We start from the raw sequence: 144,179 nt of genomic DNA on the forward strand, positions 1-144,179 counted from the left end.
ATGCAGCCTTCAATTGTTAGTGCTCTTTTTGAGAGCTGCCCAAATGAAGCAATAGGAGAGAGCTGAGTTATCCAAATTGGGTTACCTGTGAAGGCCAGTCCTCTCCCACCACTGCTACACAATCAAGGACATTCTCTGGGGTTTGTCAAATTCTTGCCTCACCAGGAGTTGGTGATTGTCCTTATAGGGGTATATAATAGTGGGGTGGGGTGTGGAAGGGTGGGAAGAGCTGATTCTCTCCTCTTCAGCCTGAAACGCGGAGGCAGAGGAGGAGCTGCCATCACTTTTCACTAGGTTGTTTTTCCCTCTAAATTCTTTTAAATCTCATGAGTAGAGGAGCCAGTAGTCTGGCTGCAGCTTTGGATGGTTCAGCTGAAGGGGAAGGCTCTGGAGGAGAGGCAAGCCCCCAGCCTGTCTTTTGTTTTGGTTAGTTCAGCATCACCTACCCACCAAGATGCCTTTCCATGGAAAGAATTCACTTTACTGCTATTGGGGTTTCTAGGAGGGAATTCCCGCCCGTTCACAGGAATTTTTTTTTCACTTTCCTGTTCCCGAATCCTGAGATATAAACTGTTTTCTGTTCTCCACGATGAATCGTTTCCACAAAGTGATGGCTGATACTACCAACCACCTGGGTTCAAGGAGCCGATTTTCCCGATTTCCCAACTTTTCTCACGATTCAGGAACAGGAAAGCGAAAAAAATTCCTGAGAACGGGCAGGAATTCCCTCATGGAAACCCTATAATCTATTAAATAGCTTTGCTTCACATGTTTTCTTGAAACAAACATTTGTAGCACCACAGCTCCTTGCTTCATTCTAATTAGGTATTAGTTCTCAGACGCCAACCATGGCAGAAGACACAGCTAGACATCTTTTGCTTTATTTACTATACATATATATGAATTGGGATTATTTAGCTGTAAAACCTCATCTTCATCTTGTGGATGAAAAATGGGCCACATACTAAACCTGACAAGCTCAGGGGAGGCCAGCATGGAGGACCCTACAAACTCAGAGACTGAAATCAAGCACACAGGATGGTTTCAACACAAAAATTCCTAACTGAAAGCAGGTCATATCAGGTACTCACGTCCTAGGCCTGTAGCTTCCTTGACAAAAGTTAATATTTACCTTAAGCAAGGCTGTCTATCGTCTTTTTGCCTCCATCTAAGATTACATACCCTTGGAATGTCAGAATAATCCCCTTTTTCAGGATCCCTCAGGGCACAACCCACCACACCAGCGCATGAGACCACAGAACCCCTTGTTGTTATCTTGTCCCCCGAATACCATCCCTATGTGCTGTAAATGTTATTAACTATCCTGTACCCATCAATTAAAAGAAATGTCTTTCCTTTTTACTTTTTATCCAATCCCAGAGATTCCCCCTTTGTTTTTTCCCACCCTCTTAATCTACCACTAGAGGATTTCATGTAACCCTCCTTATGTCTCCTTCTTGAATTCTCATGTATAAAATAAGCTGCAAAAGTGCCATTCTCTGGAGCATTTTCTCAATTTGTTGAGATTTTGCTTCCCAGCAATTGTCAGTTTGGCTCAAATAAACTCTTAAAATTCTCTACAGGTTTAGACGTTTCTTACGTCACCAACCTAAATGTAGGTTAACTATTTTATTATAAACAGTGCTTTTTAATTAATACTTATTTTTCAGGTGTTTAGTTTTGTAAATTGTTTAGATTTATTAGTATTTATGTAGTAATAAAAGTGACTCAATTTAAACAATTAAATAACAACACAAGTGATTTGCAGACACAACAAAACTAGAGAGACGGTAGGAGCCAAGCCACCAATTTGGAAAACACGTGCAACGGGCAGGAGTGGTGGGGTGGGTACAAGAAGGCGATGGAAGCCCGGAAGACCAAGAAATTAGCCAGGACCGGACGGAAAAGATGGCCCCGCCTTCCTACTAGTGCAGCTCAGAAATTCAGCCAGCTAGTGACCGTCGGGCTGGAGATTTGATCCGCGATTTCTGATTCTCCTAGTTCTGCTCCTCTGCCCACTGCAGCATGAATAGGGGCCTTGATGGCAAATTTGATGGGGGTGTGTGAGAGAAACATAGGGAGCTGTTGCCTGGGGAAGGGCGCCCTCTGTTTGCCCACAGCGGGAGTGCGAGGCAGAGTCAGACAGACTGAAAAATTGGGTGCACGTGTTGTATTCGTCTGGGAAACTCCGTTCTCCCTGCTTTGTCTCCCGATTCAAATTGCTAATGGTGGGGGGTGGGTATTTAAGACTAAGCAGGATTTCTATTTCTTTAGTTTTATTCTGTCGGTATTCGTTGAGTGCCTGTTTGGTGTAAAGCTCTATTTTAGGGCCTTACTACCCCTATTCAGAGGCACAGGGACTTCTCTCTCAATCCCCGCCCCCCTTCAGATCTTTCCTGATGCCATCTAGTCTTTAAGACGAAGTCCCAAGTCCGTAGCATTGCATAAAAGACCCTTGAAGAGCTGGCCTCTGCCCATCTTTCTTCTTTGTGAAAAATTGTGATAAAATATAGGTAAGAAAAGTTTACCATTTTAACCATTACTAGGTGTACAGTTCAGTGGCACTAAGTTCATTCACATTGTTGTGCAGCCTTCACCACCATCCATCTCCAGAAGTTTTCCATCTTCCTCAACTGATAGCCATTACACACTAACTCCCCATTCTCCCTCTTCCCAGCAACCACCATTCTACTTTTTGTTTATGTGAATTGACTATTCTAAGTACCTCAAATAAGTGGAATCATATAGTATTTGTCCTTAAATGTCTGGCTTATTTCACTCAGTATAATGTCTTTAGGGTTCATCTCTCTAGTAGCATGTGTTAAGATTTCTTTCTTTCCTTTTTTTTTTACACAAAAAACTTACTCTCGATAAATTTCTCTAGAAAAAGCTGGGAGTGCTTGCCACTTAGATTGGCTCAGAAGAGAAAGAAAGCCGGCAGAGCATTTTCTTCCTTTTTAAGGCTGAATGTTATTTCATTGTACAGATAGACCACGTTTTCTTTATCTGTTCAACTTTTGACGGACATTTGGGTTGTTTCCACCTTCTGACAACTGTGAATAATGCTGCGAGGCCATAGGTGTGCAAATATCCCTGCCAGTGTGTTTTCAGTTCATTTGGATAAATACCCAGAAATGGAATTGCTGGATCATATGCTAATTCTACATTTAATTGTTTTGAGAAACTGCCATACTATTTTCCACAGCTGCACCATTTTACATTCTCACCAGCAGTGCACAAGAGTTGCAGTCTCTCCACATTCTCCAACACTTACTGTAGGCTGTTTTGATGCTAGCCCTCCCAATAGGTGCAAAGTAGTATATCATTGTGGCTTTGATTTTCATTTTTCCTAATGATTGATGATGTTGAACATCATTTCGTGTGCTTATTGGCCATCTGTGTCTCTTCTTTAGAGAAACGTCTATTCAAGATCTTTGCCCCTTTTTAAATTGGGCATAAGGAGCTGTCTCCAGGGGAAGGGCGCCCTCTGTATGCCCACAGCAGGAGTGAGGGGCTGTTTGGTTTTTCTTGAGTTGGGAGTCCTTTTTATATTCTTGATACTAATTCTTTGTTGGCTATATGATTGCAGTTGTTTTCTCTCCCATTTTGTCGGTTTCCTGTCCATCTTTCTTGCGGTATCACCTCCATCCTTCCTGTGTACCCCATCCCATTTCACCTCATGTTGGAGTCACACACAGCTAACCTCAATTGCACTATTAATTTTATATTAATTTTATATTCCTCTATGACTTGTGCTAATTTCTCATTAGCAGAGGGGAAGTTGGAGTGTGTCTTTGGGATTTGCAGCAGCTATAAATGAGACCTGTGATCATCTCAGGCTCCTTCCCCAAGCCCACACCAAACCCATGCTCTGCAGCTAGTCCACTGTCACAAGAGGCTACTGCTGCAGTTTAGACGTACTAAGAGTGGGGCGCACCACCCCACTAGTGGGGCAGCTGGTCCCCTGGCCTGAGGCCCTTGAGGAAGACTCTGACGCATTTGGAGTCAGCCCAGCAAAGCCTCGCAAGGTCCTGGGAGGGGACCTCACCCCACTGGAGTGGGGGTGAGTGCCTGGATAAGGGCACCCCAGTCCCTGGTGTTGACTTGGAATTTTTCTGAGAGTTCTTTTTTCTTTTCAAGCTGGTCACAGGACACTCAAATAAGAGAGCCATGTTCATTTAGTAGGCAATCCGGGACTTTCTTTAGCCAGAGAAGGGGTGCAAAGACTCCCATCGGGGATAGCCCTCTCTGTTTGGGGTGCAGGGAGGAGTACTGCACAGGCGTCTGAGGCCTGGTGCTGCAGAGGGTCCGGAGAGCGTCCTGGTCAGCGGGGTGCGCTGTGCAGGCGCCCCAGGACTGACAGTGAGCAAAGTGGCTCCTAGCTTCCCCAGTATGTTTACTTTATTTGATCAGTCATTTATAACTAAGCTCCCGTCTCCTCCGCTGCACCCTTTCCAGGGTGGATGCCTTCCTGCCCGACTTGGGCTCGATATGTGTTTGGCAGGATGACTTCCTCTTATCTCGGTGGCGCTGCTCACCCTGCTCGGCTCCGACTCCGTGCCAGGCTGCCCTTTCGTTAGACCTCCACATCACTGTGCTTGGCTCTGACGCCCCACCTCCCACCACCAGGGTTTCCCTCTGCGGGGATGCCCTCCTCACTGTACTTGGGCTCTGAGTCCCCATGCGGAGCCACTGCCTCGGCACTGGCTCTCTGAATCCCTACCTGCTCTGTCCACCTAATTTAGGACTGAATTCTTCAGGGAGGGAAGAAAATGTGTGTTCCTTGTACCTGAATGGCAGCTCTGGGCATGGAAACAGTTTTCATTTTCTAATGACAATTCGGACTGTGAATTTAAATCATTATAACTAGGCTCAAAGACATCTTTATTAATCAAAATAGGAACCATTACAATCAACACATTTTTGCCAACGAGAAATAAGTTTGTTTATTCCTGTAGCGTAAAACTCCATGCTTCGGGATTCGACAAACTCTTGGAAAGCATTTTGTGCATCCTGCTGGTTGTGGAAGCGTTTTCCCTCCAAAAAGTTGTCTAGATGCTTGAAAAAGTGGTAGTCGGTTGGTGAGAGGTCAGGTGAATATGGCGGATGAGGCAAAACTTCGTAGCCCAATTCGTTCAACTTTTGAAGCGTTGGTAGTGTGATGTGCAGTCGGGCATTGTCGTGGAGAAGAAGTGGACCCTTTTTGTTGACCAATGCCGGCTGCAGGTGTTGCAGTTTTCGGTGCATCTCATCGATTTCCTGAGCATACTTCTCAGATGTAATGGTTTCGCCGGGATTCAGAAAGCTGTAGTGGATCAGACCGGCAGCAGACCACCAAACAGTGACCATGATTTTTATTTGGTGCAAGTTTGGCTTTGGGAAGTCCTTTGGAGCTTCTTCGCGGTCTAACCACTGAGCTGGTCGACGTCGGTTGTCATAGAAAATCCACTTTTCGTTGCATGTCACAATCCGATCCAGAAATGGTTCGTTGTTGTTGCGTAGAATAAGAGAAGATGACACTTCAAAACGACAATTTTTTTGATTTTCGGTCAGCTCATGAGGTACACACTTATCGAGCTTTTTCACCTTTCCAATTTGCTTCAAATGCCGAACAACCGTAGAATGGTCGACGTTGAGTTCTTCGGCAACTTCTCGTGTAGTTGTAAGAGGATCAGCTTCGATGATTGCTCTCAGTTGGTTGTTGTCAACTTCCGATCGTCGGCCACTATGCTCCTCATCTTCAAGGCTCTCGTCTCCTTTGCAAAACTTCTTGAACCACCACTGCACTGTACGTTCATTAGCAGTTCCTGGGCCAAATGCGCTGTTTATGTTGCGAGTTGTTTCTGCTGCTTTACGACCCATTTTGAACTCGAATAAGAAAATTGCACGAATTTGCTTTTTGTTTAACATCATTTCCATAGTCTAAAATAAACATAAAATAAAAAGCAAGTAATAAGTCATTAGCAAAAATACATAAAGTGAGAAATGCGCATTAAAATAATGTATAATACAACCACATTTATTTAAGAATGTATTCCAATATCAAACGGCAAATTTCAACAATGCAAAAACCGCAATTACTTTTGCACCAAACTAATATAATGAGTAGCCAAAAAGATCAATTTTGAGTCTATCATTTTCATTTTAGGTGTTTGGGGAATCTGAAAACACATGTATTAATTAGTATGATGACAAAATAGGTTCAAAATTTGAGGCATTTTAAAACAACATAAAACAATATTTTTGGATACCATCCATCAATGGGGAAGAAACTTAACATTTATTTCATGTAAAGAAGGTAGCAACACCTACATTAAATTAAGTTAGGTCACTAGTAAGTTGCATAAAAAACCCCTATCAGTAGTGACCAATACTTGAGTTACACGGCCACAGAGACATGCAGGTAGACCTCAGACTTCAATGCTAAGGGGGAAAAATCAGTGCGATACAGTCTGTACCAACGGTGGCACTCCATACATAAAGACAGCATGATGACTACTAATTTAATAACTTTAGAATAGCAAATTATGTAAACAAACATATTTAGGATAATGCTGCTACACACATTGCCACCAGGAAATGCCACAATCGCTTCTATACTTAAAGACTATCCTTTTGCAATCCAATTTTTTATTAATTTCATAACCACTACCACAGTAACTTAAATATGTAAAGCCTTAAAAGTGAAAATAGAATATGCAATAGCCTGGACTAAAATAATACTTTTAACTATTATTAGCTAGAAAGCTAGATGAAACAAAATAATTATTTTTTTTTTCTAAGGAGGGCACAGCTCTCAGCGGCCCATGTGGGGACTGAACTGGCAATCTTGGTGCTACCAGCACTGCGCTCTAACCAACTGAGCTAACTGGCCACCCCAGAAACAAAATAAATCAACGTATTTCCTAATGTATGTTTCAACCTTAAAAATATTTACTTCTAAGGAAATTGTACAAGTCAGAAGCACACACTGGAATACATGTTTTGAAAACAGCATGTCTATCCTGTAGTACAGTAACCTATACATGAAAAGCTATACATTCCGTTTAAGGTTTTAAGTGGATCAATTATGAAGACAAAGATGTATTACATAAACTAAAGGGGAAAAAAAGCCACCCTCGACCACTTTTCCTTTGGGAAAACTGAACTGACAGGCTTGCTCCTCAAGGAACACTAACATGAAGACTTACGTTGTTAACCTCTCAGAGAGGAAGAAAAATATTGATTACATTTAATGTCCCGAACGAGTTAAAATTTGAACTGTTTTCATTAACAAACTTTATGGCAGATCAAAATATAGACAAAAATCAATAAGGAAAGGAAGAACAATTTAACAGGGAAATAGGCATAGTATTTCAGCCAATTGGTTTATTTTAAAAAAGCAAAGAAAAAACGATGGATAACAATAGTACACTGTTCCAGCCAACATTTTGCAACAAGATCTGCTATTTTTTTTCAGCCTTGGAAAGTTTCTGGGATAGTCTAACTTTGCGTAGAGAATTACTGCATTATTTTCTGCTGTGAGAAATTCTAAGCTGATGTATTATGCTTATACCTTCCTCCAACCCCCTTTTAAAAAGATCACAAAACAGAACTACTATTGAAGATAAATTAAAATTTTACACTCAGCTCCGTACAGTGTGTAAATACAGAGATGAAACAAAACCCTCTGGTTATGCAGTGCTAAGCTTCCACCTATGCTTTTAGGAAAGGGGTGATGGTAGTTCAGAATTTTTTTGGAGATTTCAAATAGCATGCTCTCACTTAAGTTTTGAGTGAACAGAAATTAATCACACCATGAATTCCCCTCAAGAACATGGTGAGCTTTGCAAGGGGAGGTTTCAATGCTATATCCAAATTCACAGTAACAAATGATTTACACATATTCGACTCATCCAACTTAAGTTTCCGAAAGTACATATCCCCAAGAACTTTATTCCAAGAGCTGCAATGTGAACAACGCAATCACCAATCTATTCCAGAGCAACAAGCATCACGTTATTTATGATTAACTTACTGTTAGGAAAAAATGATTTAATGAACTCCTTAACACATAAATGCAAATAAAATACTTTTAGAATAGTTATGTTCTTGGAGAACACTACTTTTGATCTACTCACACACACGTGATCCCCTCTAACTTGGCCTGCAAACTTTACATGCAAAAACTTAACACATTCCTTTTCTTCTGGCCTCAGTCCTAGCTTTGCTGTTATTAAAATTACAAGCATGGGGGTGGCCAGATGGTTCAGTTCGTTATAGTGCGAGCTATGAACAGGGTTGCTGGTTCGATTCCCACATGGGCCAGCGAGATGCACCCTCCACAACTAGACTGAAGATAAGGAGCTGCCGCTGAGCTTCCGGAGGGGTGGCTGGATGGCTCAGTTGGTTAGAGTGCGAGCTCTCAACAACAAGGTTGCCGGTTCAATTCCCACATGGGATGGTGGGCTGCGCCCCCTGCAACTAAAGATTTAAAACGGCGACTGGACTTGGAGCTGAGCTGCGCCCCTGCAACTAAGATTGAAGGACAACGACTTGGAGCTGATGGGCACTGGAGAAACACAATATTCCCCAATAAAAATTTAAAAAAAAGTACAAGCATGCAACCAATGGACAACCACCGACCCCAAAACGTACACAACACAAAGAATGAGTTTCCTTTGTAAGCCGATATTTAGTATTTCTAGCCATCTTAAGTGTCCTAAATTCGCAGCAGCATTAATGTGACACATATTCCCATAAGCCAGGATAATTGTATCTGTTATATTTTACCCAGATCAGAGGAAAAAAGTCTACTTATTAAAATACAAAGTTTAAGTAGATAAATACGATAAAATTTCAACTTCAGGAGACTGACATCTATTAATTATTGTGACAGATTCAAAGTCAAGATCTTAGTCATTAACAGTTTCACAAGACCTTAGGGGTCAGCAATGGCTTTATTAAGGAAAGTCACATGTTGCGAAGCACTGCTGCATTTCGAAGACACCACAGACTCTTATTGTAAGTTTGAAACCCACCTTTCCTGATGCCTTTTTGGGCTTCGTTTCCAGTTTTGCAGGAGCAGGTTTCTGAAAGGCAAAGGTAGTGTAACCAGAGGCCAAACAAGTCCGGGGCTTGTGCTGCCTGTGCCGCTCAGCCAATAGATCAACACAAGAGTTGAGTCATAGAATAAGTGTTTATTATCAGAGCACCAGTGGTCTGAGAACGCAGCGGGTTAACAGCTCCAAAAACTGCTATAACATTCTCAGACCAGCTGGGGGTATTTAAGGGAAAATCAGGGCACTCTCCCAGAGGCTGCATGTCTGTTCTCCTTTCATGATGCACTCCACCCCCCACCCCACCCCATCTTAGCTCTTGTAGCGCCAGCCAGCGGTGTGGGGGAGTAACCTGGGAAAATGCTAAGCGGTAATTTGTAATTAAGTATTTACAAGGTGATCTTCTAAGATAAGAATCCTGAACCGGGACAGGGCATCCCAGAGGCATTGAGCTCAGCCACAAGGGTGTGAAGCCCACCTGGGTTGGGGCTGGGCATCCCAGAGGCGTTCTGAGCTCTAGCCACAAAATAAAGCCAGCCAGGACGGGGGCAGGGCATCCGGAGGCATTCTGAGTCAGGGGGCCCAGCTGGGCCCTGCTTCAATTCCCCCGCGCTTTATTCCTTTCATGTCTGTACAGTTAGTATGGTTGCAAGGGTAGGGGACGATGGCTGTTCTTGGCTGCTCCTGCTGAGCATGGGCATTGTCCCTGCCTGTGGGCACTGGAGTTTCTTGTGACTTCTTGCGGGGAGGAGGGCTGTTTAGGGCATGTCCAGCAGTCAGAGAGGCTATTGAACCCAGCTATTATGTCAGAACATTTTTACAAAGATACTAGTTTTCTTCTTCTCCCTAGAGAAGGCTGGGGACAAGGAGAGCCAAAAGGCATTCAATGGGCATCCCAAGTGGGCACAAGTAGAGGCACTAAATAGGCAGCTCCCGCAGTTACGTATGAAGAGGAGCTGCAGGTCTTCAACTGGCTCAGGAACAGGAGCCACAGCCTTCCTTCTGGGGGCGTCCTGTGCAGACTTAAATGATACGCATTTCATTTGAGGGAAGTGGACCCAGCCACCAACTCTCTGAAGCCCAACAGCAGGTGGGGTGCTTGGGAAATCTGCAAAGGGTCCCTTCCATTTAGGAGCTAATTGATCTGTTAGAGACCCCTCCCCCTCTAGGCTTCCAGTAGTACTTGGTCCCCTGACTTTCCGGGGTTAAAATATGTAGAGGCCTGGGGGAGGTTTCGGAGATGTACATACATACATATACATATGTATACATATGTGTATATATATATGTATATATATGTGCCTGCTGAAGCTTTCTCAAGTTAATAACATAGGAAATAACAGAATTTGAGGTCAGAATCTAAATGAGCAGCAGTTAGAGCCAGGGCTTAGAGGTCTCCTGACAAAACCTTTCCAGGGTCCTTCTTAAGTCTGATTTGCCCGTTTAACATTTCCCCTAAGGTATAGGTCCAAGGTAAGGAACAGGCTGACTAAAATGAGTCCAAATCTAGGGGCTTTTTCTCTTTACAACCGAGTAGGTTTTAAAGGAAACAAATAGGTCCAGAGCGAGTGGTCAGGAAAGAATAAATGGCTTCCATATGAATCAGGAAATCAACAGGCTTACCTGCCACATCAAGGGTCACCCGCAGTTCCTCCCCTGTGATGAGAACAGCTTGGGAGCCTCTGGGAACTTCAGGCCCAACAGTGATCACAGCCATTTTGGGGACGGAGTTGATCCCCACTCCCTTCAGAGCAGGAGACACTCCCTCCTCTAGTGCCCTTCTAGTTTGGAGGATCAGAACAGTCCTCATTCCAGTGATCTGGGCTTTTATAGCCAAAGCAGTCTCCTTTATCTGGTGTTTCCTCTTCTGGGGCTGGTGGGGTGACCCTGAGGTGGCCCTGGACTTGGCCTGTCTATTAACTGCAGCCAAAAATCTGGCCCGTCTCTGGCCTCGTCTCCAGTCTTACTGTTCCTTTCTTTCCTCGTTTTCCCTGTCTCGATTGTTAACAACATTTAAGCACATTTTCTGGCCTTTTCCAGGATCTGAGCCGCTTTTATCACGGACGTAACAGTGGGCCAGAACCATTACAATACCCATTAGGCTAAGCTTCCTTACACTGGCCTGTTCTCTGATGCCGAGGAGGGCACATGAACTCCGGCAGTCCTAAAAATACAGAAGTTTACATAACTATTAGCAAAACTTAGTTCTTAGATTTAGTTCTCTTGAGTAACTAAAGACCTAACAAAGACGATATAAAACAGAAAAATATTTAGATGACACATAATTTTTGCTTTTCAGGCAGAAAACTTCTTCATAATATCAGTAGCAGACCAATAGTCTTGTAACAGACTTTGTCTTACTTAGCAGAGAGAGAAAACTAATTTTGCACCAGCTTAGTTTTGATATTTAAATTTACTTAATCGCACTTAGCTTAACCATACATAAAATTCTTTCAAGATTTTTCCTTTACAAACCTTCTATAACTTTCCCAGTTCCTCTTAGTCTCTTTTCACTCATTTAGAAATAATCACCTTTAGGACAAACTACGTTCTTTCAGTTTCTTCAAAAATGTACTTCCACACCACATACCTTCCTCGAAAACACATCATATTTCTTTCATATTAATTGGAATCCATAACCTTCACAACCTTAATTTTACTGACAACTAAAAGCAAACAATTAATATTTCCACTGGCAAACCCAGAGGCATATGTGGCAAACCTCAAAAGCATAGGCTTTTGTAATAAAATATAAGATATATTTATTAACAGACTTTAATCTATCTTTCAACATTCTTGTGACAGGGAGCCAGAAATAGATGAACTTAGATTCATCCAATAATTAATATCTCAGCAGTTTGTTATTTTGAAATATCTAGATATTTAATATTTTTTATCATTTAACACAACTTAGTAAACCTGAAATCTTAGGCTACCAACAGATGCTGAGAAACCACATCCAGACATCCACACTATATAATTATTACTAAAAAGTTTCATCTAAAATCTTATTTCAGTTAACATTTTATTAGTTCTTAACTCTATGAGATTTCAAAGTTAATTATTACCGAAGCTATTTTCTTGACAAATTCTGTAACATGAATTTATTTTTGTAAACCTAGGTAAAAAGATACTATATTTAATATTAATGATCTTAAAAGACATATCTAATTCAGCCAAGAGTTAAACTAATCTTAGTATCAAATATTTTCTTATATCACATGATCCTAAAAAGTACTTGGGTTAGTTTTTTATTATCTGTTTCTAATTTATATAGCCGCTTAACCTGTTTCTTTAAGCCAATCAAATATCATAAATTGATACCATCCAGAGGCAAAAACACTGCATTATATATGTAAAACACAGACAAGCACAGAGATCAGAGATCATACACACAGAAACAGAACTATTGCCAATTGCAGAGAAGACCTAAGATCTTACAATTGCCCTGTACAATTTCAAATAGGCTGGAACAAAAGGGTGGAGGTCTGGACTGAGAGACTGACTAGCGACTTGTTTTTAAAAATGCCACCTTTTTTCCTTCAGTTACTTCAGCCTCAGGCAGTAGCAGTTAGCTGTGGTTTACCCTCAGGTTATTTGCCAGATCTTGAGTCACTGAGAGAAAAAAAAACTTGTAAGATCTCCACTTTTGCCAAGTTTCTGAATATAGAGTTGGTGTCTAATGCATACCAATTCCAAACTTTTTGTTTGTTTGTTTTGGGTTTTGCAGCCATCATGCTGCTGCTAAGCCCACCATCATGCTAAGCCATGATGCTGCTGCTAGACAGGACCCCCAGGGGTTATGCTTTCTTTTTCGAGCAATCATTTCTCTTTTCCTTTGCATGGACTATCCCAACATACCCTTAACCATTGGGCTTGTACATAAGCAATTTCATCCTGTTTCCCAGACCTGTAACAGAATGATTCCAGTTACAAAATAGTATACGAGTAGTAATTCAGGGAACTACTGAGTGACCAGTGCTCCCCAGAACCTAATATACACATTGGCAAAGCAGTATTGCAATAGAATACTAATTTCTTTTTGGTCAACGGCTTATAGCTGTAATCTTGCCAATGGCCTAATATTCTGCCCAGCGGGCTTCCGGTAGGAACTGAAACTTTAGATCCCTTACTGAGTTGGAACAAAGGCAATCACACTTGACACACAGACCTAAATATTCCCTGGATCAGACAAACAAAACCCAGACAAATACCAGGAAAAAATTGAATCAGATTCGGATCTGAATACGTTACAGAAAACAGACCTAGCTAGGTGACAGTTTTGGACGTGACATCGTCTTACTCCATATTCATATGGCCCGTAGACCATCACACAGTCGGCCAGTGGGCTAAACCAGAAACAGATGTGGCCTTAAGACCACCAGATGCCCAAAGGCCGAACCCAGACGTGGTGGCTTTTACAGTGCGGCAGATGGGCCCGCTTTCCCGGGAACAAAGTTGCCAACCACAGGTGCGCTTCCAGAACCAGAGCAAGCTTGCAAACAGAACCTTTTACTGGTGGGAGCATTATGCCTTGCTTGATATTGCAGCGTCACCTATTTGGCACCAATGGGTCAGTATGACCCCCAGATGGCCCTTAGAGAGGAGCCCCAGATGGTGAGTGCAAAATTCTCCAGCTGCGCATGCTTGGGCCACCCCACTTCCGGAACCAGTTACTGGATGCAGGAAAACAAAGCAAATGCTTATTCTATCCAAACTGAGCAGAAAGGCATTCGTGATGGGTGGGCCCTGGCGCTAGCACCCTCTGGTGAGCAAAATCGCTCTGCAGCTGCTTCCAGAGGTTGGTCTTGTACCAAGGAATGGGCCCAGGCCAGGTAGCCCCCGAGACCCTCGGCAAGCCAAAAGATTTACTGGAGGTGCCCCAAGGCTGTCCCATCTGGGTCGCCAGAAACGGAGGCCAAACGAGTCTGGGGCTCGTGCTGCCTGTGCCGCTCAGCCAATAGATCAACACAAGAGTTGAGTCACAGAATAAGCGTTTACTATCAGAGCACCAGTTGTCTGAGAACGCAGTGGGTTAACATCTCCAAAAACTGCCTTCCAGGGCCGGCCCGGTGGCTCAGGTGGTTGGAGCTCCGTGCTCCTAACTCCGAAGGCTGCCGGGTCGATTCCCACATGGGCCAGTGGGCTCTCAACCACAAGGTTGCTGGTTCAACTACTAGAATCCCGCAAGGGATGGTGGGCAGCGCCCCCTGCAACTAAGATTGAATATCGCACCTTGAGCTGATCTGCTGCTGATCTGCCGCTGAGCTCCCGGATGGCTCAGTTGGTTGGAGCACGGGCTCTCAACCACAAGGTTGACAGTTCGATTCCTCGACTCCCACAAGAGATGGTGGGCTGTGCCCCCTGCAACTAGCAACAGGAACTGGACCTGGAGCTGAGCTGCGCCCTCCATAACTAAGACTGGAAGGAAAACAACTTGACTTGGAAAAAAGTCCTGGAAGTACACATTGTTTCCCAATAAGATCCTGTTCCCCTTCCACAATAAAATCTTTAAAAAAAAAACCCCAAAAAAACACTGCCTTGCATTCTCAGACCAGCCTGGGGTATTTAAGGGAAAATCAGGACACTCTCCCAGAGGCTTCATGTCTTTTCTCCTTTCATGATGCCCCTGTGTCATCTTAGCTCTTGTGGAGCCAGTGGTCAAGGAACAGTGGGGGAGTAACCTGGGAAAATGCTAAGCGATAGTTTGTAATTAAGTATTTACAAGGTGATCTTCTAAGATAAGAATCCTGAACCGGGACAGGGCATCCCAGAGGCATTGAGCTCAGCCACAAGGGTGTGAAGCCCACCTGGGTTGGGGCTGGGCATCCCAGAGGCGTTCTGAGCTCTAGCCACAAAATAAAGCCAGCCAGGACGGGGGCAGGGCATCCAGAGGCATTCTGAGTCAGGGGGTCCAGCTGGGCCCTGTTTCAGCAGCACTGAGTTTTTCCACTGGACATGATCCACGTAAAAGAAACGGGTAAGGGGCTCGCTTTACTTACAGCTGACAACCTCGCCGACCTCCTCTTGGGCTTCAGAAGAGAAAAGGAAAGTGAGCAAAATGAATGATGCAGTTCAAATTGAACCCACCCCAAAGCCGAAGAGCAGGGCCCTTACCTCCTCCTTCGCTGCCCCCTCGGCGGAGCTGACCTGTGGAAGGAAGCAGACAGGCGAATGGGCGCAGCCCGCAAACAAAAGTACCCAGCGCCCCAAGCCGGCCGGCTCTCGAGAACAATGCTCGGCCGCATGACGTCAGCGGCTTCCCGCCGCGGCGTTAAAATCCTCCGGCCACCGAACGTTCCAGAGCACTGCGCCCGGGGTCGCTGTGCGCCGTCCTGCCCACCGCACGTCCCGGGGGCCCAGCGCCGCCGTGGATGCGGCAGGCCTGGACCTCGCGGGGTGCCGCGGTAGGCCTGGCCGGCGGAGGGGGCGTGTGCGGGCTGCGGTCCCCACTCACCTTCCTCTCGGGCTTCGTGGCAGCGGGGCGGGCGCGTGCCGGAAGCCTGCGGGCCGCAGCGCGCCGAGAGCCTTCGCGAAGCTGGGCTGCCTGGTAGCTGCCGCTTCTCCAGCTCCGGAGCTGCTGGGACTCGCGACAGGGGCAGTGGGAGAACCGGATGGAACCGGATCAGGAGCACATCCCCTCCTCCCCTCGCGTTCCCCCGCGTGGGCGCCCCCTCCCCGCTGGCCGGTCCCCCCGCCTCCCGCCGCTTTCCATTGGCTGCCGGGCCCACTACTCCGCCGCGGTCCGCGCCCGGTATAGGTGAGGCTTACTGTCACTCGGCCGCTGCACCCCGCCCCCGCTCTCGGCGCCCCCACCCCTGCCCACTGTCTCGCGGGGCCCCAGACCCAAGCGAGGGGGTTGGGCCCTAGAGGCAGCTCTCGTCTCACGGTAGTTTGAAGCGGAGCCGCTGGGTGACCGCCCCCAACACACACACACACACACACACACACACACACCCCTCCGGGATACGTGGGCGCATGCCAGTTTCCTGAACTCCTCAAGGATCAAGTCCCTCCGTTCTAGGGTGACTTGCGATGGAACGTGTATAGTTAGTCTGGTAGGCTGGGACGGGAGAGACAGTGGAGTCAGGTACGAGCCTATCGTTCCCACCTCAGTCGGCAGGAAAAGCTATCCGGTATCCCCAGCTTCGCAGGCCTGCGGGAAGCGGGTCTTGGTACGCAGGCGCTGGAAGGGAGGTCGTGGGAAGGAAAGCTGGCGAGGCGCGAAGCGCCACTGCGCAGGCGCGCGTCTTTGCGACGTCCCTGGACTGGCGGCTAGTGTGCCGCGATGCTCCCTTGCTGGGTTACCCTGGGGGTTCTCTCCTCCTAAGGAAACATCTTTTGATTACCCATTCCTTGAGGTGCCGGGGTGCAGGCGGGTCGACTCAGGAACGTCGTGGGTTCCTCAGTCCGGGCCCCCAACGTCCCCAGGACGTGTCCACTGGCAGACCCCTGGCTGGCCTGTTTCCTGGGCTGAAGGGAAGCGGGACGCGTACCCGCCCAGTGCCTGCCCCTTTTCACCAGTTGCTCACATATGCACCATTTGAGAGGAGAAAAAGGGCTTCAGACTGGGGGTCTGAGCTGGAACACCGGAACCAGTGAAATTGCACATTACCCTGTTTCTTCAATGACGAAGAAAATTACGTTGAAAAGACCGAATTGAATTAGGTCACTATAGAAAAAAATGTAATCGGAAAATTGTCAGCTGGAATTCTTGGAGAGGAAGAAACGCTGGAGTACTTTGAATCCAAAAGATTGGAAGTAGACCATATGTCGATCATTTGAGAGACCTGGATAAGCTAGCACCTTCTCATAGTGAAATAACAGAGCTGCTGCAAAAAGAAAAACATCTCTTCACGGAGGAAGTGACTTTTGAAAACCACTCGTCAGACTATGTAACTCCTGATCAGTAATTGTAGTGCCTTCCCTTCTCGTTCAAGAAAGCCTGAAGTTCTTCGAGTGGTTTATAAAGCCCTCTGCAATCTGTCTGCCTTAGGTGATTTTCACTGCTGCTCACCCTGTTTCACTTTCTGAGCCTCAAACAGACCTGGCACCCCCTGCTTCAAGGCCTTGTTACCTGTTGTTCCCTCTGCCTGGAACGAGCCACCTCAGACCAGAGCAACCTTCTTCCTCACCTCCTTCTGATCTTTGCATAAATGTCACCCTCTCAATGAGGCCCTTCCTGACCTTTCTTTTTAAAATTGCAACTCCCCACCTCTTCTCAGCCTTATTTTCTCCATAACATCTAATGAATATATAGTTATATTGAATGTAAAGTTATACAGTTATTGCATATCTCAGGAAGAATACACAAGCAAGTGATGCCAGAGGTTTCTTCTGGGGTTCCTCAGTTGTTCTGGGGTTCCTCAGTTCTTCTGGGGTTCCTTCTGGGGAGAACAGTTGGGGGCTCAGGGTAAAATTAAAATCGATCCTTTTCTCTCTTCTCTCCTATCTGCATTAAAAAAAAAAAAATTAACATCAAGGAGTGCCTGAGTTTGTGGCACAAGCAGGTACTGGGTGCCCGCCATCTGCCAGGCATTCTGATAGGCCCTGGGTTAGAGAGACTGCAGACAGGACACCTAGCCCAAGGACTTGGGGTGAGAGTTTAGTGGGGAGCAAAAGTACACAAATTGGCCAGTAAAGGAAGGGGAAGCCACAGGCGCGGGGACAGCATATCCCAAGGCACGCAGACTTTTAAGTAGAGTCTGACAGCCCTCCAGTGCCTTCAGAGTGATGGGGACGGAGTGATGGAGAGTGGATGGTGAAGATTAGAGGAAAGAGGCAGAAAACAGAAGAGTGGCAGCCTGCAGGAGGCATTTGATTCCAGGCTAAGGAGTTTGGCCATGATCCAAGGGGTGGGAGATACTGCAAGGTTTTAATCAAGGGGATGACAGTGCTGAGATCTCAACTTCCCTCATAAAGATCTATCTCTCCCTTGAGAACTGAAGATGTACTGGGCCACAGGTGACAGACTAGCGGCCTACAGACAGTTGCTTTGGCCCAGATTTTTTTTTTTTTTTTTAAGTTGCCAACACAAGCACGTGGAGCTACTGGAACTCAGTAGAAAGACTGTCTGGCAGTATCTTTGAAAGCTAAACAGACAGTTACTCTATGACTCAGTAATTCCACTCCTAGAAATCTACCCGAGAAAAGTGCTTCCATCTGTTCACCAGAAGACATGACATAGAATATTCGTAGCCGAAGTACTTTTACAGATCCAAACTGGGAGCAACCTAAATATCCATCACCAGGAGAATGGATGAATACATGGAAGACCAGCGCAATGAGAAAGAGCCATCTGCAACTACACACTACAACGTGGATGGACTTCACCAGCACAACACTGAGAGAAAGATGCCAGCCCCCAAAGAATATAAACTGTGATTGCATTCATATAATGTACAAAGGCAGGCAAAACCAATCCAGTCTTTTAGATGTCAAGATAGTGTTTCCTGGTTGGGGGTGGGTGAGGAGCTAGTGACTGGAAGAGAGCAGTAGAAGAGAGAGCAGCAGTAGTGGAAGAGAGAGAGCTGTTCAGGTTCTGTTTCTTGATCTGGATGTTGGCTACACTGCTGTGTTCACTTTCTGAATATTAACAAGTGTGCATAAATATATAAACATATAAGTATATGTGTTTATATATATATGTCTACACACAAACATGCACATGTTTTTGGATATATATCATCAATAAAGTTCTAAAGATTTTTTTTTTTTTTTTTTTTTTGCCAATTCAACCTTCAACTACTGCTGGCCTCCTTTTGGGGTGCTTTGACAGGTTTCCAGCCCTGCTGACTTTTCTCACCTGTATTTTCTGCCTAGCCTCTGAAGGCCTTTCCATTTGGGATGCCGATGTGTAAGTGTGGGGAATAACAGAAATATTTCTGGAAGAAATAACAGAATAACAGAAATATTTCTGGAAGAAATATTTACATGGTTCAAAATTTCAAAAGTACAAAGTGATTTCCTGATAAGTCTCTCTTCCCCTTGTGTGCTCCCAGATCTCTAGTTCCCCCCAAGAAAAAACCAGTACTGCCGCTGCTTGTATATCCTTCCAGAGGTATTACGTGCATATGTAAGCAAATGTGTATATGCATATATTCTTTATTTTTCCCTGTTTTTTCACACCATCTGGCACCTTGAGGTTTTCATTTAGTAAGGGGGATTGTTTCATATTAGTGCTTGTAAGATTCCTCCTTGTTATTGTTTCATTGTCCACTGTAAAGATGTACCAAACATTTTAAAACCAATTCCCTACTGATTGGACATTCAAATTGTGTCCAGTCTTTTGCTCTTGTGAAGGATGCTGCAATGAATAACCAGGAACATATATGTCAGCTGGCACATTTTTTAAAACAACAAAATGTTCTAGCAGACCCCAATGTTGACTTAAATTATTTTTATTATAAAGTTCACCTAAATCTTTGAAAACTGAAAATAAGTTTAAAACATTTAATGCTTAGAGCTTTTAAAGAACTAGAAAGTTAAATTAATTTTTCAATCCAAAAATCTCAACAAAACCAATAAACCTCAAATCAGCAACATTCACATGAAGAATGAGTTTTGGTGAAGCCAAGTCTTACGTGCATCCACACGATCTGTGTGGAGATTGTTCTGGCACTTGTCTCTATTTGTACAATTGACAAGCATTATTCATTCAGCCCTTTGTGGTGTGATTTGGTTTTCATGGGATACAGATAATATCTTATTTAAGAGTTAACATAACCTCTGTGCTTTCCCTGTAAAACTGTGGAAAGCTGGTCCCCCTTGGTGCTAAACCTAAACACACACCGGCACTAGCGGTAAAATTAGGCAGTGCTTGGTTAAATATGAGAATGTATGCTGAATGGTCCCGATTATTGGATGATCACATGACAACACCAACATTTTTAAATTCCCCAAAGAACCGTCGGGGCCTTCAGATATATGCACAGAAGTATCCTCATCATTACTCCCCTGGGGCTCTGTGTGCCCCACTTTGGAAAATCATGCATTGATTAAGGCTGGTTGACTGATGAGGAGGCAATTGCAGGAATTCTAGAGGGGAGAATTACGAGCTTCATTTAGAGCAGGACTGGCTGGTGGTGATGAAGTTCTGAGGGGAACTGAGGAAGTGGAACCAGTGGGCCTGCCCCGTGTCAGGCACTGTCCCTAATTGCTGGGGACATGGTGGCGAACATAAGTCAAGCTGCCTGGCTTCATGGGGCTTTCATTCTAGTGGGAGGAGGCAGACAGTAACCAAGTACACAAGGTACTTCCACATAGTAACAGTGCCCTGAAGGAAGAAAAAGTGTCGTAATTAGAGCATGCTGGAGGCAGGCTGAATGGGGCTGCTGTGGGTCGGGTAGTCGGGGAGGGCTCTGAGGCGAGAAGTGCAGGGTCAGTGGCCTTTGGGGATCTGAGGGAGGAGCCTTCTGGACAGAGGGAAAAGCTAATACGAAGGGCCGGAGGTAGGATCCCATTTGAAGAGGGGAAATGTGCTGTGGTTAGAAAAGAGAGAAAGTGAGAAAGCAATGACAAGTCGTACCAGGAAACCGTTGTAATTGGTCGGGACTCCAGGTCAGGCGAACAGGTGGGGAAGTAAAGTCAGGCCGTTGGGAGGAATCATAAGAGACCAGAAGGGACATTTTAAAGTTGTGTAGGCAACGATGGACTAGGATGTGGGCTGTGGGGATGGAGATTAGTGGAAGAAGGGATTTGGGATATGTTTTGGTGGGGGAACTATGGATTTGCAAACTGGCCCCCATTCACAGAGAGCGAACAGACACTGAACAAAGAGGCAGGCCACTCCAGATGGGTAGGTGGCAGGTTTAATAAGCCAGGAAACTTACTTACGAGGCTTGTCTTGGGTGGCCGCAAGACAAGTAGATCTTCACACCTGCCCGCCAGAGTCTTAAAAGTTTATAGAAAGGCCTTAACTGGGTTCAGTCATGTACACCATCCAGTCGGCCTCAACAACACCTTACTCTCAAGATTACTTCCCACTGTGAACAGCTCCCACTGTGGGACTGGTGGGCACAACGTACAGTCCAAGGACGAAGGAGGAGGTGAGGGCGCCCAGATGCAGCTCGCTGGTCAACTGGTGGTCACATCCTCTCGATGAGCTCCAACAGGAACTGACGGGACTCTTCAGTGGGGAGAGGAGAGAGACTGTTGGCTGTGAGCAACAGAAAGCCAAATTAACATAAGCAATAAGAAAATGGATGCTCTCTCACTATGGAATGTTCCAGACCGCCAGATTCAGCAGCTTAATGTATTTTCAAGGTCTCAGGTTGTTTTCTCCCTTTTGTTGTGCCTCTTTATGAGTTGGCTTCATCCTCAGTCTGGAAATGAAATTCCAGATGTCACATCCAGATTTATAACATCCAGAAAAAGAACGTCTCTTTTCTTAAAAGCCCTCAATTGTCTTTGCTCTTTGGTCAGAATTGGGTTACCCTTGGACGAAACCAAGCCGATTCCTGGGGTTGGGAGTGGGGTAGGGACAGGAGTGGAGAAAGAGGATGCTCTGTCGGGAAGCACAAAGAGGGAAAGGGCTGGTCATCATGTGTGTCCCGTCCAAGTGGATGGGGAGCCATCACCTGTTAGGCATACAGGGGGTTTGAAGGGAAGAAGCTGGGTTTGGTGTCGACACATCGAGTTCCAAGTGTTGGAGAACATTGAGTGGCCAGCAGGCAGTTGGACCTATGGGCTTGGAGCTTCAGAGAAGGGTGTAGCTGAAAGAAGAGATGTGTGAGTGAGGGCTGAAACCACAGGGATGTGGATAGGTCAAATAGTGATTGTAAAGTGCCTACTATGTTAACAACTAAGGATGTCACCCATTGTCCTGATGGAGCAATTTCAGAGAGTGGTAGTGCTGAAACCAGACTGAGTTAGAGCGAAGAAGGAAAAGGAAGGTGTAGAAACAGTTCCAGGTCTCTGAGCTGTGCTGTGCTATACTGTGTCTCACAACGCCAGTCTGTCGTGTGGAAGACAAACTAGCATAGGCGTGTGACAAACTTGTGAGCAAAAGGTATGAGGGGAAGTGATGGTCAGAAATGAATGCCTACTGTTCACCAAGTGATGCAGGTGAGAGAACAAACACAGCCCCGATGCAGGAGCTCCATGTGCACTGTAATGAATGAGTTGGTCAGAAACACCAGAACACAAAGAAAGCTCAAAAGTGACCGGTAGACATAGTACTCACCATGCAGTGTGTGTTTCTAGGCTGACTGCAAACTTATGGCTGCATGACTATAGAAGTAATTGTTGTTTGATAAAAATCATTGGAATTATTATTATTACAGGCTTTCCCTTCCAACAGTCCATAGTACTGGTTGTTATTTTAGAAAGAACATCAAGCTAGTTAGAAATTGGTCGCATTATTCTTTCCTGCTCTTGAGTAAAGCAGCCTGGCTCTCCAAATACAGAAAGGAAATGTCTTTGTCCATTTGGGCTACTGTCACAAAAATACCATAGATTGGTTTATAAACAACAGACATTCACTTCTCACAGTTCTGGAGGCCGAGAAGGCCCAGATCAAGGTGCTGGCAGATTCGGTGTCTGGTGACAGCACGCTTCTTAGTTCATAAACGCCTGCCTTTTAGCTGTGTCCTCATGTGGAGGGAGGTGGAAGCAGATTTCTGAGGTCTCTTTTATAAGGGTATTAATCCCATTTGTGAGGGCTCCACTCCTATGACCTAGTCACCCCAAAGGCCCACCTCCAAATACCATCGTATTGAGAGTTAGGTTTCAACTTTTGAATTTTGGGGGAACACAGATATTCAGTCTATGGCAGGAACACTCTGCATCTTTTCCAGATTACTCAGCTTCTGCAGCTTCAGAAGAGAATCACCCTTCAATGGGAACCCACTTCACAGTATTCGAGACTTGAGCAAAAACATTCTACTGGAAAGGGGCACTTTTCGACCTGACTCTGGAAATCACATGAAAGAGTTCAAGGTTTCATTGGCTTGTGTGAACTCTAAAAGCAGAGGTACTGGTATAGCTGTGTTCAGCTGACATGGTTGAGGGATACATCATTCATAAAGAGATAGGAGGAAGCTGTCTCAAGTGCGGTTAGATGTTGTTCCACAACTGAGCTTTGGAGTGTTGGCCAGGATGACAAGCAAAAGCAGAAAAAAATGTTCCCTTAATGCTAGTCTTGTATTTTTCAAATAAAAAAGAGATTTTCCCCTGAATCCTTTCTCAGAAGCATTGTAATTGATGTAGAATTCACTTTGGTGTTATTTTCTTTAAGGACAAAATGGGAAGAGAGGGAACATAATGTAACATTTCATTGTAGTTAAACGATATAAATGTTATTCCCATCTAAATGACTTCCATTTTCCTTTCTGTTCAGAGAAACCAGAGCCAGCTTAGTTAAGTCTCACATGTTTTTCCTGCTTGTTGAGCCTACTTGTACGTGTAATCTCATTTTTTTTGTGATTTATGGTCTTGATTGTCACATGATTTCGCATCATCTTCCTGTTTCTCCTATTGATCATATTTCACGTTGTAAAATGCTCTTTGCTCCTTTTAGTGGTTCCAGGTTATGTAATCAGCTCAGCCTACCATTCTGTGTGAAATACCTTAAGTTTAGGTTTGATCTAAAAAGAGATTTCTCATCATCAAATTGTACCTGTCCTGTTGGCTAGGCTGGTAAAGTTGTTTTTGCCGCCAATAAGCCCAAACGAGGTGAGCGATCTCAGACTTGTAGCTGAGTCTGTTTTACTTGTTTGCTTATCTTATACCCCCTCATCTCATACCTGGGTGAAACTTGATGTGAAACTTCCCACACAATGCTAGAAAGTTCACGGTGTGAGGGAGTCAGGGGGATAAGGTTGCATTTTTCCCTTTTTCTTTTGGAAATTTCTTACACAGATTCATTAATCTATCGAGTGTATTTTTCCATGGGTGTGAGATGAAAAGAATGAGCTATATGCAATCCTTTGTTAACCCTTGCATGCTCAACTGCCATCTTAGACGAAGCCCCTCTGTATTTAATCCCGTCTCGCACTACCTTTTTGAAACGTTTTAAGTCATGCATATACCACATTATTTCACGCCTCACACTCTTTTACTTTACATTATTTACTAGCAATCGAATGAGCTCCCATCAACCCATCATCCAACCTTGAAATTACATAGATCATTACCTAGATAAACCTATGTGTCCCTTTTAAATACTTTGTATGCTGGCAATTATTTATGGTACTTATAGTTATTTGTTTAGCTAAATTCAAAGGAGAATAAAGACTGAGGATGTTTTGTTCACCATCATTTTACACCCTGCACAATTATTTTATATAATTTTTAAAAATTGTAATGAAAAACCATTGCATAAAACTCACTTGCTTTAAGTGTTAAATTCAATGATTCTTAGTAAATCCACAGAGTTGTGCAATCATCACCACAATCCAGCTTTGGAGCATACAAAACACCCATGGAAAAGATCCCTTCTGTCCATTTTCAGCCAATCTTGGTTCCACCCTCAGCTGCCCAGGCAATCACTGATCAGCTTTCTGTTGCTATAATTTAAAATCTTCTGCAACTCAAAAGACACTTTTAAGAGAATGAAAAACGAGCCACAAACTGGGAGGAAATATTTGCAAAGCATATTTCAGTTAAAGGAACTATATCCAGAATAAACTCAAAACTCTATGCAGTTCTAAGAAAATAAACAACTCAGCAAAAAGAGGGGGCAAAAGAGTTGAACAAATTCTTCATCAAGGAAGATACAAGAATGTCAAAAAAGCACACAAAAGCCTGCTCAATATCAGTAGTCATTAGGGAACTGCAAATATAGCAAAAAACTCCAATGAGATACCGCTACACGTAAGGGGATGACTAAATTTTTAGAAGACTGACCATACCAAGTATTGGAAAGGATGTGAAGGAACTGACTCAAATCCTGCTGGTTGGAATGTAAAATGGTACAATCACTTTGGAAACTAGTTTAGTAGTTTCTTAAAAGCTTTTTCTTTTCTTTCTTTCTTTCTTTTTTTTAAGGGGAACGATACCTTCAAAAATGTCAATGTAATAAAGTCAAAGATAGACTATAGAAATATTCCAGATTAAAGGAGGTTAAAGAGGCATGTCAATTACATGCAATACCTGACCCTGGACTGGACCTTATACTGGAGCGGAAAATGCTACAAACGGCATTATTTGATCAACTGACAAAACAAGAACACAAATGGCAGATAGATAGAAGTATTGTATCAATTTTAACTTTAATGAAGTTGATAAATGTACTGTGATTATATAGGAGACTATTCTTAGTGATATACCGAAAGAGTGAGAGAAAACATGATAAAACAAATGGGGTAAAATGTTAAAGTAAGTGAATCTAAGTAAAGGGTAGTGGGTGTTCTTGACACCATTTTCACTTTTTGCAACTTTTCTATATGTCTGAAATTATTTTTTTATAGCTAATGGAAGGTTTATTTAGAGATACATTTTTGGGCAAATAATACAAAGCTTGTGAAAATTTAATGTTTAAATGAAGTCTACTACACTAATACCAATAAGATTAATTTTTAACATACTGAATTTGCATATTCAGAAGGCTTAGCATAACAAAAAGACTGAAATAACATTTTAAAGGGAATTAGGTTCTAGCAATATATTTTTCCCCCTTCTTCCGCCTAACCCCCACTCCGGTTCAAGTCGTTGTTTCTCAGTCTAGTTGTATAGGACACAGCTCCCTGGCCCGTGCTGGTATTATGAGCCTTGCGCTCCCCCCCCAGTTGAGGCAGTCGGTCAGACGCTCACAGCAGCTCACAGCAGCTCACAGCAGCTCTTGCCATCTGCCGGCCGCTCTCACTGGCCACCGGCCACTCATGGCAGCAGATGGTAGCCCACGGCAGCACACAGCAGTCCATGGTAGCCCACGATGACTGCCAGCCACCGGCTGCGCACAGCAGCCCAGCTCCAGGAAGAGCTGTTGTTCACAATCTTAGCTGTAGAGGGCGCAGCTCACTGGCCCATGTGGGAATAGAACAGGACAGGTTGGCGTTAGGAGCACGGCACTCCAACCACTTGAGCCACCGGGTCGGCCCACAATATATTTTTTAATTGAGGAGAAATTCACATAAAATGCAATGAATCGTTTTAAAGTGTACAATTCAGGGGCATTTAGTATATTCACAATGTTGTTCAGCCACTACCTACCAATCTTAACAGTGCTGTCTTTGGGGATAATTTAACATTTGCACTAAAAAATTTTGAATAAATCCTTTTTTAACAAGTTAAAGAAACACAGGAAAGTAAGTCAAATTCCAATCAGTTATATTTTCTTTCTGATTAGCATCTCACACACAGAGACACAGGTACACACACACAGAATGCTTGACTAGAGGGTATTCAGCTAAATGAAATAACTCAGGCTGAGAAAGACAAATGATATATGATTTCATTTATATGTGGAATCTAAAAACAGAATAAACGAACAATCAAAACAGAAGCAGGTCTCGCCCAGCGCCGCCCCAGAGCAGCAGCAGCCACAGGGCCACGTAAACTCATTCTGAATTGTTCAACCATTGCTGAACTTCTTGAGTACATATAATTAAGAGAACTCTTTAAATCATGGACAAACAAAAATCCAGTCTACTTCAGTGTTCTGATTATAAAGAAAATACACACAAATATTCACTACCACTAATTTTTCCTTTAAAAATAAAAAAACCTTAGATAAACCTAAGAAATTTTAGGCTTACTGGAAAATATGTTGTATAATTTATACTATATTGCATCCAGATCAGTTTTCCCTTTTCTATGTGTATTTCAGATACATAAAGAGTACTCAAATTGTATTAACAGGTGATAAATTTAATGTCAGTTCATTGTAATAAAAATCCTCGGATACAAAAAAAAAAAAAAACAGAAGCAAACTCAGAGAACAAACTGATGATTGCCAAATGGGAGGGGAGCGGGGGCGGGGGGTGGAAAAAGTGAAAGGATTAAGAAATACAAATCAATAGTTATGAAACAGACACAGGGATGTAAAGTACAGCATAGGAAATATAGTCAATAATATTGTAATAATTATGTATGGTGCCAGGTGGGCACTAGAATAATGGGGGAGCACTTTGTAAATTACGTAAATGTCTAACCACTATGATGTACACCTGAAACTAATGCAACATTGAATGTCAACTGTAATTGAAAAAAAAAAGAATGCTTGTATATTCAGCTCTACTAAAATGAAAGTCTCCAAGAGATCCTCACACTTCATTCATCGTTAGCCATCCTGGATCCTAATACAGGTTGCCAACATACAGGACAAGTCCAGGACTGACAGCTAATGAGCAATACGATGGCTAGTCATATATAAATATGAATTGGGATTATTTTGCTGTAAAACCTCATCTTCATCTTGTGGACGAAAAATGGGCCACATACTAAACCTGACAAGCTCAAGGGAGGCCAGCATGGAGGGCCCTACAAACTCAGAGACTGAAATCAAGCACACAGGATGGTTTCAACACAAAAATTCCTAACTGAAAGCAGGTCATATCAGTTACTCACGTCCTAGGCCTGTAGCTTCCTTGACAAAGGTTAATCTTTACCTTTGTCAAATCTCAACCTTTCACCAAGGTTGATCTACCTTTAAGCAAGGCTGTCTATCGTCTTTTTGCATCCATCTAAGATAACATACCCTTGGAATATCAGAGTAATCCCCTTTTTCAGGATCCCTCAGGGCACAACCCACCACACCAGCGCATGAGACCACAGAACCCCTCGTTGTTATCTTGTCCCCCGAATACCATCTCTATGTGTTGTAAATGTCAATTATTAACTATCCTATACCCACCAACATTAAAGAGTCTGTGTCTTTCCTTTTTACTTTTTATCCAATCCCAGAGATTCCCCCTCTTTGTTTTCTCCCACCCCCTTAATCTACCACCCATGGATTTCATGTTACCTTCCTTATGTCTCCTCCTTGGATTCTAATGTATAAAATAAGATTCAAAACTGCCATTCTCCGGAGCATTTTCTCAATTTGTTGAGATTTTGCTTCCCAGCTGTAATGCAGGGCCTCTGGTCCTACTCCCAGCTTAAGAACGCAGGATATGGTGAGGCCCAAAAGAAACACCAATGGAGCAATAGATAGGAGAATCATACCACTATATTTTGGCTGGCTGCTGGGTTGGAAAACCAGGAAGCTGGAGCCACACTATCTGCAATTTGCCCTCCACTTCTCTGCCAACCAACAACCAACGTAGCCACAGCAGTTCTATCAGTGACCAATGGCTAACTGGCTACAGCTAATTAACGGCCAACTAGTCACAGCTGATGGCCATCTACTACCGCAGGCGGCACCTTTCCAGTGAGGTGGAGAGCCTGGAAACCGCTTTCTGGGACTCTGTCCCTACACCAACAATTGTCAGATTGGCTCAAATAAACTCATTAAAATTCTCTACAGGTTTGGACGTTTCTTACGTCAACAACCTAAATGTAGGTTAACTATTTTATTATAAACAGTGCTTTTTAGTTACTGCTTATTTTTCAGGTGTTCGGTTTTGTAAATTGTTTAGATTTATTAGTGTTTATTTTTCAAATGTAAACTTAATATATTTTACATAATTACTGAGAAAACATTTTTTACAGTTACCTGCCACTATAATTAATTACAGTAGTTTTCTATTTCTAGAAAGGTTTATTTTAAAATAAATTTATTTAGGAATAAAAGGGAGTCAACTTGAAGGCTACGCAAGTCCGGGAGCCCGGAAGCCCAAGGAATTAGCCAGGACCGGGTGGAAAAGAAGGCCCCGCCTTCCTACCAGTGCGGCGCAGTGCGCAGGCGCGGCGGACGCGCCTCGGCGGCCCGCTAGGCCTGACTGCGCAGGCGCGAGTGCGAACGCCGGCGCGGTCCCTATGGAGCTGCCGTAGCGGAGCCCACGCTACCGGGAGCGTCAGGGATGAGCGCTGCGGAGGCCGACCACTGGGCGTGGCTGCTCGTGCTCAGCTTTGTGTTTGGGTGCAATGTCCTCAGGATCCTGCTCCCGTCCTTCTCCTCCTTTGTAAGTGGCTGCTTGGTGTTCCAGGGGCCGGTGGGTCGCCGCCTGCGTCCTCGGCGAGCCTGGCGTAGACGCAGGGTTCTCACACTGGCCGCGTGAGGGCCGCCAGAAGCCTGTTGATGGAGCTATTCTGCCTTTTAAGAAAGAAACACATGGTAAAACTTGGTCACGTTTGCACGTGGCAGCAAGCTTGAGGCCGGGAGATCTCAGTGCGCCCCGGCCTGCGCCCTGATTTCCGTTATTTCCTGGTCTTCGGAGGCATCGAGCAGCCCTTGGCTGGCGCAGCATGGCGTCCAGCGTTTGCCGCAAGCCTCGGTCTTGTAGTGGCAGCCACAAGCCTCGCAAGTAGTGGCAGCTTTGCCAGGTCCCGGAGAGAAGGATCTCAGGGCGCAGGAGCCCCCCTTCTGGGGGATGGGATGGGGTAGTTGACAGTGTAGACCGACAATTTCAGGACAGTGGTACTGTGTGATGCTTCCTGTGTGCAGAGGAGCGACGGGTCCTGCGCGGGTAGCTCTGCCTCTCTGCGGGGCGTTTTGCCAAGGTATGAGGGCGTCACCGCGCGTCCAGCTGTCACGGATGCTGTGAGAAGTCAATGTCATCCCTTCTTCCTTTACCTCCCAGAGGAGTCTGACTCAGAAATTCAGCCAGCTAGTGACCGTCGGGCTGGAGATTTGATCCGCGATTTCTGATTCTCCTAGTTCTGCTCCTCTGCCCACTGCAGCATGAATAGGGGCCTTGATGGCAAATTTGATGGGGGGGTGTGGGAGAAACATAGGGAGCTGTTGCCTGGGGAAGGGCGCCCTCTGTTTGCCCACAGCGGGAGTGCGAGGCAGAGTCAGACGGACTGAAAAATTGGGTGCACGTGTTGTAGTATTCTCTGGGAAACTCCGTTCTCCCTGCTTTGTCTCCCGATTCAAATTGCTAATGGTGGGGGGTGGGTATTTAAGACTAAGCAGGATTTCTATTTCTTTAGTTTTATTCTGTCGGTATTCGTTGAGTGCCTGTTTGGTGTAAAGCTCTATTTTAGGGCCTTACTACCCCTATTCAGAGGCACAGGGACTTCTCTCTCAATCCCCGCCCCCCTTCAGATCTTTCCTGATGCCATCTAGTCTTTAAGACGATGTCCCAAGTCCGTAGCATTGCATAAAAGACCCTTGAAGAGCTGGCCTCTGCCCATCTTTCTTCTTTGTGAAAAATTGTGATAAAATATAGGTAAGAAAAGTTTACCATTTTAACCATTACTAGGTGTACAGTTCAGTGGCACTAAGTTCATTCACATTGTTGTGCAGCCTTCACCACCATCCATCTGCAGAAGTTTTCCATCTTCCTCAACTGATAGCCATTACACACTAACTCCCCATTCTCCCTCTTCCCAGCAACCACCATTCTACTTTTTGTTTATGTGAATTGACTATTCTAAGTACCTCAAATAAGTGGAATCATATAGTATTTGTCCTTAAATGTCTGGCTTATTTCACTCAGTATAATGTCTTTAGGGTTCATCTCTCTAGTAGCATGTGTTAAGATTTCTTTCTTTCCTTTTTTTTTTTTACACAAAAAACTTACTCTCGATAAATTTCTCTAGAAAAAGCTGGGAGTGCTTGCCACTTAGATTGGCTCAGAAGAGAAAGAAAGCCGTCAGAGCATTTTCTTCCTTTTTAAGGCTGAATGTTATTTCATTGTACAGATAGACCACGTTTTCTTTATCTGTTCAACTTTTGACGGACATTTGGGTTGTTTCCACCTTCTGACAACTGTGAATAATGCTGCAAGGCCATAGGTGTGCAAATATCCCTGCCAGTGTGTTTTCAGTTCATTTGGATAAATACCCAGAAATGGAATTGCTGGATCATATGCTAATTCTACATTTAATTGTTTTGAGAAACTGCCGTACTATTTTCCACAGCTGCACCATTTTACATTCTCACCAGCAGTGCACAAGAGTTGCAGTCTCTCCACATTCTCCAACACTTACTGTAGGCTGTTTTGATGCTAGCCCTCCCAATAGGTGCAAAGTAGTATATCATTGTGGCTTTGATTTTCATTTTTCCTAATGATTGATGATGTTGAACATCATTTCGTGTGCTTATTGGCCATCTGTGTCTCTTCTTTAGAGAAACGTCTATTCAAGACCTTTGCCCCTTTTTAAATTGGGCATAAGGAGCTGTCTCCAGGGGAAGGGCGCCCTCTGTATGCCCACAGCAGGAGTGAGGGGCTGTTTGGTTTTTCTTGAGTTGGGAGTCCTTTTTATATTCTGGATACTAATTCTTTGTTGGCTATATGATTGCAGTTGTTTTCTCTCCCATTTTGTCGGTTTCCTGTCCATCTTTCTTGCGGTATCACCTCCATCCTTCCTGTGTACCCCATCCCATTTCACCTCATGTTGGAGTCACACACAGCTAACCTCAATTGCACTATTAATTTTATATTAATTTTATATTCCTCTATGACTTGTGCTAATTTCTCATTAGCAGAGGGGAAGTTGGAGTGTGTCTTTGGGATTTGCAGCAGCTATAAATGAGACCTGTGATCATCTCAGGCTCCTTCCCCAAGCCCACACCAAACCCATGCTCTGCAGCTAGTCCACTGTCACAAGAGGCTACTGCTGCAGTTTAGACGTACTAAGAGTGGGGCGCACCACCCCACTAGTGGGGCAGCTGGTCCCCTGGCCTGAGGCCCTTGAGGAAGACTCTGACGTATCTGGAGTCAGCCCAGCAAAGCCTGGCAAGGTCCTGGGAGGGGTCCTCACCCCACTGGAGTGGGGGTGAGTGCCTGGATAAGGGCACCCCAGTCCCTGGTGTTGACTTGGAATTTTCCTGAGAGTTCCTTTTTCTTTTCAAGCTGGTCACAGGACACTCAAATAAGAGAGCCATGTTCATTTAGTAGGCAATCCGGGACTTTCTTTAGCCAGAGGAGGGGTGCAAAGACTCCCATCGGGGATAGCCCTCTCTGTTTGGGGTGCAGGGAGGAGTACTGCACAGGCGTCTGAGGCCTGGTGCTGCAGAGGGTCCGGAGAGCGTCCTGGTCAGCGGGGTGCGCTGTGCAGGCGCCCCAGGACTGACAGTGAGCAAAGTGGCTCCTAGCTTCCCCAGTATGTTTACTTTATTTGATCAGTCATTTATAACTAAGCTCCCGGCTCCTCCGCCGCACCCTCTCCAGGGTGGATGCCCTCCTGCCCGACTTGGGCTCGATACGTGTTTGGCAGGATGACTTCCTCTTATCTCGGTGGCGCTGCTCACCCTGCTCGGCTCCGACTCCGTGCCAGGCTGCCCTTTCGTTAGACCTCCACATCACTGTGCTTGGCTCTGACGCCCCACCTCCCACCACCAGGGTTTCCCTCTGCGGGGATGCCCTCCTCACTGTACTTGGGCTCTGAGTCCCCATGCGGAGCCACTGCCTCGGCACTGGCTTTCTGCACCCCTACCCTGCTCTGCCCACCTCATTTAGGACTGAATTCTTCAGGGAGGGAAGAAAATGTGTGTTCCTTGTACCTGAATGGCAGCTCTGGGCATGGAAACGGTTTCATTTCCTAATGACAATTTTACAGTTATAGTGAAAGGTACATGAATATGAACCATCGCAATCCCATAGTGATGTCTGCAAACGGAATAATGTAATGTGAATACAATTCAGATCGGAGGGAGTTTTTGTTTTTGTGGTTGTTGTAGGGAGCATGCCCAGGATAAGGCAGCCGGGGCTGGCTATCTAGGTAAAGGGCAGCTTGCCCACTTGAAAGAGACAGCACATAGGATGGTGGAGGAGGTGGGGGAGAATGAGTGCCCCGCGTGGCAAGGCACTGATGCCAGCTGTCCACCCCACCAGATGTCCAGGATGCTGCAGAAGGATGCAGAGCAGGAGTCTCACATGAGAGCTGAGATTCAGGATATGAAGCAAGAGCTCTCCACTGTCAACATGATGGACGAGTTCGCCAGATACGCCAGGCTGGAAAGAAAGATCAACAAGATGACAGATAAGCTGAAAACTCACGGTACTGTTTTCAGTTGTAGCACGTAGAGCTTCGTAAGAGCTGATCCGTACAGAAATCTTTATATAAAGAGTTGTAGAATACATGCATTGATTCTTGGATGTTCTAAATGTTGATGTAAACTTTTAAGTTGTCTAAAGAAACCCAATAATAATTATTACTTTCTCTTTATTTGCTGGTGAAACTTTACTTTCTGAACACAGAAACATCCAGGATCCTCAGAGTTTCTTCTGAGCCAGCTTGTTCGGTTGTCATTTTCAAATTCAGCACTTTTCTGAGAGAAGCCTAGAAAGAATGTCATAGTGGCTCCTCAGGGCCTTTTGTTCCACTGTCTAGAAAATGCCCAGCAGTGTCTTTATCCGAGTGTAGACTTCAGGGTAGGGCCCAGGTCTTACTCATCGTTATGTTCGCCACCGTCCCTAACAGTCTGCTGTGATGAAGACGATTTTCACAGGGCAGCCAGGGTGCTGGGAGCATGCCCGGTGAGACAGCTGTCTCCATGGCTGGTACAACAGGCAGCGTGGGGCGTGCCCAGGCCGGAGACAAACTAGACTCCCCTTATGGATTAGTATACAGTGTAGACTGGGAAATCAGGGAAGAACGTTTAGTCCTGTTGGTAAGTGCATTGTAAAAAGAATCTCTGATTTAGATGAATAGCCTTAAGGGTTTTCAAAATCAAAGCTCCACATCTCACCATCTGTGTGTGATTTTATTTTAAATAATGGCATAGTGGGTGATGTTTAAGAAATTTGATTTTGTATTTACATACATAATTAGAAAATATTTTGTGAGAGGAAATGTCACTTTGTGTATTTCAATATTTCCTTCATTTTTCAGGACTGATATAATCATTTCATCCTGCTTTTCCTTTCAGTGAAAGCACGGACAGCTCAGTTGGCCAAGATAAAGTGGGTTATAAGTGTTGCCTTCTACATATTGCAAGTAAGTGTCCTATTGTGTCACCTGGGGTCATTAAAGTTGATAACGGACTGTGCTCTGGAACTGTGCAGCCCCCAGAATCCAGGTCTGGGGATTCAGGCTCTTCCACATTCAGCTGCTGTGTTGTCATCCTACCAGCACGTGACTGAACACTGTTAGGCTAAGTTACTTAGGCTAAAAGAAAGCCTTTGCCTTGGTTAGAGTTGGGAAATACCGCCATTAAGCAGATGAGCACTGATGTAACTTCTCTGGAGTGCCTTATATGGCCTCTGTTCCCAGGCAGGTTTGGGAGGCCGGGGATGAAGTGACAGGATCTTAGACGGTTTTCTGCGATGGCCAGTGATTTGGGCCATTGCTGCTCGCCTGATGCGACCATCTACTCTCCAGGTAGGGAACCCATTGTTCTCATTGATTCACAACTTTCCTGTGCTCATCCTACTTCCTGCGGAACTTCCTGCTTCTGCTGCTGCTTTGCCCTGAGGCTGTGGACACACTGTAATGCTGCTTTGAGAGCTCTCTGAGTGACCTTTTCTGGGGTCAAAGATGCAAGCCCAACACCCCAAAGCCCAGGTTGTTGGGTACAGTAAGTCCACTGATTCTGTGGCACGGCCACTGATCCGAGATGGCTTTCCCAGGGGCCCTGTTTTAGGTCTCCTCATCTGAGTGGCATATTCAGGGTCACCAAGTGGACAAAGGTCAACGGAAGGAAGGCTACTAGGGAAAGGAGGGAAAGGAAAGCATCATTTCTCTACCCACCATTTAAACTTACAGAGGGCACAGCTCTGCAAGCGGATGCCAACCCTCCAGTGTGGATGGGAGAATTAAATAGGTTTTCAAGGATCTTAGAGACATAAGATTGCTTTTGTCATTCATAAGGTATATTAGGTATAGTCTGGCTGCTTAAAGAAGACATTCAATGAGAAAAGAACACCTGTGTTTTGGGGGACCTTGGGTAATTTACAGGCTAATTTAATAGTGTATATAGTTGACCTTCGAACAACATGGGTTTGAACTGTGCGGGTCCACTTATATGTGGATTTTTTTCAGTGAATAGTTGGAAAATTTTTTGGAGATTTGAGATAATTTGAAAAAACTTGCAGATGAACCACATAGCCCACCAATATTATGACAGTTAGCTGTGTGATGAGTACATAAAACGTGTACATATTTTCTCTTCCTTATCATTTTCTTGATAACATTTTCTTTTCTCTCGCTCACTTTAAGAATGCATAATACATATAACATGAAAATATGTGTTAATCAACTGTTTATGTGATTGGTAAGGCTTCCGGTCAACAGTAGGCTATTAGTTGTTAAGTTTTTGGGGAGTTACAAGTTATACTGGAATTTTGACTGTGGGGGGGAATCAGCGTCCCTAACCTCCTTGTCGCCTGAGGGTCAACTGTATATGAGGTCATCAATGAGGAGGGCTTCCTTAGTTTGTTCCCAGATTTCCCCATCTTTCTTTGTGATTGTTTGTGGGTCTAGGGGGTCGTTTGCACTCACCAGCAGTCTCTTTGCAGGCTGCCCTGATGGTCTCGCTCATTTGGAAGTATTATTCTGTCCCTGTGGCTGTGGTGCCAAGTAAATGGATCACTCCGCTAGACCGCCTGGTAGCATTTCCTACTAGAGTAGCAGGTAAGAGTCTTCTGGAAAACATGGTGGAAGAATGTGGATAGGCTTCTGTAGACCCCTGTGTTAGAAGATTAGGTCAACTTGACGTCATCCTCAGCATCCATTTCAGCAGGGAGCAGTGCTTTGTGTCTCAGCCTCAAGCAAGGCTGGCAGGGAAGAAACTGAGAACTAGAGAAGCTCCTTCACTTGCGTGGTGTCGCTAAAATGTTAGTAGCAGAGCTGGACTTGAACCCAGGTCTGCTTCTGGAATCTAAGCCCAATACCTGGAGGCTGACACCGCTTCCAGTCCCCACATTTTGGGACCGCTTGCCACTACAGCATTTACGGCCATTGGCCATTCTTTTATTTTTGAGAGTTAGAAGTAGTACATGTTATTGTAGAATGACTAGAAATAAGAACAATGAAAAAAATCTCATTAGCTATGATTGCCTCTCCTAACATTGTGGTATGTTTTTTCCAGCTTTTTTCTATTTATCATCTTTATATAGTTAAGGTAACCTGGCACATACAATTTTTTTGCCCTGTTTTACTTAATATTGTAAACCTTTTCCCACATAAACAAACTTTCGTAAGGAATTTTGAATAGCTGTTCATCATTTGGATGTGTCATAATTTACTAATTTCCCTGTTAAAGAATATTTATTTGGGTTCTAATTTTTTATCAAGAATAATGCAGCAGTCAGGTTTCGGTTGTGATTTGTGATAATGCTGGAGGTGAATTACTAAATTAAAAGGGATGACTATTTCCAAGATTTCCAGTTTAGCCACGCCCCCTTCCCTCCCCTGTCATTGGACACAGGCAGAGGGCAGTTCGGCTGGGCTCTCGGTGGTGCGGAGCAGAGGCGTCACAGGCCGCCCCTCCAGGCACCCAGCAGGCCGTTGGTCACCGCGCAGCCTCATCCCTGTCTCTCCTTTCTCAGTGGGGCAAAAAGGTGTGGGTGAACACTGGTTCCTTATAAAACGTTGTTGAGAAGGGAAAACAGTCTCCCAGGGTGGTTTTACGGTCTATTAACATAAAGAATAACGCAGGAAAGAAACGCAGACCAATGCGCGCTGGTCTGTGTAAGTCCTGCTTAGTAGAGAACGCAGCCATGTGAGTCTATGGAAAGGCTGATGAATTTGAACTCACTAAATACAAACTCTTAGCCCAGCACTGCTCAAAAAGCATTGCAACGCTCTTATTTCCTGAGTTAAAGATGGCACGCGGAGGCAGGGCACTTGGGCAGGACGCTCCGTATGCTCTCTGGCTGAATTTCTTTATTTTCAGGTGGTGTTGGAATTACCTGTTGGATTTTAGTCTGTAACAAAGTTGTGGCTATTGTGCTCCACCCTTTCAGCTGAAAAAGAAGATGAATACAGCTATGGCCCTTTTTAAAAGGAATTTTCACTTCAGTTACAAATCTGATTTACACTCTTTTTTTTTTTTTTTTTTTTTTTTTAAGGAACAAAAGTGCACAGGTTAGTTCTTTGTTGAACCTGTTCTTGGACTCTGTGAGATTCTTGTAAGAATTAAGAATTACGATTTGTACCCTTGTCATTGAGCCAGAAAGGTCAGCCTGTCATGCCTGTGAACGGCCAACATAGTAGCAGATGTGTGATGAGAAATGTGTGATATTATGGGCATCTCCATGTTGTTACTTGTGATTTGCACTTGGGGCATCTTTTAAAGGTCACAATGCCAGGTGGAGAGTCACAATTTTTAATAACTTAAGTACCTTAAAGACTTCATGCTCTTTTTAATACAGATTAGACAGCCACTTAATCTCACTACAAGGATTTGAAAATATATTTTTTAATCTCATGCAGTATTACTAGAAGAATGACACTAGCTGACATTGCCTGTGCTTTTTCCTTCTGCTTAAATGTCGTTTGTTGGGTGAGCTTTTGCATAGTGTTATCTTCTTATATGAAGCTGTTGATCTTTCATTACTGTGTTTTATAAGTGTATTCATGAGATCACAATGCATTGTTTTGTGCTTGAATTGTGTGTTTTGTATTTAAAGCATTTCAAATGAAGTGTATTTTATAAGCATTTAATGTTTATGCTCCATAAAATGGGACAAAGTTAAAAAACAAACTAGGATTAATTTAAATGGATACATGTTTGGCCCATAAAGTATAATTCTGCTAAATATTTTTTCAAACACCTTTTCTAGTTAAAATCTTTGCATGTGCTTGTGTGCCTTCCTTCCTTACAGCCATTTATTTGCTGTGACCAATGTGTAACTGTGACAAGTGGCAGAGGGCTTTAACCGCTAACTGAGTGGGCCACACTTAGCTGGAAAGCTAAATTCCACGACTAGTGTTTAAAAGACCCTACTTGTATTCCTGTGTTCCCCAATGATCTAATAAGTAGCTCATTATTTCTCTAATTGTACTACGAAACACAAAGTGCTGTGTTCCTTTAGTGTGTCGTCTGCAGAGTGGGGTTCAGGTGCTCCCTGTCATTCAGACTCACCGGGCACCAAGTTGACCTGGCCTGAAGAAAGGATGCAGAACAGGAAACAGCCGCATATAGCAGACGACACCACAGAGGACTCAGCCACCAGCTTCCGCCGTCTCAGTCACCACACAGTGTACATTCTGACCAAGAGGAATGAGAAGCCAGCCTGTGGGGGAGTTGACAGCAGCCCAAGGCAGCTGCGGGGTCTGGGGTCTGTGACACGTCCCAGGCCTGACACCCATTTTCAGGAGCTGCAGGCACAAATGGCAGGTGGTGCAGTCTGCAGTTGGGCGGCCACGTGCAGCACGCCCAGGGACGTCCGTGGACACGGATCGGCACAGCCCCTCCGACAAGACTCTTATTTATCTCCTAAGGATCTACTCTTTCAGTTAACGCTGCTAGAATTTTGAGAAATCTCACTGAGGCCAGAGGAAAAGATGTACAGTTCACAGCTGTTAGCCCCTTCCATGTACATGAATAGTTTGTGAAGATTCAATAGGGTTGAATGTCTGTCCTGTTTCACATCATTGTGGTTCCTTAAAAACTGTATTTGTTTTTAAATAGATAATAGACATGGTACTGAAGTCAAAAGATACAGAAAGGGGTACAATGAAAAGTATATCTTCTGACCCTTTATTGTTATGTCACCCAATTTTCCAAAGTTTCCCACTGTTACCAGTTTCTTATGATTCTTCCAATGATATTCCATACATTGATGAATATTGATGTGTGCTTTTAAAATAAAATCTTTTAAAATTATAAAAGTAGTACCTAAAAAAATAACTTTCCTTTTTTTTCTTTTTTTAATCCTACTTGGAAAGTACAGAAAAGGAGTAACGAAGCACATTCTCCCTCGAGAGCTAAGATTGCTGGTAGCATTTGTGCTTTTCCTTTTTTCTGTATGTTTATGGATAGCAGTAGGTTTGTGTTCTGGTTAAAAATACGGGGTATAGCTTTATATGAAGATAAGACATCTGTTTGATTTAAAATATCTAAGGCTCTCTTCATGCCAATTGTGTTTGCTTTATACTTACAGTAAATCAAGCAAGAAAATCTTTTTATATACAAATCCACAATCATTTTTGTATGGGGTTAATAGGACACTCTAGTTGCTGGCACAAGTTTGCTGAAATGCTAGTCAAACTAGCCTTGTATGGTTTTTCTTACACATTCGCAACTGTGTGTGTGTGTCTGCTTGTGTGTGTGCGTGCTGACCTTCCCTTCCAATTTATTTGTATTTTTGTGGACTGTTGAGATTATATATGAAGCCTTCTCTGAGCACCTTACATGATAGAAATTCTTTTTCCTTCTTGTCTGAACATTGTAAGTATTACCTCTGTGACTGATTTGTCAACTGCTTTGTGGTGTCTGCTGTTGTGTTGATTTTTCCCAGTGTTTTAGATATTTTTTTGTGATAAAGGGTTTCCTTTCCAGTGACGCTGCCAGTGCCATCAGGGCCAGAGACGGTTCCTTAGGCTTTTTATACTCCTCCCTGTGTTTCTTAAGTCAGAATCCAGGAATATTTAACTAAAAAAAAAATCACACAGTGGTTTTCCATTAGGGCCGTGTATGTAAAACCTCAGACCATGATGCTGACTGGCAGTTCTGTCAATTTTTGCCTTATGTTTTCAAATTACTGTTAAATGTATTATGTTTAGAACACATATCCTGGGGGATTAATTCTTTAGTGCCTTACAGCAGCCTGTGTTATCTCTAGTCATAATTTTTGCCTTCAGGTTTGGGTTTTCTCTCTCTCTCTCTGTAGCGATCGAGCATCTAGCGCGCCAAAAACAAAAACCTTACTCTCAAAAGCGAAAAGAGCACTTCTCCCTTTCATAGAGCGCTCTATCTCTCTCTATTCCGCCTCTCTATCTCCCTCCCTCACCCCATCCCCTCTCCCTCTCCTCCCTCTCTCTCTCTCCCTCTCCCTCTCCCTCTCCCTCTCTCTCTCTCTCTCTCTCTCTCTCTCTCTCTCTCTCTCTCTCTCTCTCTCTCTCTCTCTCAATACAGATACTTATAGAGCAACACCAGCTTTCATTTGGCTAGTATTTGCGTGGGATACCTTTTCTCACCCTTTAGCTTTCTGTATCTCAGTGGCTTAGATATGTGTATAAATAGTACATAGCTGTATTTTAAAAATCCAATCTATGTTGTCTTTTAATTGGAACATATAGTCCATTTAAAGTTATTGAAATTACTGATATGTTTGGGTTTATTTACGTCGTCTTACCTTGTGCTTTTATTTGTTCCACTTTTTCTGTTTTTCCTCCTTTCTTGCTGTTTTAGGAAAACCTACAGTTCTTTCCTCCTCCGTGTTTTTCCTCCATGTGTCCTTTATTACTCACACTACCACACTCACACAGAACATTTCACTTCTGACACTTCTTGTCACCAGATGTGGGGCTTTTACCCCATAATAAGCAAGTCTCTGCTACACCCGCTGGGTATCCAACGATTTAACTCAATTCTGATACTGCCTACCTCGAGATAGTGTCATATCCCACAGGGAAAGGGCTCAGTCCCACAGGACTGCTCCTACCCCACTTCAGAAGTCAGTCGCAATTCAGGTTGTCACCTGTGCTTCTGACTGACCGGCTGTAAATCAGGTTCCCACGACTCCTTCCTCAGGTTCAATTAATTTACTAGAGCAAATAAGATCTCAAGAAAACCATTTACTTACTGTTTATAGGCTTATTAGAAAAGGATAAGACAAAGGACCCAGATGAACACGCAGATGGAGAGATGCAGAGGGTGGGGCCCATGGAAGTGCCACCTCCCAGGTCCCCGCGTGCTCACCCGCCCGGAAGCTCCCCGACCCTCACGCCATTGGGGTTCATGGAGGTTCCTCACGTAGGCAGGTTCGCTCATCAACTCCATGGTGAGCCCTCTTTCCTGGGTGGGACTAAAAATTCCCAGCCTCTGACCATGGCTTGTCCTTTCTGGTGACCAGCCCTCATCCAGGAGCCATCCTGGTGCCCTCCCAGAGTCACCTCAGCAGAACAAAGACACTCCTCACCCAGGGAAGGACCAGGGTTTCGGGAGCCCTGTGCCAGGAACGAGGGTCAAAGACCAAACATTAGAACCAAAGATGCTCCTAGTGATCTAATCACTTAGGCAATGGATAAGGCTTTCAGGAGCCCTGTGTCAGGAGCTGGGGACAGAGACCAATATATACTTTCTCTTACCTCACAACTGCCTTTCGTTTTCTCACATCCGTCTCCCCCTTGCATTTTGAAGTTATTTGCTTTTTGTTTTAGTGCTTACACTAGAAAATTTATCAATGCTCAAAGTTAATATTTTACTCTCTTCAGCGGTGTAAGACTCACAACACTTGAACTTCAGTGCCTCCCTCCTAATGTATAATATATGCTACTCTTGTCATATTTATGTGACATATATGATACTTTGGCTGTATCTTACTGTTTTGTAACCCCACAGACGATTGTATAAAACAATGATGTTTGTTTAGAGTTATATTTACCGCTCTTGCATATGAGACCTTTTATGTCAAATCACTTTCCTTCTGCCTGAAGTTTACCTGTTGGAACAGGGGTTAGACTGGGATTATAGGCTGTTGCTTGTTTACTGGAACACAGCCATGCTCATTCGTTTACATATTACGTATGGCTGTTTTCATGTTACAGTGGTGGAGTAGTTGTGACAGAGGGTATATGGCTTGTAAAACCTAAAATATTTATTATCTGGTTCTTTACGGAAAAGGTTTGCTGACCTCTGCCTTCGAATTTCCTTTAGTGAAGTTCTGGTGGTGGCAAACTGTTTTGTTCTCTGAAAATGTGTATGTTTCTTCCTTACTGATAGTTTTAGAGGGTATGCAATTCTAGGATATCAGCATATTGAAAGCACTAACTGTTCCACTGTTTTCCGCCTTCCATTGGTACTGAGAAGTGTGGTTATTCCTTTGCTGCTAAGCTGCCTGTCATTATGTGGCTGTTTTTAAGATTTTCTCTTTGCCTTTGGTGGCGCTGCAGTTTCATCATGATCTAGTGAGGTGAGAATTTCTTTTTCTTTCAATTTCTGTTTATTTTGCTGGGAATTTCTTGGGCTCTGTAAAATCAGTGGGTTGGTATCTTTTGTCAGTTCTGGAAAGTTTTCAGCCTTATCTTAGATATTTAGCCCTGCTCCAGTCTCTCTCCCATCTTTTTCACAAACTGAATAAATGTTAGACCTTTTCACTCTGTTCGTGTCTGTTAACCTCCTTCCTCTCCTATTTCCTCTTTGTGTCTCTGTGTTGTGATGTTGATCAGTAAAATGGATTTTACTCTCTCCATTCTGGTCTCATCTGCTGTTAAGCCTGTTTATTGAGTTAATTTAAATTATTGTACGTCTTCTGAGTTCTTTGTCACATATGCTAAAGTTCTTTTGTATTCAAATTTTCAAAAACTCTTTTTTTAAACATTGATTTTATTTTCTGTGTATAATAATTCCAATATGTGGAGGGAGGCTTTGCAGATCTGGTCGTGATATCTGTTGTTCCTCTTGGTTGTATTCACACCTTTTCTTGTGTTTTGTGATTTTTTTTGGATTCTAAGGTATTTTTTCTTCTTCTTCTTCTTCTTCTTCTTCATCTGTGGGAATTTCCTGAGGCCTGGGTTAAAGATCGATTCTTCCAGAGAGGATTTGCATTGCTCCTGCTCTGGGGATACTTTAAACTTTAGTTTTAGGTTATAGACACCACCTAGGTCATCCAGTTTCAGGCTGTGAGGGCTGACCAGCTACAGAGTCTCAGAGTTGAAGACAACTTTCTTAGCTTATTGTGGCTGGAGGCCCTGGGTGTCCCATATTCTGTAGGAGGGGACTTCTACTAGGCCCCTACTTGGGCTGACTGATTTTGTCCTCTGGGTTTTGTCCTGGACTCTTGTTGGATATTCAGTTCTCCAGTTTTGACAAACACCCTTTAAAGGAAAGCTGACTTCAGAGCTCTGCTTACCCGCCTTCCTGGGTGCCTCCTTTCACTCAGTGTTTACCACTGAACAATTGATTAAAAACATGTTTGTCAGAGTTAATACAGTATTTATAGCTTTTTTATAGCAGGAGTGCCAGAGTATCTTGTCTACCAGACTACAGGAAGTGGATCTCTTTTTACTTTAAAAACTTTTTTCCTCTTGATTATGAATTTATGTTCATTATAGAAAATCACAGTAGAAAATACACTAAAACTAAATGAATCAAAGACTTAAGCATAAGACCTGACACAATAAACTGCATAGAAGAAAACATAGGTACTAAACTAATGGAACTTGGGTTCAAAGAGCATTTTATGAATTTGACTCCAAAGGCAAGGGAAGTAAAAGCTAAAATAAACGAATGGCACTATATGAAACTTAAAAGCTTCTGCACAGCAAAAGAAACCATCGACAAAATCAAGAGGCAACCAACTGAATGGGAGAAGATTTTCGCAAACAGTGCCTCCGATAAGGGGCTAATATCCAAAATATACAAGGAACTCATGCAACTCAACAACAAAAAAACAACCCAATTGAAAAATGGGCAGAGGACCTGAAGAGACATTTCTCCAAAAAGGACATACAAATGGCAAATAGACGTGAAAAAATGCTCAACATTACTAATCATCAGAGAAATGCAAATAAAAACCACAATGAGATATCACCTCACCCCAGTCGAATGGCTATCATATCAACAAGACAAATAGTAACAAGTGTTGGAGAGGCTGTGGAGAAAAAGGAACCCTCATACACGGTTGGTGGGAATGCAGATTGGTGCAGCCGCTATGGAAGGCAGTGTGGACGGTCCTCAAAAAATTACGAATAGAATTACCATATGACCTAGCAAACCCTATGCTGGGTATCTACCCAAAAAATCTGAAAACATTTATACATAAAGACACGTGTGCTCCAATGTTCATTGCAGCTTTATTTAAGGTGGCCAAGACATGGAAGCAACCAAAATGTCCTTCGATAGATGAATGGATAAAGAAGTTGTGGTATATATACACAATGGAATACTATTCGGCGGTAAGAAAAGATGATATAGAAACATTTGTGACAACATGGATGGATCTTGAGAGTATAATGCTAAGTGAAATAAGTCAGACAGAAAAAGCAGAGAACCACATGATTTCACTGATATGGGGTATATAAACCAAAAACAACAAAAAAACAAGACAAACAAATGAGAAACAAAAACTCATAGACACAGACAATAGTTTAGTGGTTACCAGAGGGTAAGGGGGGTGGGGGGTGGGAGATGAGGGTAAGGGGGATCAAATATATGGTGATGGAAGGAGAACTGACTCTGGGTGGTGAACACACAATGGGATTTATATATGATGTAATACAGAATTGTACACCTGAAATCTATGTAATTTTACTAACAATTGTCACCCCAATAAATTAAAAAAAAAAAACTAAATGAAAAATTGGCCACAATCTCTTTCCTCAGAGAAAAAGTCAGCATTTACATTTATTACCCTGTAACTTTTCCTAAGCTACAATTTAAAAAATAATCTTAATTAGATGACTAGAAAGTAACAGGCTTAGATTATATTTTTATTAAGTAGTTTTCTACAGAAGCACTTTTCAATAGCTCTGATTTAATGTTATGATTTGTGTTTTTGTTGTGGGGCAGGCATAAGAAAAGATCCCTTGAAAAATCCTCCATCTGCTGTAAAGCAGCAATAGATGTTGTAATATTATACCATTTCGAAGAATCCTTTCAGTAAATTTCTCCAGAATGTAGGGCTAGGCACTTGTCATTTCATATTCATCTGTGTATTTCCCTGTATAAGCCTATGAGAATTCTAACTCTCCATGCTCCCTCTTGCCCCCTACTCTCCTTCCTTCTCTCTTTTTTTCCACTGTAGTTTTTATAAAGATTAAAGTTTATGGCAATTATAGTATTTATCTCCTCTTTGGTTTTAATACAGTTCTTTTCCCACCATGACCTGTGATCCCTTTTTAAAGTTTATTTTCTATTCTCAGTTTTTAAAAGTGTGTTAATATTATACACCAACCCATAAACATCTTTGGATAGTATTATCTAAATTATAAATAAGTTGCTTTTATAAATAAATGAAAGTAAGTTAACTAATTAACATTGGGAATATGTTAATATCCCTGTTTTATTTAGGACTATACAAAGCCCCTTTGTATAGTCCTAAATAAAATATTCTAAATATAATTAATATATTATTTGGGACTAAGCAGCTAACTTGAGGGGACACTAATTATACCTACTGTGTTTCCCCGAAAGTAAGACCTAGCTGGACAAACAGCTCTAATGTGTCTTTTGGAGCAAAAATTAATATAAGACCTGGTCTTATATAAGACCTGGTACTAATATTATGTTACATTATATGATATATGATATGATATGATATTATGTTATATATATTATGTTGTATTAGGCCAGGTCTTATATTAAAATAAGACCGGGCCTTATATTAATTTGTGCTCTAAAGGATGCATTACAGCTGATTGTACGGGTAGGTCTTATTTTTGGGGAAACATGGTATATGCTTTTTGTTAAAAAGATTAAGAGAAAAAGGTCAAGGTACAGGTATGCAACAAATATAAATTAAAAAATATTGAATCTTAGGTGTATATGAGGTAAGTGTCACCCACAAAGGCAGGATATTAGATGCCCAGTTTAGCTGAATAAGAGAACACAAAAATAATTTTCATAAAACCAAGCTTCATAATCAGTTTTTTGTAATTTATTTTTTAAAATAGTCTTCTGATCACCCTTTCCAAGCTGCCTCCATGTTTTTAAGTTAGAACACAATTTGATTGCTGATAAAATTCTTATATGTATGAGATGTGTGTATCTTGCGTTGACTAGCATAGATTTACGAGCTACGGAGTACCATAGAAGATTAAAGGCATATAATAAATTGCTCTTCCAAAAATAATGGACGTGTTTCAGTTGTAGGAAAAATACGTGATTTCGTATTTGAAACGTCATTGTCTAATATACAATGGATTTTAAGAATTAGATTAGCAATAAAACAAAGCCTTAATCATCCAGTGAATTTAAGTACTGAACACACACACACACACACACACACACACACACAAATTATGAGATTAAAGGAGCAAAAGAACCAGAATATCAGAATGTATTAGAATATTGATTTTATTCAAATAATTATTTCGGTTTTTTCTTCTGTAGGTGAAGATGACTTAATAGAATTTACCACAGTTACTTTCGAATCTCCAAAAGCATGGCTGGAGGAGGCCTGATTAGGAGATAAATGATGCATCCTCTTACTTTTCAAAGTCTCCTCAGATCCTTTAATGATCGCAGTGCTTGTTTGGTCATCTTTAAAGACACAACCTGATCCAAAGAGCTCTTCCATTAGACTGCTCTTCTTGTCTCTGAAAGTGGTGTCCTTTGCTCTTGTTCTGGAAGGCTTACCAAAAGAGGGCTGGTACCCGCTGTGCTCTGGCTTCAGGTCTTCCCCTTCCCTGCAATGTTTGCCCGGACCGTGATTGCTTTTGGAGGTACCGTGATTGGCTGGTCCCCCGGAAGCAGGAAGACCATTATGCAAATTTTCAATAGCTTCTGTGAATGAATAATGCTTTCTTTGTTTGGGGGGTATTTTGGTATTTGGAGCAGCATTTTTACTAGGTATCTCATCCATGTCATTTATTTGTAGGCTTCTTTGAAACTTTTCTTTTACTGTATCATGTTCCTGGTGGCCTTCCCTTTCAGGATGAATGACTTGGATTCTTTTTGGTGGTACTTCCTGTTCTTCTTTTGCTAAAGTGGTTTTCTTTTCTTGATCTTCTTTTTTGTCTCCTTGTCTTCCAGTATTCTCCAGAGGTGGCTGTACTTCCAAATGTTCCTCTTCCTTTGATAAGTCTATATTAGAAAAACACTCAGTTTAGCGATCTTTAAAATGGACTTTTATTTCAGGATGGCATGCATGTTTACCATACTTATTTACACCTCCTGACAAGCACATTAAAAAGACAAACAGGGTAAGAAAATAAATGCATGCAACACTACAATATAGAAAAGGTGCTATTAACAAGCATAAAATGTTATATTCTACTAGAACATACCAAATAAATGAGACTTAAGAAACCAAAAGAAAAATGACATTCATAAAAAAACTACAATTTGTTAATAAGTTATTAGTAGATGTTCAAACACCCCTAACTGGATGTAGAGCCAGTCAAAACAATTAGAATATTTTTCATCCATCCAATTGGCAAGTGATTTCCAAAGCTGGAGAGAATACGGGGAAGTTGGACCTTTTGTTCCCCATTGGTGGGTGTGTAAATCGGTATAGCTTTATTTGGATGGCAGTTTGGCAGTATCTGTCAAAATTTTAAGCAAACACGCTCTTAGACTCAACTCCACACTTCTAGGACTAAACCTCACAGAGATCGTAGTACGAGGATGTTTACTGCAGCATGGTTTAGTAACAGTGAAACATACCAAATGTCTGTCAGACGGCTCATAGGTAAATAAATGATGGTGTGTGTCGCCTGTGGAATTCTGGACGGTTGTAGTAAAGAATGAGGTAGATGAAATGCCCTGACAGGGAAAATGTTCTTAAGTGACTGTTCTTTCCTACCAGCTGTGTGGGGTTTCATCCGCACAATTATTTAGCAATAATTGAACATGAAGACAATGAGGCAGTGTCTTAAAAATTATGAAGGAAAATGGTCTCCAACCTAGAATTTTCTTTCTAGCCAATTATTACATAGAAGGGTAGAATAATGATATTTTCCAGATGAAAGGTACACAAATTTACCTTACACGCACCCATTCTTAAGAAGCTGGTAGACATGACGGCATTTTCCAAGAAAGAAGAGGACATGGTTTAGGAAACAGAAGGCCCAGTAGACTGAGGGGTTGGGGTGTGACAGGAACCTCCAGAGAAGTGGTGAAGGAGATACCAGAATGACAGCTGTGCACCGGAAGCAGAGAGCAACCAGACCAGAGGCAAAGAGCCTTAAGGATTAAGGGCTGGCAGTACCGGGACCCTGGCACCGAATGCCAGGTGAGTGGGCCCTGGGCCCATGCTGGTGAAGGTTTGCCCTCCCTGTCACCACTGCAGCGTGGGTTGGCTGCGTTGTCTACTTCGCCCCACAGAAGCATTCTGAGAGCTGGAGGTGAGCTCAGGTGATCTCAGAACAGGATTGCTGAGCAGCTCACTCCCCCAGAAACCCTTTCCTGGACCTGGACTCACAGAGCTCCCCAGTCAGGTGCTGGGTGGATGGCTTCTCTACGCCGAGGATGGTGCAGGATCCTGGCCTGACTGGGCCCCTTTCCATTCTGGGGAGCTGAAGCTGGGGCCTCTCAGCTTTTCTCTGCCTGGTTGTCTGCAGTTAGTTTTCACTGGTGGCAATGCTGCCCTTTACTCAGTGGGTTTGGGTTTGCTCCTCAGGTTTTCAGAACTGCACACGTTTAAAGATACATACAAGGATAGGGAGTTGTGGGGAAAGCCAGGGAATGACTGGCGGAAAATTGAAGATTGTGGATGTTTCTGGTGGGCAGGGAGGGAATGTGTTTACAAAGGGCCCATAACGTGTTCTAGGGGACACTGATGTCCTGTTTCCTAAGCAGGGGAGGGGCTACCCGTGTTGGTTTTATAATCACTCTTTAAACTGTATATGTGTTTTATGTCTACTTTTATACATGTGTATAGTAATTTGCAACTTACAAAAATCAAGTAAGAATAAAGAATTATAAAAGTTGTTAAAGTTACTTTCATATTTTCTCTTGGAATCCTCTTGGTTTGGTGGGTTACTGACATAGTGAGGAATCGCATGGACGATGTCAGTTGATTTTTCTTTATGAGGAATTGCATGGACGATGTCAGTTGATTTTTCTTTATGAGGAGTCGCATGGACGATGTCAGTTGATTTTTCTTTATGAGGAATTGCATGGACGATGTCAGTTGATTTTTCTTTATGACCAGTGTTTCCTTTTGTCTTTTTACCCTATAATTTAGAAAAGAGGCAAAACACATTTTTTTGAGGGGTACAGATTATTTTAAATTGTCTTCTATTCAATGAATACACTTTTTGTATAGAACAAGTGACTATTTATAGCCTAGTTTATTTTTGTAAAGATATGTTTAATTAGATATGGTAAGATTTCAAGTTTTCTGTACCTTAGTTGTCAAACAGGGACCGTCTTCTGATTTTTGGGTTTCCTGGTGTCTCATAGTTGTAAATAAAACACTTTTCCTGTCTGCTTGTATTGATTTTGTTGAAGAAACTACAGAACAGACACATTTTATATAAGAAACATACATTTGGAAGCAATATTGATTTGGTCTACAATGTAGTAAAACGAAGTACAGTAGGTATTTTCTAAAAATTTTCAATCTATGTATAACATTTGTCACTTTCAGCCCCCCTCCCCATTTCACTTGTTTTGTCTTATTTTGGGGCCACCAAGGTTATGCCTGTCACAGTAGTAGAGTCCAAAGCAAGCAGGCTTTAGGATGGGTCGGTGTTGGAGGACACAGCTGGCCCTGCTTGCAGATGGGATCCAAAACTAGACATGCCAGTGTGACAGCAAGCGCTGCCATCGCCTGTGAGAGCCCGTGTGACAGCAAGCGCCACTGTCATCACCTGTGGGAGCCCCTGTGTGACAGCAAGCGCCGCCGTCATCGCCTGTGGTAGCCCCTGGGTGACAGCAAGCGCCGCCGCCATCGCCTGTGTGGGAGCCCCTGTGTGACAGCAAGCGCCGCCATTGCCTGTGGGAGCCCCTGCTCACTGACGGTTAGGTGGCCCGGGCTGGGGGCATAGCTGTGAAATCCAGAGGACCCCTTCCCTGAAGGACTGTCCCATTTAAATGACCCCATGGTTGATTTCATCATATCATCATCTCTGCTGGCTGTTATTCTGGATAACAAACCAGAGGCAAACGAAGGCAAGGACGTGAGGAGGTTGTGTTTAAAAGTAAACACATCGTTACTTCTACTAAATAAGGGTGAGTGTTCCTATTGTCCCTGTTCTCAGCAGAATGTTTTGCTGGGAGATCTTGTGGGGCGGAAAATCCGTACATCCTGTTTTGGAGGAAGAAACACTACTCGGCAATCAAAAGGTACAAATGATTGACCGTAGCACAGCGATGTGGGTGAATCTCAGAAACATTATGCTGGACACAAGAAGCCCAGTGCAAAAGAAGAGCCACTTACGATTCCACTGAAATGAAATTCCAGCACAGGCAGACTGAGCTGCTGGGACAGAGGGACTTGGTGATTGCCTCAGGTCAGGGATGGAGACTACTGACTGCCAAGGGGGCACGAGGGAGCTTCCGAGGAGATGGAACAGGTCATTGTCTGGGTGGGTGGTTACATGGCTGTAAGCCTTCATAAAAAACCCATTGGCGTGCACACTTGAAATGGGCGCATTGCAGTGAGGTGAACTCTACCTAAATGAAGTGGATTTAAAATCCATGCACTGACTAGTAGAAATTCTTAGGAAGTTCAGTATTTGGCAGACATTTGCTTCAACCTGAACCATTCTCTCATTCCTCCAGAAGAAAGAACGTACAGGACTGAGCAGAAGATGGAAAGATGGGAAAGAATTTCTATTTTTTTCTGGCTGCTCAACCATAGCACAGTTTCATTATTCTCCTTAGAATCACAAAATGTGTTCCAACGCCTGATAAAATGATTTTTTAGAATATCCATTATTTTGGTGATACAAGTTAGGAAAATCTGACTAGATACTTAATAGATTTTGAGCAAAAATAACGAAAACATACCTTTGGGATAATCTTCTTTGTCATGTAAATTTCTAAGTATCCGATTAGCATAGATGTTTTTAATTTCAAGCTCTCGATCCTTCTCCTAAAGAGAACCACAATACCGATTTTTCTATAAATATTTGCTTTTAACAACCTTGATTTCTTCTAAAAAGCGATTTAAGTGAGTTCTGCACTCTTTGAATAAAATTTATAATTCTAGTAGAAACAGAAATAGAGCATATCATTACATATGATTCCTGACATCAAAAAGTACATTTTAACAGAATGTCATTATGATGGGGACGATATTTTTGAAAAGGTTCCGAGCCAGCTTCTTTTACTTTTTTCTCTCCCTGGGGCCTGTGCCATGAACTTCATCATACTTTTGCATGGTACAATATACTGGCCACTAGCCACGTTGTGATTTAAACTAATTAAAGTAAAATGAAAAATTCAGCCCTCAGTCACACTACCCATTTTACATGTGACTGGTGACCACAGTACTAGACAGTAAAGACGGATGTTTCCATCCACACAGAACATTCTACCAGGCAGGGTGGCATTTAGACAGCCGTGCAGGGTGGGGAGAGTCTACGACAAAGACATCATTGTTCAGCTTTCAGTCTCATGAGCGACTTTCTAAAGTCTTGGCAACACAAAAGATTTGAAATCCTGGTGGCTTGATGAGGGGGAAAAAAAAGAAAAGATTTAATTAAATACCAAACACCCCTTCTTACATGTACATCAAGAGGCAAGCCTGTGAGACTCAAGACCACCGAGATTTAGTCAAAACCATAGTCAAATAGAGATGGGCATATGAATTAAGGGCGTCTCCCACTGTCTGATTAGGGAGGAAGGCCCAGAAGGAAGGGGGCTCGGGTGGGGGTGGGGGAGAGACAAGAAAGATTCTGATGTTTTAGAGGGCCAAGTTCTGATTATCTGGAAAATTCAGTTACATCTTCTGATTTGGTCTGGATCCTCAATCAGTGTGGACTTCAGCAGCCTAGAGCAGGAAGGAGGCAGACCCACGAGTGCTGACTGAGGTGGCTTGTGCAGGGATGGCCGGGCTCAAGAGGAAGGGCCAGGAAGGACAGTTCTGCATGCTGGGAACGCCGATGTAAGTCTGGGAACCCACCACCGAGCTGGGCCCACAGTGGAAGACCACAGGTTCAGGGCACAACCTAGGATTCTGGTGTGGTTGAGTTCAATCAGAAATCAGGTGGAACAATCAGAAAGAAAACCCACATGTGGGAACGCTCTTGGAATGTTTGTGGAATGTAGGAAAGACGACTTACAAGCTCAGAGGCTACCAGGCCAGAGTTAAAGGGGAGTCGAGTTTGGTGTGGACCCATATTGAGGTCAGTGTGGATGGCGTCCAAAAGGGTAGGTCGGGAACAACATCTGATAGACACCGCTGCTTTGGCAGGCTGGCCGCCTGGATGTCAGCTGGGAGCTGCGGAAGGCTGACATCCATCTACACTCTAGAAATGGAGCAGGGCCGAGACGTGGTGTTGGATGACTTTGAAATGAGTTTCGTGGTACAGAAATAGATATTGGGATCTTTGGGACCATACCCTCCCAAGCTCATTATGATCAAGTGTTAATCACTTGTTAATCACATGTGTTTATGTGACACATGGTGTTTTCCTCAAATTGCGACAGCAGTATTTCTGGTTCCCTACGCTCTTCCAGAACCTTGTGACTCCCGTCCGGAGGTGACGTCTATGACGTCTATGCTCTGCCCCTCATGCTGTCTTGATACTTGGAGGCGGGAGTGATGCTGTGTGATGGAGTCTCTCCTCTCTCTCTCTCTCCTCCTTGGAACCCGGCCCCATGGCATGGTGTGAGGAAGCCCACACCACATGGCTGTGCTGCGTGTAGGGCCAACACCCCAGCTAAGATCTCCGCTGTCAGTTGGCACCAACTACAGACGTATGAGTGACACTAGAGATTATCCCAGCCCCCAGCCTTCGAACCACCTCACTTGATGCCGGGAGCAGCAGAGACGAACCATCCCTGATGAACAAGCCCCGCCCAAACTGTAGGTTCATGAACAACATCAGTGATGTCATTCTGAGGTCACTAAACTGCGGAGTTACATGTTTTGCAGCCACAGTAACTAGAACAGTCAGGATTCTAAAACATCCTTAATGTTTCCATTCCTCTTCCGCTTGGATCGGTACGAGGGATGACCACGAAGCATAAAAGGCAATCTCATCTTTCCAGATGGAACAGGACTGGTGGAAGGCAGGAGTATTTCCTGAACGCAGGAAGCAACTACAGCTTTACTGACAGAATGGTGGGAAATGACAATGGGTTGTTTTAAATTACTCTGTATAACACACTTCCCCTGTGTCGTATTTATCTTCCACGTTTTTTTCTTTTCTTTTTTTTTCAGGTCAGTCCTTGAAATTCATTTGATAAGAATTCAACTTTCTAATTATAATACTCATTAAAATAGCTATCCCTCCCAAATGTGATTTAGACAGCCTGCTTTAACAAAAGTCCGCACATTTAATCTAAGCATGGCGGGAAAAATGAAATACGAGCATTTCTTCTGTATACTTTTCATCTGTCTTTTGGCTCTTTGTTTTTGGGAGATTTCCTCAATATCCCTAGATTTTCTTTATGTTCTAACTCTTGAATTTTGTATGCTGGCAATCATGATTTAATTTTCACTTGTTTTCTGATTTTTTTCCATTTTCATAACATTCTTATTTTATGGATAAATGTCTTCTGTCCTGGGATAGTAAACGAAACCCTTGGGGTCAGCGGTTCCTCTTATTTTTCTTGTGCTTGCTTCGTAGATCAGGTTGCCTGGACATAATTAAGAAGGAAGAGCTGGATTAATGATTTATCTGCTGTGTTGTGTGGGAGCTCATTTCCTTGGGGGGCTTCATTCTTGAATGGGAAGGCAGGCTGGCTCTGGGGACATCAGAGGGACTTGCTGATTGTCAGGCTTCACTTTGAGGGGAGTCATTTGACGGAGTGACTCCCAAATTCCAGAGTTTATTTAAAGGGCTTTACCCTGGGATCCTGGCATTTACACCAGTTGCCCTGTTTCTTCGCAAGCACTTCTTTCACTTTCCAGGGGAGGAACCACAGACTTTTGGCCTGGTGGCCAAAGCTGGGTTGTCAGATGCTGTGCGAGCCCATTGAGGAGGGCAGGCAGGTGAAGCTGAGGGGTGGATCCCCAGGGCTCAAGCGCCTCCGGTCCTCCAAACCTGCCTACTGCAGGACAAACGCCTCTGCAAGCCCCTCCTGCTGTGGCCTCTGCTCTGGCTCATCCATATAATGCCTGTACCCCCTTTCCGTCTTCAGTAAATGTACCCAGAGTTCTATGTCTGCTGATGACTTGCCCTAGTTCTCTCTGCTATTGTATGTTGATTTTCTCTAGGAGTCTTTTCCTGATGACTTCCATGGGGGCTTTTGAAGGGAAGAAAGTTCGATGCAGTCTGTCATGCTAACAGTTGAGGCCAGAGTGAACAATGTCTTTCTTAGCCCAAGGCAGGAACCCTATTTACCTGTGGGTGAATGTAGTTTCAGGCAACTACCTCTCGTGACTACAGTAGATCTGCCGATGCCTGGGCCACCCCTGGAGATGCTATTTCATAGGTTTGGGTGTGGCAGGGCAGTGGAGTTTTCACAGTTCCCTAAATGACTAATGCACTGCTGGGTCTGAGGACATTGCTTCCATCAAAGCCAAGGATGGCTGCCCCAAGCTCTGCTGGTCACCTGCCTTGATTCTGAGCATGGTTTGTCCCTGTTCCTATTACCTTTCCAGCATTTTTTTCTGTGTTGTGATTATCTCTGTCTCGTTTCTCTATCAATCCAAACAAAAACAAAGACAAAAAATGAAAAAAACCCTGCTTTTCATCTTCCAGAAATTCTTTGGCAGTACTGGCACAATCGTGGTATCCTTCCTGGGTATATGGGTTGTTACTTTAAAAGTATGTTTTCTGTCATTTCCATGACTTTTGGCAGGAAGGGATGAAAAGCGTGTATTTAGCCCATCTTCTTGATCTCATTTCAACTCCTTCTTAAAGCACAAAACATAATTTTTCTCTTTGAAAAATTTTATAAAAAATACCAAAAATATACAAAAGTAGAGAGAACGGCACAGAACCAATGAACCAGCTTCGCTAATGAACAGTTAGTTCATGCCCGTCAGTTTCCCTCCACACGCCCACCCTCTCTGAGTTCACTCCCTAGCTGTGGATTGTTTTGAGGCAAATCCTAGACATCATATCGTTTAATCTGTAAATACTCAGTATGCATCTGTAACAGACAAGGGCACCCCTTTTAAAACCTAACCACAATAGCAACATTATGCTTACCAAAAAAATCAATAATAATTCCTTAATATCAAACATCCAGTTTGTTCCACATTTTTCCAAATGTCCTGTAAGGGTTTTTAAAAAGTTTGAATCAAGATTCAAACAAGGTCCAGAACACTGAGATTAATGTCTCTTCATCTTTAAAACTTTGTTTACAGCTTTATTGATATAATTCATGTACCAAACAATTCACCCTTACAAAGTGTACAATCCATTGGTGTGGTTTTTTTTTTATTGTGGTAAAATGCATGTAACATAAAATTCACCATTTTAATCATTTTTAAGTGTACAATTCAGTGGTATTAAATACATTATTGTACCACCATCACCACCATCCATCCCCATAACTCTTTTCATCTTGGAAAACTGAAATTCTGTACATTAAACAACTCCCCTTCTCTCTCCCACTGTCCCCTAGTAACCTCCATTCCACTTTGTATTTTGATGAATTTGACCACTCTAGTTACTTCAGTTAAGTGGAGTCATACAGTATTTGTTCTTCTGTGACTGGCTTATTTCATAATGTCCTCCAGGTTCATCCATGTTGTAGCATGTGTCAGAATCTCCTTCCTTTTTAAGACTAAAATTCCACTGTGTGTGTGTTTGTGTGTGTGTGTGTCTGTGTACCACATTTCACTTATCCATTTGTAGTGGATACTTGGGTTTCTTCCACTTTTTGGCTATTGTGAATAATGCTGCTATGAACATGGGTGCACAAATATCTTTGAGACCCTGTTTTCAGTTCTTTTGGGTATGTACCTAGAAGTGGGATTGCTGGATCATATGTATTTTAAATTTTTCGAGGAACTGCCATACTGTTTTCCATAGTGGCTATACCACTTTACATTCTCACCAACAGTTTGTAAGGGCTACAATTTCTCCACATCCTTGCCAACACTTTTTTTTTAATAGTAGCCATCCTAATGGGTATGAACTGGTATCTCACTTCAGTTTTGATTTGTATTTCTCGAATGATCCGTTGAGCATCTTTTCATGTGCTTATTGGCTGTTCATATATTTTGTTTGGAAAAATGTATATTTAAGTCCTTTGGCAATTTTTGAATTGGGTTGTTTTTTAGTTGAATTTTTCTCATAGCTTCTTTTAATCTATAAGTTTCCATCCTCAACTCTTATTTGTTTCTCTTTGCTATTTATTTGTTGTAGAAACTGGGTTGTTTGTGTTGTAGAGTTTCCCACAATCTGATGTTGCTGATTAGATCCCCTGAGATGTTGTTTATCAGGTTCCCCTGCCACCTGTGTTTCTTTTAAGTTGGTAGTTAGGTCTACATATTTAAGCAGATCTAGGTACAGTTTTGGGGGCAAGAATACTCCACAGGTGGTGGTGTGTACATCAGTCAGGAAGTCCGTATCTGGTGGTTTCTCTTTTGTGATGCTCGCAGCCGTGGATGATCATTGCTTAGATCCAATCATTCATTAGGAGCTCCAAAATAGTGATATTCTAATGCTATCATTCCTTCTTCATTACTAATTGAAATGCTTTTATTTTGATAAATTAAAGTTTATTGGGGTGACAATTGTGAGTCAGTTTACATAGATTTCAGGTGTACAGTTCTGTAATACATCATCTACATACCATATTGTGTGTTCACCACCCAGATGAAATGCTTTTATAAGGAGGCTGTTCCCGCCTCACAACTATTTGATTACTCTGAGTATAGGAAAGGTAAAAATAATTGTTTCTTTTCCTCTATTACCAGTTTCTGAAATAGTGTGCGGGTTCCCTGGTATCTTCTAAAGGTGACTAATCACTGAGATGTTTTTTTTGTTTTTTTTAAGTATCATTATGAACTTTTGGATTTATATGTATTTGAAAAGTTTCAATCCATGCAGTCAGGTTACTGATGCTCAGATTGCCCCATCTTGGGCCAGTAATAATCTATTCTACATGGCTCCTGAGTCTCCTTCATATAGTTTCCTTGCTTTTGGATGATAATATGTCCCAGCTCACACAGTACATTTCATGCTCCAGACCTAGAATTTTTGTAAGGCGCCTTGGTTCTTTTTAGTGGGGTATGGAATTTGAAGACCATAATCTGGGTACTAGGGGTACGTATTGCTACTGCGTTGGTCACATTAAGAAATATGTATGTATTTTTAAAGATAACATATATCATAAACTCATATTTGCACTTCAATTCACAATCAGGACTACTGGATTTTTATTTGACCTTTTCTTTCTTCTGTATTTTCTTTCTTTCGTTCCCCAAATCCCAGTTCTCGATGACACCAACATCATTCATCATGTGCCGTATCCCGGAAGATACACACAACAGGCTCCAAATAACATAACAACACTGCCACCAAGAATGTATTTCACTAGGCATCTGCAGTAAAATGAATGTGTTTTAAGTCGCTTGGAATGGTGTCTTGGTGACATTATGTCACAACTGGAATGCACACAGTCGGCTCCTAGTTTTCACGTTACTTCCGATTTTTAGGGAATGCTTTTCTATTTCTTTTTACATTTCATTGTGCTTCATAATTGTGCAAAAATATTTACATAGTTCCAAAGTTAAATCTACCAAAAAGATATTCAAGAAATCTAGGTTCTGTAATGGTCCCTTCTACTCTATTCTCCTCCTACTTCCATTGTTATCCTACTTTTGTTTTTCTTTTAAAACTCTAAGCAAATATGTGGATATATTTGTATTGCCCCCTTCTCTTAAATAGTAGCATACTACACACTTTCCTCTGCCTTCCTTTGTTTTCATTTATCAAAATATCCTGCAGATTATTCCCTTTTACTCTATAGATTTCTCATTCCTTCTTACAGAGCTACAGAAATCCATCATGTGAAGGTATATCTACTCTTCTTTTAAAAAATAAATTTGGTGCTCGCTTCGGCAGCACATATACTAAAAAAATAAATTTGGATTTTACTGTATATATAGAATTATGTATTTTCTTTTCTGTAAGTATTTCATTAAGTATTAAGCATTTCTGCTGTCAAAATTGCTTTTTAATGACTGCAAACTATTCATATGCATATGGCTGCATATGAAAGCACAACATTGATTTCAAAATTCCCTGATAGCGTCTCCACATGTGTGTGTGTGTGTTTGCCTCAACCAGTGGGTCTCGAAGCCTCTTCTGTTCCGTTGCTAAGCTGGTTGCTACAGTCATGTCCATTTTCTGGCATATTCTTTTCTCTGTAGTTTCCTGAGACTCCAGAGAAGAAAGAAACAACTCTTTCCCCACTTTATGAAGGGAGAATTTGTATGTTCTCCCTAACATCCTTCCCCTGCCCCTGAGCGCTCTCAAGGCTCCTGGGAAATCTGAATTCGCCACCCATAGTAATAAAGTTCATGTCTTAAATAATCAAGCTTAGATTTACTAGTTGAGGCTTTGAAGAGCTATATTTCTTAAGTATCTTATTTATCTAGCTTTTCCAACTTGTTGGACATTTTAGAAATCTTGAAGGCAGAAAGATAGCAGAAGTCTGAAAAAATATCTTTAATTTTCATTTTTAAAGCACACTTATTTTTATTTATTTCTGAATTTTTATAAGTTTAGTTGAGCCAAATTGACGGTATATGCCAGAGAGCAGCTCTCAAACGCTCCCCTAAAGCACTCTTTAAAGGACAGTTTGACAAGAATATTTGCAAGTGAGACTTTAAAATAAATTTATGGGACACTAAGATTACTCTAAATATTTTAATGTTATAAGTTAATTTTTAAGTTTAAAAACTTATTTTGGGTTCCATTAAAATGTTAATAAAATACAGTAATATTACTTCATGTGATGAAATACAAATAACAAGAAGTCCTATTAATAAATAGAATAGAGCTTTAAGTTTTCTAATTACAGTACACATTCACCAGGCTGTTAACGCATTTTATTAATAGTAATTTCAGATACTCAATCTGTTCAGATGATTGTAGGAAAAAAAGGTAACTTGAGAAACATATTCCTCAAGTTAAATAATGAAAAGATATAATAGGCATAAGTAGCTCTGACATTTTGGGAAGCAGAATTTCACAAATTTTGTTACATTTTGCTTTAAAAGAAGTACCTTAAGTTGTTGGTGAAGGTGTTTCACTTCCATTTGGAGGGTGTTCTTAGCTGTTTGAGCTGCTGAAGTCTTCTGGCTCTCGATGGCCAGCTGCCGATGGAAGGCTTTATTGTTCAACCTCAGTTGTTTCTCCAAGCTCTGCAATCAGTATATATTTCAACTAGTCTGTAACCAGTGTAGTTTTATTAAACACTTCTATTGTAATGGAACTAATTACACTTATGAAAAGTACAAATGTTTAATGCAATTTTAGTGGATGGTCTGCATAGGGGACATATTAGAACTAAATATAATATACCACTCACACACACAAAAAGCCAAAAGACATCCCAGACCCAAACTTGAGAGAATAAATATCATATGTTTGAACCTAATGATTTGCACATTTTAGAATTTGCTATAAAAAAAAAATCTTTTTTGAACAGATCCTGAAAATTAATAAATATCATCAATGCCATACTTTAAACCTAAGCAGTTCTGTTGAAATGAAGTATTCTGCTAACTTGGCAGAGTGTACAGTAAGTCCTCACTTAATGTCTTGCATAGGTTCTCGGAAACTGTGACATATAATAAAGCCAATGTACCACAGGCTAATTGATATAAACTATAAATTAGAGTTAAGTTCCTATGGCATATCTCTGGTCATAAAAAACATCACCAAACGTCTAAATAAAGATCCAAAACACTTTCAATATTAAACATTGAAATACATGTTAGTTATACATACATTTAAGAAAGATAAATAAAAATAAGTAAGAGACTTCTTTCCCAACCTGCTTATGCCAGTTCAGGGTGGTGGGTGGCCGGCGCCTCTCCCGGCAGCTCAGCGGACAGGACGCCCTTCCATCGCAGGGCCACTCACACACCCATACCCTCTTACCTGGGACAAGGCAGACACACCGATTCATTTACTGTGCACAGCTTTGGAGCGTGTCGGGAGATCGGAGTCCCTGGAGGAAACCCAGGCAGACATGGGCCCCAGCTGGGAATCGGTGTTGTTTTTTTCATCATCATTGTAAGGAAATGATGGTGAACGAAATGGCGGTGCTTGACAATAACCTGCTACATTCTTCAAAAATCTCTCACGCCTCTCTTTCTAAAGGGCTGTCCCGCACCAGTGCAGACAATTGTGGACTGTGATTCTGGTAACAGACTGGAAGTTATAACAGGGACTCGCAGAGCTGCACCCACACAGACGAGTTATAAGGCAGTGTGAGGGCTAATTCAGCACGGCCACCCTCTACAATAGGACTTGCTGTTTGTTGCATAATCGCCTTCTCTCTAGAATGAGAACTAGTTCATTGGAGAACTGTTTGATTGGGACTTTGACAGAGGCTTGGCTAAAGGGCTTTTCTTTCTTTTTCCTTTTTTTTCTTCATAAAGTGTGGTTTTCCCATTATAACATTAATAATTTCTCATTAAAGAAAAGTGGGAAGTATGGTAAGCAAAAAGGATAAAATAATCACTAAAAATCCCACTCCCTATAAAATATTAACGTTAAAAAAGTACCTACATGTTTTGGCGCTCCAACATTTTGCCCTTAACCAAATTGCCCTACAATCAAACGGAATTTTCCCATGCAACCAAGTGCTTCTGATAAGAAAATAGTCATTAGTTCTTGAATTTTGGTTTTCCTTATATAGAAACATGAACTACTTAAACATGTAGATGTAAAAATATGTAGATGAGATAAAAATGCGTTTCCTTTTGCATGATAAATATATGCTAACTACCGAAAGGCTCAAATAAGGGAAACTTGGTGTGCTGCTCACTCCGGTGCAAACAAGATCCCTGATTATTTTCTGTAGCTCACACATCCATTTTATGTGAGAAATTTCTCTTTGCAAATAGAGGAGGATTTTACCAAAGAAGAAATAACATAAAAAAGTGGATGAAATGAACTTGATATTTTCTTATTTCAAGATTATAGAAAATACTCCTTTCGCCATCATGTATTAAGGAATTAAACAGCAAATTAATTCCATTCATATGTTTATGTCTATAGAGACCAAAAACTAAATGTCAGAAAATAGACAGAATTCTGAATATAATCAAGATGTTCTCCCAAATCATTCCTTAGAATGGAATCCCCAAGCTTTGGACAACCATGTACCATTGAGGAAAATCAGTCCATTCATGTCTTCAATTATTTTAGCTCCTGCCCCATTCTCTGTTCCCAGGAGTATTATCTGGGGGAAATCACTATTTCTAAAATACCAGAAATATCTATGTGGTAGTGACTGGACAAACTGGTGAAGGAGAATACAAGGGGAGGGACTGAAGAGATGTGCCATTAGGTTTTTAGGGAAGTAGCCTTTTAGTAACCAGTTTGAAGTAGAGGGTTAGTTTCTAAGACAGATTTCATCCAATCCAAACCAGCTCAAACCCAACCCAACCAACATGGGGAAATGTCTCCCCTAACACTGGTAGCTGGGCTGTCTTAGAGAAGGGTCACCTTCAGATACAGAGCCTATCCGTAGAATGAGTGCCTGCACACTCCAACTGAAGGAAGGAACCTTTCCAGTGCTGCACTGTTTCTGTCTTTCCTTCAAGCCTCCCCCTCCCGCTCCGTGCCCCCCAGGGGACAACAGTGTCAGGGTGGCCTGCGGAGCTTCATCACACAGGCACAGGAGGGACATGCACCCTCTCCATCTTAATGTTTGGGACCTTAACATTTGTAGGCCTCTGAAATACAGACCTGTATTGTTTTGTCATTTGCCTCCATTTTTATCGTAAGAGTAGCCAATCTTTGAGTAAGTTCTTCTCTCTCTGCAAGATTTTTGTCTTCAGAAAGTTTCTGCAGTGCCTGCAAGGCGTCCTTAGTCTTCAGTAATTTGCTGTCCGTTTCTCTAAGTTTCCTAGATACAATTCTTTCCTCTTCCTTGGATTTCCTAAGTAGCTGCCTTAAATTTTTTACTTCACTCTGATGTTTAACCACAATCTGAGGTACATTATTTTGTGAATTCTCGTATTTGCCTATAGCTTTCAAGTGCCTAACCTGAAGTTGTTTCAAAATTTGGTTTTCTATGACTGTGGCTTCCCATTTACGATGTATATCAGCTAATTCATTTTTTAGTTCTTTAATCTTATTAAGCCTTGCTGAGAGGATGTGATGAGTCATAGTATCTCTTCTTTGGGTAACCATATTGATTTTAGGATTTAAAAATGGTGCATTCCAGTTGTGCTTTTTTCCAACTGAGATTTCCTTCTGGCCTGTGTAAGCAGATAATCCAATTTACTAGTAATAGATAGATAGATAGATAGATAGATAGATAGATATGCAAATATGAATGTATGTATAACACCCCCTTACACACATCTACATACTCAATGAAAACTAAAAGGGAAAAGAACTAACCTTTAATGAATATCTATGCTTAGGCCAGGTACTTTATATACAGGCTCATATATAGATACCTCATTTAACCTAATTCTTTAAGGTCAGTGGTAGTCTATTTTATAGCTAGACAATTCAAGTTGTTTGTCCAAGGTTACATAACCACAAAGTGACATAGTGGATTGAAAACCAGGTCTTCTTTGATTCTGAAAGGTGTACTAATTTCTTTTATAAAAGCTACATTAAAAATCATGATAATGGCATTTATTACCATATAGCAGACATTGAACTAAATGCTTTATATGGATTATCTGATTTAATCCTTCTAACAATTACATCATGGGGTAGAGTGTAACATTAGAACCTAACGGTATATATGAAGATCTCATCTATTCAAAAAGACCCTTTTAAAAAGGCATTCAAGTACTTGGAGTATATATCCAGATATTCCATTTCTCAGTAAATCCAACACAGACAATTTTTCCTGCATTACTTTTGCTGGACACTGAATATAGTTAGGGGGCTTATGAGCAGGGCATTTTAAATAAAAAGTATCTAAACAATATTACAGCAAGCTTGTGTAATTGAAATTGAGTATGTCAAATGTATGTATAACATCACTGTTTTATCATCCCATTTTAAAGATGAACAAACTGATGCATAGTAATGTCACAGGTCAGTGGGCACAGAGCTAGTAAGTGGTGAGACAGAACCCAGGTCTGCGTGCCTACACTACAGCCTCATGTCTACGTGCATTTGTGTGATATGTATGTACGTATATGTGCACATCTGTGTGTGCATGTGTACATAGTAGAATGTCTGTATTCTGAGAAAGAGAGGCTGAATCTGGATTCTAGAATCTAAACTATCTGGTCCTCACCATGGGGAGAGAAGGGAACGTCATGCCCAGCGTCACTGGGGTCCTAATCTTAAGCTACTGGCCAAGTATGGACACATTCTCTGGGACACGGCTTAATATGTTTGGAATGGGAACGGTGATTCTGGCTGGGACAGAAGAAACAGGGTGCTTTCTGGGGATAAAGCATGTGAATCTTGGCTATGACAGACCACATGGATTTGACTGTCATCACAGTATCACCTCGATAATTGACGCTGCCTTTGCAACTGTGCTTCCAATGGTATTTACTTAACTTCCCGCCGTAACAATTCAGTAGGGGCTATGGTTGAATGTTGGAGTATTTTGGTATTGGCTTTTGAGCACATTGAAAATTGGAAAGCAGAACAGGCTAGACTCTGTGACACCTACTAGAAGGCCAGTGAAGAGGTGCCTGTGGTTGTGTCCAGCCCTCTTGAATAGCTTGGGCACTGGCTAGGGTAGCCCTAAACACGGGTGATGTGGGTCAGGCTGCATTAAAACGAGTGGGTGGTGGCTGTCACGCTGCGCCTTGCCTAGCATGGCTGAACGTGACCTCTAACTGGTAATGTCTTCTAGCTCTTGGGTGGTGTGATCCCTGGAGAGGAGAGGGAGTTCCCTGAGACCACAAGGAGGACGGGTGGTGGGTCATGTGGGCAGTGGAGGCTTGTGTCCTTGTCTTGTGTGTGTTCCAGTGATGGGAGGGGGGCAGAGTCAGCATGGCTGGGGCCTGGGGACTAAACCTCACGGCCACAGGAGCACTGGCCAGGGCCCGGGAAGGCATGTGCCCAGGGGGCGTGGGTGCTTTGAAAAGAGGAGGCGTTAGCCTTCTAACCATCACATGGGCTTGGACAGGGAACACGTAAGTGATGACAAGGAAGGACCAGAGACCCTTCCCCACATGTTCTTGTCTGTGGAAGGCCCTCCATTTGTCCTCCATCCCCCAAACACACCTGAGATGGAATTTCTTGTCTACTTTAGTGGGTGGGTGGAAGAGGAGAGCCAGTTTGCTTCAGGAAAGTGTATATACCACTTGGCACTTGAGTGGTAGAGAATAAATTCCTACTGTATACATCATGCATACTTGTATAACTATGAAGCTTATAGAAAACTGAAATAGGGTTTAATCTCTAATGGTTTTATACTTCATTATCCTAACCTACACATAATAAGAATGATAAAACTTACAATTTCTATCCCATTTCACACAATTAAGGCAAATTTAGCTGAATGATTAAACCACTCTTAGGCTACCTAATTTTTAAAACACAAAGTTAAAACACTTCCTCAAATTAAGTTAATTTACCAAAAACATGTACACGTAAGTCCATAGTTAACCAAAAAGGCACGCTTCACAGGGCTTAGAATGCAGCGTGCTCACTGCGCTCACATTTCACAGGCCCCAGCTCCCTCCTTCCTAGGTCCGTTCTCCCAGGGTTGCCCTCCCCCCCACACCCCTCATTTCAAAAGCGCTCCTGTCCTCCTAGCGCACTTCTCTGCCCATGCGGTTTCCTTCCTCGCCCTCCCAGGGCTCATCAAGTCCCCTGTCCTGGTCGGTTTCCTCTTTGGTTTCACTGTCCTGTTCCATTCCTGCACCCTTCATGCCCTCAGTCTGGTTCAGCTCCGTGTTCTCACTTGTTCCTGCTGGCTCTGCCCTCCACCAGGTTGGTTCTCTCTCTCTCTCTCTCTCTCTCTCTCTCTCTCTCTCTCTCTCTCTCTCTCTCTCTGTCTCTCTCTGTCTCTCTGTCTCTGTCTCTCTCTGTCTCTGTCTCTGTCTCTGTCTCTCTCTCTCTCTCTCTTCCAGGTCTACACTGTATTTCACCTTAATAGATAACGACCCACTTCCTCCAAGGACCAGGGTAAGAAGAAGGTCAAAGAAAGGGCCTTTTCCCTTCCTGTTCTCCACAGTTCCCACGCCTGTCTGTCAGAGAGGGTATCTCAACACTAATTTAGGTCTTCCACCTCTTCCACCTACACCAACTAAAGGCAGCAGGGCAAAAGGTTGTCCCAGCTATTGAAGGCAGTAAACCAACTTCTCTTCTGGTATACCAATGTTTTGAATGACTATCACACGTTTTGGCATTGTGTTGACAAAACACATCAAAGAAGGATATATAATTGAAAGAATTCTGAAAGTACATTTTTCTACAAAAGAAGGAAATGACCAATATTTGACAATCAAATTATAGAAATAAATTGCTTGATGTTTACATTGATTTAATCTCTAATACTTAACTAAAACAAAAATCCTATCTAATTGAAGTCCTCATTTCCTCCTCATATTTTTTCTCTATGAAATAGTTTTCTGCCATAAATTTGCTTTTCTAAGATGGGAATTGAAAATGATCTCTGATGTTATTATTCTTGAGTGAATCCTGGATGTGTATTGGTAATTTCTGATCCAGTGTTCCCAGCCCCTGAGGTCAGAGATCTGCTTTCAGTAGACAAGAAAGCTGAACAGACATTGAACATTCACTTGAGAAGGGCTACGCTGGCTAAAATATTAAGCCTCTTTGCTTTGGGTTCGAATTATACTAAGTACTTGCTGCTTAAATTTCTTTGGGAAATGTTTGCAAAACATGAACTGTAAGGGAACAAAAGAATAAAAGGGTAAGCCAAAGGAAACACTTTATCATTTTGTGACAAAGCTTGATGTTACAACTACTGTTTTAAGTTCTTGATACACTGGTGCAAGGATCCTCAAGGACATAAAATTTGAGTGGAAGATGCACCCAAGATTGGTTTAAAATAATTTCAGTGTTCATACAGAGCACCCTTTAGAAATCTAGTGCACTGTGAAATGGCTGAATTAATTTAGATTGCTCCCAATTTATGAACATGATCTTGCATAAAGAACCCAATAGATGTCTGTGGAACAAATAAATGAGGACTCAGTTTTAAAAAGTTAAATTATAAGGTGCTTAGAACTCACAATGCAGTTCATTTCTTGTAGAAATCATTTTATAAATGCTAACTGCCTTCTCGCACAGGCCCACCAAAGCCTAGACTCAATATAAAATGTATACAGAGAGCTCCATGGTCCTGTGTCATCAACCCCTGAGGCCAGGCTGTTTCTGAATTTGGAGTTTATTTTTTATGGAGCATATATGGTATTTCCCACAGTATTCCCATCCCAGTAGGGTTGGGGACAGCACACTTGAATCAAAGAATATTTTTGTAGCAAAATAGATATGACTGTTCACACTAAGGGAAATAAAGATCAGTGTCATGTCAGTTCAAGTCGGGTTTTTGTTGCCAAGTCAGTTGTGGTGGCAAAGATATGGAAAACGTTTGGTTTTCAGGGTTCAAGTGCAGTTAAGGGATTGTGTAAGTGTAGAACCCAACCCGGATATATATTCTATTGTAATGACCACTTCCAAATGCCACAAACAGACTTCCTTTGACAGAGTCCCACTTGGAGAGAAGGCACTGGACTTTTCATCTTCTGTTATAGGCCTTGCCAGTGGGTGTAGAGGTCCCTGCTTCTACAAAGGGGGCTTCTAACCTTTGAGAATTTGGTGAAAGCTATGGGGTCCGTCTTCCTAGAAAAGTTCCCAAATGCAAATCAACACACAAAAAATGCATAAATTTCATGGGGTTCACAGACATGGGTCTTAGATTCAGAATCCCTGCTTTACAGCTAGGAAGACCGGAAACTGAAGATTCTAGATGATCCAGAAGTGGCTGGGGGTGAGAGATAGTGGGTGAGAGTGACAGATGTGCCCCACCTACACAAGCTCTTAATTATTCTCCAAGTGGTGACTCATGGCAGGTCACATGGAAAACAGCGGCAGCTGTTCTAACATAAAGAATCTTCAGAAGCCCAGGATTGCCTAAAATGGGAGGAAGTCATCACAGTCTGGGTGGGGAGGCAGAGAGTGAGGAGATCAAGGCCATCACCAAGCTAATTCCAATTTGGACAGTAGGAGTTGATGATGTTGATACATCTAAAAATCCCCAAGGAAATGACATCCACAGCCTTTTGAACCATCTCTGTTTCAAATGATTATCTTTGCCGATATGCCTCACCAGACTTGGAGACCATCTTCTTGGGGTGTTGAGACAGGAATTTACATTTCATTGATGATCCAAACCATGATTCCTCAGCTGGGATGAAAGGCAAGAAGCCCATGAGATCCGAGCGTTGTGGTACTCTGTAACAAGGCCACCTGTTAACTAAAAAATGGAACTAACCTCACTAGTAGGCTCCAGCAGGTGAAGCCATGCAAGACAGCTAGGCTTTACATTTTAAGCCTAACTTTCTGTTATCTTGTAGTTATTCTCAATTTCTCTATTTCCTAACCCCTTCTAGAAAATTTCACTTATAATACGAGAAGGAAAAATAATAAAACTGAATATGGACCCTTTCAAATACTCGCGTGCTAAATAATAAAGTCACTGTAACCAGAAATTTGGTCTTGGGTGGGAAATTTTGCTTCTTACCTTTAAGTTGGGAGATTTTATGAACATTGTATTTTTTCTTCTCCTTTTTTTCTTTCACCACAGGTTTCTCTAAATAACTTCTATTAACAGCTGTTTCTGAACACTCGGAAACAAAGTCTTCTGAATAATCATAGTGAGAATTGAAACTTCCACAGGAACACTGAGATTTGCTGTAATCGACACTCCTATCGGAAGCGTTACTGTTCCTTGGAAGATCAGCTGTGCTCGGGCTGCTCCTGTAGTCTGCTGATGTCTTGGGGTTTTCTAAGGCCACACTGGGGAAATACTCATCTACATAGGTTTCTGTTGTACCAGCCAAAGACATAGTAAACCTAACAGAAGAAATGTCGCTTTAGATTGATAGCTATTGACATTAAAACAAACCTGTGCTTTATTTTATGTAACTACACATGGATAATTAAGAACATGAAACAACACATTCTTTTGCAGTATTTTTCTGGAAAGATTTCAGTTTGGTTTTCGTCTTTTTCTCTACATAAAATATAAGTCTCCTGAGACCATACTTTGGTGGGATTATATTCACAGGTAACATAAGATAAAGTTCAGAGTAGATACAATGACAACAATTTATGAATTAGTGCATTCCAGTCTTATTCTGTAAGGCTAGCTGTTTGTTGGGATTTTTTGGCCTTGATCGGAACTGAAGAAATGACCATGCTTGCTAAGTCTGGATGACTGGTATGAAGTGCAACACTCAGAAAACTCAGACATATCTGTGGAGAGGTACACATTTTTATTTACTAATGATCAAATCACATACTTTTGAGATCAAACATATAGAATAAAATTAATCTACTTGATTCATGATTGTAAGTTTTTTTTTTACTTTAATTTAGGAAATTTGCAATTTTCTATGCTTTATTTAGATTACTATAACGTGATTTCCCTGATTATATATGACTTGATGACAGAAGAAGCAATTCATAAAAACATGCTGATTTGCATAAGAAAATCATCCAGTGTTCGGAACCCTTTTGAAGAAAATCTACCAAATGGAAAATTTACATTTGTTTAGTAAATAATTACTATATTACCAGCTACACAGAAACCAAACTTTTATGAATAGTGGATTTGGAAAAATCAAAACTAAGTTTGTTTAGTTACTACCGTGTTTCCCTGAAAATAAGACCTAGCTAGACAATCAGCTCCAATGTGTCTTTTAGAGCAAAAATTAATATAAAACCCGGTCTTATTTTACTATAATATAAGACCAGGTATAATATAATATAATATAATATAATATAATATAATATAATATAATATAATATAATACTGGGTCTCATATAATATAAGACCAGGTCTTATATTAATTATTGCTCCAAAAGACGCATTAGTGCCGATTGTCCAAGTACGTCTTATTTTCGGGGAAACAGGGTATATGTTTACCTATTCAATGTGAAAAATCAAAATCTTACTTGGAAACTAAACAATAGTAAATTAAACTTCAAAGAAATATGTTTAAAAGCTAAAAACAAAAATGGAATTTGATGGTGTGATCCTAATATCTAATCGGGGCACATGCTACCACACAGTTGTACAGTCCTTGTAATCAAAGGGCACAACTGGGCACAACTGAAAAACTAAGACTTACAGAGAGTCACACTTTTAAAATTTAGGGTGGATTTAATTCAAATTGAGTACAACTTGCAGTAATTTAAACAGAGTAGTTCTTCATTAATAGGTCACAAATATTTTAGAGAATAGGAAATCAAACACAAGAAGGACCTCAAACGTATACACTCAATAAAACTAACTTCCATTACAAACCAGATTGCTCTATATTTCTATAATGCTACTGTATTAAGGCACAATAATGCCATTGGAATCTCTGTCATATCTGCCTACTTAAATGGCAGTTTGAAACAAAGGAATCTATCTCTTGGGTTCTCTAAAAGGATTGTTGGTTTCATCGAATACTCTCAATTCTTGTTTTATCAAGAAAGCAAAGAGAAATTAGCGGCTATCAGGTCCTTCCTGACACCACTCTCTCTACTGAGAGTTTTTTTTTTCCCTCTAAATAAGTTTCTGCCACTTTCTGTACCTGCCTGACTCTCTAGCCTTCTTCTGAAGAAATACATAAGGCAGTTCATAATCTCCCTACTGCAGGAATCTTAGCCCAAATCATCGTCTTAGTAGTATCAGCATTGTAGTTAATATTTAACTAGTGCTTTTACTTCCTACAAACTGTGTTCTCAACATCTAATCCCAGCCACATAAAGGGGACAGGCCCAGACAGGTTATGTGATGGTCCATGTTTTCTAGCTTCAAGGTCAGGACTTTTTTCATTAAGCATCATAACTGCAAACAACATACAGGTAGTAACATTACTCAATCCTAACTAAAGAACTGATCTTCCCAGACTCATTCTGCCATGTAGCAAAGGGTAGAAGCACAGAAAAAGACCCTTAGTTTTGACCCTTTGCATTTGGATTAAGAGACTCAGATGCTGGTGCAAGAGACCCCGAAGGACCAAAAATGTTCTGCTGCAGCCGACAGAGCCTCACCTGTCCTTGTCCCTGAGAGGTGCCCCTCCTCATCTCTTCTTGCTCATGACCTTAGCCCCTAATTTCCTCCCCACCCATCTTGATAAATCCAAATTGCCTGAACAATGGTTCCTAGTTCACAGGATAATTTGCTTCTTAACCAGCTGTTCCTGACACAAGCTAAACCTTGGCTGACCTCTCCTGTAAAAAGTCCCTCCTACCCCACCTCGGAACACGCCTTTGAGAAATCTCCTCATGCTGCCTTGCAGGATTAAGGCTTAATTAGAGAGTGTTTTTCATGTTAGTCACAAATTGTTCAACTACTACAGTCATGGGAGTGCGACAGAGTGACAATTTACAGGCCGACCGATTTGGGTTTGAACTTGGGTCTGTCACTTACTCACTTCAGTGACCTTGGCCATTTGTGAAATGTGAATAAGACCACAGATTTCACCGGGTTATTATAGGGGGAAATGAGACTGTAAAAGGCCTGTCACTGTTCCTGTCGCATAGTAAGCAATCAACAAATGGTAGTTTCCCCTCTTGGAAGAGGAATTCTGGGACAAACAGCAGGACTGTCAAGGGCACTGCTGGTGTCTTCATGTAAGAGATGCAACCCTAAGAGTCAGTTTATTTCCACGTCAACTGTTTCACCCAGAACAACCACTTGACTAATCTCATTAGCCTGAAAACTCCCTGGGGACTGTCTTGTGCTGGCTGTAACCTCAGGCCTAACACAGTGCTGCCACACAACCTGTTTGTAACTGCTTGTGCATGACCACCACCACCTACTGCATACCAAGCACAGAGTTAGGACTTTACATGTATTAGCTTATTTAATCGTGACAACAGTCCTGAGAAACGGCTGTTATTAACCCTATTTTACAGATGAGTAAATTAAGGCTCAGAAAGTTTAAGTAACTTGTCCAAGGTCACAAGTGGTGAGTGGGAGAACTGAGTTTTAAGTCAGGCCTGTCTGCCTTTACAGTTCTTTTCACTATACCATACTGCTTGAGCCCAAACGAACATAATTTGACCCCGGTCATTCATCACAGTGACATTAAGATGTTAAGTTTTGTCAAAACTTGTGATAAGTCTACGGGAACTACTTGCTATTCAGCTTTTCATCATTTTACCTCTACTCGAGAGTTAAAAAATACTAGTCTATGTTGAAACTGACTGCTTAGCCCTTAACCGTTCCGATGAATCATAACTCACTGTGATGACGTGATAGACAGTGAGATGGAGAGGACCAGATTAGGATGCAGTGGTATTCTCCCCCGTTTCTAAGTAGAATACTGAGGCTTGCGGACGCCGCTGTGCCCCATCTACAATATTTTTTAAGATTCTCTCTGAATCACAGGCTCACAGAGGACTAAGAGGAGCTTTGATCACCCATGCGTGACACAGTACAAAAATTAGTCATCTGGTTTCTTAGTAAACATTGATATGTGCTTATTTGTCATCTTTATATCTTCTTTGATGAAATAGACGTTAAATCTCTTGTCCATTTTTTAAACTGTTTTCTTATTGTTCAGTTTTCAGAGCTCTTGTATATTCTGGACCTAAGTCCTTTTTTAGATATGCTTGCAAATATTTTCTCCCAGTCTGTGGCTTGTGTTTTCATTTGCTTAAGAGTGTCTGCAGGCATTTTAAATTTTGATGAAGTGCAATTATCAATTTGTTCTTTTTCAATGATCCTTTTGGTGTCACATCTAAGAAATTTTGTATAACCTACAGTGACAAAGGTTTTCTCCTTATTTTCTTCTAGAAATGTTATAGTTTTAAGTTTACTTTGATCCATTTCGAGTTAATTACTATGGATCAAAGTTCTTTTTTTTTTTTTTTTGGTATAAGGACATCATTGTTCCAGTATCATTTCTTGAAAACACCATTTTTTGCCCACTGAATGGCCTTTGCACCTTTGTGAAAACTCAGATGTCCACAAGTGGATCTATTTCTGGGTTCCCTATTCTGTTCCAGTGATGTATTCTTCAATCTTTACACCAATACCACACTTTTTGGTTACTACAGGTTTATAATTGATCTGGAAATGAGGTGGTGTTAGTCCTCCAGGTCTGTTCTTCCTTTTCAGAGTTGTTTTAGCTATTTTAGGTCCTTGGAGTTTCCACGGGAATTTGAGCATCAGTTTGTTAATTCCTACGAAAAAGCCTCATGGGATTATAGTTGGGATTGTGTTGAGTCTATAGATAAATGCATGGAGAATTGACACTCTGACAAAACTGAGTCTTTCCATCCACGGATAAGACACTCCTGCCATTTATTAGGTCTCCTTTAATTTCTGTCAGCAATGTTTTGTAGTTTTCAGTACACAAAGCTCTAACATCTTTTGTTAGGGTCATCCCTAAGTATTTCATCTTTTTGCATGGTAACTGGTATTGTGTTGCTATTATAAGTGCTATTATCTTTTAATTTCAATTTCCAATTGTCTGCTGCTGGTATGTAGAAATACAATTGATATTTGCATATTGATCTTGGATCCGGCCACCTTGCTGAATTCACTTATTAACTCCAGTAACTTTTTTGTAGATCCCATCAGACTTTCTACATAGATGATCATGCCATCTGTAAATAATATGCACCTTTTCTAACATGGACCTTTCCGACTCTCTAGTACAATGTCGAACAGAAGTGGTGGTGAAGGTGGAGTCCTTGTTTTGTTTTGGATCTTGGGAAGAAAGCCTCCAGTCTTTCATCATTAAGTATGATGTTATCTGTAGATATTTCCTTTGTCAGACTCTGAAGTTCCCTTCTATTCATTATTTATCTAGGGAAGTAAGGCAAATCTTGGGGCAAAAGTGGGAGCAGAAAAGAGAGAGAGAGAAAAGGAGGAAGACAGAATGAGAGGAAATGAGGGAAGTCCATTTTGGGCTTCTGCCGAAGGCCCAGGGACCATCTACCTGGAAAGGCTTTGCCCCCCTCCAGGCCGAGGCAGTGGACATGCCCCTTGTATAATACTACACGCTAGAACACAGAAACAATGCTTCAATTGCCCAAACAGCTCTATTCCTGACTCTTTCCGTAAGAACCACTTTGAGCTCCCATGGACTCAGTCTGCACTGTGTGATTTTAGGAGGGGAGTCCAGCACTACGTAGAAAGGTGAAGGGCTCCTTGTTGGCCATCAAGGGCAGCAGCAGCACCCTCACTGTTGATGCTGGATGCCAAGAATCACCTGACTGTAGACATGCATTCAGCTGGGAACCAGTAGGTGACTCCTCCACACACAGTCACTTCTTCCCAGAGAGCATTGGCACACTCTAGTGATGGAGTGGGGGGGTGGGGGCTAGCGTATAAGTCCTGCTGGCTTTACCTTCCTGAGGCTGTCTGTGCAACTTACTCTCAGTGTGGCAGGTGGCATCTGTCCCCACTTCCCAGTGTTCATACCTTGTGTGATCTCCTCCCCTTTAGTGTGACTCGGATGTCACTTCCAAGATGAGGTGAATAAAAGACTCTGGCTTCTGTCACCCTCTCTTTCTCTCACTTGCTCAAACTGGTGGAAGCCAGATGCCATGTTGTAGGCCGACCCACGGAGGGGCACGCGTGGCAGGAACTGAGGCCTCAGACGAACAGCCTGTGAGGAACGGAATCCTACACCCACCGCCAGAGTGAGCGTGGGGCTTGGACCTTCCCCGGGTGAGTCCTGAGATGACCGCAGCCTTGAGAGATATTTCAGAGACATTTCGAGCCACAGGACCCAGCTGTGACCAGACTCCTGACCCCTCAGGATAATCAATGTTGTTGTTTTTCCAGTGAGTAAACTGTTAATTTGGAAACTGGAGAGAGATTTATAGAAAACTGTGAATCTACCAGAGGAGGTTACAAAGTCAATAATGACCTCGCAGAAAACTGGAAGAACAGGATTTCATGCTAAACGACTTCTTTTATTTAGGTTAATAGATACTTTCTAGAATGTTTATCTACCTGGTTTTAAAAAATCTATATAATGCCGTATTTTCTCTATCTCTAATCCATTAATTTTAATCAAATCATGATCTTATCAAAGTATTGTTTTGGAGTGGTGGGCAATCACACTATTGTTTTAAGCTGTTACTTTTGGGGTAATTTGTTGCATAGGCATAGATGACTAATACACTCAGATGTATCTTATCAGGGTAGTTCAATTTCCAAAACAATTACTTGAAGTTAACATAAGTTATACCCATCAAAGAGACCAAACATTCCTAGAATTCTGGAACTCCCAGGACCCCAGAACTGTTCTAAACTCTCTACCTGGATGACGTGAATATGGGTCTGTCTGGATTCCCCTGAGACTGCAAGTTCCACACTTTTTCAGGAAGCTGAGCCTGAGCGCCATCATCAGCAATGAAACACCAAGTTTGAACACGGGCTATTACTACAGTCGGCAGTGAGATGCACCCTGAATACGTGCACGTACCAAGCAGCGGTCTGAATACTCAGTCTGGTAAACACCAGCCTTCTCATTGATCTGGTAGTAATTGATGGGTGACTGGTGCCAGCCCGGTAACTACACTTATAAGTTGATTCTGTTTTTTGGGAGTGCCGTCATATTAACATAAATAAGCCACACCTCACCACTGTTATCAATAAAAAATGTATGCAGGCTCCACATATACGGATTTCTGATGATGTGGCGCATTATTGAAAAATGCAGGTCTTTGGCCAAATGCCTCATGTTCTTAATTGACTAATTAATTAAAATGTTCAATCAAAGAACATGTAGTGTCTGCTGGGCACGGGGGTTACGGAGAAGGCAAACTTCTGCCTTCAAGCATGTGGAAATGGGCAGAGTTAGTAATCACATAATTAATGCTTACTAGATTTAGCACACTGGTTTTTGATATGTGAAATTTATGGTAATGTACAGTTCAGATTTTGGCAGCATTTATGTTCTGCATGGTGTTTACAGTATAGTGATGCCTGTTCTATTGCACTTGAGGCGTAATTTCACTGTCTCTGTCATCGTGGGTAGGGCTTATTGTAGTTTTTTTGCCCTTATGACTCCGGAATACAGCTCACAATTAGAAACTGCTCTAAATGGACAATTGTGATCCAGTTTTTCTGGAATGTGCCATGGTGAAAAGGTGTGGCTGCCTACAAGAATAATATATTTGTATATCATGTTTGTTTAATTACAGAATTAGAAATAAGAATGTTCAAGATCAAGAAATACATACATCTGCATCATTCAGAATATTACACTCAGTTGACTTCACCCTGCTCTGGCAGCAAGGCAGACAAAAAGCAAACATAGGCTAAAATGTTTTAAAATGAATGAATGCATACCTGCTATTCTTTATTACACTTCCCGAAGACGTATGAAGGTCAGCTGTATGTTCTGAGCAGAGGGTTCTTCACACTGTAGTAGTACTTAGGAGGTTTCTAGGGTAATGTTTTTTGACACGTTTTCGTTTCTTTTTAAGCAAAGAATATATTTTGAAAGACTAGGATGACAGTGCAAAAAGAAAATGTTAAGATCTCACAAATAAATATTTATATAAGAAATTAAAAGTTTTGAACCAGTATTAATTTACATATATATTCATTTCCATATGCATTGCGGTGTATTTCACACACTAAGGCTTCTCTGTCAGGGTGAGTTGACTATTGGCAGTTGAGAGGGAAATTCTTGGTTGTAGTTATAAAACAGTCCTGCTGAAATAAGATTTAAAGGGGCCACAATAGAGCAGTGCTTTACAAAGTGTTGGGGGCAGAACCTAAGCTGGTCTAAGTCACTTGCCTGTTCTTTCCAGTGCAAAGTTGAACATAAATAATGAAAGTTTTTGGATTATGTGTTACTTGACTGTAAATGACAGAAAATAATGAAAGGAAGAAAAATACCAGGAAGCTGGTACTACTGGTGGGCACTGGGTCGTAAGCACTGATATTGATAGACTTAATATCATTTGTATACTAAAATTTGTCCTTCTGGCTCAATAATTAGTCTCACAAATTATCAGATTCTTGATTATTACTACAATCAGAAAATCCTAATTCTTAAAGGAGAATGTTCTGTAGTGAAGTTATAATCAATTCATAAGGACGATTTAGTTTTCAAATGGTTATAACTATGTTTCCCAACCCAAATTATTTTGTGGGTAGGTAACTGTATTTTTTTGTATTAATTTAGTAATTTATTAAAAATTTTCTATTACAGTTGACATTCAATATTATATTAGTTTCAGGTATACAGCATAGTGCTTAGAAAATTACATTACTTAAGTGATCCCCCCAATAAGTCTAGTACCCACCTGACACCATACAGTTATTACAATATTATTGACCATGTTGTACTTTACATTCCTGTGACTATTTTGTAACTGCCAATTTGTACTTTTTATTCCCTTCACGTTTTCACTAAGCCCCCAACCCACCTTCCATCTGGCAACCATCACTTTGTTCTGTGTACCTATGAGTCTGTTTCTATTTTTTGTTTTGCTTATTTTCTTTAGATTCCACATATAAATGAGATCATATGGTATTTGTCTTTCTCAGTGTGACATATTTCACTTAGCATAAGACCTTCTAGGTCCATCCATGTTGTCACAAATGATAAGATTTCATTCGTTTTTATGGCCTAGTGATATTCCATTGTATATACGTATCACTTCTTCATTTGATCGTCTATTAATGGACCCTTAGGTTGCTTCCATATCTTGGCTATTGTACATAATGCTGCAGCAAACATAGGGGTGCATGTATCTTTTGGAGTTAAGTGTTTTGGATTTCTTCGGATAAATACCCAGGAGTGGAATTGCTGGGTCTAAGGTAGTTGTATTTTTAATATTTTGAGGAACCTCCATACTATTTTCCGTTGTGGCTGTACCAATTTGCAATCCCACCAACAGTGCAAAAGGGTTCCTTTTTCTCCACATCCTCGCCAACATTTGTTTGAATTGTTGATGACAACCACTGTGATAGGTGTAAGGTGATATCTTATTGTGGCTTTAATTTGCATTTCTCTGTTTAGTGAAGTAGAGCATCTTTTCATATATCTATTGACCATCTGTATGTCCTTTCTGGAGAAATGTCTAGTCAGGTCCCCTGCCCATTTTTAATCTATTTTTTTGGTGTTAAGTTGTATGAGTTCTATATATATTTTGAATATTTACCCCTTATTGGATGTATCATTGGTGAATATCTTCTTCTATTCAGTAGGTTGTCTTTTTGTTTTGTGGATGGTTTGCTGTGCACAAACTTTTTAGTTTGATGTAGTCCCATTTGTTTATTTTTTCTTTGGCTTCCCTTGCCCGGGGAGACATTTCAAAAAAAAAAAAATTACTAACAGCAAAGTCAATGAATTCATTGCCTATATTTTCTTCTAGTTTTATGGTTTCAGGTCTTCCATTTAATTCTTTAATCCATTTTGAGATAATTCTTGTATATGATGTAAGAAAATGGTCATTTCATTTTTTTTTTGCATGTATCCATCCAGTTTTCCCAACACCATATATTGAAGAGTCTGTTTTTCCCTCATTTTATATTCTTGCCTTTGTCATATATTAATTGACAATATAGGGGTGGGTTTATGAGTATTTCTGGACTCTCTACTCTGTTCCATTGATCTGTGTTTGTTTTTATGCCAGTACCATGTTGTTTTGAGTACTATAAACTTATAGTATAGTTCGATATGAGGTAGCATGATACCTCCAACTTTCTTCTTCCCTTTCAAGATTCCTGTCACTATTTGGGGTCTTTTGTGGTTCCATATAAATTTTATGATGATTTGTTTCAGTTCTGTGAAAAACGCCATTGGTATTTTGATAGGGATTGCATTGAATCTGTAGATTGCTTTGGGTAGTATGAACATTTTAACTATGTTAATTATTCTTATCCATGAGCATGGTATATGTTTCCACTTATTTGTATCTTCTTCAATTTCTTTCTTCAATGTCTTACAGTTTTCTGAGTACAGGTCTTTTACCTCCTTTGTTAAATTGATTCCTAGGTATTTTTATTTTATTTTTTTGGATGCAATTATAAATGTGATTGTTTTCTTAATTTCTCTTTCTGATAGTTCATTATTGGTGTGTAAAAATGCAACCAATTTCTGAATATTCATTTTGTATCCTGCTACTTTACTGAATTCACTTATCAGTTCTAACAGTTCTTTGGTGGAATCTTTAGGGTTCTCTCTCTATATAGTATTATGTCATCTACAAATAGTGACAGTGTTACTGCTTCCTTTCCAATTTGGATGATTTTTATTTCTTTTTCTTGTCCGATTGCTGTGGCTAGGACTTCCTAGGTAACTGTATTCTTAACCAGCTTTATGTTAAACAATAGCTTGACATACAATTTTTCCCTCTTTTCTCATTCATTCTCAACACTTCCTGTTCCATTTCCCACTTAACTTTTCCCCCTTAACACATATCATTATCTAACATAGTACATGTTTTACTTATTTAGCTCATTTGTTGCCTGACTTCCCCCACTAAATTGTATGCTTCATGATGGTAGTATTCTTGACTGTTTTGTCTACTGCTGTATCCCCAGTGCCTAGAAGAGTTCCTAGGAAATAATAAGTGTCCAATAAATATTGATTAAAAAATTTAATGTTCCAGGTGCCTCGATCTTACTTTAGTTTCTGTCTCCATATCTATTACTGCTGCTGACCCAACTCAAAATGTTCTAAATGAATGCTTTCCTAACATGATAAAGAAATATATATCTCAAACTAAGAGCTAACCTCACATGCTTAATAATGACACATTAATATATATCGCTGTAAAGATAAGGATGCCTATTATCACTTCTGTTAGTTAATAGTTTTCTGGGGGTGAAAATGAAAATAGACATAAGAAAGAAAGAAGAGGTATAAATATTGGAAAGAAAAGGCAAGTTATTTATCATATGCAGATGACATGACTATATACTTAGAAAACCCTACATGACACTATAAAGAGAAAGCAATAAAACTATAGGTTACTAAATTGATATAAAAATCAATCCTTTCTATATGCAAATTAAAATGACTTAGAAAATAGATGAAAATATCCTGCTTACAATATTGCCCCCCAAATTGAAGACATCTGGTATAGGTTTATGCATATAATGTAAACTTTAAAACTACTAAAAGAAAAGAAGATTTATGTAAGTTGAAAGGCATATTGTGTTGTTATATAAGAGGGACCAAGATGATAAAGATATAAATACTCCCTAATTTAATCTATGTAATTAAAGTATTGCTAATATAATGCTGAGAATAATTTTTTAAAATTTGACAAATTGATATCAAATTCATTCACACAGAAAAATCCGTATGGGAGAACACAAAGTATTTTGATAAAGAATGATGACCAAGGACTACCTCTATCAGATACTGAGATATGAAGCTGGTCATTAACACATCCGGACACTAGTGCTTGAATAGAGAGAGCAATATAATGAAATAAAGAGTTCAGAAACAGAAACACGTACATATGGAAACCTGGTGTAAGATAAAGGTGGAGAAAAGTGACATTCAATAAATGATGGGGTCGGGGGGCAACTGGCTCAAAATCTGTCTGGAACTCAGAACAAGACTGAATCCTTATTGCATTCCTCACAGTAAAATAAATACTAGATGAATTAAAAATGTAAATGTTAAAAACAAATCTTAAAAGAAAACATGAAGTGTGGCAAGAAATAAAGCCCGGGAACCACAAAGGAAACATTTAGTAAAATGGTTTCAAAAAAATTTAAAACTTTTGTATAACAGAAAAAAAGTCATCAAGTCAAAAGGGACATCAGAAACTGAGAAAACTCTTTTTAATACATATGAAAAGAGCTAATTTCCTCAATTTACAAAGAATTTTTAAAATCAGCCATTAGTAAAAAGGGCAAAGGACATGAACACATCACAGTACAAGCACATTACAGAAACATGGACAATCAAGATACATAAAAAAAAAATGTTCAAACTTGCTCTTAATTAATGAAATGCCCATTAAAACAATTAAAACTCCACTTTCATCTATCAGAATGACAAAAATTAAGGAATTGGATGCAACTGCATAGTTGTTGGAAAAAGAGAAGAAGGAAATGCATCTCTGCAGGTGTGGGTGGATATGTAAAGATCTCCCTGTCATGTTCATTTTCTAATCAGTGTCTGCATGGAGCTCATTATCTGCCATAATAAAAGGAGTTATACTCCCATTTTTAAGATTTATGATTGCATTTGGTGCTGTGGTAGGCTAATTACCACCCTGCAAGGATGTCCACATCTGAATCCCCAGACTCTGTGAACATAATCTGTCACCTTACAAGTATGTAGCAAAAGTGACTTTGCAGAGTATGATCGCCTGAAGGATTCTGAGGAGAGGAGATTATCCTGAGTTATCCTGGATTATCCACCTGGGCCTGATGTAATCACAAAGGCCTTTATAAAAGGGAGACAGGCGGCATCAGAAGACGGCACTGTGATGAGGGAAGCAGAGTCAGACAGAGATGCTTCGCTGCTGGCTGTGAAGATGGAGGAAGGGGTCGCAGGCCAAATACAGGCTTTTCTATACGTCAGCAAGGGCAAGGTCCTGGATTCTCCCCTGAAGCCTCCAGAAGAAACCAGTCCTGACATCATCTTAATTTTTAGCCCATGAGACTCATTTCAGACGTCTGGCCTCCAGAACTGGAAGACAATAAATTTATCTTGTTTTAAGCTCCTGAGTTTGTGGTAACTTTTTACAGCTACCCTAGGAAACTAATACAGGTTATACTGAAAAACATAATGAATCAAAATGAGATTAAAAGCAGGCTATTAAAATGTAAATGAAAATATTATAAATTTCAAGAAGTCCAAGAAGAGGGTAAGTTCAAATGCTTCGGGAAGTAACTTTATGCTCCCAGAAACAGTCTTGCTTTACCTCTTCTGGACTATATCCAGGAAGGTGACTGACTGACCCTGGGAACTTGTGGGATTGTCTGCTTTGGTGAAAGCAGCGGAAGCACACAGCAGACTCTCTCATCTGCATTCAGGATGGAGATTTAGGAGAAAACAAGAAGGCTGGCCTTTGAGCAGAGGCTAGGTGGATAATCCAGGATAATCCTGAGAAAGCAGGGAGGGGAGGGCAAGGGGTTGGTGACAAAAGCTGACAGGTAGCTGGCAAGGTCAGGAATTAATTGCACAGGCAAATAAGTTAATTGAAGAAATAAGTAAATATATTTAGAATCATGACAGCCAAATTTCTTACTGCCTGAAAGGGTTTTACTTACATACAAATGGGGAAGGCCAGAAAGAACTCTGAGGTGTTGGCTTAGAATAGGAAATATTGGGTTAATATATATCTATATATCTATGAAGAATATAGAAGTGTATAGATACAGGTATATAGTTATAGATCTCTGTGTGTGTGTGTGTGTGTGTGTGTGTGTGTGTGTGTGTGGGTCTAGTTTTCCTATCTCTGCTCTCTGAGAGATTCTAGAAACAATGACACCCCAGTAACAAGGAGCAGACTGAGTAAACTCCCCACTTAAAGGAATCAGGGTGCCGTGGAGAAATGGAGGATCCCAGGCCTGGGGCAGGCAACAAGATAAGGCTGGTATGTGTTAAAGGACCCAGAAGCCAACTTGAAGTTTGCACTGGTTAAATCTATGACATTTGAGCACCAAAACGCATGAGGATATATAGTAAGATGACAACCTATTAAATGAACTAGGAATCCATGAATCCACACTGATATAAATGAATAAATAATGAGAAAGGAAGAGAATAATAACTAATAAATGTACAAGGAATGGCAGAAGTAGATAATGACTATATGACAACTATCGTGGAGGTTGCTATCAAGGGATGCTAAAGGCCAGTGAATGCAAGTTTGATAAGGAACAGGATTTGGCCCAATACTAACCAAATACAAAGGGAGAGATGGTGACCTTGCAGAGAAACCTAGCAGAGACCACCCTGACCAGGTCATCAGCGTTCATCACCAGTGATGGGACAGGTGGACCTCAGGTACCTCCTTGTAACTGACAAGAGCCCAGAGTCATTTGTGGCCTTCCTGCCAGGAGCTCGGCCTGAATCGGGTCGTGAGGAAATAGCGCAGTAGGACCCAAACTGAGGGTGTGTCTTCCTCCAGAATGGAAGGCCTGAATTCTTTATACAAACTTTGACGCAAAGTGAAGCAGGATGTTAAATGAATAGAAAAGCTCTTCCCTTAGCTTATACAAATAGTATTACATAGGTAAGACGATCACCTGTCTTAGGGCATTCAGGAACACTATTTCAAACATGCATCCACTTTTAAAATTATGTGTCTCAATTTTTTTGCTTCAGAAAGTGGGTCACTGATATTGGAGAGGGAAGGTTAAGAATTAACGCTGAGTAAGAAGAGAGGGAGGATGTTACAGAAGAGAAAACGCTTGTGTGAAACATGGGAGTTATAGTGACAGCTCTGCCCGTTCAACTGTTTGTCCTCAACTGTTTAATGTGTGACATTAGCCGATTGTTTTCCATGACTTCTAAAGTCCAGTCTAGCATGAAAATCCACACATTAAATATGCCTACATATGTCAGAAATCTCTAGCTTTATTTGATAATATGGAAACGTGCCATATTCAAAGTCTGGATGGTTATGTAGGTTTCAGTCATTTAACAATAATATGTATTTATTTATTTTTGACAAAATGCTTGAATTTACTACCAGACTGAGCATCTCATAGAAACGCCTTCAGGATCAGAAGCTGTGCCCACTTCCAGCAAGTGGGGGCAAATGCAGTGTACTGCCCCACACTAAAGGAAAATTGAACGTTGCGTTCTAGGGCTAAATTTATACAAGTGTAAACTTTTAGCGCCCCCTCCTGGCCACATTTCTTTCTACTTTTCAGTGTTAACCTAATCACTTTTACTAGAATTTTCATTCTTTCTATTTTAATAAAACTGTACTGAAATACCCCCCATTTGATAGATCTCACACATTAGAATGTTCATTTCATTCAGTTTTTTCAACACACATTTGGGTGCTTACCCTGTGCCAGTATCTGTGGGAGGTGTGGGGGAATATGATGAACACAAACAGAAATGTTTCTGTTTTTGTGGAGCTTCTATGTCGGGAATAAAATAATCACAATAATGACTGTTGTAAGTGTTGTAATGGAAAGAGATACAAGTCTCTGAGGACATATGACAGAGAAATTTGGCCTAGTGGCCTGGGAAGTAAGTTTTCCTATGGAAGCACCATCTGAATTGAGATATGAAGCGTCAGTGGGAACTAAGTAGGCAGAGGAATGGGGGTAGGAAGGAAGAACACTGCGGACGGACAGAGAAGCCGGTGCCAAGGCCTGGCGGGTAGAAGAAGCCGGTGTGCTGGGGCCCAGTCACAAAGGCCAGAGGGTCCAGATGGGTCTCCAGACGTAGGTGGGGGTGAGCACCCACAGCAGCACTGGATGGCATTTTTATGATTTGAATCATCAATCCATGAGCAATGGGAAGCTAGCAGCAAGCAAAAGAGGGAGGCTGGGGAAGGCATGACATGATCAGCTCTGCCTTCTGAAGAGCTGACTCTGGCTGCAGTGTAGGGAACAGCACAGAGAAAAGTAAGACAGTAGAGGACTGCAGAAGGCTGGAAGGAGGAAGGCGGTAGCTTGAACTAAGGTACCAGTGACGATGGAGAGACGTGAAAGATGTACAGGAAACAACAACGCTGGGGCTTGGCGGTCCACTGGGTGCTGGGGTGAGGGAAGAGGTCAAGGAGGAATCCCAGTTTCCAGTGGTACAGGTCCCAGTTGGGTGGGGTGGTGGGAGACTGTTCGGTCTTGTTTGTGTTGGGTTGGAGGTATCTGAGAGGTCTTATGAGGCAATGCCATTCAGCTTGCTGGACATAAGGGTCTAGCTTAGCAAACAAGGCCAGGCTGGACAGAGGAAGGTGGGAGTCAAGAGCATATAGATGGGGTGGGGGGCATGTATTTGTGCCTAATGTCAGTTGAGATGGAACAGCTGATTGTATAAGTGAGAGATGGAACGTCGACAGTGACAGGATAGGGTTTTTGACAAGCGGGAGGGGAATGAGATCAAAGCACAGGGCAGGGTGGACTGGGACAAGAGGAAGGTAAGATGCGTACAATGTAGGTAAGGCTTGCAGATCTGGTAGCTGGAAAAGAGGAGAGTCCCATCACCTCTATGAAGTGACAGCATGAGGGGCAGCTGGGAGATCAAGTTTGAGTGAAGTGGAGGTTGACAATCTGCTACATCCCATAGACCCTCTGCAAGTTGCAGTAATCCTACCATGTTACTTTGGTCAACTGGGGTTTCACTTGATGGAAAAAAGGGAAAAAATGGGAGCTGGGAGATTGGCAAGGGTCCAGGTGTGTGGGGGCCACTGGCTCCCTGAGGACAGGGACCTGGTCATAGCCAGCACGGCATCACTCTGTGACTGACAGACTAGAGTCTCAGTGCCCGGGTACTTACTATCACAGTGATCAGCAGAGGGACGAGCATTCGTCTCCATTTCAATTTGCCTCTTTTGGTGCTTCTCTAAAAAACCAAACAAGAAAGAGCAGGGAACAAACACAGCCTAAATTCCTACATGACTTCTTTTTCTCACTGGGAAGGAGTCTATGGATTATATTTGATTCTTCCGTAAGTCAGTTTTAAAGTTTTTTGTCATAGTTCTATCCAGGGACACTGTCATGTACATCAGAAAGCTAAAGAACAATTTTTAGCTTAATAGTCAGGTGCTTGTGTAGCTTTGTCTACCTGGTTTAAAATTTGCATTTCTCAAAATGGATACGCACTAAAAATATTGTACTTTATAAAATTCATCTCCATTTTTTCCCACTAAGATTATTCATTCGAAATAACAGAGGAAGGGGAAAGAGCTAAGACTGTTCTCAGGCAGGGAGGGCACAAGGAGGAAGACCAATTAGAAGGCTACTGAAATAACCCAGGAACCAGATGATTGATGGTGGAACAGGGTGGTGATAGTGGGGGCTGGGCGAAATGGTAGGTTTGTGCATCTATTCTGGGTACAATTTGAAGGATGTGTTGACAGACTGAAAGCCCGGAGGAAGAAAAACAGGAGTCAAGGAGGACACCAAGGCCTGGACAACTGGGAGGATGGTTTCCAGTAACTGCGGCGGGTAAAAGTGTGGGAGGAGCAGGTTTGGGGTAATGTCAGGAGCTGGTCTGGACCTGTTGTGTGGGAAATGCCTTAGACGTCTAAGTAGAGATGGGGGAAGGCAGCTGAGAACACGTGTCTGAAGCACACGGGAGGGTCAGGGCCCGAGGTATGTTCGGGGGCTCACCGGCATTTTGATGGAGAGTGAGTGTAGATAGAAAAAATGTTCAAGGTTATGTTCAGCAGTAAAAAACTGGACTGAAACAAGTTACCTGGTGGCACAAGTTTGGCAATGAAATGTTAAAGCACTAAAGGGAAATTGTGGACGAAAGGTTCCAAGGCTGAGCGAGTGAGGAACACAGAGAGCAGACATTTCAAAGCATTCAGATTTCCAAGGGCTGGGGATGGGGACATGTCAGCGCTAAGGTTAGAAGGAAAAAACAAAAAGCAAAAGCACGTAGGCAGGTGCAAAATCGAAGGTATCAGACTCAGATATAGAAGTATAGGCGAAAACCTACTAGGGGGGAGGGGATGAAGTGGGTCCTCGTGTGACCGGGGTGACTGGCGGCTGCCCGAGCGCCTGGCCGGGTCCCCTGGCCATACCCGCGCCAGCTCGGGGCCTCCCCCTGCCTGAATGCCCCCAGAGGCCAGTCAGCGTGCTGGCGGGTCCCCCGGCGGAGCAGCGTGGGCTTGCGAGTGTGTTGCGCCGAATGTGTTGCGAGTGTCACTCTCTGAGCAGGGGAGGGGCGCGCCGAGGGCGGCTCTTCACCAGGCCGCGCTTTGCAGGACGAAGGGGTCGGCCCACCTGGCTACGTTACCAACTACAGTGAGAGCGAGGCACCGAGGCCCGAGTGCGCAGGGGCCAAGGCTGAGTGATCGGGCGACACCCGAAGGCCCGGGAAGCTTGGCAGGAGGCTCCGGCTGGGGCTGGGCCGGGGCTTCGCGCTGCAAAGGGCGGCGGCTGCTGCGGCGGGGCCGTTACCTGCTCCGCGCGGCTTCCGCAGCAGTGCTAACCCCGCGGCCTCGTGACGCAGACGCGTCGCCCCGGAAACCTGCCCGCGGGGCCTCCTGGGACTGGAGGCCGGGCGGGAAGGGAGGAGCCAAGGGGCGGGGCTGCGAGATCCGCGCACTTGCGCACTCTGGGCCGCGTCTCGTGGGCCGGCGGCCGGGTGTCCGGGACCGTGAAGACAATCCGGCCCCACATTTCTCCGTGAGGGCGAAGTGGGATGTGTCTACAGGCGTCTGTGAGGAGGCCGCCCGCTGTCCCTCCTCGGCTCCCGGGCCGCCCGGGGGCGGACGGGCTGGCCCCGCGGCGTTCCCGTGGGCGCGAATGTCCCTCTGTGGCGTCCCGCGCTCGGTCGCGCTCGCCCACGCGCCGGGTGTTTTGAATCGGAGTCGACAGCGCGAGTCTAGTTCTCCGCCGGGGAGGGGCGTGGGCCGGGAGCAGAGCGCTCCCTGCAGGGCGCTAGGCAGGCGGGTGTAGACCCCAGATTTCCCGGGAGGAAGTGGACCTAGGCGGGCAGGTGTGGACGCCAGGTGCCTTCGGAGGGGAGTGGGCCCAGTGGGGAGAGTGGACACCTGGGCCCCTGCTTGTTAACCCCTCTTTTCTGAAGTTGGATTTCTTTGGAGAAAGAACATCTGATCACAAAGCAATGCGTGTTTGGTGTAGAGAATTTAGACTGAACAGGAAAGTGCCAAGAAAAAGTACAAACCGCCTAGATGATGGCATGCGTAATTAAGGCACATTTATACTAGTACTTCTTTTCCTCCTGTTCCTCCCACCCTTCATGTCTCCTCCCTCCGTTGTGTCAGTGCCTTGTATCCTTGCAGATGAATCTTGAAGTCACCCTTGCCTGTTTCTTAGGATAAATTCCTACATGAGAAATTGAAGGATCAAAGGATATGCCCACTTGGAGGCTTTCTGAAAGCAGAGGAAAGAAAGCTTGACTTCTCATCAAACGTCTCCAATCCTTAACCTACGTCGGGGATAATCTTACTTCTTTTTAAAATGCCCGTTTTATTGTCAAAAAGGGACCTCTTTCATTTTATTCACGTCTTTGATTACTGGGAACAATAGACATTTTTTCATATTTTTAGTGACCATTTGTACTTATTTTGTGATTTGCCTTTTCTGGACTTTTGCCTGCTTTTTTCACTTGCTGTTCATCTGTAAAAAAGTGACTTAGAAGTTTTGATGTTCTGTGAAACGATCTGTGATGTATGTTGCAAATAGTTCCTCCAGTTTGTCAATTACCTTTTAATTTTGTTTACATTGTATTTTGATGTTTGTGTAGAATTAAATTTATCATGGTTTCCCTTTATGGTTTTTACATTGTTTTTATGTAATAGGGGCAGTGCTCATTTCCAAGCAGACTGTTTAATTCCAGCGTTGTAGGGATGGGTAGGGCAAGGCTTTCCCTTTACATCATCCCCCTTTAGAGTGTCCACCCTCAGTTTTGTGGGCTTTGTTTCTACAACCTTCGGTAGTGACTTATCAGATGGATGGATGGTGGTTGTTTTTATTGTTGGGGAGCATCAACTATCACCCTAGACTTGATATTTATGGAAAGAGGGCTGGTTGGTGGCTGGTGGTCCTCCTAGGACAGTAACAAAATCAGCAGTTTATTGTGAAGGGACCATCCCAACCCTGGTTCTCAGGACTGGAGGAAAGTGAAAGATGGAGTTTCCTCAGAACTTTCTTTCCCATCTGAATGGTCTCTCCCTCTCCTTTTTCCTAGCTCTCCCCAGTCTATAGCCTTTATTTCTGCCTTGAAAAGGGTGCTTCCTTCTCATATAGAAGGGAGAGAGGCCCTTGCGGTCCACAGTTGAAGAACTGCCTTTTGGTTGTTCTAGGGGTCACCTCGATCATGCTACATACTAAACATAATGCACTTTTTTCTCTGTATTAGTTTTCTAAGGCTGCTGTAACAAATTACCACAGATCTGGCGGCTTAAAACAACCGAAATTCATTCTCACACAGTCCTGGAGGCCAGAAGTGTGAAGTCTGCCTGCTTTCTCTGAAGTCTCTGGGAGAGTGCTTCCTTTCTCTTCCAGTTCCTGGGGTTCCTTGGCTGGTGGCAGCATCTCTAACCTCTGCCTTTGTTCATGTGGTGTTTTTCTCCATGTGTCTTCTCCTCTTCTTACAAGGACATCAATTGCCCAAAATCCAGGATGATTTCATCTCAAGATCCTCAACTAATTTCATCTGCAAAGACTGTTTCCAAATAAAGTCACATTCTGAGGTTTTGGGTGGACATAAATTTTTTGGGGACGCCATTCAGCTCACTGCAGTTACTGTGGTCGTCACCACTGTCGTTCCACATAATAGAAACATGCCTTTATTTCTCGTTTTAGGTTACCCATTAATTGTCTTCACCAAGGGCCTTCTTTGGGGAGTAGTTAGCTTTTCATGCTGACGTCTAAGTTCTATTGTGGGGGAGTCATCTGAGTCATTCCTCTTAATATAAATGAATTTGAACTGCATTCCAGGGACAGGGTGTCCTTTCTCATCGAAGGCACCTGCTTGGGTGGGAGGGGACCAGGCCTCGAGGCCTCTGGGACTGGTGAAGGAGCCAGTGCACAAGTTGGACAGATCCCTCCCTGGTTCAGGATGCCGGTGCCACCTCCTCCACCATGAGCTGGGGACTTTAAAAATAGGAGAGAGACTCAGTTATCTAAGAGAACTGAATATGCCCCCAAGGGGCCTTTGCCTCTAATGGCCTTGATCTTGATGTTGACACCCGTCAGAAGAGTTGGGCCCTAGCATTTAGGCTTCTTACTAGATTTTGAACACAATTCAAATTATCCATATAAATAAGATGGATAGAGCCTGTTACAAACAGATTATTTTTTCCCCATCTCTAACACAGTGAGGACAATTTGCTTGTTGAAATCGTTGTACTGACAAGCCAGCCGCTGTCTCTCTGCCTTGTCCCCAATGTCAGTGAAACCTTATGCATCCAGCATCTGTCGGTTTATGTTTCTTAAGAGAAACAGATGATAAAGGGAGAAACTGGGAGCAGGCCACTCATAAAGGAACATGTTGTATGACAGCCCACTGATTTAAAAAAAAAATCTGCCAGAAAATTTTAAAGTAAGGAATCCACTCTTTATTTATTTAAAGGCCTTTGTGAGTATTTTGCAGCTTCCCGCTTGTTTGCCAGAAGCCCTGTAAACACAGCCTCCTCTGTGCCTGAATGGTGTGTTCTGGGCTTTTCCAGCTTGCAAGAGCTCTTCCCTCCTCCTCGTCTCCACTGCTCTCTGTCCGCCCCCCCTCCCGCCATGCCCCACCTCCCTCCACCCCCAGGCATCTCTCTGTGGGGCTCTGATTGGTGCACTCTGCAGCCTCGCCTTTTAGGGACTGGTGTCGGGCATTTAAAGTGATAAGGGAAAGGGTCCAGGGACTGCTTTTATCAACCAATCAAATATGTTCCTGACAGGTCCCCAAATATTCCCGGGCCAATGGAGGGGACTACCCAAGATGCCTGGGCTGCTCCTGGGAGAGGCAGAGCTTAAGTTGAAGCCGGAGGGGCAGGAGCTCAGAGGAGCCCTGGGGCCCCGCCAGCCCCGCCTGGCACAAGCTCGTCTGTGTCACTGTCAGGATTTGTCTAGCGCTGCGTTCCTCCCTTCACAGGGGTGTGTTAGGGGGAGTCCTCTTTCCGACTACCAAAATGGTTATCAAAGTGTTTGTTGCCACATCTTCTGGGTCCATAGCGGTAGGTGTCTGATGGAATTTGTGGGCTTTCTTCCGACACAATTTTCTGGTAACTCAGACTTGGAAGTAGAAGGAGCGGGTATGGCCCAGCGCTGGCCTTAAATTACTTTTTGAGGAGTGTGTAAGTAAGTAAACCGTGGCTCTGCGGTGAGCCTGTGTGCCCTTTGCTTTTCTGCGTTTCTTTTCATGGTATTGAAGAAGTGTATGGAGTGTGTAAGCTGGGTGTGAAAGGGGACATGAGGAGGGGGGCGTGTGTGATACTAGAATTTTTAACATGGGATTTGTGTCGTGGTGTCGCCTATATTATAGTATCAGAGATTTTGTGGAGTGTTTCCACTATTCATTCTGTAAGATTTAGATAAAAGTTGCAAATAAATGACACTTTGTGTAACAATGTTTGGAGCACAGAAAAACCAGATTACTAAAATGACTCCTGGGTGTAATTACTTGTGTATGCGATGTAACCATACCAAAAGTGTAAAGTTAGCGTGTGTAATACTATTATTTGAGGAAAATGATGTCACAGTGAGAAGAACAAACATCTCTCAGGCCACAGTTTGAAACGCTCTAGGAATCCAAACAGACCAAAAATAGGCACGAGAAGCCACCCCCCTAACATTGCTTTGATTTTCTTGGGACCAGGCTCGGAATTATCCATCCACCACTGCGAAGTTTCTGAAGTCAGGCATCTCTTGCCCAGACTCCAGCCTTTAATGGATCTGACTTCAAAAACGGGGACCGAAGGGATGACTCGGGCTTTGATTTCAGGCTTGAACCTGCACTGTCTGTCGGTGACTGAATTTTGAGCAGCATTTTAGCAGAAGTTAGAGAGGTTGTGGAGAGAAAACAGTTGCATGAATCCCGAGTGTTGGAGACCAGCGAGGGGGCTGTTTCCTCTTATATCCAGGTCCTGGACCCTCTCAGGTGGCGGCTAGGGTTTCAGCGGTCACGCGTCAGCGATGATGCTAGCTTAGGTGAACCGCTCCAGGGGACAGTGCCAACTGTTGTTTGTTGGAATGCCACCACTGCCAGCCCTGAAAGTTCTCACGGTTTCCAGAGAGAGCAAGAAGAAAACGACAAAAGAGCCTGGGTGTCCCTTCTGAGCCCAATGGATCAGCAACCATCCAATGATTTCTAGAACATCTCTTAGCAGAAGAAGACGAAGAAAAATTCCAAAAGTAAAAACTCTGCAAAATCTTTCGCGGCTGTCGATGACCTCAGAAACTTTTAGTTGATCTACAATGAGCACACATTTTTGGATTTTTTATGTAAAAAATAATTTTTTGAGGAAAACGGTTTTCGTGGGCTCTAAGTATTCTGTTGATGTTCGTTGCTGGAAACTTTTACCACTCACCTGCTTGTCTTCTACATGTTCTGTAGACCAGGTTGGAGTGGTCCCACGCATCCTTCCGGAGACAATGAATAACTTCCGGATTTCTTAGGATTATTTCATGTCCCACATTCCTGAAGTTTGGGACTTTGGTTTAGTTATCCTCAGATGACCTGGAGGGTCACGGTTCATTCCAGAATCTTGGAAAAGCTGATAGGTTCTGGTTCCCTAAGCAAGTGGTTTGGTGCCACGTGGAATTGTGTGACCTTGGGAAAGTTGTGTCACCTTGCTAAGCCTCAATTTCCTTATCTGTACGTGGAGGATAAGGATAGTCTTTGTCTCATAGGTTGTCACGAGGACTTAGGAAATAACATGCGTGGGTGCCTGGCCTGGTGTCAAGTACTTAATCAGTGCTTAGGAAATATTATAATTATTAGTTGATGTCGTAATTATTAGCTCTGGTTAGTTAATATTATAATTGTTATAACTAGTGGTTATTATAATTGTTAGTTAATATTAATCAGTATTATTGTGGTTGTTATAATTATTAGTAGACCTCAGTCTGTGATGATTAGGTTTCAGAAGAATTGTCCCAAGCCACATAAATGGAAGTATTTCTGTCTTATCCTGAAGAATGAGAACTGAGTATTTCTGTGGCGTCAGTGCTAATGATATTTCCTGGGCAAGAAAATTTCACCCAGAAGCTTCTTTGCAGGAGAACCTCAGAGAGCTGCCGGGACTTATGCTGTGTGCGCAGTGCTGGTCTGTAAAACCTTTACTATGCATTTCTTTAGTATGTATGCTTTAAAAATGGATTCTTGCCTGTGACCTACCATGTTTCCCCGAAAATAAGTCCTAGCCAGACTCAGCTCTGATGCGTTTTTTGGAGCAAAAATTAATATAAGACCCGGTCTTATTTTACTATAAGACCAGGTATAATATAATATAATATAATATAATATAATATAATATAATATAATATAATATAATATAATATAATATAATATAATATAATATAATATATACCAGGTTTTATATTAATTGTTGCTCCAAAAGATGCATCAGAGCTGATTGTCCGGCTAGGTCTTATTTTCGGGGAAACACGATAGTCAACAAGGGCACCGTGACTCCTGTTGGGTGGATGAAATAAATGCAAAAGGAAAAAACAAACTGTAAGCTATGGGGATCACACATGTTCACTGTGTATCACATCTCTATTTTGACAGTTGACACTAAAGCGAGGTTTCAGGTTTTGGCTGCAGGGTTTGGATGCAGAGACCCTGGGAGCAGGAGGTGGCCTGTGTGACCCTCCTCTCTTCCTACGGACCATTGCCACATGGGTTGGGGGACAAAGGAGGAGAGGACAGTGCTCCTGTTTCCAATACACACAGCATCTGGAGCCACGGTCTTTGGGACAGACCCTAGTGACGGCTCCTGGGTTTCTCAGTCTTCTCTCCAGGGGAGAAACGTGGCTCTTGAATTAGGTGGATCTGGGTGGAAGCTTTGGAAACTTCTTTAATTCACTGGCGCCTCAGCTTTGTTATGTTAAAATGGTGGTCACGTACTTACCTGGCCTGGCAATCCAGACAGGTAGATGAGATAACTGTGCTGCTGGGTGTGTAACAGAGCAGGTTCTCAGCTTGTGGGACAAAATGCTTCTCCTCGCATCACCCTTCCTCACGTCTCCCCAAAACGCGTGAGGAGGGTGCGTTTTGTCCATTTGCAGGTGAGGCGATTGAAGTGCAGAGTCCCTGCTCCGACAGCGACCTTCTGAGCCAGGTCATTGCTCACTCCAGGGCAGTGTGGTTTTCATTACAGTACAGTGACCTCAGTTGGAAAGGCTCCTAACTGTACGAGACAATAAACAAGAGGTGTCAAGCGAGTGACCCAAAGATCTCTCCAACACATTGCAGTGACCGATAGTGGCCGGTGACTTCAGGACAGTGAGCAACACTTTCTTCCGAGTGAGTGTAACAGGACAGGAGAACAGAGCTCTCAGAGCCAACACAACTCCTAAAGGCTCCGAATGACACTGGCCCCAAGGACCCCCTTCCACCCCTCCCAGCCTCCCAAGGGGCTGCTCAGAAAGGCGGTGCAGCCTGTGGGCCAGCATTGGCCATGGCGCCCTGGAGGGGGAGAAGGGACGAGAGGAGGCTGGAGGCAAGTGTCCGTGGTGAGAGCTACTGGGGTGCTGTGCACGCCACTCCCCCTCAGTCCGTGAAGGGGCGGCCCCCCTGGGAGCTGAAGTCCTGTCCCTGGGGGTCAGCTCAGGAGGACACGTGGAGAAGAGCTGCACTTTGACCTGGGGAGTCCAGTGGAGCTTCTTGAACAGGGACCCACCAAGAACAGGGGAGGACAGCAGGGGAGAGGCCCCCCGCTCAGGGTGGACATCACCGTGTGGGCGAAGGCAGCCATGCCAGCCAGGTGAGCTCGTGCTCCCGGCTCCCCTCGCCCACCCTCTGGGCTCATCCTAAGATCCTCTCCAGCCGCGGGCAGAATTCAAGGGCTCCAAACAGCCCAGCAGCGATGCCTTTGGCCCAGTTTAAATTACAGGCATTTGGGAAGTACAGAGAGGCAGACTGGATTTTTCTCCTCTTTCTTTGGGTGGGGTTGAGAAATGTTTTTAACACAGTATCATGAAGATGCAATTGCTTATCTTGTGAAGAATAATAGTAAACAGATTTTCCATCCTGTTTTCTGCATCTCTCTTTGTCTCACAGAAGAAACATGGTGGGACTTTGGGAAATGTTTCTCATCTATTCAGAAATCATGGAATAAAATGAACTCCCTCTTTCATCCCACCTAAAGTCCTGAGGGATGATTAATAGAGATGGAAATAATATTGGTGAGATGGCAGTGGACCATGGCCAGGCTGATTCAACTCCCGGGCCGGGGGTGGTAATTGAGAAGGAAGGGAGACAAGTTTGGATAGAATAAAGGATGTTGTGTTCTGAATATTTAATGAAAGTTAAGCCTGCTTAAAATGAAGACACTTCTATCCTTTGAAACAGCAAAGTTGTCTCTGAAAATAGCTAAAGGAGTAAGTAATTTATAAAGTGCCACAAATAATTATGGACCGGTTGGAAATTATGTAGAGAAAACATAATAAATCAACATAATAATGTAGTCCAACAAGCTGCATCGGGTCTGATGGGATTTTGTAATATTCAGAAATTTAGCCATGAAGCTGTGGGATTTGGAGTACAGTTTCCTGGGGGAGGGGCAAAGGTATAGGGCTACCCCAGCATAGCGTTTGGGGGAGGGCACATTGGTGGAGAAATATGCAGCTTCTACTTTGGTTTAGACACTCTATACACACGTCACTGGTAGAATCCTTCATTTTGGCAAAAATGAAATATATATGTAGTTATTTTTTGATATACAAGTCTCTATGAAAAAAATTGGATTTAACCAAAAGAGGGTTTGAATCTAGACATTAGGTATGAGATGAGCACACACCTTCTACAGCATTTATTTGGAATTCTCAAAGTCTAGTCCCTCTGCTGATAAACAAGTTACATGAAAATGACAAGGGGTCTCATATCTTATAAACCATTTTTAATGATGTTTTCATAATGATGTAATATTCTATTCAGAGGACTTAAAAATTAAGATATTAGATATTTTCGTGCCAAAGAAAATGCTAGTTTAAAAATTTAATCTTACTTTTTTCTTTTTTAAAATTTTATTGGGTAACAGTGTGTTTCTCCAGGGCCCATCAGCTCCAAGTCAAGTCGTTGTCCTCAGCCTAGTTGTGGAGGGCACAGCTCCGCTCCAAGTCCAATCGTCATTTTCAATCTTTAGTTGCAGGGGGCGCAGCCCACCATCCTATGCAGGAATTGAACCAACAACCTTGTTGAGAGCTCACACACTAACCAACTGAGCCATCCGGCCACCCCAAAATGTAATCTTACTTTTAAAAAATGACCATATTTTGCTTCTTTATTATCTTTAGCATGTTCTATATCTAGATTGTGGAAATGAGTTCTTTATACTTTTTTCACCCGAATAAACAGCTTATGAATCTGTTCCCAGGAAGAGCTTGGCACGATGTCTTTTGTAAAGTAGAGAGTCACTAAATAAGTGTTGACTGATCTTTCCATCGACCACTCTGGAAGTTTCTTCCAGAGGTTCTTAAAATGTGCTCTATAGTCTGCTGTAACTTGTAGACTAGTGTTTGTAAGAGAGGGCATCATGCATTTCTGGAAGTGAGTTCTTTGAACAAAGGGAGAAAGCTGTTGTAATCGTCTCTGAGAAGGAGTGCTAAGCTTTAAAGATGGGTATCTTCACAAAAAACAGCAGTTGGTGGATACAGTCATTCACATGACCTATGGGTAGAGAAGAGGATGCTCGAGCTTTCTCTCTGGGAGTTGGTTTTGAGTAGGAAAGGAGAAATCTGTGGGAGAACAGGGTTATTTTGCTGCATCACACTTTTATGTGCTGGGAGAAACATCCATCAGCTTTTTCTAGTCTTTTTCTCTGTCCTTTCCCTTCCAATAATCTCCATGTGGGCTTTTCAATTTCCTGTATTATTTCTAAAGCTACTTTTGTTCAGTGTGACTCATGTTCCTATTTTCATAACTGTGACCGAAGTGCATTTTAGTATGGGTATACTTGGTATTTGAGTTTCATAGTAAGTTGCCTTTTTTCTCTTCTTTCTTTCCTCCCCATCATCTTTTTTCTTTACAACCAATTCTTATTTGTTTATTTATTTATTTTAGCATTACAGTTTAGCAGATAATTAAAAGTATTTTGAAGACCTCACATAAAAGCTATGATGAGAGCATGTCTATTATTAGGTTGATTATACAATGATTTAAACACAGATGAGATTAAAATTTCAGAATTTAAATAATCACTCTGTCGATCCTTTATGATGAAGAGGTATGATTTTATTGTTTTCCTTGTATAAATACTATGCAAAATTATTTGTCTTGTATAGTTGGAGAAAGAATTCAGTTTATGTAAATATAAGCAAAACATTTGAAAAAACGAGTCTAATAGTTTTCTATCTCCACTCTTGACCAGATTAGGAAGAAACAGCAAGAAGTAGTAGGCTTTTTGGAAGCGAATAAAATCGACTTTAAGGAATTAGATATAGCTGGAGATGAAGACAATAGGAAGTGGATGAGAGAGAATGTTCCTGGAGAAAAAAAACCTCAAAACGGGATTCCTCTGCCTCCCCAGATCTTCAATGAAGAACAGTATTGTGGGGTGAGTGATTTCTTGGAAAAATTCTTCTGCATGTGTGTTTGTTAGAAATTGTTGACAGCGGATTAATTTTGAGACAGCATTTGAAATTGTTCACAATTTTCAGGTCATGATCTAGTTTACCGTCCAATAGCTAATGGTAGATCCATTGTGAATAAGCAATATTTAAGATTTACAAAATGATGGAAACAATAAAATGATGATTCAGAAGTTCTTGGGATTATGTCAGGTTCTTTATTTTATTTTGAAGAATTTGGGTCACTTGTTCAAGCAAAAAGTGCATTTAGTTGGGAAGGAATTCTCATCTACCTTGCATATGTGCACCACACAGACACCGGTAAGTTTTCACTTTTATAAAGAATGATTTGCAGAAGTAAAGTCTTACTACAGATGTCAGATAAATTTGTGTAAATGTATCTGAATAGTTTAAAAACTGTTCTGGACATTTTGATTGCAACAGCAATTTTACTTTATACATTTAATAGTTTATTTCACCATAAAATCACTTTTTCCTCAGAGTTTACAGATTCTAATTAGGAAATCAAGTTGTTGAAAAGAAACATTTAAAAACTCAAAGGACTTTAGAACATGAGAACTCAAAGTTATCTTATGGGTCATGTAAGCCTTCTAGGTCTCTTTTCAGATGAAGCAATCAGGGCTCTGGAAGGTAGGAGAAATTGATCAGTGTTGTGTGGTTTCTGAAGGCTGGAGTCGGGTAGGAATCGTAATTTAACCTCTTCTTCCTACACAAAAGCTGGTCCTTTAGGTTAGCTTCTTTTTCTTATTTTGTTTCTCATCTAAAACAAGTGTCAAACTGTATAGTTTGAGGGCCAAATCGTGTAGCCACCTGTTTTAGTAAATAAAGTTTTATTGGAACACATCCGCGCTGACTCACTCACCAGCTGCTGGTGGCTGGTTACTCTGTGGCAGAGTGAGGAATTGGAACAGAAACCACGGGACCCACATAGCCAGAAATATTTACTATCTGCCCATTTACAGAAAAACTTGAGGAACTCTGATTTGGAACATGAATTGCTTAGTGTTGGGGGCTTGCAGTTTTCTAGGGCTGCTGTAACAAAGCACCACAAACTTTGAGGCTTAAAACAACAGAAATGGAGTGTGTCACAGTTCTGGGGGCCAGAGGTTTCAGATCAAGGTGTCGTCAGGGTTGGTTTCTTCTGGAGGCTCTGCAGAAGAATGCGTTCCAGGCCTCTCTTCCAGCTTCTGGTGGTTGCCAGTAATTTTCAGTGTTCCTTGGCTTGTAGACATATGACTCTCATCTCTGCCTCCATCTTCACATAGCGTTCTCTTGTGTGTCTCTCTTTGTCTTCACATGGCCTTCTTATAAAGACAAAGTCACTGGAATCCACCCTAATCTAACATGGCCTCACCATAATTAATTACATCTGTAGCTGTCCTATTTCCAAATAAGGTCGCTTTCTGCAGTTCTGGATGGACATGGATTTGTGAGGGCCACTTTTCAACCCAGTACAGGGCTGTGTGAATTTACATGGCTGTGTGAGCTTTTTTCAGAGGCTTGGCTCAAAGTCCTGTGGCTATGGGAATATTTTCAAACAGTCTTAATGTGGTAATTCCGTATTTAGTGGAATGTGTGGTCCCATCCAACTCTCCTGTGGATTTAAAGTGGGGCTTCCCAGAGTGTAGAGAGGATTTCCTCTGTGAGGAAGAGTCCCTGCCTTCTACCCCTCACTTCTGCCCTCCCCAACCCTCTCCACCTCCCCAGACCTACATTTCTAAGAATTGTGACTCTTGTTGGATAAGGAAAGGGAGAGTAAGGGTTTTTGGGGGTGGTGGTGGTAGGCGATTTTTATTTTATTTTTTAATAAAATTTTAAAAAGTAATTGAAACATTAATACATGTGTACTCTGAAAAATTAAAATGGTTCAAAAGAGCCTCCAGTGAAAATTATTCTCCTCTCATTTCAGACCCCTGTCAGTCTAGTTCCTTGCCCTGAGGTGGCCTGGCTTCAGGGGCCTGTGATCTGGGAAGTCACACTGGGTCCCATGCTCAAGAGAGCTCTCTACTTGGTTTGATGCTCTGCTGTCGCTGTCTTGAAATTCATAACAAATTTTGAACGAGGAACTCATGTTTTTATTTTTCACAGGGCCCCACAAATTATGTAGCAGGTCCTGCTCTGAACAACCAATGTTGGCAATTTCTGGTTTGGCCTTCCAGAAATTTTCTATGTATGTTAACATGTATATTACTTAAAAATGGGAGTGTGCTATACATACCATTTTTTTTTTTTATCACTTAACTGTATGTCAGTGATCATTGCATAGCTGCACATACGCCTTATTTTAATGGCTGCAAAACATTCTATTGTATGTGACATAATTTATTGGCACAGTCCTCTAACGCGGTGCATTCAAATTGTTTTCATTACAAACCTCTTTATACACACAGATGTCTATCCGATATGAGCATATGTATGTGAAGGAAACATTCCTAGAAGATGTGCTGAGTTGAAGCACATATGCATTTCGCATACGCATGTCGCTATTGGCAAATGGCCCTGAATTGCAGCTGCACCAGTTGACATCTCCAGCAGCCTAGTCTGAGAGTGGCTAGTTCCCTGTGACTTTGATGACCCTGTGTATGCAAACTTGTGGAGCTTTGCCACCAGTGAGATGAAGAATGTATTCTCGATGATTTGACTAGGATTTCTGTCTTTATGGGTGAAGCTGAACATCTTTTCCTATGTTTACAAGCTATCTGTGCTTTTGTCTATGATTTGCTATTTTTCTATTGGGTTACAGGTAATGTTTATTGTAAGAGTCTTTACTTATAAAGGAAAGTAGCCCTTTCACTATCGTAGATGTTACAAATATTTTCCCATGTTTCTTATTTGTCTTTTTAATTTTTAAGGTGATGTGTTTTGGAATGCAAGAACTTAATTTTTTTTTTTTTTTTTTTTTTTTTTTTTGGTGATAGTCACAGGGATGTACAGTACAGCACAGGGAATATAGTCAATAATTTTGTAATAACTGTGTGTAGTGCTAGGTGGGTACTAATCGGGGGGAATTGCTTCGTAAATTATATACATGTCTAACCACTACACTGTATAGCTGAAACTAGTATAAAATAATATTGAATGCCAACTATAATTGAAAAGTAAAAATAATAAAACATTTTTTGTGTGTAGACAAATTTATTAATCTTTTTTCTTTATGGCTCCTATATCCCAATTCTTGTTTAGAAAGCTTTTCTAAAATTATCAAAAAATAATTTCATGTTTTCTTCTAGAACTTTCCTAATGAGAGTAGGATTTTAAATCTTTTTCTTTTGCTTATTTTAACCGTCTTTTTAAATTGAGGCCAGTTACAGTAGAGACAATGTTGAGGTATGTAGGCTTCCAACCTGTGTTAACTCACAGGGCAAAAGTTCTGCCGTTATTTTCTGCTATAAAAATAAAATCTTAAAGTCATTTCTTATCCTGTTTTGCTGTGATCTAGCAATTTATTTTCATTTTAACTGTGGAAGAGAAAGAAAGGGTTTCTAAGTAGGAAAATAACCTTCTATTTTTAAAATATAATTTGTAGTACAAGTATGGATCTAACGAAACAAGCATACAAATTATTTTATGTTTAAAAAATAATCGTTTCTTGAAAGTAATATAAAATTCATATTGAATATCAACTGCAACTAAAAAATAAAAAAAAGTTATTTCAGAAAGTTGTGCCTTCAGAGAAGTATTAGTAGTTTGTCATACTAATACCTTTGCTAAATTTGCTTTTCACACTTAACAAAAAGTGCATTGATCAGGCAGAGGGCTTTGTTTCCAGAAAGCAGGTGAAAATGATAATTTTGGCTGTGGGTTCAGATTTGAAAAGGGAGACTTAAAGGATCTGAAAGCTCTGTTGGGTTTAAACTGGCATAAATCTGGATGGTCAGTCCGTGTCTTTCCATACGATTGAAATGTGTACTGTAGGAATTTCTGAGGATTCTCAAAATGTCACCTATATGCATACCCGATGATGGCAGTGGTTCCAGGAACCTCAGGGACAAGCAATGGGTTTGTGTGTACCAGGCCTTTGAGAGGCCTGGATGTCAGGGTCGTTCTGAGGACCGTCGTGTCCCTGCCAGTCTGAACACCTGCTGCTCTGTGCAGAACAGATGACATATCTGGGTCCTCAGGGCTAAAAGGGAGGATGGGCTGCAAGCCCAGCGAGGGCAGGTAAAGGGCTCTCCTAACAACTGATGTTACTGAAAAGCTATTTTATGTCATTAAAAATTTATCATGAAACATGTTACACGTGATAAAAATATATAGTTTAAAGAGGAATAATAAAATGAACAACCATGTGTACACTTCCCAGTTGTAGAAGTATGATATCACCAGAAATTTGGAAGTCCATGCGTGCTTCTCCCTGGTCACGTCCACCTCCTCTGTACCAGAGGCAGCCATTGTAGTAAATTTTGTGTTTACCATTCCCTTTCTTTTCTCTTATCTCCCATGTATATATACCTAAACAATACATTGTTTTGTTTCACCTATTTTTGAGCTTTGTGTAAACGGACTCATACTATATGCATTCTGATTTGACTTGCTTCTTTCACCAACATATTTTAAAGATACATCCATGTTGATTCATGTTGCTCGCAGTTTGTTCATCTTCACTGCTTCAGAATGTGTGTCGGTGTGTGTCTTAGTCCGTTCCAGGCTGCTGTAATAAAATACCACAGACTGGGTAGTTTATAAGCAACAGAAATTTGTTTCTCACCGTTGTGGAGGCTGAGAAGTCTCCTGGCACAACTGAGTTCTGGTGAGGACCTCTTCCGGGTTCACTCCCAGAGACCTTATCTTATAATACTGTTGTCTTTGGGGGTTATGAATTTTGGGGGGACACATTCAGACCGTAGCAGTGTGCTTTCTGGTATTATGGCTGTTACAGACAGTGCTGCTAAATGAATGTTCTCTACAGGTTTCCTGGTGTCATGCGAGTTTCTCTTGGTTTCTGTAAGTAGGAGGGGAATAGCTAGATTGTAGCCATCAGCTTTAATAAGTAATAAAAAAGTATTTTTTAAAAAATGGTCCTAACAGTAGCAGGTGAGAGTTTTCAGTGTTTCACGTTTTCACCAACATTTGGCGTTGTCCATCTTTGACACTTTGGTGAACCTAGTAGGTGTGAAATGTTCACTCAAGGCTTTAATTGTATTTCTCTGGTTGCTAATGAGATCGAGTAGCTCTTTGTCCTCTTCTGTATATCTTTTGAACATTTTTCTAGTGAATGTTTGCCTTTTACTTACAATGGAAAAGAGGTTTTTTTCTTATTTATTTTAAATTCCCATCCCCCAGCCCTTCCCCTTTGGCAACCATCAGCTTGTTCTCTATATCTGTGGGTCTGTTTCTGTTTTGTTTATTCATTTATTTTGCTTTTTTAGATTCTGCATGTAAGTGAGATCATATGGTATTTGTCTTTCTCTGTCTGATTTATTTCATTTAGCATAATATCCTTTAGGTGCATCCATATTGTTGCAAATGGCAGGATTTCATTCTTTTTTATTGCTGAGTAATATTGTTTTATATATATGTACCACATCTTTATCCATTCAGCTAGCAATGAACACCGAGATTGCTTCCATAGCTTGGCTATTATAAGTAATGCTGCAATGAAATCAGGATGCATATATTTTTTCAAATTAGTGTTTTTGACTTCTTTGGATAAATACCCAGAAGTGGAATTGCTGGTTTGTAAGGCAGCTCTATTTTTAATTATTTGAGGAACCTCCATACTGTTTTCCATAGTGGCTGCACTAATTTACATTCCCATCAACAGTGCACAAGTGTTCCCTTTACTCCACATCCTTTATTGATGATAGCCATTTTGACAGGTGTGAGGTGATATATCATTGTGGTTTTAATTTGCATTTCCTTGGTGGTTAATGACATTGAGTATTTTTTCATGTTTGTTGGCCATTCGGATGTCCTCTTGGAAGAAATGTCTATTCAGATCCTCTGTCCATTTTTTAAAAAAATTTATTAAAAAATAGCTAATATGCAATATTATAAGTTTCAGGGGTACACCATAGTTATTCAATATTTATATACCTAAAGAAGTGATCTCCATGATAAGTACAGCAACCATCTGACACTGTACCATACTATAACAATATTATTGACTATATTCCTCAAGCTGTATATTACATCTCCTTGACTTACTTGTTTTATATCTTGAAATTTGGACCTCTTATTTCCCTTCATCTCCCCCAACCTTTTGTTAAATTTTTCGATTACAGTTGACATTCAGTATTATTTTATATTAATTTCAGGTGTATAGCATAATGGTTAGACATTTATATAATTTAAGAAGTGATCCCCCTGACTAGTCTATTGCCCATCTAGCGCTATATATAGTTATTACCATATTATTGGCTATATTCTCTGTGCTTTACTTTACATCCCCATGACTATTTTGTAACTACAGTTTCTACTTCTTGATCCTTTCACCTTTTTCACCCTGCTCCCAACCCCTTCTCATCTATCATCCCAACAAATTTAGTTCACATCTGACACCATATATAGTTATTAAACCTCTGTCCATTTTTTAATTGGATTGGTTTTATTATTCAGTTATATGTGTTCTTTATACATTTTGGATATTATAAAATTAAACAATAGGATAACATCAAACTAAAAAGATTTTTCATATTGAAGGAAACTATCAACAAAATGAAAAGTTAACCTACTAAATGAAAGAAGACACTTGCAAATGATGCATCCAATAAGAAATTAATATCTAAGAGTTATTTATATAGCATAGAAGAGACTAATCTTTTGTTGATTATATGTATTGCGGATCTTTTCTCAGTTCATGACTTGTCTGTTTACTCTTCTCTACCCTGAAATCATAAAGATATTCTCCTATATTGTTTTCTAAAATTTTTGTAATTTTGACTTCACATTTACTTCTTTAATGGACCTAAAATTAGTTTTGTTTTTTTCCAGAGCATGGTGTGAGGTAGCGTCACAATTTCAATTTTTAAAAATAACCAGTTATTTCATCCAGTTGTCTCATCCACATTTATTAAAAAGGCCATCCTTTCTCTACCTACCTGAAAGACCAGCTCTGTCACAATCATTTATGTGTTGTGTGTGGGTCTCTATCTCGACATTGTGTATGTGGCTCTCTGTTTATGCTACGATACCACAATGTCTTTATGATCACAGCTTTATAAGGAGACTTGCTGAGCTTCTCTTTCTGCGCCTTCTTGTTATTCTTAGCCCTTTACTTTTTCATTTTGGATTATCTTGTTTAGTTCTACAAAAACCCCTGCTGGGATTTGATTGAAAAAGTATTGGATCTATAGATCAGCTTGGGAAGAACTGGCATCTTTCAAGTAGTCTTTTATAAAGATATCCAACCCAAGGATATGATCTATAGCATCACTTATGTAGGATTTCTGTAATATTTAAAGTTTCTCCATACATATATATCCTGTTAGGTTTTTTTGGAGGTACTTCATATTTACATGCTATCTTTTTTTTCAAATTATATTTTCTTCCTGATTGTTGCTAATATAGAAATAACATTTAATATTGATATTTGTATCCAGCAATCTTGCTTATTAATTAAAATAATTTATCTGTAGATAATTTGGGGATACATATGTATATATGTGTGTGTGTGTATATATATATATGTATAATGTGTATATATATATATAATATATATGAAAATTTATTAAGGACAGTTTTGTTTCTTCCTTTATAATGCCTGTCTTTCCTGACTTACTGCACTGGTGAGGGCTTTTAGAACATATTGAACAGAAATGATGGTAATAGGCATCCCTGTCTTGTTTCTCATCTTAAAGATAAAGTTTTCAATATTTTCCTATTTGGTCCGATATTTGCTACAGTTTTGTGTAGCTTCTCTTTATCAGGTTAACTTCCTTGTTTGCTAAAACATTAAAAAATATGAATGAGTATTTTATTTTATTGACAATCTTTTTTCTGTACCTATTAAGGTAAAGTTCTGCTTCTTTAACCTGTGAACAAGTAAATTATTTAAATATTTTCCAAGTATTAAATTACTATTTTGTTTTTGGGAAAACCCAATGAGTTGCACTGTATTAACTTTTTATATGTTGCTGGGCTTGGCCTGCTAATATTTCTTTAGGATTCTTACGTATGTGCATGAAAGAGAGCGAATGAGATCATATTGTCCTTTTCTAATTTCGGTATCCAGAGTAGATTGACTGGCCTTGTTAAATCAGTTGGGGGAATAGTCCCTCTTTTTCTGTTTTTTTTCTATGCCATTTATCAATTATTACCTCTTGGCTCCAAACCCAACTGTTATTACCTAATGGAGTTTGATCTTTCAGCAGGGAGTTCAGTGTCAAGCTTTGTCAGCAGAGCATACAGGCGGAGCATTGTAGGAGAAAGCGACTTGTCTTCCTGGTTCTCATGTATGCTGGCTCGCACGCACGTGTGTGTGCATGTGTGTGCATGTGTATGCGTGTGTGCACGCGTGTGTTAGATATCCGGTGGTGCTTTACCTCCCTCACATGTCCAGACCATAAAGCCCCTCATTGAGATTGCAACCTTAGCCCTAGCCTGGGACAGTCACACACCAGGCTGGCCACCACTGTGTGTTAGCCCCAGCCTTGGCCCACTGGCACCCAGAAGAGTGTTTCCAGCTTGCCCAGTGTCTTAGCACCAGCTCTGACAAGGCACCCAGAGAAATTCTCCACCACCCATGGACTGCAACTTCACCTATTCTGTGATGCTTGAACCCTAGAGTTGGGGCAGGGTCCCTGCACTTCTAAACCTGTTCCTTCCTCAGGCACGCTCTTCCAGGACTAGAGTATTCTGTAGTGTTCTCTCTATGCCTTTATAGTTACTTCTCTGTTACAGCTAATCATTTTTTATATGAAACATTTCATGTTCAAATTACTGTATGACTTCTAGCTCTTAATTAGACTCTAACTAATACAGCCTGGAAGAGTTTGTGTGGAATTGGAAGGATCTCTTCCTAGGAAGTGTGCTGGAATTTACCTGTGACACTCCCTGGGCTTGGTCTGGGAGTTTCAATGATGACCCAATTTATTTAATGAATGGAATTTATAATAAAGGACTATTGAGGCTTTCTGGTTCTTTTTATCTTTTGGTTTTGAGAGGATGTACAAAACTTGTATTTACAGAAATGGCACAACAGTTGATGCACAGGCTCACTTCATTCATAGATATTTTCATTGTTATGTCGAAAATACTTATGAGCCATATATGATTTTTCAGACCCATGCAGTGGGATTATGGATATATTTGGAGTTTCTGCTATTATTTTACGTTCTTTTTTTCATATTCCCACTTTTGCAGTTTCTTTTTTTAACCATTTCTCAACTTTATTTTATCGACTAAAGTTTTGTTTTCTGATTTTATTTCCTTTTTTACTTTATAGAAGTTATCTGTTCTCTTAGTGGTTGCTTTAGTTATTTTAACAGGCATACTTGCTTTAAATTTGGTAGAGATAATCAATGTCTTTACTCTTGTCCCAAACATTAAAATAGCTTTTACTCACTTTCACTAAAATCACCCTCTTCCTGTTTACATGTATTTGGTTTATTCAATATGTTGTTTGTTGGCCTTCTCCCACAAATTAGACATGTCTATTTATTGTTTTAGTCAACATTTGTTTAGATTAGATTTGCTCACATAGTTATTAATGTCTTTATTCATGATTCTGTCTTGCGTCTTAGGTAATCCACCCGGAACAATTTCCCTGCTTCCTAAACACGTATCATGAAAGTCTATTGGTGGTAAATTCTCTAATCTTTTGTTGGCTTAAAAAAGACATTTTCCAGACAAATGTCTTTATTTCACTCTCATGTTTGAAAAATAGTTTCACTGGGTCTAAATTTCTGAGTTGATGATGATTTTTTCTAGGCTTGCTGAAATTATCATTTTACTTTATTCTCACTTCTGTGTTGCTAGTTGGGAAGACAGCTGTCAGTCTACGCCATTCTTTTGTGGGAAAGCTGTCTCTTCCCCACTTCCTCTTTCATTCTCTCCCTCCCTCCCTACCCCGTCTTCTCCCTTGCTGCTTCCAATAATCATTCTCTAGGATTTGTCTAATAGACTTGTTTTAATTTATCCAGTTTAGGATTATCTACTGAGCTTTCTGAGTCTAAGAATTCATATCTTTTAACAAGTCAAGAAACCTATTAGCCATTATGTCTGAGTGTGGCTTTCTGCCATTGTCTCTGTTAGCTTCTCCCAGAGCACCTATGTTTCTTAGACCTTCTCACTGTTTTTCTATGATAATAGTTCTTCCTCATTTTCATCTCTTTTTCCCCTCTCTAGATGATTTCTTTAAAAAATTTTCCTGTTAGCTAATTTTCTCTTCGGATGTGTCTGATGAGCTATTTAATCCACAGATGTTGGATTTTACAATTCAGTTATTACATTTTCATTTTTAGGAGTAGTTTTTGGTCCTTTTCCAAATTTGCTTGATTGTTTTCTCTGGTTTGTTTCTTGTGTTTTCAAACTCCTCTTTCATTTCTTTAAATATATTAAATGTAAATATTTTATATTTTCTGCCTGATAATTCTGATATCTGATTCTGATATGTGATTTTACTTTTTGTTATTTCTGCTGGTGTTCATTTATGGTATATTTTTATTTCCTTATCTATTTTTGACTCTGAACTGCTCGTTTTTAAAACTTTATTTGTGGTTACTCATTGAGGCCTGGAATTTGTTTCTGCTAAGATTTGAGGCAGCGTACAAAAAATGCATTCAATATAAGAGAATAAAATTAATCACTGAGAGAACTGAGGCGACAAGCAGGAAAACAATAAAGTTTTGGATAAGTTTAACTCACAGGAATGTGTAACGTGTTCTTCCCAATATAAGCAGCCTGTATTTGGTTTTAAGCTTTGTAACACCCAGAAGAGTAGGGTCGGCAGTAACACAACTGAATTGGTTCGAGTATTGTCCTGTTCGTATGAGGCCTGTTCCTGCATGAGCCTTTTTGTCACACTGTTGAAGTTACAACCCTGATGACACAGACTGGCAGCAATAATGTAGTCTGGGGGAAGAAAATCTTTTATGTGTTAATAAAACATGAAACTCTTTCATGATAAAAACATGAAACTCTCCTGAGCTTTTGTCAAGCCTACTGAAGAGTTGGTTCAGGGCTGGACACTCCTGGTGAAGAACTGACCCCTGGGTGGGTCCCGGAATGGGGGTGTGGAGCTTCACTGAGCTTCAGATTTCAATCGACTACCAGGTTTCAGATCACAGTATTCCCCATGTTGCCCAAACAAGCTCCACTCTAAGCCCTTCATAATCTCGTGGCTCCTGGTGTCAGAAGGGCCTGAGTTGGGCCTGGGCCCTTGGAAGCTACTATAATAACAGGAGAGAAATCTGTGTTGTTTTAGTCTCTGCTGATCAGGTCCAATTATAAGGAAACCAGCTGAAGATGTGAAACTCTTGGAGAAAATTTGACTGTATATATCTGGGTCTTGTCAGCAATTCCTGAGTGAAAACTGTGTGTGTGTGTGTGTGTGTGTGTGTGTGTGTATGTGAATTCTCATCGCACTGTAGTAGGTACAATGAAAGTATGTAAAAACAAAAATAAAATTCATGGTTAGATTTCTGACCTTTTGGGATTAGTCATTCTTGGGAAAGCAAACTAGTGTAACCTTTTGTGTTAGCTACCAAACTAATGAATAATGATAATGAAATCAACTTAGGTAAATATAGTGGTTCACAAGAGTGCAATGGGTTTGAATATTCTTTTTCTTTGCTTCAAGGATTTTGACTCTTTCTTCTCTGCAAAAGAAGAGAATATTATTTATTCATTCCTTGGTTTGGCTCCCCCTCCAGGCTCAAAGGTAAGCTTGAACACCTTATTGGGGCCTAATACAGGTCATAATAAATGAAATCAGCATGTAAGACTGTTTAATAAATTATGATATTTAAATTAACATGATTTGAACACACTCCTTATTCTGATGAAATGCATAGAGACAATGCAAGGTTTTTACTAAAACTTGTTCCAAAAATATGCTTTTAAAACTTCTGCTTCTTTATACTTACACAACAATAAAAGTATACAATAAAATAAATACAAATAAAAAAATAAAAGTTTTATAATACCTAAGTTAAGAAATATCATTGTCTTCAATAACTTTAAGTGTGCTAATTAAATATGTAAAAACGTGAGTTCCGAGGTTGTGTTTATGAAATTATTTTGTTATGAATTGACTCCTTATATAGCTTATATTGGTAAATTTTATAGTAACATATCCCTATTTTAATTCTTTTTATTTAAAATGAATTAAACTTTGCTTTTTTAGTCTGATAACGAGGGAAAAAGTAAGAGCTAGACTCAAGAGCAAGATAAATTTTGTCAGATTTTTCCTTCTGGTGTTTTTTCATCTTTGATTATATATACAGTAGTACCTTGGTTTTCAAACGTCTTCGTTGACATTTTGATTTATGAACACCATAAACCCGGAAGTAAATGCTTCGGTTTTCGAACACAACTCAGAAGTCGAACATGTCACACGGCTTCCGCTGAAGAAAGCCATGCAAGATCCTGAGGCTTAGTGGTCAGCTGTTTTCGAATGTTTCAGAACTCGTGGATTACGTTCGAAAACCGAGGTACCACTGTAATTGTGTCAATTAAATAAAGAATTATGCTAATACAGCTCATACCCTAATTTTGTCTAATGGTGATCACCTGGCTTCCCTCTATGCAATGGTCACTGCATTCCTCACTTCTACCAAGAATCTTATTCAGGACTCTGTAGATACAAGACAAGTACGCATTTGTTGAATTCATTTGATTCTTATTTAACTTGTTTGTTTGTTGTACCCAGCTTCATTTCAAAAGAGATTTGTGATGACTGAGCCCAAATTAATTCCTGTACGGGAGGAACAACTCAAAATCCTACCGTGTAGAGATGGGCTAGTATCAGAGGCATATGAGTGTGCGGTCTTACATATATGTATGTCAGCATTCATCAGGTAGTGACACTGAGGTTTCGTAATGCTTCGACTAACACATGCAGGCCTAGCGCTAATGCCTTCCTCAAATGGGAACATGTAGGTCGCACAGTTGGTTAAGGGTTCTACAGGAGGAAAACACCTTCCCTTTTAATGATATACCGTTCTGGCTTTGGTCAATTTAAATGCAAGATAGTTCGTACACTTTATTAACAGTTTAGAAAAGTGCTAAAGTCTACTGCATGCAATTTAATCTTTTTAATTTGGTATTGGAGTGTGGTATAGGAGTTTGACTGCTTATAGGACTTTAACTGGGTCATGTTTGTTTGCTTATTGCATTTAAGGGATGCAATAGTGTTAAGGTACTTTTCTTGGTGAGGACACTCAGACTCTTGTGTCTTGAAGATGGGAAGGAAAGGTGGAGGGAAGAGTGTTTCAGGTAAAGGGAAGAGAAAGTGTAGAGGCCCTGAAGCAGGAAAGAGCTTGGAGAATTCTAAGACCTTCCATGAAACCTGCATTGCTGGCCTGAGAGGAAGGGGTGCCATGGGAGGTGGAGCAGCCGGTGGGCGGCCCACGGCCCATAGCAGTTCTCTGCACTCTATCTTAGGTACAGGGGAGACAGTATAAGGCTTTTAAGCAGAGGAATAAAGTTATCTGATTTCTTTCTTTAAAACTCATTTTGGGGGCGACCAGTTAGCTCAGTTGGTTAGAGCGCGATGTTCATAACATCAGCGTTGCGGGTTCGATCCCCACATAGGCCAGTGTGAGCTGCGCCCTCCACAACTAGCTTGAAACAGCTACTTGACTTGGAGCTGATGGGTCCTGTAAAGACACACTTGAAATAAATAAAAGTAAAAAAAAAAAAAAAAAAAAGAATAACTACTTGAAAAAACCCCAAAAACTCAGTTTGGCTACTATGGGATGAATGGATTAAAGAAGTGAAAACTATGATAGTAATACGGATGAGATGTCATGGCGGCTTGGACCAGGATGGTGGGGAGAGAACTGTAAGAAGTGGGAGATTTTGGGGTCTATTTTGGAGGAAGAATTGATAAGACTTGCTGGTGGATTGAAAGTGAGGGTGAGGATGGAATGAAAGATTATTTCTAGCCATTGGGTGTAGACACTGGCTCTAATGGGGCATGATGTTTACAGGGGGCGGTAAGTTTTAATGAGACCTCTACATGGAGAAGTGAGGTAGGCAATGGCAGATTGATCTGCGTCTCATTGAGGTCTGGCTGAAGCTGCATACGTGGAAGCCACCAGCGGGAAGTCGTGGGAAGTGCTGAGACGACATCCTGAGAGAGGGTCGATGGCAAGACGGCTGCCTGGGGTGTGCTCCAAGGTTAAAGCTGGAGCGAGGACAGGGAGAGGCCAGCCGAGGAGGCTAAGACGGAGAGTCTGCGAGCGGGTGGAGGACAGGAGTGTGTGCTGCTTCAGCAGCCCAGGGGGAGCATTTTTCACAGAAGAGGGTGAGGTCAGTTGTGCCCAATGCTGCGAAGACATTGAGTCAGGTGAGGACAAGAAAGTGACCACTGGCTTGGATAACATGGCGGTCATGGTGGCCGTGACAAAAGTAGTTTCTGAGGAGTGGTGGAGCCAGAAGGCAGGTGGCAGTGGTCCAGGGAGAACTCGTGGTGAGAGGCAGGGATTTTTGCATCGTTAGTGACCTCCGGGGGATTTCCCATGAAGAGAAGGAGATGTCAGGCATCATTGTGTTAAAAAGTGCCTCTCTGTTTATTCCCCACCACTGGAAATTTGGGCCAAGGCCCTTCACTCCCTGCTTGCTGCCAGTCCCTTATCTTTCTTGCTCTTCCCCACTTTCTAGACCATTCTCCCATCTTTTTTCTTAACCCAAGTCCTCTCTCAGTGGACATCTCCCTCATTCTTACTACTCCTCAATCCCCTCTTTACAGACCTCAGACCACATGGTGGGAGGAGGGGAAGTCTGGTTTTTCAAGCAAAGGCCCAGTAAGGGTTTTCTAAACAGAAGGGATTTTTCTAACCCTGATGAATAGTAATCTGGCAAAGCTTTGAAATTGGAGTTTTTCTTTAAACTTTCAGAGGTCAAATTCTTAGACAGAGCCCCACCTTCCCCACCGAGAGTCACAATAAACAGAAGGGGCAGAGGGCAGTAAAATGATGTGTTTTCTTCCTATTCACAGCAAGTCCCAGAAATCATGTTTTCTTCATTTCTTCCCTTTGTAATGTTTTTTATTATTATTATTTTTTCCTTTGTTTTCTTGCAAGATTATGAATTTTTTCCATGTGGCTATAGTCTTCATAAGGCTTGTTTAAAACTGTGTCTAATACTGTATTAAACTGATGTAACGTAATTGACTTACTCATTCCTTTATTTTTTAATTTCATATCATATACTTTTTTATGCTGTTATGGTCTCATGATAGCCATTTAATTATTTCATATAATATTCTATCATGGTGTGCCATCGTTTTCTTTACTATGCTTATGTTTTTGAACATTTGCTTGCTCACAATTTTTGATTATACATAACTCTGCAGTGATCGTCGTCATGAAATAGCATTCTTTCTTCTGGAGTTTTCCTTAGGATACATTCCCAGTAGTGCTTTTAGTGAGACAGATAAAGGTGCATGAGTATTTTATGGGCTTAGCACGTGACACCAGAGTACTCCCTGACAGGTCGTAACATTTATCCGGCAGCACCGGCTTCATTGAACCAGCGGTGAGCATGTTTAATCTCCTTCATTTTAGGACCATCAGATTCTATTTAAACAATTTGTTTCTGATTTTATTCTGCTATGAAGAGGGTATGTAGCGTGATGAGTTTCTATTTTAAAGATGTATTCGGTGCATCTTTGTAACCCAATGTGTATTTTCATTTCTTTATGAAAAGATTGTTTTTTGAATCCTAAAAATTTATTTTTTTAAATCAAATTAATATGTGTATAATATTGTAAAGGTCAAATAGTGCTACAAGGATTATTCTAAAAAACGGTAGGCCCTGTCCCAAACCCTGTATTTTTGACCTTTCTTTAACAGTTTGTTCAGGTGCAAAATTGCAGGTTGAACGTAATTTCTCCTTGGAATTGTGTAGGTGCTGGCTCCTCCATGTTCTTTCTAGTTTCCAGAGTTGCTTTTGAAAGGCCTGATGCCAGCCTGTCTCCTGATCCTGTATTTGTGCCTGTTTTTGTGTTTTTCATTTCTGGGAGATTTTAGGATCCTCTTTTTTATTTTGAAGTTCTTTGATGCGATGCTTGGAGTAGATCGTTTCATCATTATTTGTGCTGGTCCCTTGCTGGACCCTCTTAATTTGGAAAGTCATGCCCCTCAGTTCTGGAAAATGTTGGGGGTACTGCTTATGTGGTAATTTATTTCCCTTTAGTTTCCGTTTTCTTTTCTTTCTTTTTTTTTGAATTCCTCTTATTTGAATGTTGGAACTTCTGGACTAGTTTCCAATTTTCTTATCTCTTCTCTCTCATTTTCATATTTTTGTCTTTTTTCTACTTTCTGGGATATTTCTTCAATTTCCTATTTTATATTCCTTTTGTTATTTCCCCCCCACTTGTCCTATCATGTTTTTACTTCTCAAAAGCTCTTTTTTTTTCTTTCTTCAGGTATTCCTTTGTCAAACAGCTCCCTGTTCTTATTATACAGGTTCATTATTTTTCTGAACTCAGAGTTTATTAAATATAGGTTTTTTTCAACTCTCTGCATTCTCTGCATTCTTTCTGCATTCTCTGTTTCTCTGAGTGCCCTTTTTTTCTATTCACTTTTTTATTTATTTATTTTTAATGTAAGATGTTTTTCTCAAATGTCTGGTGACCCTTGACTGCTCACATTTAAGAACAAGGTACTAAAAAGTTGAGTGCAAGTCCTATGTCTAACATTCTATATGGTAGACTTCAAGATGAGCCGCTGGCTTTTTGTTAGGGATACTGGACTGTGGGCTTTTTCTATTGGTTTAGGTGAGAGGAATCCTCCACCTCCTAGGGTGGAGTAGTGATTGTGGCGGTGGTGGTGGTGGTGGAGGTGGTGGTAGTAGTGATGGTGGTGGTGATGGTGATGGTGAAGGCGGTGGTGGTAGTAGTAGTGATGGTGGTGATGGTGGTAGTAAGTGGGGAGTAAGTCTGACTGCTAGTGTTCTGGAAGCAAGTGGGGAAAGGGGATAGGAGGGCCTTCCCTTTCAAGATATGGACTTCTCATGTAGACCCCTTGTCCTGGGTATGGTTCCCCACCTCAGCTGGCCTCATGACTAGGACGTCAGAGTCCCTCTGGTTTAACTTCTGCAGAGACTAAACCTGCTAATTTAGGAGGGGTCAGTCATTAAAGAGAAACTATGAGGTCACTTTGTTTCTCTCCCCGTCCCTGTTTCCCTCCTTCCTTGGGTTCCACCAACATCATGGATTTTTTTTTTTTTAACTATATATAAAACTACATGTTTATCTCCATAAGCAAAACATGTGTTGTTTTGTATTTTTAATGCCAAATTGGTATCATATTTTTTGGAATGTTCTGCAACTTGCTTTTTTAAAAAAACAACATTGTTTTGAGATTTATCCATACTAATATATGTAAATGTGTTTTAGCTTCTACTATGTTTCATTTTATCCCATTTTAAAAATATTGAATCTCAGCCTTTAGATCCTGCCCTGATTTGTGATTAGTTACTATCATATTGCATGAAATTCTCCTTAACTTAGTGGAAGAAAGGGATAACTATGGAATTATCAAAACTGACCTAGAAACCTGAGAGCCCATCCAGTCCAGATTCTTCTCTTCCCAGAAGAAAAACTCAAAACCCAAGGAGCTGAGGTGATTTGCTCAAAGGTACTCCACTAATTAGCAGCACAGGCCATGCTAGAACCTTTCGTGTGTCAGTGTTGCTTGGGTTTATAGGTGTTTATGTGTGTACATACAGGGAAAGTCCTTCAAGTATCCTTTGAGAAGACAGGCACTTAATGATTTATGAAAATGATATGATTTGTCACAGTGTCATTTTGTAGTAAACAACATTGTGGAGAAGTCAGCAAGGAAATTAATCTTGCTAAAGCTAAAAATAGACACTCTTGACAACTATGAAGACATGTTTGCTTATAAAATGACATTAACCATCCTAGGCGGCATTATTGCTTTTAGAAAAATTTTCTTGTATTAAGCAGGCTGTACCAGACCACATGCCAGGCCAGTGTTTCCAGGAGGGCTGTGTACGTAAGCATTGTCTCCCTGAAGTCCACCTCTCTTCTTTACGAGCAGCTGGTCGCGTCTGATTAAAGGAGCACCATTCTTAATACCACACGGCAGGCATGGCCTTGATTGCACAACTAGGTTGCAAGTATGCCCTGGTAACAAGGAACACAGATGCTAATTGAACCTCGGCAAATAACTATATTGCCATAAAACAAAAATATTTATTTCTGTAAGAATATTTGAATTTTGGAGGGTTTGGGCAGAAAACATCATTTACAAACATTTCATTTCAACTTACAAAAAAGCAGAGTCTTGGGGCCGGCCCGGTGGCTCAGGCAGTTAGAGTTCCATGCTCCTAACTCCGAAGGCTGCCGGTTCGATTCCCACATGGGCCAGTGGGCTCTCAACCACAAGGTTGCTGGTTCAATTCCTCGAGTCCCGCAAGGGATGGTGGGCTCTGCCCCCTGCAACTAAAATTGAACGCAGCACCTTGAGCTGAGCTGCCTCCCGGATGGCTCAGTTGGTTGGAGCACGTCCTCTTAACCATAAGGTTGCTGGTTCGACTCCCACAAGGGATGGTGGGCTGTGCCCCTTGCAACTAGCATCGGCAACTGGACCTGGAGCTGAGCCGCGCCCTCCACAACTAAGACTGAAAGGACAACAACTTGAAGCTGAATGGCACCCTCCACAACTAAGACTGAAAGGACAACAGCTTGAAGCTGAACGGCACCCTCCACAATTAAGATTGAAAGGAGAACAACTTGACTTGGAAAAAAGTCCTGGAAGTACACACTGTTCCCCAATAAAGTCCTGTACCCCTTCCCCAATTAAAAAAAAAAAGCAGAGTCTTCAACATTGTTATGATTTGTAAAAAGCTTAAAAGGAAAGACAGAGGGCTTCCTTACATATCCGGATTATAGAACATTAAAATAATATCAACAGTATTCCAAACAAAAACTACTATCACCCCTCATTGATTCATTCAGGCCTATGTCATTACTTATTATTCCACTGGGTCTGGGCTTAGTAGTCTCATGAACCCATCTGCTCTTCAACTATAGTTCTGGAAATCGTGACTTAGTCTACTGGCATGGTCTTAAAGTTCTTTAAGTGATGCCATCAGGAACCTATACCCCAAAGTACATGGCATATAATCCTTTTGTATGGGGCTCTGAGCAGTTATTCTGTGTGGAAGAAGAACCATTCTGACCTGTAGCTGATTGCAAAAAGCCCTCGGAGAAGCATCAAAGTGAAATAAGCTAAAAAACAATCCCTGGATGACAAAGAACCTAAAATGACTGTGGTTAATATATTACTGATAATTTTCAGATGTGAAAGGCTTGATGAGAATTTTAACAAGAACACTGAACCTGACAAGAAAACTTGGTTGTTTGTGTGGCATGAAAAACCAAATAATAGTCAATCCAAGAAAGTTTTAAACAAAATACCTGTAAGTGTAGTCACAAAGGCTATTTTCAAAGAAGACAACAAACATTATATCTTATTTTTAAGAAAGGATGACTAGAGTAAAAATCTCGATATAGCATAATTATCCAGAGACATACTATACTGCAAATATACCAAGCATATACACCATGCAATATACTAAGAATGCCAAGCACATTCTTAACCATGTATGGTAGGAATATATCAAGAACATCAAGCAATGAGATTCAGTAGGTCTGGAGTAGATACTAAACATCTCTATAGTAATAAAACTATATGAGTAGGTGGTGGGAATTCTCAATTGAGAACTACTGTCCTAGAAGATGTTAGATTGAAATGAAAGAAGTGAAGATATGACCAAGTTAATATTTAAAGCAAATAACTGCAATCATGATTGACAACCTATACCATCATTATCACATGTCAGGCAAAGATGCACTAGGGTCAGTGTCTGTTATACAGTGTTTTAGTGAGGGTAATATTGTCAAGATGTCAATGGGAAATATCCAGTTATGTCTGGAATGACATCTCCCTAACTGGTAGAGATAAGTACAGCCATACCAATGTTGGAGCATTACATTTACCAAATGCTGTTGGGGTTGACTATTCAGTGTCAGAATTTGTACATCCCAGGAGTGCTGTCCTGTGGGAGCCCCCTCAGGAAGTTCTGACGTCCCAACACCGATACTAACACAGCCCAAAAGAGGTTTCACATCTCTGTTGGAGTCATGGTGGCATCTTCTAGAGAAAGATGGATTCTCTCTGAGGACACATTCAAGTCTAATGAATAAGATACAGATAATATATCTGGCTAATGCAATTTTTGGCCAAAAATGATGTGCGATTAAAAGTTTTGATACTCATTTTCTGATATGATTAGCGGACTCCCATTGAAAGCAATTTTGAGTAATGGCAAAACTATTTCAAGAAGTGCAGCATTTTCTAGGAAGCTGATGGAGAAAGACCAAACTAAACAGATGAGTCAGGTGCCTTCACATGAAGGAGAGTGAAAGGAAGAAGCAGAGGGAGACTTGGAGAAACGTTTGATGAAAATGTAGAAGACGTGAATTTTGGGCAGAAACAGACATTCTGGAATTTCCTAATTTAAAACTGTGAGATGAGCAACCGAGAGAATGGGCACTGTTGAGGACCACATTTGTGGTTCAAGAGGATCAAGAGGGAAATACATTGAACAGGAAGTAAAACCCAGAGAAAGGGAAATCATGAGGGAAAGCCAAGAGTTTGGAGGTCGGACACAGGAAGCCTAATATGGGAATAACAGGTGGTCCAGAAAGAACAAAAGACCAGATAGGAGAGAACTAATAACTAAAGAGCTACTGGGGCCCGTCCAGTTGAAGACGAAGCTGCAGCCTCCCCAGCCTCTGCCTCCAGCCCCTTGTCTCATGCCTGTGCAGGAAAACCAGGGAGGGTGCCATCTGAGGACCAGAAACTATGGATGAATCCCTGAAAGATGGAAAGCAAAAAGGGTTGGTCTGAAGAAGGAAACCAAGGCCCCGGACCTGCCAAAGGAGGGAGTGGGAGTGGTTCCAAGCATCCCCACACCCCAGGCTGTCTTCCTCCTATAGGAGGGGGCCCTGGTTTGATGTGGAGCAGCCTGGCAGGAGGAACCTTCTCACCCACCTCCATCCTGTCCTTAGTCCCAGCAGTGGGCAGGAGTCAGCAGAGGGGCCTGTCCCTGGGCAGAGCAGTGAGTGTGAGCTGAGCGGGGTGGGGAGGCCCCAGGGAACTGCTCTTCTCCAGAGGTACAAGAAGAAAGGTAGACACTGGCAGTCAGCCTCAACCCTGGATATACATAGAATCACCTGGGGAGCTGTTAAAACTATAAAGCAGAAGGGCTGCATCTAAGATCAATAAATCCGTAATAATCTCTTGGGTAGGGGGAGCTCCCCAGTGAATTTTATTAACACATGGCTAATGTTGAGAACCACTTTAAATAGGAAAACATTGTAATAATAGTGAAATCAAGAATTTTAAACTATCTCAGAAAAATCCAGGAGCTGTGGAAGAGGATATGTGAAAAAGGACATATGTGAGAATATCCATTACGAGGATACTATGTATCCTTGGTGGGGGATTTGGAGAAAGTAAGGGAAATACAGATGTTCTGAAGGTCTCAGTTAAGGGAAGGCGGGTAAACCATTTTGATGGGGGAGCATATGTATTATGTAATTGTGACATATTAATAGAGTGAATAGGAAGGCAAGCAGTAGTAGAACAGAAAAGCATTTCAGAACCTTTCGATCAACAACAGGACGGGGCAGAGCTGAGGGAAACAGAATGAAGAGAAAAGTAAGCCAGCAAATGTAAGGAAAGGAAAAACATGAAAGAAGATGGACAAGCTATAAAGAATTAATATGGTAGAAGGAATTGAACTAACTATATCAGCTATTCTAATAAATTTGGAAAGGCTGAAATTTCCTAGCCAAAATGAAAGGAAAAAGGAAAAAGGAAAAAAGAGAAAAAAGACAAAGTCACTTTGGATTCTTTTTTTTATTTTTTATTTTTGCCATCTATTCCAAGATGCTTTATTTTTCAATTACAGTTGATATTCAATACTACTTTAGTTTCAGGAGTACAGCAAAGTGGCTAGACATCCATATAACCCATGAAGTGATAAGTCTAGTACCCACCCGACACCATGCACAGTTATTACAATATTATTGACTATATTGCCTAAGCTGTGCTTTACATCCTCATGATTATTTTGTAACTGCCATAAGAAAAGATGAAATAGTGCCATTTGCGACAACATGGATGGATCTTGAGATTACTATGCTAAACAAAATAAGCCAGACAGAAAAAATAGAGAACCATATGATTTCACTGGTATGTGGTATATAAAACTGAAAACAACTAAAGAACAAGAAAAAGAAATGAAGAAACAAAACACATAGACACAGACAATAGTTTAGTGGTTACCAGAGGGAAAGGGGGGTGGGGGGTGATAGATGAGTGTAAAGGGGATCAAATATATGGTGATGGAAAGAGAACTGACTCGGTGGTGAACACACTTTAGATTCTTGATGAGAGGTGTGAAGATATGATCAACTATCTGAACTATCTGTTCCTCCCTTTAATCCTGACAATTTATGGTTCATATATTTTTTAAGCTCTGTTATTAGGCACATTCATATTTGTGAGTGTATGGCTTCCTAATAGATTGACCGTTTTATCATTATCAAGTGTCTCTTTTTTATTTCTGGTAATACCCTTCATATCTGTATGTTATGATATTAACAAAGCTGCACCAGACTACTTATGCTTACTGTTTGCATGGCATGTCTTTTTTCTTTCATTTACTTTCAACCTATCTGTTTTTTTATTTTTATAGTGTGCCTGTTGTAGACAACATAGAATTGGGTCTTGTGCATTTTTATTCATTCTGACAGTCTCCGTCGTTTGGACAGTTTAGTCCATTAACATTTAAGTAGTTGTGGACTCGCTTGTGTTTAGAGCTACCATTTTGTTATTTCTTTTCTATTTGTCCCCTCTCCATTTATTCCTCTGTTCTATGCTCTTTGGCTATCTTTTGGGTTACTTGGATGCATTTTGGAATTCCCTTTTAATTTATCTATTGGCTTTTTAGCTGTATCTCTTTGCTGTAGTGATTATAGTATGTATTCCTAATATTTCGTAGTCTGGGTACTTTCTATTATAACACTTTATAATGTGTAGAAATGTTGCAATCATATATGTCCATTTACTGTCCTCCATTCTTTATGCTGTATATATCATATATATCACATTCATATATATCTTCAACTCAAATATATAATAAACAGACCTATGGATTTTAAAGAAAGTAGGAGGAAAAATAACCTTTTATATTTACCCAAGACATTTAATTTAATTTTTTTCTTTCAGCACTTTAAATATGTTTTTTCCTTCTGTCTTCTGATCTCCATAGTTTCTGATGAGACATGAAGATTATTTGAATCCTTGTTCCCTGTATGTAATAGGTCATTTTTCTCTGGCTGCTTTGAAGATTTTCTCTTTAGCTTTGGTTTTCAGCCACTTCATTATGATGGGCCTAGGCATGGTTTTCTTTGTATTTATCCTTATTGGGGTTTGTTGAGATGCTGGAATCTGTAAATACATGTTTTTCAACAAGTTTAGGAAATTTTCAAATGTTATTTCTGCCACATTTTCTTATCATCTCTATTTTGGGCCCTCTAATTACATATATGATAAACCTTTTGGTATTATTCCATATTTCCCTGAAGCTTTCTTCAGTTTTTAAAAGTCTCGTTTCTTTCTGGTCCTCAAATTAGATAATTAGATGATTGTTTGGATATACCACGCTTCTTTTATCCATTCATCCATTGACAGCCATTGGATTGTTTCCACCTCTAGGCTATTGTGAATAATATGAACTTGGGTATACTATGAATGTACATGGGTGTGTGGAGCATTCTCAGCTTTTAAGTGTCAACTCCCTCTTGAATCTTATTGCTTTGGTTCATTCTCTTCTTGTTTTTCCTTTTCTTAGGTTTTTTAAAAAAATTTTTATTTAAAAAAGTTTTATAAAGAATTTAGAGTCATTTTCTTTTGGAGGGTTGGGTTCAACTGGAGCTATACTGGAATTGGAGTTTTCAGTGAGATTGGGTTTTAACAAGGATTGTGCCGTAAGTTATTTGTAAGAGCACAATAAAACAATCATTTAAAGAGAAATTGAAATAAGTGGATGAGAATATAACAGGCATATGCAAACAAAAAGAGAGCTGGAGTATCAGGTAAAGAGGAATTCAAGACCAAAAGCATTAACTAGATAAAAGGAGTATTATGTAATAGAAAATGGTATCAGGCACTATTTTAAGCACATACACAAATGTAATCAAGAAACTTAATTTTACATACACACACACACACACACATGCACACACACGAATAAGAATATATTGGATAGATATTAATAGAATATGTTCTTCTCTTATACTTATTAAATGATTTCCAAAGCTATCACATACTTGGTCACAAAGAAGACCTTCATAAATTTCTAAAGGAGTGATTTTACAGACCACATGCTTATCCCATATATAGAATTACAATCTGAAAGGGAACTATCATAAAAACTTGAAAAACAAATATATACCATTTCAAATAACTCTATATCCAAGGGAAAATAAAACTGATATTACAAGTAATCAAATAATAAAAGATTATTTCATACCCCAAATATACAGCTAAATCTCTGTTATACAGAAGAAAATTGCTAACTTTTAACTCTTACAATTAAAAAAGAAACGGAAAAAATTAGTAAAATATGTATTTGACTTAAAACATTAGGAAAAGGAAGACAAAATAAAAAAGTAGGTAGTTTAAACCAATAAAAGAAAAGACAAAATGAGTTAAACACAAGAGAGAAAGTGTGTGTCTGTGTGCATGTATGTGTATACATATATGTATATATATATATAACTTATATATAATTTGACTATATATACTTTGAACAGACAAGTGAAATAGATTAAACCCTTGATCAGTTGATATATTACTTAGGATATTTTCAGTTATAGCTAGATCAATTTCTGTTATGAATAGAGGGTAAAAGTCCAAATAAAATATTAGCAAATTATATCCAACAGTGAATTAAAGATAATATACCATAATCAAAGCATAATTTATTCTATCAACATAATTCATTATCTGAACTGATTAATGGAGAATAACCATATGACAATATCCACAAATATCAAGAAGATATTTGATACAATTCATTAGATATTTCTAGTTAAAAAAAATAAGTTAAAATATAAATAGAAGGAAACTGATTAAATGTGATAAAAACAAATTATCAAAAGGCAACTGTAAGCATCATAACGGACCATGAAATATTGAAGCATTTCCATTAAAATTAGAAGCAAAATAGGTATGTCTGTCATCACCATGTTATTAAACATTGTTTTAGAAGCTGTAGTTATTATAATAATATAAGGAAATAAAATACGTTTCATGTATATATGATATATATGAAATTTAAAAATTATGTTTATTTGTATATGATGTAATTTTATGCTAATGTGTATATGTATATATATCTTAATAAATGACAAAAACAACAACTTAGTTCAATGGGAAAATGATTTATAAATAGTTCAGACATAATTTGCCATCTATCTGGAAGAAAACAGAGTCCTACTTTATATTACAGGCTAAATTAAATTCCAGATGGATTACAGCTCTAGATGTTAATAAGTAATGAAAAATAATAGCACTACATTTCAGAGAATAGATGTTAGATAAGTTTGTGTATATAAAAGGCTAAGAACTAAAAAAACATATATACAACAAAATTTGTAGACTGGAAAAAAAGTTTGTAACCTGACAAAGGGCTAATATTTCTATTATATAGTGAACCTCTAAAATTGGTAATAAAAGACAAACAACTCAAGTAAAAATGGGCAAAACATATGAAGGCAATTATCTGAACAGGAAATATAAGTGGCTAACACTCACAAAAAACATGGCCTTACTTACTACTAATTAGGAAAATGTAAATGAAAACAAAAATGACACTGCATTTCCTCCCCAGTAGGTCAGCAAAGATTAAAAAGAGCAACCCTCTTCACTGGTCATAGATAAAGGAAAAGAGGACATGTACATATTACTATGGGAATATAAATTGATACAATTGTATTTTTTTGAAGGAAATTTAATTTAAAAATTCCACCATTTCATTGAGTTTAGTACAGTTTTGTTTGTAGAGGCACAAACATGTAAATGTTCTGAACAGCCATCAATTGGAGAATATTTGAATAAATTATTATATATTTAATATTAAGCAGATGTTAAAAAGAATGAGTTAGAACCACATGAATTAACCTGGACAAGTGTCCATGATATAGGAAGCTAAAAATTAGTTATGCATAGTGTGTTTCCTTTCTGTTTTAAAAAACACAAAAATACAACAAAAATATTAATAATAATCAACCAGAAAAATAATAGCCTCTATGTATGTATTAGGATAGAGTTAGGTACATATCAAATTGTTAATATTGATTATCACAAGAGGGTGGCACTGGAGGGTGTGTATATGGCTTAATTTGATCCCATGAGCTTGAATTGTCTTTGCAATAAATTTTTTTTAATTTTTCCCAGTTTTATTGAGATATAATTGACATATAACATATTAAAGTCTACAACATTACTTGATATACATATATATTGAAATGATCACACATTACCTCACATAGTTACAAATTATTTTTTCTTGTGATAAGAAAAATAATGTAATATTTGAAGACCGAGAACTGCTGGAAAAATCAAAGAGCATAAAGTAGGAGGTATAGACCTAGCCCTGCCCCTAACTTGCAATGTGACACATTCTGCCTTTATTTTCTTGCCTCTAAGGTGTGAGTGGAAGTCCCTGTCCTGTTTACTGAGGTTATAGTGTTGTTGTGAAGATAAAACGAGGGATGAACACAAACATAATCTGAATAGTTAAACGATGTTAAAATGCAAGCTACTATCTTCAAGGAAATCCTCAAACATTTTCAATTTATATGATGCAGGTGACAAAGCCGCCTGAGGAAGAATCTTCCCTTCCCAATGGCGATGTAGTGGGAGAGGCACAGAGCACCACAGAGGTAAGAGTTGCTATCTCAAATCATCTTTCTGCACACCAGTTTCCTCAGAATGTCAACTTGGTACTGATCTCTGTATATCTGTGTCTGTATGTCTATCTTATCATCTGTCTATCAACATATCTAGTCATCCATTATCTACCTGTCTATCTATCTATCAATCATTTTTTAAATCTCTAAAATTATAAAGCCTCCCTCCACATGAGCAACAGAAAACAACACTGCCTAAATATCAAATCCTTAGGCTATCTCTTCATGAGCTTTAAATGAGTGAATTGAAACTCCTCTTTCATGCACATGAGTCAGATCTGTGGATTGACACCAAACAGCTCCAGTCAGCAACTTCGAGGGGTGGTACTCCTATACTCGAGTAGCTAACTGACCTAACAAATGGGAGGTCTGTGTTTGCTTTGTTTATATGTTGTCTATCCAATAAGGAAACCACAGTACATGAGGTCTGGTGTTTCCTTGGAAGCTTATCTCAGGTTAGTGATACTGTGGGTTTCCTTTACGACCAGGGAACAGAGAAGGCTGAAGGAAGTGGAGAAAATGAGGCACAAAAAGAGGACAAGGAAGATGCAGGCAACCTCGCCGACTCCCAAGAGAAGAATGTGAGTGCTTTTATTCACTGTAGTTTCATTGGATTCAGTTCTGTTCACCTAATATTTAGGGAGCTCCTACCAGGTGCGAAGAAGACTCCTGGCACGCAGAGTGAGCGCGAAAATAAGGAGCTGCGAGGTTAGACAGGAGGAAGCAGGTAATTTTCATCTAATGTGTTAACTGCTGTGGTCGAGGTGTGTAGAGGAAGGACCCGGAACCAAGGCCGGGAGGGCACAGGCCAGACGAGACTTTAATAATTTGTTGTTGTGTTGCGAGGGTTAGGTTGCATTCATGTTCTTTATAAAACAAGGGAGCTTCTTCCTTGGTTGTGAGTATTGACTGATTGCCAGCATACATTTGCCACGTGTATTTGTGAAAAGCTGAAAGGAGGCCGGGAAAGGAAACTGATCAGTTAAAATCCACTCAGCTCATCTGAGGCCTGTGATGGAATTCTAAAAGGGGTTCCAATTCAGGAGCCACAGGACAAAGGGTGGGGAACATGTGAGGAGGGCAAGAAGACTGGTTCTAGAAGCACCAAGCTAAGATAATGCGGGACCAGATGGGTCACTTATTCCAGGAATTCTAAGAATGTGGCTGGGAAGCCAGGTAAGCGGGGAGACCCAGGGGCGGAGGGAGCCTGATGGGCTGGGGGTGCCACGTTGGGCTGAGCCTCCCCTGGGGAGAATTGCAGTGGGCTGCATTGGTCTAGTGGCAAAGACTTGACTGAACCCACGCTGACGGTTTGCATTTTTACCTGTGTATTGATTCCAAGAGAAGTGTGGACAGCTTTGAAGATAGTTTGGACCCTCGTTCCCAGCACGTGGAACGTGACTAGGAAGGGCACCAAGGCTGACAACCACGTGTGAGAAATGGAGCTTGGGAGTGGACATCAATTTGTCTTTACCTGAAGGAATTTGAATTTGGGAGGGGCTGGGGCAGTAAATTCCTCATATTTGAAGAATGCTATTTCAAAATGTTCATAATTTAAGACTTTTTCAAGTTTGGTTTTGAAGGCAGATGAAATCTTTTATCTTGACCTAGAAATTAAATGGGGTTTCATGGCAGCCTGTAATAATTCAGAAATAATAAATTTTAAATGAAATACAGTGACAGTTTCATTACCTTGTAATTTAAAAGTCTATGTTTTTATAATTTGAACTTGGCATGAATTGCCTGATGCTCTCATTGTATTATTGATTTATACGTGAAGATTTAGTTTGCTTCTTTTAAGACAGGGTGACAAAACATTATACGCCATCCCTTTTTCTCGAGAGACCGAGAGGAAGGTAGCGTTTTTTTTTGTTTGTTTGTTTGTTTTTTGCAATCTGACCCCACCTCTGACAGCCAGGGTGAGGTCTGCTTCAGCCTCTCAGCCACTGGGCCAGGTTAGTTCAATGACATGATAAGCCATGCAGCCTGGGGGCTCTCTTTGTGACTTTTTTTTTAAATTGTGAGTCCTTTCCAAAGTAAATTATATGTGAATTCTGATAGACACTTAAAGAATCATGTTTGTAATTTAGCATGGGCTGTGATGAAAAAACTGACAAAGTAACAGGCGTTTTTATTTTAGATGAAAATATTACTATTATGTTATCACACTGACTTTTCAACTCTTTAACAATGTTTATTCTACGTAAAGACAGATTTTGACTTTTCCTCATTTTATGACTGATACATGCTGTTTGACTGACATTAATTCAGTTCAAGAAAAACCCCATGATTTGTCAATCAGCAGCATAAAAATGACATGAAAACATGCTTAGCTTTGGGATTAAACATACAGGGAAATTCACTGAAATTTAAAAAGGAGACAAAAGCTATATGATATTTAGAAGTTGCATTTCGTGCTTAAAGAGCCTCCTGGTTCTGGGGTTTGTTTGCAGAGGTTAAGGTAGGAAGGCCGTCTCAGCTGTGTCATCACAGCTCTCCCCACGCTGCACCGAGGCTCAGCGAGGCTTATGTGTAATGAACAGGCCAATTAGACTTGACTGTATTTTACCTTTTTAACATTGATTTTCAAGGTACCAGAAACATCCGGCTGGGTTCTTCTCGATATTCCAACCCAGATAAATCCAAGTCTTTTAGATAAAAACTCTGACTCTGTTGAAAACCGTTTGGAGGAGATTTCATGGATTCTTACGTTTCGCTCCCCCTAGCCCACTGTCTAAACAGCGGTGCTCCCTGCGCTTCCTTCTTTACCCACCACTCCATGAGGGACACAAAGAACGTAGTTTGATGGGCCTGGATTTGGTACCTAAGACTTGGGTGCAAGGAATGTCAGCTTCCTTTATTTGTCCAGACGTCATGCTATCTGCTTCATGCCTACCCCTCATAGCTGCTGCGAAATTCAGTCTGGGCGAAGTGTTTCAGAGACCCTCTCCTCCCGAGGGACTTAGGGCCCTTCTGGAGTCTTCACGGGTGCCTGGAAGGGAGAGAGGGCTCTGGTTCTTTGTCCACGGTGGTCACGTTGTGGCGTGTCATTCCTGCTTCCTTGCAGCTGTTGAGCCATGGTCCCTTGGCGTGGGTCAGGCCCGCTGTCCTGGCTGGGCTCGGGCATACCTGTCACAGCCACCAGCTCTCTGACCGTAGATGGCTGCTGTCCTGTGCAGAGTGCCCAGGTGCCCCCTGAATGCCCCAGTAATCCCTGGCTCAGCTTCTGTGTGCAGGCAGGACCTGGGTAGCAGCACTCCTGGAAAACCCACCTCCTCTCTTCACTCTGGTTACTTCCATGTCCCAAACTCTAAGCCCGAAGCTCCGAGCCCTTTTTTTCAGGGACCATCTAGCTTCATCGCCTCTGTTAGCCTAGGGTTTTGAAAAGCAAGGCCTATAGTTTCTTCTTTAGGGGCAGAGAACCAGAACACAGCTGTGGCTATCTTCTTGGAGTGTGGGAGGGACAATAAGTCTAATCCCCCCCCACAATTTTGTGTAGTAGGGAGAACAAAACAAGAACTCATAACCTGATACTCAGCCACACTGTGTATGACAAGGAATACCGATGTATTTAATCTATTATCCTAAAAGAATTATAGACTCACTTTGACATAGTACACAGTCCTCTAGGCCCTTCGTCTGGCTTCCCCCACTGGTGACGTCATAGATGGCTGCACTGTAGTATCACCAGGGACATGACATTGGGGCATCTCTGTTACGTAGATTACAGACCTGATTCAGTGTTCACCATTCTTTTGAACCTTTTATTTGTGTGTTGAAAACCATTTATGTGTTCGAAATCATCCGTTTGTGTGTTAGGGACCATTTCCAAGGGTGCAATGGTAACCACTCCCTCAGCTGCTGGCAGTGCTAAGCCAAGTGATAAACCAGCTAAGTGAGGCTTGTTCATCTGGTCTCAACTGTTGCACATGTTTGCTCAGTACCCATTTGTGCACACTCAAATGATGCCATTTTCATGGGGAGGGATATTTATTGAAGAATATGATATTGATTAAAAAAGTCAGAAATGGAGTCAGAGAGCATTATCTCCTCTAATGAGCTGGACCTCCCCTGACCACCTCCCCAGGCTCCGGGGTTCTTAAATGCAGGATGCCAGGATGTATACCACCTACTTGCTGACAGGTTTGGGCAGCGTTTGGGAGGCAGGGTGGGGAACACTGAGCAGACCATTAACTCGGGCCTCAGAAGAGCTAACCTGTAGCTTCGGATCCCAATAGAGAGGACTCCATGGTCTGTTCACTCCCTGACCACCCGGGGTGGGTGAAGGGCTAAAGAGACCCGGGGGTGCAGGGAGGCTGATGAAGGGTATCTGAGGAGTAAAAGGTGAAAGCAGAAGGTCCCCTCAGCTTCTGGGCTCACTCTAAGAAGGAACTGTAGTCTGGGGACATCGTGAGAACTTTATGAAACCCTAAAAATGTTGCCGCTTTTTCATGTTTGTGTTTGGTTTTCTTTGAAGTAAAATGACTTTTGGTTGTGTTCTCTGCCAACTCATATCCTCTTCAGAATCGTTTACCACACTGGCTTGACCACCTATGTAATAATGGCCTGGCAATCACCCCACTCGGTTTCCTCTGGAACTGGTGTGGAAGGAAGTTGCTTTCTCAAGAGGCAGATGTGGGTTCAGGTCCCCGAGAGGGGCCTGAGCCTAAGGCTGGCCCTGTGGTGGCTGCAGACCAAGGGGATGGCCCTTGCCCCTGCTCTCCAGAGCTCTGGGGCCAGCTGACCCCCTCCCCCGCCAGGTCACTCCTGGCTGGCCCTCGGCTTTCTCCCACTTCAGCCACCTGTTCTAAGCGGCCACTGCCTGGCACTCAGCACAGCCGACACCTGTCCTTACCCCTGGCCATGTGCCACATCAGCAGCCTGCCTCCCTGGCCAGGTTCCCAGCAGAGTAGCTGCTGGTGAGGGCTTGGCGACTTCCCAGTTCAGAGGAGTCCCCAGCGAGCTTTCTTTGAAGAATCATACGAAATAGTTTTTTTTTAAAGATAAAATAATTTTAAGCTGTAGCCTTGTCAAGGGAATGGTCGTGCCCTGTCTTAAGATTCTGCAAGAGCTTGGCTTAATTTTCCATGTGATTATATTTATCTTAAAAAAAACACCCCTTTTTGTTGATAAAATTATCTGCCAACCATAAAAGTCAATTCAAGCATCGTATGTAGAGAAGGACCTGACAAATTCTGATATCTTGTAATTCTGTGAGCTGAGGATGGACATTTAAGTTTTTATTTAATTAATGTCTCTCAGCTCCTTCCAAGAGGGATTTGGGGCGGGAATGGCACACATAAATGCATTTATTCAACGTTTTAGCGACAGATCGAGTGCTGCCACCTGCCCGGCAGAATTCCAGGGACCGGGGCTGGAGCCCGTGGATGACAAAGGCCACACACCACAGAGCTCATGTTTTGTTAGCGCTAGAGATAATAATATCTAAGGCTCTTCGAAGCTTTCTTGACCTTTTGAGGCTAAGTGTCTGTAAATTCTCTGAGCATTTACTTTCTCTGTTTAACATATCTTTCAAGAAATTAAGGTCAATTTAGATATCGATAAAGAACCCTAAGACCCCCTGCTGCCCTCCAGGCCAGCTCTAAGGAGAACTCACTTAATTTATGTATCTTCTTAGTTCGCCTGTTTCAGCTGAATATAGTTCACACAAATAACCGGATTTAGAAAAATGTAAAACTTACATAGTTGATAATTCTCTGTTACATATTGTGAATTTTAATTTGATCTGATGTGGTTAAGAAGAAAATTGATGTTCTTTGAGTTCTAAAGAGTTAATAACCAACTTTACACATTCATTTACCCAGTCACTTAACACGTTTATTGAGCTTGCCTCGTGATTCCAGACAGTGGCTGGGTCCTGGAGATCCCAAAATGAATCAGACACAGTCTTGCCCCAAGCAGTACACAGACTAGTCAGGGAGACAGATAAGTAAATGACGACTATGGGAGCAGATATAGGGGCCGTAAGTCAGGCTTATGGGTCAGGAACATCTCCTTTGAAAATATTTTAAGCAGTGTCCTGGAAGGTGTAGCCAATGTGAGAAAATTGCATGCAGTCCGTGTGGCTGAAATAAAGAGGGGTGAGGGCCGAGGCGAGAGGGCCGAGCTGGGGGCTGAGTGGTGAGGACCTTTCAGCCATTCTAAGGATGGACTCATCTTGAGAAGATGGAAGTCTTTCAACACAAGGGCAGCAGGTCACGCTTGTTGTCTTTCAGAACAGTATCTCTGGCTACAATGTGGAGAACAGGGTGGCGATAAGGAAGACTAGAGGTGGTATAACCCTGGGGAGGGAAGATAGCAGTCGTGGCAGAGGAGGGGCAAGGCCTGGGCAGAATTAAGCCGCATTAAAGAGGCATAGTCAACACATCGCTGAGGAACCAGCATGAATTTTGCAACAAGTGCAGGACTCTCTCTGGACGTTATTTTAGCACTAAAACTTGGTGTGTCGCTCGTGGTGTTTAACGTCAGGATTCGTTTGGAGGTTCCCAGTGCTGGGAGAACCTCTTGGGCTGACTCAGCCTTGGCCAGCTGGATTAGGCTTCCATGTTCTGTATTTTCCATGCCAGTCTCAGAAATCTGAGAATATCGTCCTGGAACGGGCCAAGAACATAAGACTGGACTAGGGAGCATGGCCATGTGGTGGGGCCTCGATGACATGCCTTCCGTTGCTGGTCCGTTGCCTACAGCATGTAGCTTAGACGCCTTGAAGTGAGTCCCGACTGTTGCTTACTTGCTCTGTGACCTTTGGCCAATTACTTAAATCTGTGGCCTGGTGTCCTCATCTGTCCAACGAAGGGGGTGGGTGAGAGGATACACACGACTGCAGGATTGCTTTCGCCTCCCCCAGGAGCTCACTGCCCGAATCGTAAGGCATTAGGGATCTGTAGGGATCCCTACACGTGGAAGCACACGTGTTCACTCACTTAAAGCAACTGTAGTACTCTGGCCCCAGAGAGGTTTGTCATAGGGCCATTTTGGGAAGGGACGGGAAGGTTCTTATTTCCTTGCATTTTTAATAGATATGTCTTGGTTCTGTTACTTTGACCAGAAGGAAATGGAAATTCCAGTGGGCTGGCAGAGTGGAAATCTTTTTGAGCCTGTGATGTCCTCACCCTCTCTTGCTTTGCAAGTTTCTCTCTTTAGTGAGAAATAATGCATGTTGTCATTTTGTTCTGATGAAGGAAAAGTTTTTCATCTACTTTTATTAATTGGTTCAAAGCTGAAGTGAAGGCATACTTACAAGGACATAAAGGCAGAAAGGACATAGTTTTGTTCAACATTTCTAATTGGTTTCATACTTGTATATGGTCTGAATTTTACTAGCTAGCTTTATAGATCTACAACATATGCTGGACAAAGAGATAGAATTAAACATATAATTAAATAAGCAGTATTACTAATTAATATTTTCTCACATATATGAGTGATGGAAAAATGTCTTAATCTTATAATACTCCAGGGGCTTGAAATATAATGTGTGAAATAAGTAGGCATTGCTCAATTATCATATCTTTCTTTTTATATATTTTATTGATAAATTAATGTATTTCACTTTGATGAACATGTGTTTTATTATAGTTTGCTAAAAGTTTAGATTCAACTTTAAACTTATGCAAATTTATATTTTTTTCTTTAATTTCTGTTTATGGACATAAGGAAGAAGAGGGAGAAACCACAACGGAAGAGGTAAGTAGCATACTTAATAGTGTGCTTAATAAAAACGTATTTTAGGTGAGAGAATTGCAGCTTTGGCCATGTTCTCCTTGTTCTTCAGGATATAAAGAAGCTGACACAACCCACACTCCCAGAAAATCCTCCTTTAACCTGCTGAGAAGGGAAATCAAATAAGTTGGAGATAAATTTCTGAAAGGGAGGTGGACAGAGAACCAGGGCTTGGCTCTGGCCCTTTTCCTGAGCCTCCTGTGGTAAGGGTGTGTTCAGGCACATCAGGCCCGGCTGGGCCAGGTCATCAGGTGGAGATCTGCTCTCCATTCTTCCTTTCCACCCCACCGAATGGTGCACAGTTTGTGCAGCTTGCACGGTGCTCAATGCTGTTGTTTAGATCGCTTTCTATTCACCTCTTTGGTGAGGGAGGGAGTCCCTCCCTGTGGTTAGGGGAACGCCAAAACCTCACACCTGACACTGGCCAGATGAGGTGGACAGTGGTTTATGAGTCACATATACTCACAGCCCGGCGGGTGGGAGTTGGGGCTCCACTCAGTGAAGGGCCATCTGGGGGTAGCACTAGGGAACAGTGTGAATAATCAGGGTATGGGAGGCGGGCTTTGTCGTATCGAGAGAGAGGATTCAGTGTCCCCTGGTTCCCACAGAAGACGCGATTGGCTGTTTAAATATTTCCGGGGGATAAGCAGGCACCATGCCTGATTCCTTGATAAAGACGGTTGCTTGGCTAGGAGACCTCTGCAGGAGCAGAGAGGGAGGGGAACCAGTGGATAGGCCATGTCAGGTCTTCCCCATTTTACCAGATATCAAGGTAGACCATAATTTTGATCCCCAGGTGTGGATCTTAGACACTGTGAATTTTAAACTTGCAGCTTGTCATTAAGTGTCTGGAAACTATGTGACATTAGGAAACCACATGGTTCCAGAATTTCTGGTGGGGACTTATCCAGGGAGAGCATTATTGATTTGGGAGGAATTTCTTTCTTTAAATAAGAGTCCAATGATTAGAATTACCTGTTGTCTTTCTAACATGAACATACTCATTTGTCCGCCTAGAAATTCCAGTTTTGGTTTCTTGAAAATAGAACAGAAATTTACAGACACTTGCTAATCAATCTAGCCCAATACATGTCACCAAATCTCTCTGGATTTTGAGTCCTCCCTGCTACCCCCCGTATTTTGACACATCATTTGATAACATGTATTGGGACCTTCCAAAGCATTCATTAAGTTTACATATGAAAACCCATTCTTTTCATGTATTTCATGGATTTCCATGATTTTTAGTTAAATTATGTAATGACAATGGAACTCTAGCTTACATACCAAGTGTGGGAACAAATATAACCCATCCTGGTAAATGCAGACTTCGGCGGGTGGTTGTGAGTACTCAGCACGCTCTGGTTGTCAGTGAGATAACCAGTGATCTAAGAGAGCACATCGAGACTGCAGCAGATGTTCTCAAAGTGGGGTTCCAGGAGAAGCACAACCTCACTGAGGAAAGCACATTTTCAGGCCTTGCCCCAGACACACTGCATCGAGAACTCCGAGGTGGAGCCCACAGACTGTGTTACAACAAGCCTTTCGGTGATTCTGACTCCCCATCTTGTCTGAGAACCATGGGTGTGTCACCTAGTGGAGGTCAAGTCCAAGAGCTCCTACTGTTTGCATGCTCAGAATAAAAAGTCCATCTAATTCTGAAGACAATAATGTTTATTTTATATTAGGAACTTGCGTTTGGTTAAAAAAAACCTGAACGCTTACTTACCTTTTGGTGATTGAAATGAGTAATGGGAAATCAGTAGGGAGGAAGAGAAGGTGTCAAAACTGAGGGAGCTGTTACTGTAAGTTTTCACAAATGAACCCTTTCCTTTGCCATTTTCCTGAGGGAAGACTATATGCTTAAGAGAAATCATGAAACTTGTTAGAATTAATGTACAACACTGCAGCGTCATTTTAAATTGCAGGGTCTGCGTTTAGAAGGATGATGTCTTTGTGTGTGTGTGTGTATGTGTGTGTGTGTGTGTGTGTTGCATGTCTGTGGTGTGTATTGTGTGTTGTGTGCGTTGTATATGTGTTGTGCGTGGTGTGTGTGTTGTGTACGAGTTCAGACAATTAAGTTTGCAAACTCGTTGTAACAATGTTGCCAACCATTTTTTGATATCAGAGGGTTTATTCATTATGAATGTGTACCAACTGGACAAACAGTTAACCAAGTTTACCATTTGGAAGTGCTGAAAAGGCTGCATGGACAAGTTAGATGAAAATGACCTGAACTTTTTCGCCAACAATTCATGGCTCTTGCATCACGACAATGCACCAGCTCACATGCCACTGTCTGTGAGGGAGTTTTTAGCCAGTAAACAAATCACTATATTGGAACACCCTCCCTGCTCACCTGATCTGGCCCCCAATGACTTCTTTCTTTACCCGAAGATAAAGGAAATATCAAAAGGAAGACATTTTGATGACATTTAGGACATCAAGGGTAATAGGACGACAGCTCTGATGGCCATGCCAGAAAAAGAGTTCCAAAATTGCTTTGAAGGGTGGACTAGGCACTGGTGTCGGTGCATAGCTTCCCAAGGGGAGTACTTCGACCGTGCCTGTAGTGATATTCAGCAATGAGGTGTGTAGCACTTGTTCTAGGATGAGTTCGCAAACTTAATTGTCCCACCTCACGTGTGTGTGTTGTGTGTGGTGTGTGTGGTGTGTATGTGTGGGTTGGGTGGAGAGTGAGGGGGGCCCTCAATTCTAGTCCAAGATGTTACACTCTTTTCTTCACTGTATCTCTTGACTCTGACACTTCTCAATAATTTAATTTTTGTTAAAATCAGACGGAAGACGTAACCAAGGAGGGAGCAGAGGGAGAAGCAGAGGAAGAAGAAGCTGAAAAAGGAGAAGAGGAGGCACCAGAAGAAGATTCTTAGGCCTTTTCATGCTTTATTTCTTCAACTTTGTCAGGTAGCCACACAGTTCTGGGGTTGAACACTTGTTTATCACTGTCTTTTCTCAATACTGCATTTCCCTTGGTGCTCGGAGAAGTGGATTCCAGTTCCAGTGTCTCTGTTACTCCTCCCAAGGCCCGGGGCTGCCCCTTTCAGGGGCCACAAGGCTGGTAAACTCTCCTGGACCCATTGCCTAGGCACTAGAGCCTGGGAGTCTATGGTTGATATGAATTCTAGGAAAAGGGTAACTTTGAGGAAGAGTTTGTTTTGTATGTATTCTCTCCTTGTCCTCTTTGTGACTGTTATTTACGTGAAAGCACAGTCAGGGTTCTGTCGTCAGTATTCTATTACATACACTCCTCTGGTGACCATTAGACTTACATATTTGTAGGAGAGTGACCATTGATGTCCATAATGATGGCAGCACATTATAACCTTAAAACACCATAAAGCCAGCTGTGGTTCATGAAAGACAACTATGGCTGCTAGAGATTTAGTGATAAGAACTTGATACTACATTTTTGTTTATTAAATATTAACCAGAACACTCTTGTAGAAACACTGTGGTTATGGTGTTTCACCAAGTATACTTGCTGCTGTGTAGTTTTAAACATCTACTGATGATGAAAAATAATTATGTTATTCTTAGCAGTTTGGTGAGTGCCACATAAATATATTAATAAGGTCCTGGTAGTATCTAGTGACAGTGGGTATTGAGGACATGGGGGAAATGCTCAAATGTTGTGGGCCATATAGATAAGATGGTATGTGTAAAAACATCTAAAACTCATTGAGTGCTGCAAAAATATCTGCTTTGCAAGGCATATAGCAAAAACATATGTAAATGTACTATTAATATTATTTGACCTTACAACCAAATTTGACACAGCAGTTTATTCTCTAGGGCAGTGAGGCTTATAGCTTGCTCTGGTGCTATAAGGGTTATTTTTTTAAATTTTAAATTAAAATTAAGAAAAATTTTTTAGTCTCCTTACTTTCCTCCACAGATTTTGGGGCTGTTGATATCAGGAGTGCTGGGGAAGAAAGAGAGAATGAGGGAGAAAGTACTGAGGCACACAGTAGGTCTTCAGTAAGGCTTTGTGTTAGAGCTCAGAGTCTGTCTAGTGAAGAGTGGATGTAGGGTTCAGTTGGAGAAGGAAAAAGAAATCTCCAAATCTCTTAGCTTTGTAAATATCAGCTAAGAAATGGCAGCGTTTTTTGTACCAAAGGCCAATTTGAATAGTATGAACCTCTCCTCTTAACATACTTATGCTTAGACATAAAAAGCTAATATAAAATCTTAGAGCTCAATACATTTTTAGGAAATTTTAGTGCTGGTGAGAGTAGCCGTCACAATTTATTATTGGACCATGAAAGTTTCATCACTCATTTATTTAAATTACACAGTGAATCTAGCCTATCATTTTATGTTTTCCCAGGCAGTTTCTTTCATGTCTGGACACATAGATTTCTACTTTAAGACCTAATGTTATCATTTGGGATGTGATCCATTTTATTTTGTTTTGTTTTTCACTTTCTTCTGTTGTTACTATTGAGAAGTCTGTTGTAAGTCTTATTACTGTCCCTTATCCCATTTCTAAAGAATGGGTTGGGACCCATTTTTGAAAAAAAGAAAATCAGCAAGTTCACTTTTAGAACTTCTATCTGAAGAATGGTTGGAAAGGAAAATATGCTGATATTTATCCTTATACAAAAAGAAAAAGAACAAATACCCACAATAAAAGATTCATATGTGCTGTTTCAATCCATTTCCATTTACTGTGATTGTAAAGTTCTTTAAGAATTATGCAATTTTAATGTGGTAATTATAAAAAGAATTGCATGTGAAGTGCTGTGGCTGACAGACAATCCTTCATGTAGCCAGATGGCTTTATAGGCTGACTTAAAAAAAAAAAAAAAGGCAACCACAGCTGGGGCCAGCACATTACGCCAGTATTTCTGATGACTTCTAGTTTGGAATCCAGTTCGTAGTAGTCTGTTGTGAGGTCAGAATCCTGGAAGGAGCTAGTCAGACAGCTCCCTAAATCCCACTCTGGGGGAAATTCATTATCATTTAAGATGCAACCTGACAAGGCAGTCAGACATTCTGTCTCATAGCTCATGGATATTCCAGGCGTTTTATTTGAAAAGATGGTTTTAGGGAGAACATCGCAAAGAATGGAACTATGAAAGAATGCTTATTTCCCGTGTTTGAAATCGAGGCTGATTTGATGGCTCAGGAGAAATAACACACAGCATGAGACTGAATTCTACCTCCGGAAAGGCCGCTACGATACTGTGCTTTAGGCTAGCCATGGAACATTGAAATGGCCCCCTGCAGACCTGGGCTGTAAATCCCGCCTCTCCATTCTCCATGAAAATGCAGTGGAAGAACTCTAATTACAGATGTTGACTTCCTTGTGGTGTTCAATACGTGCTAATACAGAGAAAGATATAAACCTAGTCTGGTTTTCCAAGAGAAAAATTCAATTTCCTTTCCTTGCACTTGGGAACTAATGAGTAGTGGGGTATGGAATAAAAGACAATAACTTCCCTTTATGGCATGATAAATAATGAATGTGATAAACATCCTCTGTCTCTCTTTAACAGTCCTCTCCCTAATATTTTCCCTTTTTTTTTAGAAAACCCAAGCCATGAAGCAACATCGCAACTTTCTCCGTACAAACCGAACTCAACCAAATGCTTTGGCCTGAAGCTAGCCCACCTCTCAGTACATCCGGGGCTCACCGAGGAATTTACTAGCTGCTATGGTTAGATGTACACGGAGCTATCTACCCAGTCATAGCAACGTTCAATTAAATGTGAAGACAACACACGTATACCTTCATGGGCCTGACATTTTTGGCCTTTGCTTAATTTTTTCTTTTTCTTTTTGCTTTGCATGAATAGATCTTACTAATACCCTGAAAAAATGATTTCAAAATATAGAACTTCTCTTTGTGCAATGACTAAAGTATTTCTTAGTATGTGCCTTATGCTACTTGTCTCAGAACTAGCTTAGAAAACAAAGAGCTTTCCGGAGAACGAGCATACAAATAAAGATTAATAGCAATTGTCTTGTCCCAAGGAGCGTCAGTGTCTTTACTTTTGGTCTCTACTTGTGTATGCCAGAATCAGCCTGTCTGTTGCCACTTCCGAATCCTCAGCAGAACTTTCCTGTCTGCGTTGGGATGGGTGTGTTTTGTTGTACTGATTGTTTGGTCCGTGTATTCAGATGACGCTGATTGTCTTGTTATGTCGTCTTTTGTGTCATACATACTGCTGTGGGATCCTTTTTGAAGCCTTATCTAAATGTAATGCTGTCATCCACATGTATACGGGTAACATTAAGGACAAATACATTTGCAACCCAATGCCGTTTGCCCGCTTCTGCAAAGAAAAGAGTGGCTGCTGCTTTTTCTCCTGTCGTTGGTTGATTTGCAGCCTTGGCTGCCATGTCCTCTGTGATTTTGCCTCCTGATGCCAGAGTGTCTGTTCCCCACGATCTGGTCCAGCTCTGACCCATGTTCACCAGGTAGGTTTGATGGTGTTTCTCCCAGATATTTTTTCTTTCTGGGAAGATTTTGCTGGCATACCTCTCCTGTCGGTGAATGTGCTATTTGTATTTTTCTTGCCCCAAATGCTGCTTCTGTACTCCTCGCTGGTTTCTGAGTTAGGAACAGTGGTGGCAGTTCGACTGGGAGTGGCCATAAACCTTTCCTCTTCTGGAGTCAGCTGATAGGTATTACAGCTAAGCCCGTTTGTCATTTGGGAATGTTTTTTTCTACGGTGGCAGAAGTTGTGGATCATAGGAACTCAGGAAAACAGCTCTTTTCTGACTAGTAATAAAAAGAGGCATTTTGAAGAGAATTAAGATTATTTTGTTCCAAATCGTTGATACAGGCTACTTTAAAAACATTTCTCCCTTTGTTAAAAAGGTGAGAGACTAAAGTGAAGTGAAAATTCATATAATTAAAAATTAATTTCTATTTGTACTTCATTGCACTAAATTACGTCCCATTTAAAAAGCATGGATAATTTTATAACAACTTCATGCACAAAAAGGCCTTAAGCTTTTTGCTCTTCTTTATGCTGACTTTTAGTTCTTTGGTAAGAGAGATTTATTTAGCTAGGTGACAATTTTCCTCCCATTTCTCATATTTTTAAATGAAAATAAATATTTGTGCTAATAATAAGCAAAGATAACAAACCAGACATCTTACTTAAATTGAGTTTTTTTTCTTATATTGTCTTTCTGTAGTCAGAAAATGAATATAGTCAGAACATAATAAGATATTGTTTTTATTTATTCACATTTCATTTTCTTTAAAATATTACTCAAATGCAAACATCACTAGCTCAATCATACTGTATAAATAATATCACTTCTCTTGCAGATTTAATTTAACCCTCAATAGCTAAAGGGTCCAGGGGCATAGTGAGGAAAATCCCCAAATATGGAATGCACAATATCAAAATATAATTTAAAAATCCACACACTTTATCAGTATAGACAATTTCTGGAAACTAAACAGCATGATGCATATGTAAAAAAGGATAAAGAAAAACCCAAATGAACAAGCAAAATCATTCTGCAAAAAGACACAAGACCAGAAAATGGAATAATTATATGATTTATATATAATTATATCATGATCTGAAGTTAGTAGAGGTTCATAGAATTTGATTTATTTGTCTATGGGAGTCTTCAACTTTCAAAATAACAGTTTCTTTTTTATTTTTGAATTAGAAAAGTGAGTACACAAAAATTCGAGTGACTTTTTTCTAACTACTGAACAATAAATGCTCCCTTCTCCACTCTGCCTTTTTCCCCTCTGGGGTTTCCTCAGATTTCTTTGGGTTGAAATCTTCATTTGGCACCCAAGATATGCAATAAGGATGCTTTGAGGTTGTCATTGAGTTCTTAGTTTTCTAGAGAAAATGTGAGAGTTATAGAAAGAATGAAATGTATTGTGTACAAAGGCTTTTTTAAATACTTTTTTATTTTTCAATTACAATTGACATGCAATATTATATTAATTTCAGGTGTACAACACAGTGATTAGACATTTATATAACTGACAAAATGATCATCCTTAGCACCCATCTCAGACCATACAGTTATTACAGTATTATTGACTATATTCCCTATGCTGTACTTTACATCCCTGTGACTGTTTTTATGACAGGCAATTTGTACCTCTTAATCCCTTTCCCTTTTTCACACATTTCCCCAGCCCCCCTCACCTTGCAACCATCAAAATATTCTCTGTATCTATGAGTTTGTTACTGTTTTGGTTGTTTATTTGTTTTTTCAGATTCCACAGATAAGTGAAATCATATGGTATTTGTTTTTCTCTGTCGGACTTACTCCACCCAGCACAATACTCTCTATATCCATCCATGTTACAGATGGCAAGATATCATTCTTTTTTATAGCTGAGCAATACTTCATTGTATATATGACCACCTCTTCTTAATCCACTTGTCTATTGATGCACACAAGTCTATTTTGTTTGATACGAGTATTGCTACTCTAGCTTTTTGTTGTTGTTCCATTTGCATGAAATATCTTTTTCCATCCCTTTACTTTCCATCTGTGTGTGTGTCTTTCAATCCAGAATTAGTCTCTTGTCGGCAGCATATGTACTGGTCTTGTTTTCTTATCCATTCAGCCACCCTATGTCTTTTGGTTGGAGTATTTAATCCATTTACATTGAAAGTAATTGTAGATAGATATGTAGTTATTGACATTTTATTATTTAGATTTTTTTTTTTCTTTTTTGGTCTTAAAGATGTCCCTCTAAGGTTCCTTGTAATACTGGTTTGGTGGTGATGAACTCCTTTAGCTTTTTCTTGTCTGGGAAGCTCTTTATCTCTCCTTCGATTCTAAATGATAGTTTTGCTAGATAGAGTGATCTTGGTTGTAGGTCCTTGCTTTTCATCACTCAGAATATTTCCTGCCTATCCCTTCTGGCCTGCAAATTTCTGTTAAGAAATCAGCTGACAGTCTTGTGGGAGCTCCCCTGCAGGTAACTAACTGCTTTTCTCTTGCTGGTTTTAAGATTCTCTCTTTGTTTTTAACCTTTGGTATTTTAATTATGATGTGTCTTGGTGTGGGCCTCTTGGCATCCATCTAGTTTGGGACTCTCTGTACTTCCTACCCTGTTTCCCCGAAAGTAAGACCTAGCCGGACAATCAGCTCTAATGCATCTTTTGGAGCAAAAATTAATATAAGACCCGGTATTATGTTATATTATATTTATTATATTATATTATATTATATTATATTATATTATATTATATTATACCCAGTCTTATATTATAGTAAAATAAGACCAGGTCTTATATTAATTTTTGCTCCAAAAGACACATTAGAGCTGATGGTCTGGGTAGGCCTTGTTTTTGGGGAAACACTGTAGGCTTGTATATTTATTTCCTTTGCCAGGTTAGGGAAGTTTTCTGTCTTTATTTCTTCAAATAGGTTTTTGATTCCTTGCTCTTTCTCTTTTCCTGGTCTCCATATAATGGGAATGTTGGTACACTTGTGGTTGTCCCAGAGGCCCCTTAAACTCTTCTTAATTTTTTGGATGCTTTTTTCTTTTTGCTGTTCTGATTGGATGTTTTCTGCACCTTATCTTCTAAATTGCTGATTCAGTCCTCTGCTTCATCTAATCTACTGTTGATTCCCTGTAATATATTCTCCATTTCTGTTATTGTTGTCTTTATTTCTGACTGGTTCTTTTTCATGTTTTCTATCTCCATTTTTATATTTCCTATCTCTCTCTTGAAGTTCTCCCTGAGATCACTGGGCATCCTTGTAACCAGTGTTTGGAACTCTGAATCTAGTAGATAGCTTGTCTCCATTTTGTTAGGTCTTTTTCTGGAACTTTGTTTTGTTCTTTTATTTGGGACATGTTTCTTTGTCTTTCCATTTTGGCTGCCTCCCTGTGTCTGTTTCTATGTATTAGGTAGGGCTGCTACATTTCCTGGTCTTAACAGAATGGCCTTATGTAGTAGGTACCCTATGGGGCCGAGTGGTGCAGTCTTCCTGGTCACCTGAGCCAGGTGTTCCAGGTGTCTCCCTTGTGTGGGTTATGTGTGCCCTCCTATTGTAGTTGAGCCTTGGTTGCTGTTGGCATGTCAATGGGAAAGATTGAACCCTCAGCCTGGTTGGTTGTGAAGTCTGGCTATGACTACAGTAGAGGAGCTCTTGTGTAGGGACTGACCCTATGGAGCAGGATTTGCTTTAGTGGGGCTCTGGTGCCTGCCCAGTCTGCCCTTTGGGTGTGTCATTTGTGGAGGTGGTTGGGTGGTGCTCTGGTGTGGTCTGAAGCTGGCCACTGTGTGTGTTGGTTCTAGGGCCTCTTGGCAGGGGGCTCTGGTACAGGCCAAGGTCAGCCACTTCCTGTGCCCAGCCCAGGTTCTTGAGGAATATTTATAATGTTTTCTTTCAAAAGCAGTTTAACTGTTATACCTGTATAAGCGTGGTAGGTGAAGTGACCCTAGTGAATTGTAATAATAGAGAATGACCATTAGGTGGTGATAAAACACAAGCTTCTTGATAGAGTGTTACTGCCCCCAGAGCCCCGCCCCCGGGAACATGTACAAGTCAGGGTATTGTTGAAATCAGAAGGTGGGCTTAAGGTACTGTCAACCAGACAGAGGAAAAACTGACAAAAACCCTCCACACTAATTGGTCAGTTGATTAACGTATCATTTATAATGCTTTTATCCAAGATAATATAGTTTGAGCAAAATGTTGTGCATTCTTCAAAGCGATTAAAACCAATAATTGTTTGAATCTCACACCTTCACATTTCATAGAAGGAGCCTGAACTCAGTCAGCAATTGATCTCCTACTGACAATTTTGGTAACGATACGGGAACTTCCGTTAGCTTATAAATGCTTCTAGTTTCTAGCTCCTTAAAGAAGGATAAACAGAAACCATGATTACCCAAGGGGCTGATTGTCCTTCCCTGTTTCAAGTCTTCTAGTCATAATAAAACATATTTCCAAATCTTTGGAAATATACTCATGATCCTCACTAAAGCATTCCTTTTATTGTTGTCTAAGATACTTGGCTTTTTTTTTTTTTTTTTTTTACTATTTGTTTGAAAGAACTTTCTCATAAGTAGAAAAATGAGTTACAAAATCTTTAAAATATATCAGTAGGTTGGGTTGTTTTTTCGAACTAGAAATCCAGAGATTGTTTAAAGACATTGTAATGCTCTCAAGGGTGGAAGATTCAAATTGTAAAGGACAGGTGGGTGGGAGTAACAGGTAGGGGCGTTGGGGGTCAGGGAATAACTTGGGGGGAACTCATTCAGGTCCAGCAGATGGATCTTTGTCAGCATAAGAGCATGTCGCCTTCTCTCAGGAGCGCAAATGGATCAAACTCACAGTATAGGATTAAAATTAGACTGCTGGTTATTGTTTCATAGTATTTTCATTCGCCAACATTTGTTGGGTGCTTGCTATGCATGGGGCTCCGTCCTGAGGGCTTCACACAATCCTTACAGTAACCTGATGAGGGGGACACCATCCTCATTTCACAGATAAGGAAACAGAGTTGGAGTGTGTGTGTGTGGGGGGGGTGTTCAGTATGTGCGTAAGGTCACACAGCCTGGCAACGGCCAAGCTGGGACTCATCTATTTGCGTTCCACTCTGAGGCCTGGCCCATGCTTCCCAACAAACTTTTCCTCTCTGTCCTTGACCATGGCTGTGTCCCATGGACACAGTGGGCAGTGCATGCCCTGCCCTCAGCGGGCCTCCTTCCCGGGCCTCCTCTGGTCCGTGTATTCTGTTTTTAGACTTGATGCCAAGGTCAAGACTTTCAGGCCCTGAAGTAAGGTGACTAGCCTTCCTGGGCTGTGATCCACCATATACTGGTTTCTTAGTTGGACCGACCATCAGAGGGCAGTCCGTTCCCTTCCTTCTCACATTCTTGTGCTGCTCCCTGTGGCCCGGTTACAGAGGGACGTGAACCACTGTCAGCCCACAGTACTCTAGAAATGGGTCAGTAGCTTCAGGTCCAAAGTCTTAGGTTGCAGTGAAAAAAATCTAAAAATTGTCATCTGCCTTTTCCAGTGTGGTTGACTGTGGGTGCATCCCATTCACCAATGCTGACAGACACACCCCAAATTCCTTGGGGTCTCACTGTCAGTTGCAGCCCAATGACACGCCAGGGTAGCAACCAGCACCTTGAGGTTTTTTTAGCTGAGAGGATTCAGCTGAGAGGCTCCTAACTGGGGATTGTTTAAAGAGGCAAAATACACCTCAGTCCTAGGATATGAATCTTGGTTTGCTTCTTTTGTAGCAAGTCAAGTTTATCTATAGTCTCTTTATTAAAAAAAAAAAAATTTGCTTTATTTGTCTATCTCTGTAAAGAAAACGTACCTGGGGAGGAAAATAAAGCTCATATTAAACACATCACACATAATTTCTCCTTAAAGTCAGCAAAAATAAAGCATAGAAGTGCAACCTGGTTTTATTTTCCTCTAAGGAGTAAGATAGTTTTCTCCAACTTTTAACTAGATTCATAAAGATTTAAACCTTAAAATGCCGTAAAGTCAAAGCCACTAACAAGACACCTTGATGGTATTTCACGGTGGTTACAAAAGGATTTTTACGGTAAGTGCAGATTCTGTTTTGTTTTAATTCCAAAAGTCATATATGTTTAATAATGTTTTAAAAGAAAATACAGACAAATAAAAAGGTAAAAATAAAATCATCCATAATCTCTCTACC

General features: G+C 41.2%; 4 protein-coding genes across 6 annotated transcripts; 2 read left to right on the top strand and 2 right to left on the bottom strand.

Annotated features, from left to right (window-relative positions):
- Positions 1–4,867: 4,867 nt before the first annotated feature.
- LOC117036110 (histone-lysine N-methyltransferase SETMAR) lies at positions 4,868–16,163 on the bottom strand. The gene is made up of 7 exons (XM_033130749.1): positions 16,150–16,163; positions 15,496–15,615; positions 15,156–15,188; positions 15,041–15,070; positions 11,155–11,202; positions 9,021–9,071; positions 4,868–5,922 (listed from the first exon to the last, which is right to left on the bottom strand). The coding sequence occupies exon 7, from the start codon at positions 5,917–5,919 to the stop codon at positions 4,888–4,890; it is 1,032 nt and encodes a 343-aa protein (XP_032986640.1). The 5' UTR covers positions 5,920–5,922; positions 9,021–9,071; positions 11,155–11,202; positions 15,041–15,070; positions 15,156–15,188; positions 15,496–15,615; positions 16,150–16,163; the 3' UTR covers positions 4,868–4,887.
- A 12,683-nt stretch (positions 16,164–28,846) lies between these two features.
- On the top strand, positions 28,847–67,954 carry GET1 (guided entry of tail-anchored proteins factor 1). 3 transcript variants are annotated; one of them, XM_033128330.1, is made up of 5 exons: positions 28,847–29,041; positions 32,861–33,026; positions 33,898–33,965; positions 35,486–35,600; positions 37,040–39,789. In XM_033128330.1, exons 1-5 carry the CDS (start codon positions 28,940–28,942, stop codon positions 37,069–37,071), a joined length of 483 nt encoding a protein of 160 aa, XP_032984221.1. In that variant the 5' UTR covers positions 28,847–28,939; the 3' UTR covers positions 37,072–39,789. The 3 variants fall into 3 exon arrangements, with proteins under 3 accessions (XP_032984221.1, XP_032984228.1, XP_032984212.1); XM_033128337.1 differs by lacking the exon at positions 37,040–39,789 and adding an exon at positions 67,825–67,954 and having other exon boundaries at positions 28,848–29,041; XM_033128321.1 differs by lacking the exon at positions 37,040–39,789 and adding an exon at positions 36,865–37,032 and having other exon boundaries at positions 28,853–29,041.
- LCA5L (lebercilin LCA5 like) lies at positions 45,595–68,505 on the bottom strand. The gene is made up of 8 exons (XM_033128296.1): positions 67,762–68,505; positions 61,806–62,320; positions 59,108–59,245; positions 50,755–50,839; positions 49,148–49,254; positions 48,927–48,974; positions 48,740–48,809; positions 45,595–46,881 (listed from the first exon to the last, which is right to left on the bottom strand). Exons 1-8 carry the CDS (start codon positions 68,084–68,086, stop codon positions 46,157–46,159), a joined length of 2,013 nt encoding a protein of 670 aa, XP_032984187.1. The 5' UTR covers positions 68,087–68,505; the 3' UTR covers positions 45,595–46,156.
- A 21,248-nt stretch (positions 68,506–89,753) lies between these two features.
- SH3BGR (SH3 domain binding glutamate rich protein) lies at positions 89,754–137,425 on the top strand. The gene is given in 9 exon segments (XM_033128308.1): positions 89,754–89,917; positions 89,919–90,011; positions 96,369–96,554; positions 108,329–108,409; positions 123,674–123,748; positions 124,264–124,356; positions 131,453–131,482; positions 134,317–134,443; positions 137,070–137,425. Coding segments are annotated over 8 exon segments (792 nt in total). The 5' UTR covers positions 89,754–89,776; the 3' UTR covers positions 134,410–134,443; positions 137,070–137,425.
- The last annotated feature ends 6,754 nt before the right edge of the window (positions 137,426–144,179 follow it).

This window comes from Rhinolophus ferrumequinum, chromosome 2 (assembly GCF_004115265.2).
Source record: "Rhinolophus ferrumequinum isolate MPI-CBG mRhiFer1 chromosome 2, mRhiFer1_v1.p, whole genome shotgun sequence".
NCBI classification, from domain to species: Eukaryota; Metazoa; Chordata; class Mammalia; order Chiroptera; family Rhinolophidae; genus Rhinolophus; species Rhinolophus ferrumequinum.

What these genes read in the sequence shown, in the direction of transcription:
- LOC117036110 (XM_033130749.1), bottom strand. Translation starts at nt 5,919, where the DNA reads ATGGAAATGATGTTAAACAAAAAGCAAATTCGTGCAATTTTCTTATTC.
- GET1 (XM_033128321.1), top strand. Translation starts at nt 28,940, where the DNA reads ATGAGCGCTGCGGAGGCCGACCACTGGGCGTGGCTGCTCGTGCTCAGC. An exon ending in TCCCGTCCTTCTCCTCCTTT is followed by an intron (nt 29,042 to 32,860) that starts GTAAGTGGCTGC and finishes CCACCCCACCAG; the next exon opens with ATGTCCAGGATGCTGCAGAA. An exon ending in AGATAAGCTGAAAACTCACG is followed by an intron (nt 33,027 to 33,897) that starts GTACTGTTTTCA and finishes TTTTCCTTTCAG; the next exon opens with TGAAAGCACGGACAGCTCAG.
- LCA5L (XM_033128296.1), bottom strand. Translation starts at nt 68,086, where the DNA reads ATGTCTTTGGCTGGTACAACAGAAACCTATGTAGATGAGTATTTCCCC. An exon ending in TAAAATCTCCCAACTTAAAG is followed by an intron (nt 62,321 to 67,761) that starts GTAAGAAGCAAA and finishes CTGCTTACACAG; the next exon opens with GCCAGAAGGAAATCTCAGTT. An exon ending in CAAAGAAGATTATCCCAAAG is followed by an intron (nt 49,255 to 50,754) that starts GTATGTTTTCGT and finishes TCTGTTCTGTAG; the next exon opens with TTTCTTCAACAAAATCAATA.